This window comes from Bos taurus, chromosome 29 (assembly GCF_002263795.3).
Source record: "Bos taurus isolate L1 Dominette 01449 registration number 42190680 breed Hereford chromosome 29, ARS-UCD2.0, whole genome shotgun sequence".
NCBI lineage: Eukaryota > Metazoa > Chordata > Mammalia > Artiodactyla > Bovidae > Bos > Bos taurus.
The window spans coordinates 28201234-28327932 of record NC_037356.1 but is presented as its reverse complement, the minus strand read 5'-3'; the positions used below and the strand labels follow the sequence as shown (position 1 = coordinate 28327932).

Genomic DNA, 126699 nt, shown 5'->3' with positions numbered 1-126699 from the left:
ATAGTTCTCTGACCATCAGATTGAACCTCGGCCCCTGCAGTGGGAGCTCAGAGTCTTAACCAGTTGGCCACCAGCCAAGTCTCTGCCCTGTACATTTTCAAGTCCAGCTGTTCCCACAGGCAGTTCTGGAAGGAGTTTGCCTTCTCTCTGTCTCCTCACTGCCTGCGCCCCACCACCTCGCCCGACACACAACCAATACAACTCTGGCTTCTACCTCTTTCTTAGAGAAAGTAGGTAACTCACTGCATCTGTCTCTGTTTCCTAACCTATAGCACATGGGCACTGGGACAGCATCTAAAACACTCCAAAAGTTGGCAAAAAGAAGAGAGAGTGGCCAGAAGCAGAGAAGGTGGGGAGAGCAGAGACTGTGGAGAGAGAGGGTAAGTTTCCTCTGCTGGGTTATGGCATCTGGTGGGAAGAAATGCGTGTCTGGGGCAGGGGTGCGTGGGCGTGGCCATGGGTGTCTATGGAGAGAACAGCTACCCCAGGCCATCTTCCTTGGCCTCGTGCCATCACATGAGGCCAGAGAATGTGGCTGGAGGTTTACAGCAACGGAGCTGGGGGCTGCATGGGAAGCTTCTTGGAGGTTCAAAGCCTGAATGCCAGCTGGTTGTGGATGAGCTGCTGGCATGTAATTGTCCTCAGAGTGCCCTCCTTTCTCACACTGATACTGCCCCTGCCTCCCTCTCCCCAGTACATACACACACACACACACACACACACACACACACACGCCCAGTCCATTTACATCCCCCCAGAGCCTGTAGCCCCCATCTCTCTCTCTGCCTGGATCCCTTCCCGGGGCACTGATACACATTGAGCATATGTGTGTGTTTTGGTTGGGGGAGGGAGGGACAAGGGTTGAACATCTGTCCCCCACCCCTACCAGGCTATGCCTGTGAATGGCCCAGCAGGCTTGCTGGCTTCAGAGCAGTGATGCCAGGGGGGAGTGACCCAGCCGGCAGGGGCCAGAGGGCCAAACAGGAGGGGGGATCAGAGAGCAAAGAACAGGCCCCCGGCTGGAAAGCAGACAGCAGGAGCCTCCCCCCACTAGGAGCTAGGGTCTGTTGGCTCAGCCCCTGGAGCTGCTGAGATAATAGGCCAGGGCCCCCTATCCTAGAGTGCCCCCACCCCCCACCCCCAGGAGGAGCCTGAAGGGAGTTTACTGTGCAACACATACCACCAGGTCCTGAAATCTGGAGGCAACCAGGTAGAAATGTCCACATCCCAGTGCAGGCGAAACAAAGGCTAGGGAGAACAAGAGCTTTCCTGGTTCCTGTTATTAAACTTGGCACAGAGCAAGCACTCCATAAATATTTGTTTGGTGACTAAATCCAATAAACAAATATTTGTTTAGTTAGTCCTCATAACAACTGCCCCTTCAGAGTCCACTAACCTTCTCTCTCTGCCTCCCATTCATTCTCATTCTCCTTCTCTCCCCTGGCCCCTTCTCTCTCTCATTTTCCTAGTGCTGGTATAACAGGAAACTACAAACTGGGTGCACTCATGAAACTAAAAGTCACTTCCAACTATTTGCAACCCCATGGACTATAGCCCGCCAGGATTCTCTGTCCATGGGATTCTCCAGGCCAGAATACTGGAGTGGGTAGCCATTCCTTTCTCCAGGGGATCCTGACCTAGGGATTGAACCTGGCTCTCCTGCATTGCAGACAGATTCTTTAGCAGATGTCTGAGCCATCTAGGAAGCCCCAGGTAGACTAATGCTAATGCTAAGTCACTTCAGTCGTGTCTGACTCTGTGCGACCCCATAGACGGCAGCCTACCAGGTTCCCCCGTCCCTGGGATTCTCCAGGCAAGAACACTAGAGTGGATTGCCATTTCCTTCTCCAATGTATGAAAGTGAAAAGTCAAAGTGAAGTCGCTTGGTCGTGTTCGACTCTTAGCGACCCCATGGACTGCAGCCTACCAGGCTCCTCCATCCATGGGATTTTCCAGGCAAGAGTACTGGAGTGGGGTGCCATTGCAACACAAATTTATTCTCTTTTGCAGGCTGTAAGTCTGAGCTCAAGGGCTGTGCTCTTTCTGAAGGCTCTTAGGAAGATCTTTCTTGTCTCTTCTAGCTCTGATAGTTGCAGGTAGTCGTTGGGATTCTTCAGTTTGCTTATGCATCACTCCAACCCCTTCCTTTTTCTTCACATGACATTCTTCCATGTGTGTGTATATCTAAGGACACCAGTCACTAGATTAGAGCCCAACCCAATCCACTGTGACCTCTTCTTAACCACTGCAAAGTCCTATTTCCAAGTAAGGTCACGTTCTGAAATTTAACCTAATACACCTTCTTTTCTGTTTTTCTTCTAATAGTAACCCACTCCAGTATTCTTGCCTGGGAAATCCCATGGACAGAGGAGCATGGCAGGTTACAGTCCATGGGGTCACAAAGAGTCGGACTCAACTGAGCAACTAACACTTTCACTTTCCCCACTCTATTATTCCTGATACTCTCCCAGGGACCCTATTTTGCTACTTTAAAATATCAGTTCAGTCTCTCAGTCATGTCCAACTCTTTGCAACCCCATGGACTGCCACATGCCAGGCTTCCATGTCCATCACCAACTCCCGGAGCTTGCTCAAACTCATGTCCATACAGTCACTGATGCCATCCAACCATCTCATCCTCTGTCGTCCCCTTCTCCTCCCGCCTTCAATCTTTTCCAGCATTAAGGTCTTTTCAAATGAGTCAGCTCTTCACATCAGGTGGCCAAAGTACCGGAGTTTCAGCTTTAGCGTCAGTTCTTCTAATGAATATTCAGGACTGATTTCCTTCAGAATGGACTGGTTGGATCTCCTTGCAGTCCAAGGGACTCTCAAGAGTCTTCTCCAACACCACAGTTCAAAAGCATCAATTCTTTGGTGCTCAGCTTTCTTTATAGTCCAACTCTCACATCCATACATGACTACTGGAAGAACAATAGCTTTGACTAGATGGACCTTTGTCAGCAAAGTAATGTCTTTGCTTTTTAATATGCTGTCTAGGTTGCTCATAGCTTTTCTTCCAAGGAGCAAGCGTCTTTTAATTTCATGGCTGCATTCACCATCTGCAGTGATTTTGGAGCCTCGAAAAATAAAGTCTCTCATAGTTTCCATCGTTTCCCCATCTATTTGCCATGAAGGGATGGGACCAGATGCCGTGATCTTAGTTTTTTGAATGTTGAGCTTTAAGCCAACTTTTTCACTCTCCTCTTTCACTTTCATCAAGAGGCTCTTTAGTTCTTCTTCTCTTTCTGCCATAAGAGTAGTGTCATCTGCATATCTGAGGTTATTGATATTTCTCCAGGCAATCTTGATTCCAGCTTGTGCTTCATCCAGCCTGGCATTTCGCATGATGTACTCTGCATATAAGGTAAATAAACAGGGTGACAATATACAGCCTTGACATACTCCTTTCTCAATTTGGAACAGTCTGTTTTTCCATGTCCTGTTCTAACTGTTGCTTCTTGACCTGCATACAGATTTCTCAGGAGGCAGGTAAGGTGGTCTGGTATTCCCATCTCTTTCAGAATTTTCCACAGTTTGTTATGGTCCACACAGTCAAAGGCTTTGGCGTAGTCAATAAAGCAGAAGTAGATTTTTTTTCTGGAACTCTCTTTTTCGATGATCCAACAGATGTTGGCAATTTGATCTCTGGTTCCTCTGGCTTTTCTAAATCCAGCTTGAACATCTGGAAGTTCACAGTTCACATACTGTTGAAGCATGGCTTGGAGAATTTTGAGCATTACTTTGCTAGCGTGTGAGAGGATGAGTGCAATTGTGCGGTAGTTTAAACATTCTTTGGCATTACCTTTCTTTGGGATTGGAAAGAAACCTGACCTTTTCCAGTCCTGTGGCCACTGCTGAGTTTTCCAAATTTGTTGGCATATTGACTGCAGTACTTTCACAGCATCATCTATTAGGATTTGAAATAGCTCAACTGGAATTCCATCACCTCCACTAGCTTTGTTCATAGTGATGTTTCCTAAGGCCCACTTGACTTCGCATTCCAGGATGTCTGGCTCTAGGTGAGTGATCATACCATCATGGTTATCTGGGTCACGAAGATCTTTTTTGTATAGTTCTGTGTATTCTTGCCACCTCTTCTTAATAGCTTCTGCTTCTGTTAGGCCCATACCGTTTCTGTCCTTTATTGTGCCCATCTTTGCATGAGATATTCCCTTGCTATCTCTAATTTTCTTGAAGAGATCTCTAGTCTTCCCCATTCTATTGTTTTCCTCTATTTCTTTGCATTGATCACCGAGGAAGGCTTTCTTATCTTTCCTTGCTATTCTTTGGAACTCTGAATTCAAATGAGTATATGTTTCCTTTTCTCCTTTGCCTTTAGCTTCTCTTCTTTTCTCAGCTATTTGTAAGACCTCCTCAAACAACCATTTTGCCTCTTTGTATCTCTTTTTCTTGGGGATGGCCTTGGTCACTGCCTCCTGTACAATGTCAGGAACCTCTGTCCATAGTTCTTCAGGCACTCTGTCTATCAGATCTAATCCCTTGAATCTATTTGTCACTTCCACTGTATAATCATAAGGGATTTGAATATAGTTTAAAATATTGTTTTATTATTGTAAGCATAATACAAGCTCATGGGGCTACCCAGGTGGCGCAGTGGTAAACAGTCTGTCTGCCGATGCAGGAGATGCAAGAGATGTGAGTTCAACCCTTGGGTCAGGAGGTTCCCCTGGAAAAGAAAATGGCAACCCACTCCAGTATTCTTGTCTGGAGAATCCAACGGACAGAGGAGCTTAGCAGGGTACAGTCCATGGAGCCACAGAGTTGGACACAACTGAGCGACTGAGCACACACACACACAGTACATGCTCATGCAAAAATATTCTAGCAGAATAAAAGAGAATAAGGTGAACAAAGTGCTCACACCATTCTTATCCTTCTTTAGCCTGGGGTAACCACAGATTGCTTCTTGTGTATCCTTCCAGATTTTATTTTACTTTTTAAATATTTATTTCTTTGGCTGTACTGGGTCTTAGATCTCCGATTTTTCTTGCCTCAGGCGGGATCTTTAGCTGCAGCATGCAAACTGTTAGTTGTGGCATGTGGGATCTAGTCCCTTGACCAGGGATTGAACCTGGGCCCCCGGGCATTGAGAATGCGGAGTCTTAGTCACTGGACCATCAGGGAAGTCCCCAGATTTTAAAAAGCATATATATATATCCTTCTTAAAACATAAATTTGATCATGTTATTTGTTCTGTTTTGCAGCCTGTTAGTTTTAGCTTACCAATATATTTAGGGTATCCTTTCACATCAGTATATATATATATATATATATAGTCTCCATATTTTTACTTTAATGACTGCATAATATTGGTCATTGCATAAATTTATCATATGCTTGTAATCAGATCCCTATTTATGGAGATTTGGGTTGTTTCTCAATTTTTGTATAAACAATGTTACAAATAAACAACATTATATATATATTTGCACATATGCGTATCTGTAAGCTAAATTCTTAGAAGTGAAAGTATAGAGGTGACTAACAGCTAACAATAGCTAATGTTTACTGAGTGGTTCTCTTCATTCATCTGTCTAGCAGATGTTCTTGCATGCATGCTAAGTCACTTCTGTTGTTTCCAACTCTGTGTGACCCTATGCATTATAGCCTGCCAGGTTCTTCTGTCCATGGGATTCTCCAGGAAACAATACTGGAGTGCGTTGCCATGCTCTCCTCCAGGGAATCTTCCCGACCCAAGGATCGGACCCGCGTATCTTGCTTGGCAGGCATTTTCTTTACTGCTGAGTCACCATGGAAGCCCCCTTTCTAACCCCCTTGTATCCCCCTCCTTAAGTGCTGATCCTGAGCATGCTCGTCCAGTGAGTCTCTGCGCGATTTCACCAGCTCTGTGCCTCCTGCCCATCTCCATGGCCACTGCCTTAGTCCAGATTCTCACCATCTTTCACTACTGCAAAGTAACTCTGTGTGTTCAGTCTCCTACTGGGAATCCATCACCTGCACTGCTGCTTCGGGGAGTTGTCATATATTTGTTCAACCCCCATTGAGTAAGCAACTGCCAAGTGCCAGATACTGAGCTATGTGCTTATCTCTGATGTTTAAATCTGATCGTGTCAGTCGTCTACTTAAAAATTATAATCCCTAGAGGAAGTGGCAACGAGTGTTGCCATGGTTCAGATAATGTCTGCTGTTCCTGGTCTTCTCTGTTACCCCTCCCCTCACTCCATACCTCTGCCATCTACATCCCACCACCAAGCAGCCTTTTTCCTTTCACGGGTGGTGCTCTCTCTATTGCTGTGCCTTAGCTCTCGCCATTCTCCATTTCCTCTTCCTGAAATGCCCTCTCCCCTCTGTTCTTCGCTGGCAGGACTCCTTTCAGCTGGCAATCCAGCTTCCATCACCTAAAATTAGTAAAGCCCTCCGTGACTCTCCCAGACCACTTGGTTTATTCCCCTACTGTCTAACTGAACATGTGATGTTTTAATTATTTGCTGACGTAACTATCTTCCCCCTGAACTCCAACATCCTCTTCGAGAGGTGGAGCTACATCTTACTCATCCTTGAACCCTGGGTGCCTAACATACGGTGTAGCGTGGCATTTACTGTGAACTTACAATTGCCAGGTCTGTTCTAGGTGCTTTATTCGTATAACTCTCCTATTAACTCAATAAATAGGTGCTGTTGTTACCCTCATTTTACAGACAGGGAGACATAGGCACTGATTCAGTTAAGTAACTTGCCTGAAGTTACTTAGGTGGCTACTAAATGGAGGATCCAGAATTTAAACTCAGGCTGTTCCTACACCTGTGTGATTGGTACACCACCTCTCTGCGAAAGACCTGCGTCTGAGTATAGCAAAGGAGGACTCCCCTGCTCCCCACCCCCACGTGCTCATGTATAATTCATAATTCTAGTAACAGAATGACCTCTACAATCACGTCGCTAAGTATAATCCACTAAGGCTTCCAGATCTTTTCTGCCATTTGTTTTTAGTTCTGAAATCCCTTAGTCCCCGGTATCTATCAGTCTCAAACGTGCTGTTCTTTGAGTTTGTGCATTTCTATAATTCCTGGAACTTTTGCAGCTTCAGGGAGGTCAGAAATGGACTATGTTCTTTATCATATCTGTCTTAATGTCCCAGTCTCAACGTTTCTCTGTCTCTCTCTCTGCCTCTCCCTATCCTGCTGTCCCTGTGGGTGTGTGTGTGTCTATGTGAGCATAAAATGCACAAAGAAAGAGACCAATTAAGATCTTCAGATCCCCTGCCTCCAAGAGAGGGTGTCTTGCTTTTCAATTAAAGAGGACTATTCCCTGGCCTCTAACGATTTACATTCAGAGGGAAATGCTTTTGTGTTAAATACATGAGAAAGGCTTTCCACTTTACATCACTGGGTCTTTAGTCTCTGTGTTTCTTGGGTTGCTACCTGTGTTCACAGATTTCTTTGTATTTATTGTGAATAACAGACTGATTTCCAGTGTGTTCGGGGGTCCCTCTTCCCTGGACTCCTACCTGCCACTGCTCTCCATTGATTTTTGGTTTCCTATGCCAGAAGAGCCTCTGTTTCACCAACATATCCTGAAGCTCAATTCTTTGGAATGAAGATGACTCCAAGATCTCTCTCGGCTTCCATGGTAAAGCCATGGTAAAGCGGGCGTCACTGTGACGTCATTCCCCATGTACACATGCAGAGAAGTCGCCATTCTGACAAGTCAGGGGACTCTAGTCTTCCTTTTCTATGTCCCTCTCCTTTACCACGGCTTTTCTTCCATATCTCTCTCTCCTTCCATCTTCCCTCCCCCGTATCCTGCTGCTTTTTTTTTTTTTTCTTTAGCCATGGACTTTATTGTTTGAATATTTGCAATTATTATTCTATACACAAATGTTAATTTCTTACAAAACTCTGTATTCCATATTGCTAGGTCACTTCACTCTTCATTTTATGTCACATTTCCATCAATAACTATTTCCCCAAATCACCATCTGCCTGATTGTGTGTTGTTGTTGTTCAGTTGCTAAGTTGTGTACGACTCTGCGATGCCAGACACTAGTCCACCAGGCTTATCTGTCCATGAGATTTTCCAGGCAAGAATACTGGAGTTGCCTGTTTATTTTTAAAGCCTTACCTCCTAGTCCTGATTGCAAGGCTTATAAATATTCAATATTTCCTAGAAGCAGTCTCTGAATGATATTTCACTACTCAGTGTCGTTAACCCATCCAATCAGAAATGGAGCTAGACTTTCCTCAGGGTCGCTTCCCTCCACCCCCTTGAGCCTGCACGACCAGCATGGGGGCCTTATTTTCCTCTCCAAGGTCTTCATCATAAAGGGACAACCCACTGTGACTTTGGAGCCCTTTATGGATTCCAACCTTGACAGGCACTGAGACCCACATCTCTAAATGTGAGAATTTCCAAATAGTCTCTCACCTCAATAAGATGGTTCACTTATTCCAGAGCAATAATCCTGGCATTTAAGGAGGAGAAGGAAAGATATGTCTGGAGTTATAATCCAGGTAGAAAAACTGTAAGCCCTGAGCCTGGTGCACAGAAGACATTCAGTAAATATTTCAGTTGTGTTGAGTGATTTCTATGCATATGAAAAAAATGGAAAGAAAATTAAACCAAACTATAAGCAATGGTTTGTTGGGAACGAGGGAACATATGCAATTTTTCATCTTTCTTTCATTTAAAAATATTTTGTTAATAATAGAAAATATGAAATTGTCATTTTAAAGTTATTTTTTATATAATTTTATTTATTTACTTATTTTTATCTTTGGCTGTGCCGAGTCTTACTCGCTGCACAGGCTTTTCTCTCGTTATAGCAAGCAGGAGCTACTCTCTAGTTGCGGTGCTCCGGCTTCTCGTTGCGGTAGCTTCTCTAGTTGCAGAGCCTGGGCTATAGTAGCTGCAACATGTGGGCTTGGTAGTTTGGGCTTGCTGGCTTAGTTGCTCCAAGGCATACGGGATCTTCCCAGATCAGGGATTGAACTTGTGTCTCCTACATTGGCAGGCAGATTCTTTACCACTGAGCCATCAGGACAGCCCTGAAATTGTCATTTAAAAAAATCTTTATTTTTTGGTCACACCCATGCAGCATGTGGGATCTTAGTTCCCTGATCAGGGATCAAACCTGTGGCCCTGCCTTAAGAGTGTGGAGTCTTAACCACTGGAACCACCAGAGAAGTCCCATAAAATTGTCATTTAAAAAAAAAAAAAAAAAGTCATTTTAAAGGGTTTAGTGCCCAAACCCAGGCAGCAGCCAATCTCTTCTTACCTGCACTGGTTTGGAGAAAGGCTCAGCAAACCCACAGCTCTTTCTATTGGAGGGAAGAGAGATGTGGGAACAGGAAGCAAGTACAGGGCATCAGAGAACGGTAGGTCCCTTTGCAAAGATCCTCCCTAAACCTTTCTGCTCATCCAGGCATGGCTTGAATCCTTCCAGCAACAGGGAGCTCAAAACCTGATGGGAGGGGTTTCCCTGGTGGTCCAGTGGTTAAGAATCTGCCTTGTAACGCAAGGGACACCCGTTCAATTCCTGGCCTGGGAAGATCTCAAATGCTGCAGAGCAACTGAGCCTCTGTGCCACACCCAATGAGCCTGCGCTCTGAAGCCTGCGAGTGTCAACTACAGAGCCCATGCACCACAACTCCTGAGGCCGGCACGCACTAGAGCCTGTGCTCCGCTGCAGAAGCCACTGCAGTGAGAAGCCCATGCACCACAACTAGAGAAAGCCTGCAAGCAGCAATGAAGACCCAGCACAGCCCGAAACAAATGAAATATTTAAAAACACACACACACACACCTGATGGGATGCCGAGGCCAAGACAGACGGCTCCAACAGAGCGAAGGGCTCTGGTCTGTAGACGCCTGCCTCATCTCTGGGGCTGTGCTCTAGCTCAGCCTCTAACTAAAGAATTGATTGGGAAGTGGGTAGGAAGAGAAATCAAGTGAGGTGAAAGTCGCTCAGTCGTCTCCGACTCTTTGCGACCTCATGGACTATACAGTCCTTGGAATTCTCCAGGCCAGAATACTGGAGTGGGTAGCCTTTCCCTTCTCCAGGACATCTTCCTGACCCAAGGATCGAACCTAGGTGTCCCACATTGCAGGCGGATTCTTGACCAGCTGAGCCACAAGGGCAGCCCAGGATAAGAAGAGAGGTAGAACTGAAAAACAGAGATTTAAGGAACTAAGGAAAAGAAAATACCTCGATGAGATGCCAATATTAGCTGAGTCAAGCTCATCTTTTAACACTGTCTTGAGCCGTCTTTGCCCAGGACCCACACGGGGACTTATGTTGGCAGAGGTTGGGGATGGGGTGGGCAGCAATGACTCTTGCCAGTGTCCAAAAAAACAGCTTTTCAGCACAGCTTAGAGGGAGACGGAAGCGAGGAATATTCCATAGGGCTATTTCAGAAGGCCAGGGCAGCTGTCAGAGGAAGCTGCAAAAGTGTGTGTGTGTGTGTGTGTGTGTGTGTGTGTGTGTGTGTGTGTGTGTGAGGGGGAGGGTCGGTGTGGGGACAGGGCTCATGTGTTTGGGGCTCTATTAACTAACTCCCTCCCATCCATCACAGCCCCCCTCCCAGGCTGCTGCAGCCCTGGCAGCTGGGTTACCCCGGGGAGGCTGGGCTGAGGGTCCCTAAAGGGAGCCAAGCTTCAGGCAGAGCAGCGGAGACACATGTGTGCCTGGTCAGGTTGGGGCTGGCGCCTCATTGAGAAGGGGGCTCTCCAAGCTGGGCTTCATTAGGGCAGTGGCACTAATAGGGGAGGGGGTGCAGGGGGCTGGGCTGACAGCCAATTACTTGCTCGTCTGCATTATGGATTAACCCATCTGGGTCTGGGAGATTGGCTCTGAAAGGGGCACAAAAGGGGGGGCGTGACCACAATCACACACCAAATTATCCAGTCTGAGCGCAATTGTCCACCAACAAACGGGGCCTCAGGATGGGTGACCCCCTTGGGTTCTCTCCATCCCCCACCCTGAGCCCCAGAGGAAGAGTCGGAGATAAACTGCCGGCTGGTTAAAAGGCAGGATCTGGCATGAGGAGGAACAAGGATGCCCTTCCTGAGAAGGAGGGGATTTAGGGGAGACAGGCCGGGTTTGAGGTTAAGCCAGAGAAGTCAGAAGCCAAACAAAAGTTCTCCCAACAGACTTGATCATTTCAGTCCTCTACTTCAGAGGCAAAGGATGACGTAAGGAACTTGCCCATCTGAAATACCAGACAGAATCAGAGAGCAGAGGGCCTTAACCAAGTCTAGGGGAAAAGATAGAGGGACTCTCAGAGTCGGGGGGTCTCCATCTCACCCATCATCCTTTCTGAGGCTAATTGATTCCAGACATGAATAAGGGGCTCTCAGATGGGGTCTTGGAGGACCCCTGCCCTGCTCTGGCATCTCTGATGCTCTCCCAGTGGGAGTGCCCTGCACCCTCCCCCATACCTCCTTCTCTAGGAATAAGCCCACCATGCAGGGTAATGGAGGGAAAGATAGGAGGGGGTGGCAGGCAGGGGGGCTCTCTACTCTGGCTAATCCCCTCATTACCATCTCATAATCAGAACCACGCTTTCAATGTAAATGGGGATGTTAAATATTGGTTTCTCTAGACACAAGCTCCTTTGGAAAAAATTATTGATGCTCCTTCTTTTGCCAGCGCTGGCTGGCTCCCACAGTGAGGGGGGTGGTGGTGGCAGCGAGTGTTAGTGAGGGCTGAGGGCTTCAGAGTCTGGTCGGTGGGGAAGGTGAAGGTGTCTGATGAGCAGGGGTGGAATGATTTGGTTTTGGTTGATCTGGGCAGCCTCCATTTTCCTGATTTGGCAGAAGAAACTCACCAGGAGGAAACTGGCTCATTTTGAATTCATCAAGACTTTGTTGGGGCTGATTGGCTGCTGGTCTCCAATCACTCTCAACTGGAGATCAATATGGAGTTGTAGATCCCAAAGTCAGATTACTGAGGGAACAGGGGTGTAGTCATTGGCCAGTTTAGGCACCTTGCCCTTTGCCCATTGCTAGAAACCCCTGGAACACTCCTGGGCAGTGACCTGGACTCCCCTTCCAGCCAGTTCTAGATACAAAGCACAACGTAAAGCAACAATGACTTTTCACATGCAAAGGTTCATGCTTGTCCCCTAACAAGCAGTCCTGTGAAACAGCTATGGCTGTCATCATCCCAACTGGCAGATGAAACTCGGGGTCATCAAGTGACTCACCGAGGCCCACATGGCTGCTCAGTGACAGATTCACACTGAAACATGGTTCTTCCAGGTCCAAACTCAGCCCCATCCCCTTGTGCCATGCTCTAGCCTTTAAAATCAAGACAACTACTCCTGTGCCATTTGTGAGGACACAGAGAGCATTTGGTGTGTCTGCAGTCTGACCATAGAGGTATGAGCACTGGGAGGTGGGTATGGGGGCTCTGGGCTTCCCAGGTGGCTCAATGATAAAGAATTTGCCTGCCCGTGCAGGAGATGCAGGAGACGGGTGTTCTATCCCTGGGTCGAGAAGATCCCCTGGAGAAGGAAATGGTAACCCACTCTAGTATTCACCCACCTGGAGAATTCCATGGACAGAGGAGCCTGGTGGGCTCTTTGCAGAGTCTAACACGACTGAGTGACTGGGCATGCACGCACTCATGGGGGCTCTGCCACTGCAGTTAGGACACCAAGCTGCAGACTGTTGGCAAGGCCATACACCCCCTGTTCTCTCTCTGGTCGGGGGCCCCATCCCTCATGGATTTGTCTCTCGCCTGGGTCCAAAACTAAGTGTGAAAAGAATAATGACAACAACAGGGGCTTCTTCTCCCATTTGCTTAGCATTTTACAGTTCGCAGATCTTTTCCACATGTTTTGTGCTTAGACCCTCACATCCACCCTCAAACTAGCACCAGTGTTTGATGCGAAGGACCTGGGCTCCGTAATCACATGGTACGTTCACTTCCCAGCAGCACTTAGTAGCTGGGTGGCCTTGGGCAAGTCACCTCAGGTTTCCCGCCCCCACTGTCCTTCTCTGTGGAATAAAGATGGTAAGAATAGACCTGCCTCCTAGCGTTTGGGGAGCAATAAGATTATATATGCCATGTGCTTCACCACCTGCTTGACTGAGCTGCTAACTGGTTTCTTCCCACCTAAAGCAGCAGGAATGCACCTTCAGCTACTTCTTCCTCTCTCACAACGATGTTCCTATTCTACACATTTCTCTTCCCCAAAGTAGCATCTTTCTTCCTTCTTGTTGTAAAGCTGTATTGGAAGGAAACAGACCCGCAGACATAGAGAACAGACTTGTGCTTGCCAAGGGGGAGGAGACATGGGGGAGGGACAGATTGGGAGTTTGAGATTAGCAGATGCGAACTATTACACATAGGGTGGATAAATGAGGTCCCACTGTGTAGCACAGGGAACTATATTCAGTATCCTGTGATAAACTGTAATGGAAAAGAACATGAAAAATAATGTATATGTGTATAGCCATACATCAGCTTTTGCTGTACAGCATAAGCTAACACAACATTTTAAATCAAATATACTTGGATAAAATAAATTAAAAAAAATTATATATGCCAGATGCTTACAGGAGTTTAAGTCTGGTACAAACTATTAAGATCTCAATCAACCTTAGCCATTTTGTGGTGGGGTAAGGCGTATGACTCATTGCAAAAGACTTTGATACTGGGAGGGATTGGGGGCAGGAGGAGAAGGGGACGACAGAGGATGAGATGGCTGGATGGCATCACCGACTGGATGGACATGAGTCTGAGTGAACTCCGGGAGTTGGTGATGGACAGGGAGGCCTGGCGTGCTGCGATTCATGGGGTCGCAAAGAGTCGGACATGACTGAGCGACTGAACTGAACTGAACTGCCCTTACCAACTGAGTAACCAGTAGACAAGTTCCTTAGTCCCGTGAGCCTCTGTTTCTGCATCTATAAAATGGGATCATACTCCTTCAGTTCAGTTCAGTCGCTCCGTCATGTCCGACTCTTTGCGACCCCATGAATCGCAGCACGCCAGGCCTCCCTGTCCATCACCAACTCCCGGAGTTCACTCAGACTCATGTCCATCCAGTCGGTGATACCATCCAGCCATCTCATCCTCTGTCGTCCCCTTCTCCTCCTGCCCCCAATCCCTCCCAGCATCAGAGTCTTTTCCAATGAGTCAACTCCTCGTTCTTAATTCGGGTCCGGAAGGAAACCTGCCGGTGGCCTGGGACTCCTGCCAGACAATGAAAAAGGACGGTGTCTTGAGGTCCTTTGTTGGGTTTTAGACAGGAAGGACAGTTTCTCTCTGTTTAGCGAGGCTGGGCACACGCGGAGGAAGGAGAAACGAGTTCTCCAGGGCGGCGACCCCTCCTTTATTCCCGGAGGAGTGAGTGGAGCCTGGGGCACCGCGTGGCTCGAGCTACGCCTCCCCTGAAAAGAGGGGGTGGGAGATGCCTTTGGAAGCCCCCTCCTCCCTAGGGCCTCAGACGGCTTCCGCTGCTCGGCTCCCTCCGTTTAGCTTTCTTCTCATTAACTCTCCCCGGCCTCATTAATCAGCCCGGATGAAATGCGCCCCCGGGAACGCTGCCCGCCCGCTTGGCCGTTTGGCGCTTTAATTATCCTCCCAGCGGGATGAGGCAGTGTGGGCGACGACCGTGTGGGTACACACACACACACACACACACACACACACACATCACACACACACACAGAGCACACACACACCGCCCCCCCCCCCTCAGGTCCAGGACTCCGCTGCATCAGCCCCAGGCCACCCTAGCCTCTACTTAGCATCTGTCAGTTTACTGTCACACAGTGTCATCTGCATCCAGCCCCCTCCTTACAGGAGAAGGGGGAACATCCTTCTGTCCAAAAAAGTCCACAAAGCTTCATCTCTCTGATCTAATTTCATTTACTAGCCAAATCCTTGCTGACCTGCCTACTGTGTGCTGTGCTTCTAGTGTTGGAGGTACAGACAGAGCACCTGTGAGGCCTCAGGGAGCGCCCACATCCTCCAGGGGGCAGACAAGTGGAAGGAAAAAACAACCCAACTTGAAAATACAAGAACAAAAAACCCACACAGGGGGCCACAGAAGTGCAGAGCAGGACAGTGAATGGAGTCAGGTCCTGCCCAAAGCAGGTTTCCAAAAAGACCAAAGCTTGAAGGGAGACTTTAAAAAAAAAAAAAAACCTTTTTATTTTGTATTGGCATATGGTGGCTCAGATGGTAAAGAATCTGCCTGTAATACAGGAGACCCAGGTTTGATACCTGGGTTGGGAAGATCCCCTGAAGTAGGAAATAGCTACTCACTCCAGTATTCTTGCCTGGAGAATCCCATGAACAGAGTCTGGCAGGCCCATCGGGTAGCAGAGTTGGGACACTGAATGACTAACACTTTCATAGCTGATTAACAATGCTGTGATAGCTTCAGGTGAACAGAAAGCAAAGGGATTCAGCCATACATATCCATGTATCCATTCTCCCTCCAAATCCCCTCGAATCCAGGCTGCCACATAACATTGAGCAGAGTTACCTGTCTACAGTAGGTCCTTGTTGGTTATCCATTTTAAATATAGCAGTGTGTCCATGTCCATCCCAACTTGAAGGGAGACTTTCTTTAAAAAATGATTTTATTATCCTTAACTTGTTTATTTTTTGGTCATGCTGCAGGGCAGGTGGGATCTTATCCACTGAACCTGTGCCCTCTGCATCGGACGCATGGACTCTTAACCACTGAACTGCCAGGGAACTCACTTGAAGGGAGACAAACTATAAATGAGAGTTAGCTGGGGAAGGAATGGGTGCTTAAAGAAGAAATTGAAAACCCAGAGGACAAAATATAGATTGCACTGTGTGTGCAAAGTCCTGTGGGTAATTCCCTCTGGCCGGAGGATGGGGTCATGACAAGGGAACAGCATGTGGTAAGACACGGCTCATGGGGAGCCTTGTATGGTGTGCAGAGGAGGCTGGCTTGTATCTAACCTGAAGGCAATGAGAAGTTACTGACAGATCTTTAAGCCAGAGAGTGACACGATTAGATTTATGGTTTGGAACATCCTCTTTTTGATGAGGAGGTCAAATTGGAGGAGACAGGAATGGAGGCAGGAAGGCTAATTAGCAGGCTAGGTGACTGACTGGGTGTGGGAGGCAAGAAAGAGAGAGAAGGATTTGGAATAGTATCAAGTTTCCTCTGCAAGGTATGTTTTGGGAATTGGGAGGGAGGTTGTCTTGAGGTGTTTCAAGGTCTCTGACTCAGCTCAAGTGAAAGGTAAGGCAGAGAATTCCCTGGTGCTCCAGTGGTTGAGACTTCACCTTCCATGTAGAGGGTGTGGGTTCAATCCCTGGTCAGGGAGCTAAGATGCCACATGCCTTGTGGCCAAACATAAAACAGAAGCAATATTGTTGTTCATTCGCTAAGTTCTGTCTGACTCTTTTCATCCTCATGAACTGCAGCAGCCAGGCTTCCCTGTCCTTCACTATCTCCCAGATTTTGCTCAAACTCATGTCCATTAAGTCAGTGGTGCTATCTAACCATCTCATCCTCTGGCGCCCCCTTCTCCTTTTGCCTTCAATCTTTCCCAACATCAGGGCCTCCTCATAGGAAGGTAAATTACTTCACCAGCTCTCTCATCTGTAAGATAAAATACAGATTGAATCTGATTTACAAACCCACACCCGCAGTATCCAGGCAGGTAACAGAAGAGATCTGAGCAGATCAGGAGAAGAACAAGTGTCCACTAAGTCTGGATGGGAGGGGAGTTTGGCAGAGAATGGATACATGCCCTTCAGCCACAGACTAGCCATGTTGGGAAAGGGCTCAGGATTGCCATATTGTCCTCAGGAGAAGACAGAGCTTGGTATTTTTATTATGGTGTCTCCTAATTTAAAAATACTCATATAATAAAAAACATACTGTAAAATCCATCAAATATATTTCAAGTCTTGAGTTTATAATGATTTTTTAAATCTTGCTTACCTTTAGAGGATGCTAAGGAATTGGCTCATTATTTTGAGAAATAATAGGCAAAGGAAAAGAATCGAGAATTTATCCTACCTTTTCTATTTGGATGTACCCCAACATAAATAGTTGATGACAGTTTTTCTTTAGAGAAGTATTCCAGCTAATAAATGAAGATGGAATTACAGAATTAGAATGTCACAATTTGGCAACCCCTAATGAAATAGTGGATCCAGGCAATGATCCTTACTGGATGGTGATATATCACAGCAACAAACAAAACAGACAAGCAGACATGACTGCTGTCACAACTACACAATATTGCCTATGAAGTATTCTAGTGAAAAAAATATCAAACATTAATTGATCAAGCCTCTGTATCTAACAACCAATTTACAGGAAATATAAGGGCATAAGAACATGTTAAATGACACCATGGGGATACATTCAATAAAATTCAGTGTGGAAAAATTTTCACAACAAATGACCCAGTTTTGTCAACAGATAAATTTCAAAGAAAAAAAGAGATAAAGAGGTGGAACATTGCCTCTTTATGTATAGTCTCATCTGGATCCTAATTTGAACAACAATGGATAAACATAAAACAGCTGGGGAAGTTTCAATATTGATTACATATTGGATCATATATTTCAGCTGTGCCAGTGTTATTATGATATTATTTAATGAGACCTTATCTTTTAAGACTACACTGAAATATTTACAGAAGAAATATGATTTCTCACATTTGCTTCAAAAGTATGAAGGGAGAGAGATGGGGCCAGATAAAGGAAGACTGTCTTCAAATGGACAAGTGCTGAAGCTGGGTAGTGGGTTCATGGGGTCTCATTCTATTTTTCTAATTGTGTGTCTATTTATTATACAAAATATGCAACTTATCCATAATAGGATGCTGAAGAATACTTAACGGGTCAACCTGTGTCTGTCCTCTTGATTTGGCCCAGCATCTGCCAGATTGTGGCCTCTATATCTCATGAGCTTCAGTCTCCACTCAACTCTACCTTCACCCCTGAACTCTAAGTGTTAAGGCCCTTTATCACTAAACCTGGCTGTCGCAACCTTTCTCTGGTCCCTTTTCAGGTCCTTTCTCAGAGATGCCCATCTCCCAGCGATGGTGACATCGTGGCAAAGAGGAGCATGACACAATCCACAAAGACCAGAACAGGTTCCCTGACAGGGAAAACACCCAGGAACAGGGAGCTGGGTGTCAGGGGCCGTCACCACCCAGCGCCCTTCGTTTAGTTCCCAACTCCTCTGCCCAATTCCTTAACCTCAAGGTCAAAGATACACACACACACACCTGTCTAGATCGCCCACCTTTTCCTTCAGCATTCCAGAGCCCAGACAAAGGTTATCGACCAACCAGGAAAATAAAAAGAGGGCATCTCTCCCGGAACAGTTCGGATTAGAGAAGAGAGTCTTAATCTGGGGAGATGGAGCCTTTGAAGCGCGGGAGGGGAGCGGGTCCCCTGACCCGCAGGCACGAGTGAGACACCGCGTTGGAGACAGGCCGGTACTTTTTTGTGCAGCCTCGGCTAGGTGCTTCCCTCCCCACCCCTCCCCAGGCCCCCTCCCTGAAAGACCCTTCCCCCGGCGCGCCCCATGGCTCTAGCTGCTCATTTCGAATCCACGAGGCCGGCAGGGAGAAGGCTGTTATTCCGACAGAGCGCGGGGGGCGCGGAGTGGACACGGACAATGGGCAATCTGCGAACCCGCTGGGCGCGCGCTACCCGGGTGCGCCCGTCTCTGCCCAGCTCCGGAGGGCCTCTCGTAGTTCCCTGGCTCCTCCTCCCGCCAGGCCTTGGGGGCCCAGATTGGCGCAGGCGTCGGGGGTTTGGCTGGGGTCGGAGATCGGCTGTAACTGGACGGGTGTCCACCATGCAGGCCTCGCCCCTCCACCCTCGCGCGCTCCGGCCCGGGGCTTTGGCGGCCGGCCCTCCCCCGAATCCCCCTCTTTCCACACCCGCTCCCCGGCCGATCAGGGTAATGAGCCGCCCTCGGCCTGGCCCCCGCCCCATTGTGTACACTGTGGGGGTGAAGCCGGGTCTCCGCGTGCGATGGAGGGTGACCGCGCTCGGCTGCGACCCCCGCTTCACACCTGCTCCCCGCCCCCAGCCCGGGGCTGGCGGGGGTGTGTCCTCTCCCTCCCCGCGGGAGGGGCCTCAGCTGGGGCTGCACTTGGTAAAGAGGCTGTGGAGAGGCCGGCGGCGGCCCGAGGAGGGGCTATAAATTCGGAACAGATGCGACCTGACAGGCCCCCAGCCTGGGGAGGTGGCGGGGGGTGGGTGTCCCCCTCCCAGGTCCCATCTTGTCGTCTGCTGCTGAGTTAGACTACAGATGAGGTGACCCGGGAATTTGGACGTACGGAGGCCTTCTCCCCCTCCCTACCCAATCCCCCCCCCACGTCAGCGTCACCCCTCTTCCGCTCTTTGTGCCCACGTGTGGGGAGGAGGAATGGAAAGCAGGGAGGTGCCTGAATCACCATTGCTTTCCCCTTTAAAAGAGTGATTTCTTCTTAAGAGACTGACAAAGTCTGGCTCTGGCCTGGCAGTTTTGGCAGCAGCTGGAGAAGGCAATGGCACCCCACTCCAGTGTTCTTGCCTGGAGAATCCCAGGGATGGTGGAGCCTGGTGGGCTGCCGTCTATGGGGTTGCACAGAGTTGGACACGACTGAAACGACTTAGCAGCAGCAGCAGCAGAGAAAAATATGGCAGACAGCAGAGCATGCTTCGCCTGTTCATTCCACACCATTTGAATGCCCGTTTTGGCTTCCCTGGTGGCTCAGCTGGTAAAGAATCCCCCTGCAATGCCCACCCCTGGGTTGGGAAGATCACTTGGAGAAGGGAGCCGCTACCTACTCCAGTATTCTGGCCTGGAGAATCCCATGGACACGACTGAGCGACTTTCACTTTAGGAGGCACAGGCAGCAGGATGCGGGGAGAGTAGGAACCAAGGGCAGAAAAATGCTAAGGAATAATGCCTGCCCTGAGGGCTTCCCAGGTGGCTCAGTGGTAAAGAATCCTCTGGCATTGTCAGGAGATGTGGATTCCATCCCTGAGTGGGGAAGATCCCCTTGGGAAGGAAATGGCAACCGACTCCAGCATTCTTGCTTGGGAAATCCCATGGACAGAGGGGCCTGGCAGGCTTCAGTCCATGGGGTCACAAGAGTTGGACAAGACTGAACCACTAAACAGCAACAATGCCTGCCCTGCTCTAGGGACTTTAGGTGCTTCGATTGTGTATGTTTAAATAGCGTTTCCCCTGGTGAGTACGGTCCTCCCTGGATATCCTCTGGGGATTGGCTCCAGTACCCCCATATCAAAAATCTGACACTCAAGTCCCTTAGATAAAATGTCCTAGTATTTGCATATCACCTATGCACATCCTCTTATATACTTTAAATCATCACTGCTGCTGCTGCTGCTAAGTCGCTTCAGTCGTGTCGGACTCTGTGCGACCCCACTGACGGCAGCCCACCAGGCTCCCCCATCCCTGGGATTCTCCAGGCAAGAACACTGGAGTGGGGTGCCATTTCCTTCTCCAATGCATCAAAGTGAAAAATGAAAGTGAAGATGCTCAGTCGTGTCCGACTCTTCGCAACCCCATGGACTGCAGCCCACCAGGCTCCTCCATCCATGGGATTTTCCAGGCAAGAGTACTGGAGTGGGGTGCCATTGCCTTCTCCAAATCATCACTAGACTACAACTAATACAACTCCTGTATGCATGCATGCTAAGTCACTTCAGTCGTGTCACACTCTTTGGAATGGAGCCACCCCCCTCCTCCAGGCTCCACTGTCCATAGGGATTCTCCAGGCAAGAATACCAGAGTGGGTTGCCATGCCCTCCTCCAGGGGATCTTCCTGACCCAGGGATCCAACCTACATCTCTTATGTCTCCTCACTGGCAGGCAGGTTCTTTACCAATAGTACCACTTGGGAAGCCCACAACAACCCCTGCTGCTGCTAAGTCGCTTCAGTTGTGTCCAACTCTGTGCGACCCCATAGATGGCAGCCCACCTGGCTCCACAGTCCCTAGGATTCTCCAGGCAAGAACACTGGAGTGGGTTGCCATTTCCTTCTCCAATGCATGAAGGTGAAAAGTGAAAGCGAAGTCGCTCAGTCATGTCTGAGTCTTCGTGACCCCATGGACTGCAGCCTACCAGGCTCCTCCACCCATGGGATTTTCCAGGCAAGAGTACTGGAGTGGGGTGCCATTGCCTTCTCCGACAACAACCCCTACTACAGTGTAAATGCTATGTAAGTATATAGTTCCTTTCCTGAAGCAAATCAAGGTTTGGTTTTTAGAAATTTCTTTTTCCGAATATTTTCGATCCAGGACTGATGGAATCTGTGACTGCAGAACCAGCAGATCCACAGGACCCACTGTAGTATTCTCCCCAAGCAACAGAGGAGGGAGCAAGGTGCTGATGCTGCCTGGGGTTTAAGGGAGTTAGTTTTCAATCCAGGTATCCCAGCCCTAAGTGGGGGAGGTGAGAGGGGGTGCTGCCGGGGGCCTGCCAGTACACCACAATGCCCAGGAGGTGATTGCGCCTGTTATGGATCTGGATGGAAGTGGAGAGAGTTGAAACAGTGTCGGCTGGCACAGCCCTTGCTTATCTTATCAGTCCTGAACACTGTGCAGCTACTGTTCTGGAGTACCATGATTTGAAGGCTGAGTCCATGTCTAAAGATGGTGGTATAGTCACTAATCTGACCTAGGGTAAATTCGGGGGGGCTAGTGTCTCAGCTTGGCGCCAAGCTGAGCTGGCAAAAGGCACTGTGGTGCAGTGTCATCTCCCTTTACAGATGTTCTCTGCTTCCTCTCCTCTTGCAGGAACCACCACTTGCTCTCTTCCACCCCACCAGTCTCCCTGGTCCATACCCACATAGTTTCGTAGACTCATGGTTCTCAAACTTTGGCATGCATCAAAATCATCTGGAGAGCTTGTTAAAAACACGGCAAGAAAAAAAAAAAAAACAAACCACTCCCAGAGGGACTTCTCTGGTGGTCCAGTGGTTGAGAGTCTACTTGCCAATTCAGGGTTATAGGTTTGATTTCTGTTCTGGAAAGATCCCACATGCCTGAGAGCCCATGAGCCTCAACGACTGAGCCCATGCCCTAGAGCCCCAGAGCTGCAACCGCTGAGCCTGTGTGCTCTAGAAGCCGTGCTCAGCAGCAAGAGAAGCCACTTCAAGAAGAAGCCTGTGCACCACATCTAGACAGTAGCCCCGGCTTGCCATAACCAGAGAAAGCCCCCATAGAGCAATGATACAGGGCAGCTGAAAATAATAAATAAACAGTTTTTTAAAAATTGCCAGAGAGTCTGATGTATTTAGTCTGGGAAGTCACAGGGCCTGGGAATTTGCATTTCAAAAAGTTTCCCAGGTGATGGCGGTGCGGATGCCTGGGGCTGCAATTTGAGAGCGCTGGCCTGGATGGAAGGAAAAGTAAGGGCTGATCAAAGAGGAAAGAAGTGATCGTGTGCAGTGCTGGAAGAGATTATTGGAAGTTCAAGGTCCCCAGCGTCCTGGGGTATCTTTAATTTCTGTGAGGGACAGATAGACTGAAATCCCCAAGCAATCCTGGGCATATTCCAGAATTAGCCTAGGGCATGTGTTTTTTGTCTGGAGATTTAGCACTCCCCCTAATGGACTTAAACAACTCTGCACCCTTCAGTGAAAACCAGAATTACCTAATTTATTTTCCCAACCTAACTTGGTCATCTGTTCATTTCTTTGGCACTAAAGGTGCAGGGATGTGATCTTACACATTTTTGTTTGCAAACTGATTTGCATGTTTTTCTTTTTGTGGAAAGGCATTTTATTTTGATGAACATGGTTTTTGGTGCTCAATGGTGCTCAACTCCATGGATGACGGTGTATGAATGAATGAATGCTTTCTTCTTCAGGAGAATCCTAATACCTACCAGTCCCCTCCTTCTCACCTTTGGTTCTTCTCCCAGCTGTTCTAAAATACTATGAAGGTGATTTAAGATCCAGATATATGCTGAAAAATTCTCCTCAATATGTCAGCATCATTATTAAGTTAGGAGAATTTGGCTGGTGGCTAAGCAGGCAAGCACAAGTTAGAGGCTGAGGATGGGTTCTGTAAAAATATGTGTTAAGTCACCTCAGTCATGTCTGACTCTTTGCGACTCCATGGAATAAATAGTCCACAGAATTCTCCAGGCCAGAATACTAGAGTGGGTAGCCTTTCCCTTCTCCAGGAGATCTTCCCAACCCAGGGATCGAACCCAGGTCTCCTGCATTGCAGGTGGATTCTTCATCAGCCTAGCCACAAGGGAAGCCCTTGTAAAATATATGATTGTATATGATTTTAAATATATATGATTTTTTTAAAAAAGCAGTATAGCAAGAAATTAGATGAGAAAAGCAGGTGACATTTTGTTTCTTCCCACCAGATGGCAGACCTTGCCCAATCAATGAGAATTAACCCTGCACTTGGAGCCTGGCCTATATACTCTGCATTTTTCCACTCAGAACCAGGACAAAGGGCTGTTTCTGTACTTAAATGACTTGGGAATTGAAGCAGGAAGAGCAGTTACTGGAAAATACCTCTGTAACAGCTGCTGAGGTACTTGAGTGATCCGTTGAGTTTCCTCAAGGGCTATCTGAGACGTCTTAGTTTTTCCTTATGGGAAAGAGGTCCACCCTGCTCTAGATATAAGAAAATGGGTTACTTAACTAAGAAAAATAGAAAGAATGTAACTTCAGACCAGAAGTTTCTACATAGGAGGCAGCCCTGAACCACTTTAAGGCCCAGAGCTTGGCTTCTTCCTCCCAGGGACCCTCTGGCAGTCAACCTCTATTTCCTACCACCCAAGAGTTCTTTGTTCTCTTGCTGGTATTGAATCTTCCTCAAATTATTAATAAAAATGACCGCTTTATTTTAACTCTAAAGTCCACTCTGGAGTCTTCTTACTAAATTCCAGTTTTCCATCTAATGGACACGAGGGTGGTGTCTCCCAAGTGATCATGACCTTCCCTCAGATGTTACAAAACCTAAATCATACAGTAACTTTAGCAAATTGTAACTTTAGCAAACATGCTCATAGCAAGAATATACATTGTTGTTGTTGTTCAGTCACTAAGTTGTGTCTGACTCTTTGAGATCTCAAGGACTGTAGCCCACCAGGCTCCTCTGTCCATGGGATTTCCCAGGCAAGAATACTGGCGTGGGTTGCCTTACCTCCTCTAAGGGATCATCCTGACCCAGAGATCGAACCCCACATCTCCTACATTGACAGGTGGATTCTTTACCACTCAGCCACCAGGGAAGCCCAAGAATATTCATATGTGTGTTAAAATATATTCTCAGTGTCTTACAGGAGAGCTCAATGAATGTTTTGGGACAAGAGAAGGTGAAGATTCTGTTTCATGCACTGTTTTTATCTCAGTTGTATGTGCAACAGATACTGAGAATATAATAGTACCCACCTCAGGGCCAGAGTGGGAGCAGATCTATACCTACACAGGAAACAGGAAGTTGTGACATTGGGATTGACACATATATACTACTGGTACTATGTATAAAATAGATAACTAATGAGAACCTACTGTCCAGCACAGGGAACTCTACTTAATGCTCTGTGGTGACCTGAATGGGAAGGAAATCCAACAGAGAGGGGATGTATGTACATGTATGACTGATTGATCTTGCTGTACAGTAGAAACGAACACAACATCATACTCCAATAAAAATTGATTTAAAAAAGAAAGAAAACAGGAAGTTGCTATACCATTCTCATGTTCTCAAACGCAGGTGGGACATTACCTTCACTTAGCTCATCAGCTTGAAGCACTGTTGTTCAATCGTTCAGTCGTCTGACTCTGTGACCTCATGAACTGCAGCACTCCAGGCTTCCCTGTCCTTCACTATCTCCCCGAGCTTGCTCAAGCTCGTGTCCGTTGGGTCAGTGATGCCACCTAGCCATCTCATCCTCTGTCGTCCCCTTCTCCATTTGCCCTCAGTCTTTCCCAGCATCAGGGTCTTTTCTAATGAGTCAGCTCTCATCATCCTGTGGCCAAAGTATTGGAGCTTCAGCTTCAGCATCAGTCTTTCCAATGAATATTCAGAGTTGATTTCCTTTAGGATTGATTGGTTTGATCTCCTTGCAGTCCAAGGCTTGGGGATGTGTAAATCCCAGGTAATAATGACCACTTTAGACTAACTAAAACTCTTAGCCCAGAAAGCTTCAGTGGGCAGTTCCCTGACTCTGCAGCAGCTCCCTTGGTCATCTTAAATGTTTATAGAAATCTTGCACTAAAGACAGAGACTGTGAGGGAATAAATTAGATAATTGAAATAGTACACATTTTGGGGTTTTTCTCTGTGGATTGTTAACAGAGTCAGTCAAACCCATGTTTATGGAATGCCCACAGGGCACAGAGCAGGGTACTTCACCCCTCACTGAAAATCCATTAAGACAATTAGTAGACCATGCTTAGAAACTTTTTTTCCACAAAGAAATTTGCTTTAGTTGCTGGGGTAGCAGAAACTAATTTGAGATGTAAAACTAACAACCCCTTTTTGCACTAGGAAGCCTTTATGTAAACGATCACATATATGTGAATTTATTTGTACCTGTGTCTGTGTGTATGGACTTCAAAGCTACAAATGTAATAGGATATTGATATAAGGGGAAAATAATGTTAAAAGTTAGTGAATCATCTTCTACTAATGCTCCAAAGTTAAATGTTTACCTGGGAGGTTATGCCCTGGTTATAGGCCATTATTGACCATCAATAAATAAAATTGTGTTCACATCTACACTTATGGAATGTCATATTGTCTTGACTCTCACACAAAAAAGAGGCTCAAAGAAAACCCACTTTGGGGCTTCCCTGGTGGTCTGTCTAGTGGTTGAGAATCCACCTCCCAATTCAGAGGGCACGGGTTCAATCCCGGGTCTGGGAAGATCCCACATGCCTCAGAACAACTAAGTCCAGGAACCACAACTACTGATCCCTCATGCCCTAGAGCCCATGGTTCCAACAATAGAAGCCACCACAGAGAAGCCTGTGTACCGTAAACTGGAGAGTAGCCCCTGCTTGCTACTAGAGAAAGTCCGCGCGACAAGGAAAACCCAGCACAGCCAAAAATCAATCAATCAATCAATCTTTCAAAAATCCACTTTTACTGAGATACTGTTGATCAATGTAAACTCATTCAAACCAACATTTTACCCGCCCCACGAACAGGCCGCAGTGAGTGCAAATGAGGGACTCTGGAGAGGCTACTCTTTGGCATGTCCCAAAGGCACTATCTGCTGAGCCCCAGTAGCTGTTACCCAAGCCGTTGGGGGTTCTTCTGTCCTTACTCTTCTCTGTGGCAAGGATCAGGCCAATGAAAACTGTGAGCACGGGTCAGGTATTTAGCAGATTTTCCGGCAGGCTATGAAGGGGATCCCTTGGCACACTTTTCCCAGTGCTTTTTCCTCCTATCCTTTAGCTCTCTTCTGGGACTTGAGCCCGGCCAAAACCCAGGATGCCCGGCTTCAGGACCTAATGTAGCTCAGGCTCTGATGTCTCATTGCAAAAATTCAGTGAGCGACAAAGCCATAAGAGGTGGATTTGTTAGGATTCACAGAGCAGCACACTCTTCAGGGTGTGGGCCATAGCCGAGGGCAAGGGCTTGGGCCAAGGAATGTGGCCTGGCTAGGTTTTGCTATGGGGTGAATTCATATGCTATGGTGGGGAGGATCATCCCAATCATTGGGGAACCACCCACTCCCCTTTTGACATTGCCTTAGAGCTGTCCTGCCACCTCTGGGTGTGTCTTTTGGCTTACAAATTGGGGATTAAGGTTTACTTGAATTTGACTTGTCATCTTGGACCCAATTGATTTTAATCGGTTTACGTTATGCCCTTGTGCAATGTCATTCTGTCAAAGGTTGTGCTCTGCCCCCTTCCCTCCTGTTTCTTGCTGTTTTCCTCAGCCCCATCCCAGTCCACAATGTTGCCTCTACAGTCTTCTGGAGGGACAACCAGAAAATAGCTGGCCCTTGGGTGGGAAATACTGTATAACATCCAACCCCTCTAGATATTCAGCCCTTCATCTCCCATGTTTCCTACAACATGTGCAACATCAGCATCTCCCAGTGAACCTGCTAGGGCGGGCGCCAGGCACACAGTGCCTGCTACAAGTCCATCTGTTGGCATCCCTTCAAAGGCAATTGGGCTTCCAGGAATAATGTTTGCCACTTTGGGAGTCAGCCCTGCAGGCCTTTTGGGTCCAAACCCTTACCACCCTTCTCCTAAAGTTACAAACATACCCCTGGGTCAAATCTCCACTCCACTTTTATGGAACATTTAGTCTGTTGCCTTTAAACAAATTTGTTCTTAAGCCAATTACTAACTCCTACAATCAGGACATGGAACAACAGACTGGTTCCAAATAGGAAAAGGAGTACGTCAAGGCTGTATATTGTCACCCTGCTTATTTAACTTCTATGCAGAGTACATCATGAGAAACGCTGGACTGGAAGAAACACAAGCTGGAATCAAGATTGCCGGGAGAAAAGCAATCACCTCAGATATGCAGATGACACCACCCTTATGGCAGAAAGTGAAGAGGAACTCAAAAGCCTCTTGATGAAAGTGAAAGTGGAGAGTGAAAAAGTTGGCTTAAAGCTCACCATTCAGAAAATGAAGATCATGGCATCCGGTCCCATCACTTCATGGGAAATAGATGGGGAAACAGTGGAAACAGTGTCAGACTTTATTTTTCTGGGCTCCAAAATCAATGCAGATGGTGACTGCAGCCATGAAATAAAAAGACGCTTACTCCTCGGAAGGAAAGTTATGACCAACCTAGACAGCATAGTCAAAAGCAGAGACATTACTTTGCCAACAAAAGTTCGTCTAGTCAAGGCTATGGTTTTTCCTGTGGTCATGTATGGATGTGAGAGTTGGATTGTGAAGAAGGCTGAGCGCCGAAGAATTGATGCTTTTGAACTGTGGTGTTGGAGAAGACTCTTGAGAGTCCCTTGGACTGCAAGGAGATCCAACCAGTCCATTCTGAAGGAGATCAGCCCTGGGATTTCTTTGGAAGGAATGATGCTAAAGCTGAAACTCCAGTACTTTGGCTACCTCATGCGAAGAGTTGACTCATTGGAAAAGACTCTGATGCTGGGAGGGATTGGGGGCAGGAGGAGAAGGGGACAACAGAGGATGAGATGGCTGGATGGCATCACTGACTCGATGGACTTGAGTCTGGGTGAACTCTGGGAGTTGGTGATGGACAGGGAGGCCTGGCATGCTGCGATTCATGGGGTCGCAAAGAGTTGGACACGACTGAGCGACTGAACTGAACTGACTGACAATCAGGACCCTGCCCCCTTGTAGGCAATGTTGCTCCACCCAGCCTATTATTAAAATACCTTAATGTCACTAACAGGGCCAGATAACCCACTCCTTTGTCATTGCTTCTGTTATTACCTAAAGTGGGTCTATGACAGTGAAATGCTTACCAGGGGAGACACCCTAACCTGCTCTTAAGGAGGACTAGGGGAAGAAATCAGTGACTTACAATCCTTTAGAGTAAGAGGACAAGGCTTATGACTGTTTCACTGTTTCCCAGTCTCAGGGCACAGGCTTGGATTGCTTTACATCATGATATCTATTCCCATCTGCGGTAAACAAACTGGCGATGAGTTAAAATTACAACCCCTTAATCCTACCCAGCACTGGTCACGCTGGAGACCTTGGGGACACCCAACTCCAGTCCGGGGGTCCCAGGAGGTCAACCTGCCTTGACCTGCCTAGGGATCTGGCCCTTGAAAGGTTGTCACACCTTAACCTGCTTGGGGATCCACCAGTCCAGGGGTCCCAGGAGGTCATCACGCCTCGATCTGCCCAAGGACCCAATTCTCGGGAGGCCATCACACCTCGACCTGCCTGGGGATTTGATCCCTAGGAGGCTGTCACGCTTCAGCCTGCCTGGGGATCTGCACCCTGACCCGGGCTCTCAGGTTACAACAGTACTGGGTAGGATAATCTTCAGAATGACTCATCCCTAAGGAAGTCCACCCATGAAATTTGAAGGAGGCCAAGGCCCAGGAGAGGGAGAGAAGGAAAGAGACAAGGCATGCCCAGATGCTGGCCGCCCTCCAGGGAAGCCCTGTGGCAAACCCCGAGTCCTTGAAGGACAAGGCACAAGGCAAATGCCTAATCTACAGACAGGCGGAGCATTGGGCCGAAGAGTGTCCAAACCATTACAAGTCTCCTAAAACGGCTTGCTACAAATGCATGCTTGCATACAAATACAAATACAAAATCAACTGAGACACTGGGCGGCACTCTGCCCTTGGGACCCAAGAGCCTCAAGGTCAAGCGCCAAGCCTTCCCTCAGGGGTTCAACAGGACTGAAGCAGCCCGCTCCAGCCAGCCTGCCTCAGCCAGCCCGCCTGTCACAGATAACCATCACGGGGCTGGAGCCAAGGGTGCAACTGGATGTGGCAGGTAGGTCCGAGAATTTCTTGGTTGACACAGGGCTACCTACTCTGTCTTGATCTCCTACTCCAGAGCCTTCTCCTCCCAAACCTGTACCATTTTGGGTGCTACAGGAAAAACAACTACTAAAAGATTCACCCAAGCACTTCTTTGTTGCTGGGATGGACAAATATTTTCCCACCAGTTTCTGGTGGTCCCTGCGTGTCCTACTCCCTTATTGGGAAGAGATATACTCACTAAACTGGGGACCACCCTTGTGATGGGAAGCTTTTCAGCCCCTAGAGCTCTACAGCTCCTGGTTACTACTGAAGAACCCATTACACCTTCTCCAATAGAGAGGGACCAAAAACTATGGGAGGACAAAATTTACCCCCAGGTGTGGGACCAGGGGATTCCTGGACGAGCCCACCAAGCCGAACCGTTGTCCTCTGAGATCCCACTCAGTTTCCTAACTGGAAACAATATCCCCTCAAAAGAGAAGCTCAGGAGGGACTACAGCCTTTAATAAATAAATTCCTTGCTTGTGGGCTATTGCTGCTGCTGCTGCAGCTAAGTTGCTTCAGTCGTGTCCGACTCTGTGCGACCCCATAGACGGCAGCCCACCAGGCTCCCCAGTCCCTGGGATTCTCCAGGCAAGAACACTAGAGTGGGTTGCCATTTCCTTCTCCAATGCATAAAAGTGAAAGTGAAGTCGCTCAGTCGTGTCCGACTCCTAGCGACCCCATGGACTGCAGCTCCTCCATCCATGGGATTCTCCAGGCAAGAGTACTGGAGTGGGGTGCCATTGGTCCCCACCAATTCACCATGTAACACCCCAGTCCTCTCAGTAAAGAAAAAGGATGGAGCCTGGTGAATGGTTCAAGATCTCTGGATCATAAATGAAGCTGTCGTCCCCCTCCATCCCACAGTACCCAATTCCTGTGTAATCTTGGGAGAAATCCCACCCAGTGCCAAGTGGTTTACAGTCTTGGATCTCAAAGATGCATTTTTTTGCATACCACTGGCTAAAGAATCCCAATATCTTTTTGCCTTTGAGTGGGAGGCCCCAGGAGAAAAACACCAACAGATGACTTGGACAGTATTACCTCAGGGGTTCAGAGATAGCCCCTACCTGTTTGGACAGGCCCTTAGCCAAGATCTCCTAGATCTGGACCTGGGACCTAATGGGAAAATATTACAATACATAGATGACCTACTAATCTGCTCTCCTGATGGGAAAAATGCCCAACAACATGCAATTCAGGTTCTAAACTTTTTGGCAGAAAAGGGATATAAAGTCTCCCATGCTAAGGCACAGATGGTCAAGACAAAAGTCACTTACCTGGGAGTTCAAATTACACACAGGTCCAGGAGGCTGTCCTCTGATCACGTACAAGGAATCCTCCAGTTGCCCTCCCCCATGACTCGAAAACAGTTGCAAGCTTTCCTGGAGCTAACTGGGTATTGTAGAATCTGGATATCCAACTATGGTCTAATTGCCCAGCCCTCATATGAAAGCTTAAAGGGACGGGATGATTCAATCCCACTGATGGGGGGAACTCCTCAAAAGAAGGCAGAGGCTACACTAAAACAGGCCTTAACTCAGGCACCTGACTTGAGGTTGCCATACCCAGAAAAAGCATTCCAACTTTATGTCCAGAAAGAGAGGGAATAGCCTTGGGAGTGTTAACTCAAAAGGTTGGGATCTGAGCCCCAGGCTCTTACTTATCCAAGAGGCTTGATCCAACCGCCCGAGGCTGGGACCCCAGCCTTGGAAATCTTGCAGCTATTGCAATCATGATAGAAGATGCTTTAAAACTCTCCTTTGGGGGCAAACTAACTATTTTTACCAGCCACCAAGTGAAACAACTCTTAAATGGAAGAGGCCATTTATGGATGTCTGACCAAAGAATCCTCAGATATCAAGTAGTATTGATGGAAAATCCAGGCCTCACTATATCTCCTTGAGGTTCTTAACCAGCCACCCTCCTGCCTACCCCGAGGAATCTCTCCCCTTTCACTCTTGCCTAGAAACCTTGGACCACAGGATAAAACCCCGAGAGGGATTGTCGGAAGATCCTCTGACCAATCCTGAGAAAATCTGGTACTCTGATGGAAGCAGCTTTGTCTTGGATGAAGAAAGAAGAGCCGGGTATGCAGTAGTCTCCAATTTTGAGACCATAGAGGCTAAGCCTCTGCCACAAGGTCGACAAGCTACAGTGTGCAGTGCTGGTTCAACAAAGATATAAAACTACACCCGACCAAGGAAAATATCACTCACCTTTAGATGGACACTGCTATAAGGACTCTGAGGCCTGAGACTAACAAGAGGTGGTGGTGGGGGCAATACCCCTCGCCGTCCCATTCAGCAGGAAGTAGCCAGAAAGACCTCAGCGCCCCTATTCCCAAAGAATTGGGCTTCCCATCTCTTGACGGGGGAATGTTAGGTAGTTAGAATAGGAAACAGGAGTCCAGAATGGCGGTGGCCAAAAGACAAGGAAGGGAAAAGCCCGTGAAAATAGAACAAAGGAAGGTCGGAGGACCGGAGTGAGGACCTCAGGCAGAACGAACAGCACTCCCGGCTAGCCCAATTTACATAGGTCAGGCCCAGGGGGAGTAAAAAACATAAAAAGAGGAGCCAAAGGGCCAGGTCTCTCTCTCTCCTGCGCCCTGGCATGCTCCCCCACTCTCTTCTCTTCGCGTCTTTGAGTCGACATGCCCTCACGCCTTGAGGATGGATTCTCCTGCTATTTTCTAAATAAAATAGAGCTATAACATGGTCTGTTTGAGATCTGAGAGCTATAACACGGTCTGTCCAAGACTCGAGAGCTGTGACTCGCCGAGGGCTTTAATGTCCGTCACTCCCAATCTTTGTTGTGACCAGACCGAACCGAGAATACACTCACCTGACAATCTGATCTTTGAAATTAATTTATAAACATAAGGAGATTTCGTAAATTTGTTTGTTGCTTTTTCCCACTGCTAACTTTAGCAACCTTTATTAACGTATGTACACATACACAGTTGGTTCTGCCTTTTTTCAATTATTAGTTCAACAAGGAATTTTCATCACATACTTAGGGCACTAAAACAGAACTTGTTGCAGGGAGGAAGCCAATTCTGACTCCACTTGGAACTGTTTCCTTGACTTGCTTTTCGTTGCTTTTATTATTATAATCATACAGAATGGTTTGCCTCAGAGCATCCTGCCTCTCTGCCTGACTGTTAAACTAAAGTGCCTTTGTTCAGAACCTTGTCCACCTGTGGGTGGCAGGAAGGAAGAAATTAACACATCCCCTGTCTGAGGCTTGCCACTCTAGGAGATGTCCGCAAGATTAACGGCCTTTTTACTTTACTTCCTCACCTTCCCCCATCTCTAATCTATTAAAGGACCTGGCATCCAGACCCCATAAGATGGTTATTTTGAGGTGCTACCCTGCCATCTTCTTGGTCTGCCGGCTCCCCTATTAAAGTCTCTTCCTTGCCTCAACACCTGTCTCTTGGATTCATTGGCCTGTTGTGCAGCGAGCAGAGTAAGCTTGGACTCGGTAACAAACTTACCCCCATATCCTGCAAAGCCCGAGTTATCTAGTAGAGAGTTTCAGTTTGAGGGAGATGTGAGGTCTTGTTGATGGTGCCTGGTCATAGTAGGGTCCCTCCATTGCTACTCCTGTCCCATGTTCTAGTCCCAAATCTTCTCTGCAAACAGCATCCGACCCAAGATTCTCTACAGAATCCCCTAGATTCTTTAGGGCAGAAGGAGAAAGAAAGCAGACTTGAGCAGAGGGCCTTAGAATTTATTTGAAACATGTATCTACATGTTAGTGTAAGGATATCTGCTGTCTATATTGAAAACATTGTCACGATATAACTCTTTCCATTAAGAGACGAGTCTCTTTTTTAATATTTTTCTTTCTTTATTTTTGGCTGCACTGGGTCTTCGTTGCTGTGTGGGCTTCGTTGTTGTGGTGAATGAGGGCTACCGTTTAGTTGTGGTGCTTGGAGTTCTCATTGTGGTGGCTTCTGTTATTTCGGAGCACAGGCTCTTGGCATGCGGGTTTCAACAGCTGTGGCACGTGGGCTCAGTAGTTGGGGCTCCCAGGCTCTAGAGCACAGGCTCAGTAGTTGGGGCTCCCGGGCTCTAGAGCACAGGCTCAGTAGTTGTAGCACACTGGATTAGATGTTCCTCAGCATGTGGGATCCTCTAGGACCAGGGATCAAACCCAACTGATCCACCAGGGAAGCCCCCAAGAGATGAGTCTTAAAAGTGAAAAAAATACACTTTCCATCAAGTGGCAGAACTGTGGTGACGGACATACGGAAAAGAATATAGGTTTAGAGCATAAGCTGAGGTCGGACAGTCCCAGCATCAAAGTTGAGATTTATCACTTACCAGTGATCTGATTTTAGAAAAGTAACAACTTCTCTGACTTAAGGCTAAACTTCTCACTTGTAACATGAGGCTTCAATCAGACAAATATGTAAAATGCGTAGTATAGTGTCTACTAGAATGCATCAGTGAGTGGAAGTTCTTGGCATCCTGCAAAGCTCTGTGAGAGTCGAAGCCTGCTTCACCTCTGACACTTCAAGTGGCTTCTGGTTGATCTTCACCTCTGATCAAGAAACTATTGGGTTGGCCAAAAAGTTCGTTTGGGTTTTTTTTTTTTTTTCCATTTGGGTTTTCCATAACATCTTATGGCCAAACTTCTTGGCCAACCCACTGTGCATGCAGCGTATCAGAAAACTCACTGATCTGCCAGTAAGTCGGCATACCCCATCATAGAACTTTCTATTTGGGGAGAAACTCTGTGGGATAGATGTCAATAGGTGAGCAAGATCCTTTCCTTTTTTTGGTAGGGAAATTATTGGTAGGTTAGATTGGATCTCCCAGAGATAGATGCTGAGATAAGGATTAGAGTGCAAGCAGTTATCTGGGGAAGTCACCAGCAGGGAAATGGAGGTGTTTGAAAGAAAGGAAGGAGTGTGGACAACTGGGGTTTAATCCCATAAGGGAGCCCTGGGAGACAGTGTAGGACACACTTTGGAGCTTCTCCACCAGGAAGAGCAAGGAAGTTTATTTATTTACCAACTTCTCATCATCAGTTAAGATCTGCTTTCAGGAGCATTAACTGTTGCAGCAGAGCCGTGTAGCACAACCCTCGAGGTCTACGCCACAGCTTTCCCAGTGGAGCTTGCAAAAGACTCTGCATGGCATACAACTGCAACTAACGCCGCTAGCACCAAGGAATCTACTGGTCACAGGGCCAGGCAGCAAGGCCACTTAAACTGCTCTCAGAACCTGCTGAAGGTCTGCTCTTGCTCTGGCCCCCCTCATAATGTGTGGTCTTCAAAGTTACCTAATACATGGATTGGAGCAGTATTCCCAAATGTGGTACGTGTTGTCTCCAAGATCGGAAGAAGCCTACCGTTACTGCACCGCCACGTGGTATAAGGAGCAGGATGCAGGAACTTGTCCTCAAGCTTGGAGTGGACCTCTTAGGGATGCCCAAGACAACTGAACCTTAAAAACTTTACTGACATGGCAGGCCTGCCAATCATTTCAGGGCTTATGTCCTCCCTGCTGGTATTCAAGTGATCCAATTAACACGCTGCTTTCAAAATAGGGGAACTTGGGACTTCCCTGCTGGCCCAGTGGTTAAGAACCCACCTGCCAATGCAGGGGACACAGGTTGAATCCCTCGTCTGGGAACTAGGATCCCACATGCCATGGGGCAACTAAGCCTGCAAGCCAAAACTACTGAAGCCTGTGCACCCTAGAGCACGTGCTCTGCAACAAGAGAAGCCACTGCAACCAGAAGCCCAGTCACCACAGTCCCTGCTCACGGCAGCTACAGAAAGCCCTCATGCAGCAGCAAAGATTCAGTGCAGTCAAAAATAAACAATTAAAAATATATATATAGGGGAATCTGGTGATGTTTTGTGTCTATGTACCAAGACAATCAAGGTCTTTGGAGTAATAATTTGGAGGTGCTGTGGGAAAACACCCTTAGGATTCTCAGAAGCCCTTGATGAGAGAGCATTTATCTTAAATCATTCAGGAGTCTTCACAGATGTCCTTCCAGCCATACCCTTGATTTGATATGTGGCCTTGGACTCCTTCAATGCTGAAAAATATTTACCAGCTGGGAGAACTGGGAATAAGAGTCAGTTCTATCAGCCAAACCAGCCAGTCCTGGCGCTTCTGTGTCTCCTCCAGATTCTGCTTACAAATTGCACGATGCCTTCTCTCGCTCATCCCTCTCTTGCTGCAAGTTACCAGACTCGGTTAGAAGAAACCAAATGGCACTTTCAACATTCTGTCTGGAAATCTCCTTATCATCTATTTTAAAGTTTACTAGGTACATTTTCTATCTTCCAAGTTGCCACATGCAACATTTCTCCAATTACTCCGTCACACTTGACACGTGTTGTCCTTCTCCAGCCTCTAATAACTTTTCTCGCTGCTTTCTCAGCCTCCAGCAACTGTTTGTTCACCATCCCTCCAGGCTTTGCTAACAGCCTCTTTGGTGTTTTTCCAGCTTCTAACCACCAACTGGTCCAAGGGCAGAATTCCAAGAACACTAGAGTGGAAGATACAAGCCTCTTGAGGTTAGGCTGGAACACTTCTGCTACATTTTATTGCAAGGGAGCCATGGGGCCATTCCAGATTCAAGGAGTAGAGGAAACAGACTCATCTAGTAAGGAAGGAGTCATAAAATATTGTGACAATGTTTTTTGGTATACAGCAGACATCATTACACTAACATGTGGATACATCTTTGGGATACATTCCCAGAAGTGAACTTGCTGAGTCAAGGGCAAGTATGCATTTGTGAAATACTGCCTAGGCACCCTTCATAGACGTTATACCAATTTTGAATTTCACCAGCAAACTAGAAGGGGATGGCAGATGAAGTTTCCTCACATTTCACAAGACAATGTATTATCCAACTTATTTTCCCCTGCCATTATAACAGGGGAAAATGACATCTTTGGACTTCCCTGGAGGTAGTACAGTGGATAGGAATCTGCCTGCCAGTGCAGGGGACATGGGTTCAATCCCTGGTCCAAGAAGATTCCACATGCCGCCAAGCAACTAGGCCCATGGGTGTCAACTATTGAAGCCCGAGAGCCTGGAACCTGTGCTCTGCAACAAGAGAAGTCACTGCAATGAGAAGCCTGTGAACCATAACAAAGAGTAGCCCCCTCTTGCTGCAACTGGAGCGAGCCCCCATGCAGCAATGAAAGGCCCAGTGCGGACAAAAATAAAAATTAAAAATAGACAAATAATTTAAACAACCTCTTGTAGTTTTACTTTCTATCTGCATATTAATATTTTATAAATTTGTTTAAGAGCCAATTGCATTTCCTCCTTGAAACTGGCTACGTTTGCATTTTCCATTTGGTTTGTAGGCTTGGCTTATCATCTTTCAATGCACTCATGAATTCTCATGTTAGTAGTAAAATACAATTCTGGAACAGGCTCTCTTGAGTCTCTAAACTGTTTTCTTACATACCTGGTTTTGGTCTTTCTAAGGGTAACAACTTCTCTCCTCCCTGCGAAAAGCTAATAGTATGAGACCATGATGAGCTCTACGGGAATATGTGGTTCTCTAACTGGAGAAGACCTGGGTTTCTAGATATTTTCCCCCAGATTTCACCGTTCCCAGAAGAGAAAGTCACATAGGCGGAAGAGAATCCTAAGTCTGGAGGGACCTAATTGCCTTCAATTTCCTAATGGAGGCTTAGGGAAAAGTGACCATAAAGACATGCGTGTTTCTGTGTTGTAATTGATTTCTGTACTTCATGCACGCTGCTATAAAGAGTTCTGCACTGGGTTTCCCAGGTGCCCTAGTGGTAAAGAACCCACCTGCCAGGGCAGCAGACATAAGAGATGTGTGTTCAGTCCCTGGATCAGGAAGATTCCTTGGAGAAGGGCAGGGCACTCCAGTATTCTTGCCTGGAGGATCCCATGGACAGAGGAGCCTGGCGGGCCACAGTCCATAGGGTTGCAGAGTCAGACACATCTGAAGCAATGCATGCACACTAGTGGATGAAAATAGAAATGCCTTAAAGAGTTCTACATTGAAGTAGAACATGCGTCTTTGAGTCTAGTGACCTTGGACAAGCGTCTCCCCTTCACTTCAGTTTCTTTGCTTGTAAAAGGAGGATGATGTTACCTGTCTAGAAACTCAAAATTGCAATTTGCGAAGGTGAATTTTACAAATATATGGTGTTAGGATGTTCACCTAAAGGGACGCCTGAGGGACACCACTATTTCTCACAACCTAAGATACTAGATGTTGTTGCCTGACCTCTTCCAATGCTACCATTTGAGCCAACCAAGGTTAAGAGCGCAGACCCCCTGCCTGAGACTTGAGGCACCAACTGCAAGTTCAGAGATTCCTAGGGCCACCCTCACTTCAGACCAGCTGGTTACAGATTAGGAAGCTCCTATGACCACCTTCAGGTTCCAGTCTTTGTTAAAATGACTCAGAGAACTCAGGACTCATGATTACAGTTTTGTTATAATAGAGGGATACAAATTAGAACCAGCCAAAGGAAGAGATACATATAGCAGAATGTAGAATGGAGCGGGCTCCAAATGTGAAGTTCTGTGTCCTCAAGAATGTGTTTCCCTCCTGGCATCAGTGTATGGTAATATGCAGATTATTGCCAACCCAAGAAGCTCATCCACATGCTTTATATATTCAAGACACAGCAAGAAGGTCAGTGTGACTGTCTAGGGAATAGCAATATGAGATGAGGTCAGAGAGGCAACTGGATGGAAGCAGAACTTAAGCAGCTCTTCAATCTAGGCAAGAAATAATGGTGACTTGGAGCTAATACTACTGAAATATTAATATTCATTGATGTCTGTAGTTTACATTAGCACTGACTTTTTGTGTTGTAGAGTTGTATGGGTTTTGACAAATGTATAACGCCATGGATCCTTGTGCGTACGTCAGTATCACCGAGAATAGTTTCAGAGCCCTAAAACTCTGCCGCGCTCCACCCATTCATCCCTCCCTCCCTTCCTGCCCCACCTCTGGCTATCACTGATCCTTTTTTTACTGTCTCCATAGTTTTGACTTTTCCAAAACATGATATAGTTGGAGTCACACTGTATGTCACTTTTCAGATTGGCTTCCCTTACTTAGCAGTATGCATTCCTCCGTGCCTGTTCATGGCTCCATAACTCATTTCCTTTATTTGTTAAATAATATTCCATCATGTGGATGTACCAGTTGGTTTTTCCATTAACCTATTGAAGGACATTCTGGTTGCTTCCTGTTTTTGGCAATTATAAATAAAGCTGTTACAAACATTCATATCGGAGCGACTATGCGCACACGCACGCACGCAGCTTTCTGTGTGGACGTAAGCACCGTTCTTGGTATGTTTAGCTTTGTTTTTTTTTTTTTTAAAGGCTTAAAATGTATTTTAATAAGTTCATGTTGCATTATTCATTTCTCAGAAAAACTTCAAAGGTATTAGGGACAAATCAAACATGGTACACCAATAAAAAATGCACAGCGTAACTACTAAGATAGGCAAAGCTAAGAGCTACCGTCTGACATTCAGCATACAGCAGCCCTGTTCTCAAGATTGTACTAGGCCTATCCAGAAAGCTGTGAATGGCAACATCACAGACACAAAAGGGCCATTTCTGGGTTGTCCTTACCCAAGAAAAAGATGGAGGCAAGTTTAACACAAGATTTTTTAAAGATACACTAAATGAAAATCTCTAAGAGAAAATGTCTTCCTTGGGACATGAAAGGGTAATATATGGGACATAACAGAACCGTATGTATGTTGTCTGTGACCTCTGTGGACATGTGCCTGAATTCCCACCTGGGAGTGATTGGAACAGTGGGGCCAAGGTCACTGGGGGATGTTTGGTTTTTGTGGTGTATGTGGCAGGATCTCTGGGGTGAGACAGTGCACTAAGTCGTGTCCGACTCTTGCGACCCCATGGACTATAGCCTGCCAGGCTCCTCTGTCTATGGGATTCTCCAGGCAAGAATACTGGAGTGGGTTGCCGTTTCCTTCTCCAGGGTGTTTAGCTTTGTAAGTGGTTAAATCAATTTGCATTCCCACAAAAAATGAATCCGAGTGCCTGTTGCTCCATAACCTTGTCAGCATTTGGCACTGTCAGTGTTTTAGATTTTAACTATTGTAGTAGGTGTCTGGAGATATGTTGTCATTGTTTCAATTTGCAGTTCCTCAAAATATATCACATTAAGGATATTTTAATGTGCATTTCCACCCATATATCTTCTGTAGTGAGGTGTCCATTCAGATCATTTGCCCATTTTTCAATTGGGTTGTTTTCTTGTTAAGTTTTAAGTGATCATTGTATATTTTAGATGAATCCTTTATTAAATATTAGATTTATAAATATTTCCTCTCAGCCTTTGGCTTGTCATTTCATTTTCTGAAGCCTATTACTCTTGATTAACAAGACGTACTGTGAACATCTCTCTAAGTTAACTTACTACAATACTTGTCTTGTCAGAATAGTATTTCATGGAATGATTATAGCAGTGTTCATGTAGCCAGTATCTTACTGCTGGGTTTATACATCCATTCTAATTGTTGGTATTGCACACCATGTAATGGCACACCATCTTGTAACTAAATCTTCGTGTACAATCTTATTTTCTCAGTATACATACCTCGAAGTGGAATAGCTAGCTGGATTAAGGAGTTATTATTTTTTTCAAGCTTTTGTAATTTATTTATTGGCTGCTCCATGCAGTACGTGGGATCTTAGTTCCCTCACCTGGGATGGAACTCAGGCCCCCCTCCAGTGGAAGCAGGAGTTTTAACCACTGAACCACCAGGAAAGTACATATTTATTACAATTGCCCAACAGAAATTATCAGTAGTACAGAGAAAGCATCTATTTCCCCAGGCTCTTAAGGAGGTATTACAAAATGCTTCAGAATTTGAAATAGCTTTCTTTTTCCTTCTGGATACAAAAATAACTCATGCTTATGCTATAATTTAAAACTATTTGCAAATTAAAAAGTTAAAACTAGTATTTTATGCCTTTAATTTGTATTTCTTTGATAATTAAGTTAAACATTTTGTCAAGCAAAACATCTTTAGTCCCACTTAAATGACATTAATATAATGGGTATGTAATAAATGTGCCATGATAATATTTATAAAGCATCATTTGAATACTTGGTATACAACATGGTACTTTGCTGGTTATTACTAAACATGTATAGAAGAATGAATCCCTAACCACTGTGGTGTTGGGAAAATTAGACAATTACATGTAAAAGAATGAAATTAGAACATACCCTAACACCATGCACAAAAATAAAATAAAAATGGATTAAATACCTGAATGCAAGGCCAAACACTATAAAACTCCTAGAGGAAAATACAGGTAGAACATTCTTTGACATAAATCACAGGAAGATCCTTTTTTGACCTACCTCCTAGAGTAATGAAAATAAACACAAAAAATAAGCAAATGGGACCTCAGTTCAGTTCAGTCCCTCAGTCATGTCCGACTCTCTGCAACCCCATGAATCGCAGCACGCCAGGCCTCCCTGTCCATCACCAACTCCTGGAGTTTATGCAAACTCATGTCCATCGAGTTGGTGGTGCCATCCAGCCATCTCATCCTCTGTCGTCCCCTTCTCCTTCTGCCCCCAATCCCTCCCAGCATCAGGGTCTTTTCCAGTAAGTCAACAATTCACATCAGGTGGCCAAAGGATTGGAGTTTCAGCTTCAGCATCAGTCCTTCCAATGAACACCCAAGACTGATCTCCTTTAGAATGGACTGGTTGGCTCTCCTTGCAGTCCAAGGGACTCTCAAGAGAGTCTTCAACACCACAGTTCAAAAGCATCAATTCTTCGGTGCTCGGCTTTCTTCACAGTTCAACTCTCACATCCATACATGACCACTGGAAAAACCATAGCCTTGGGACCTAATTAAGCTTAAAAACTTTTGAACAGTAAAGGAAACCATAAACAAAATGCAGAATGGGAGAAAATAATTGCAAAGAAAGCAACTAACAAAGGATTAATCTCCAAAACATATAAACAGCTCATGAAGCTCAATATCAAAAAAGCGAAGAACCCAATCAAAAAATGGGCAGAAGACCTAAATAGATATTTCTCCAAAGAAGATATGCAAATGCCCAACAAACACATGAAAAGATGCTCAACATCACTAATTATTAGAGAAATGCAAATCAAAACTATTATGAGTTATCACCTCACACCAGTCAGAATGGCCATCATCAAAAATCTACAAACACTAAGTGCCTGAGAGGGTGTGGAGAAACGGGAACCATTATACACTGTTTCTAGGAATGTAAGTTGATACAGCCATTATGGAGAACAGTGTGGAGGTTCCTTAAAAACTAAAAATAGAACTGCCATATGACCCAGAAACCTCACTCCTTGGTATAGATACATGCACCCCAAGGTTCATGGCAGCTCTATTTACAACAGCCAGGACATGGAAGCAACCTAGATGTCTATCAACAGAGGAATGTGTAAAGAAGATGTGGTGCACCTACACAATGGAATATTACTCAGCCATTAAGAGAAATGAAATTGAGTTATTTGTAGAGACATGGATGGACCTAGAGTGTCATACAGAGTGAAGTAAGTCAGAAAGAGAAAAACAAACATCGTATATTAATGCATGTATGTGGAATCTAGAAAAATGGTATAGATGATCCTATTTGCAAAGCAGAAGTAGAGACATAAACATAGAGAACAAATGTATGGATACTAAGGGGGGAAGGGGTGGGAAGAATTAGGAGATTGGGATTGACACCTGTACATTATTGATACTCTGTATAAAATAGGTAACTAATGAGAAGATACTGTATAGCACAAGGCTGCTGCTGCTAAGTCACTTCAGTCCTGTCCGACTCTGTGTGACCTCATAGACGGCAGCCCACCAGGCTTCCCCGTCCCTGGGATTCTCCAGGCAAGAACACTGGAGTGGGTTGCCATTTCCTTCTCCAATGCATGAAAGTGAAAAGTGAAAGTGAAGTCGCTCAGTCGTGTCCGACCCTCAGCGACCCCATGGACTGCAGCCCACCAGGCTCCTCCGTCCATGGGATTTTCCAGGCAAGAGTACTGGAGTGGGGTGCCAATAGCACAAGGAACTCTACTTAATTCTCTGCAATGACCTGAATGGTAAGGGAGTCCAAAAGAGAGGGGATATATGTTCAAGTAGGACTGATTTGTTTTGCAGAACAGTAGAAACTAACACAACACTGTAAAGCAATTAAAAAAAAATCCCTAACCACTAAGAAATCACAGTCCTAGAAAACCAACAGTCACTCAGTAAATACCTATTGTTTCTCTGGAACTATATTTTCATAACAACTTTACTGAGATGTAATCAACGTACAATGAACTGTGCACAATTAAGTGTTCAATTTGATAATCACTAACATATGCAGGCTTCAGCAATTCATGAACCGTGAACTTCCAGATGTTCAAGCTGGTTTTAGAAAAGGCAGAGGAACCAGAGATCAAATTGCCAACATCCGCTGGATCATTGAAAAAGCAAGAGAGTTCCAGAAAAACATCTATTTCTGCTTTATTGACTATGCCAAAGCCTTTGACTGTGTGGATCACAATAAACTGTGAAAATTCTGAAAGAGATAGGAATACCAGACCACCTGACCTGCCTCTTGAGAAACCTATATGCAGATCAGGAAGCAACAGTTAGAACTGGACATGAAACAACAGACTGGTTCCAAATAGGAAAAGGAGTACGTCAAGGCTGTATATTATCACCCTGCTTATTTAATTTATGTGCAGAGTACATCATGAGAAACGCTGGACTGGAAGAAGCACAAGCTGGAATCAAGATTGCCGGGAGAAATATCAATCACCTCAGATATGCAGATGACACCACCCTTATGGCAGAAAGTGAAGAGGAACTCAAAAGCCTCTTGATGAAAGTGAAAGAGGAGAGTGAAAAAGTTGGCTTAAAGCTCAACATTCAGAAAATGAAGATCATGGCATCTGGTCCCATCACTTCATGGGAAATAGATGGAGAAACAGTGGAAACAGTATCAGACTTTATTTTTCTGGGCTCCAAAATCACTGCAGATGGTGACTGCAGCCATGAAATTAAAAGACGCTTATTCCTTGGAAGGAGAGTTATGACCAACCTAGATAGCATATTCAAGAGCAGAGACATTACTTTGCCAACAAAGGTCCGTCTAGTCAAGGCTATGGTTTTTCCAGTGGTCATGTATGGATGTGAGAGTTGGACTGTGAAGAAAGCTGAGTGCCGAAGAATTGATGCTTTTGAAGTGTGGTGTTGGAGAAGACTCTTGAGAGTCCCTTGGACTGCAAGGAGATCCAACCAGTCCATTCTAAAGGAGACCAGTCCTGGGTGTTCTTTGGAAGGAATGATGCTGAAGTTGAAACTCCAGTACTTTGGCCACCTCATGCGAAGAGTTGACTCATTGAAAAAGACCCTGATGCTGGGAGGGATTGGGGGCAGGAGGAAAAGGGGATGACAGAGGATGAGATGGCTGGATGGCATCACCGACTTGATGGACCTGGGTTTGGGTAAACTCCAGGAGTTGATGATGGACAGGGAGGCCTGGCGTGCTGCAATTCATGGGGTCACAAAGAGTCAGACATGACTGAGCGACTGAACTGAACTGAACTGAACTGAACGTATGCATGCGCCAGTGTTCTTGCCTGGAAAACTCCATGGACAGAGGAGCCTGGTGGCTTACAGTCCATGGGGCTGAGTGGCTAGGCACACGCACCCAAGGAATGCACGCACCTGTGAAACCATCCCCACAGTCACCTTGTTTGTTTCTCATCTCTTAGGTTCACTGCCATTTGTTTTCTGATGTCTTTTGTCTCGAAAGCCCTTGTTTCATAAGTTTTGTCTGGTTTTCTAGTGATTCAGGGGAGGAGGGTGTATCTAGTTCCTGCTGCTCATCTTGGTTGATTGTGAAAGCTTGCCTGGACTCTTTTAAGTGCTGGATCCAGTAGGAGGGAACAAAATGGACAAAATCCTTAGTTTCAAAGAGCCTACATTCCAGACCAGGGTGACAGTAAATGTATGAAAGAACAGTAAATTTGCATAAATAAATGATTTCAGAAAATGTGTGTCGATAAAATAAGATGGTACTGTGATAGAGATGCAGGAAAGGTTTCTCTGGGGAGGAAACATTTGAGGAGATGACTTACGAGAAACAGGCTGTCACTTGAAGAGCTAAGAGTGTGTTCTAATATAAGGAGATATGACAAGTCCAAACAGAAATAAGCTTGGCTTATCTCATAGGCCAAATACAAAGCCAATGTGGCTGGAGTGTATCTGAGATGGGAGATGAAGTTGGTGCCGCAGGTAGATTGTTGTTGTTCAGTCGCTCCTTTGTGTCCGACTCTTTGCAATCCCATGGACTGCAGCACACCAGACTTTCCTGTCCTTCACCATTTCCTGGAGCTCGCTCAAAGTCCTGTCCATTGAGTCATTGATACTATCCAACCATCTCCTTCTCTGTTTTCCCCTTCTCCTTGTGCCTTCAATCTTTCCCAGCAACAGGCTCTTGAGTTCAGAGGAAAAGAGTCTTGTAGATCAGTGGTCCAGCTATCAACTGCTGCATAACATAGACCAACAACAATCATGAACTTTACTCATGAATCTAGGGGTGCTTGAGGTCAGCCAAGTGACTTTTGCTACAGGTCTCTTGTGTGGTTGCAATTAGGTGATGGGTGGGAATGGAGTCATCTCAAAGATTCCTCATCCCCCTATTTAGAGCCTGGGCTACTTAGACAAACAACTAAAGGATAGAACATTTCTAGTTCCTTCACTCTCTCTCTCTCTCGACTTAGGGTAGCCCAATTTTTTACATGGTGGCTAAAGGTTTTCAGAGCAGAAACTGGCAAAAGCTTCAGGGTATTTCCAAACCTAGCCTTGAAGTCACACAATGTCACTCCCACCACATTTGGTTTGTCAAGGTAGTCACAAAGATTCACCCAGGTCCAAGGGGAAGGAACAAAAATTCAACTTCTTATTGGAAGAGCATCAGATAATATGTGGATATGTTTCAAAACTGGGATTCCCAGGTGGCGCTAGCGGTGAAGAACCTGCCTGCCAATGCCCGAGACATGAGAGACACAGGTTCAACTCCTGGGTCAGGAAGATCCCCTAGAGGAGGACATGGCAACCCACTCCAGTATTTTTGCCTGGAGAATCCCATGGACAGAGGAGCCTGGTGGGCTACGGTTCATAGGGTTGCAAAGAGTTGGGACACAACTGAAGCGACTTAGTGTGCATGCATGTTTTAAAACCATCATACTCATGGCAAAGATTTTGGGTCATATTTTTACAACAGGAAGCCAGGTGGGTTTTTAACAAGGGAATGATACGCAATGATTTGCAATTTTAAAAGGTCAGTCTGTCAGGATTCAGTTCAGTTCAGTTCAGTTCAGTTGTTCAGTTGTGTCCAACTCTTCGTGACCCCATGAATCGCAGCATGCCAGGCCTCCCTGTCCATCACCAACTCCTGGAGTTCACTCAGACTCACATCCATCAAGTCAGTGATGCCATCCAGCCATCTCATCCTCTGTTGTCCCCTTCTCCTCCTGCCCCCAATCCCTCCCAGCATCAGAGTCTTTTCTAATGAGTCAACACTTCGCATGAGGTAGCCAAAGTACTGGAGTTTCAACTTCAGCATCATTCCTTCCAAAGAAATCCCAGGGCTGATCTCCTTCAGAATGGACTGGTTGGATCTCCTTGCAATCCAAGGGACTCTCAAGAGTCTTCTCCAACACCACACTTCAAAAGCATCAGTTCTTCGGCACTCAGCTTTCTTCACAGTCCAACTCTCACATCCATACATGACCACAGGAAAAACCATAGCCTTGACTAGACGGACCTTTGTTGGCAAAGTAATGTCTCTGCTCTTGAATATGCTATCTAGGTTGGTCATAACTTTCCTTCCAAGGAGTAAGTGTCTTTTAATTTCATGGCTGCAGTCACCATCTGCAGTGATTTTGGAGCCCAGAAAAATAAAGTCTGATACTGTTTCCACTGTTTCCGCATCTATTTCCCATGAAGTTATGGGACCGGATGCCATGATCTTCGTTTTCTGAATGTTGAGCTTTAAGCAACTTTTTCACTCTCCTCTTTCACTTTCACCAAGAGGCTTTTGAGTTCCTCTTCACTTTCTGCCATAAGGGTGGTGTCATCTGCATATCTGAGGTGATTGCTTTTCTCCCGGCAATCTTGATTCCAGCTTGTGTTTCTTCCAGTCCAGCGTTTCTCATGATTTGCTCTGCACATAAATTAAATAAGCAGGGTGATAATATACAGCCTTGACGTACTCCTTTTCCTATTTGGAACCAGTCTGTTGTTCCATGTCCAGTTCTAACTGTTGCTTCCTGACCTGCATACAGATTTCTCAAGAGGCAGGTCAGGTGGTCTGGTATTCCCATCTCTTGAAGAATTTTCCACAGTTTACTAAGATGCAAAATCAACATGCAAGCATCAATTGCGTTATTATATAACAGCAAAAACAATTAGCAAATGAAGTGTTTAAAATGATACCATTTACAAGAATGTTTTAAAAATACCAACTACCTAGAAATAAATCCAACAAAAATGCATGTAAGACTTTTATGCAGAAAACTACAAACCTCTGTTGAGAGAACCTAGAGACTGAATAAATGGATTTACTATTTGCCAGGATTGTGTGGCCAATTGTTATGAAGATGTCAGTTTTTCTTAAATTGGTCCATAGTTTCTGTGCAATGCCAATCAAAATATCCATAGCTTTTTTCTGTAGAACTTGACAAGCTAATTCTAACAATGTATATGGAAATGTGAAGGATCAGTAATAGTAAGCCACCCTTGAAGAAGGAGGAAGAAGAAAAGTGGAAGAGGGATTTTCTATCCTTGATATAAGACTTATCATAAAGCCAGTGTCATCTACTATTAAGGCAGTGTGATATTGCCATGAGGAACACAGATAGAAAAATAAATAGACCAACGTAATAGAAGAACCCAGAAATAGACTCATGCACATATGGACACTTGATTGATGTCAAAGATAGCATTATAAAAGAAGGAAAGGATGGTCTTTCAGTAAACGGAATTGGAGTAATTATGTATTCACATGGAAAGAAAGAAGGAAAGAAGGGAGGGGGAGGTATATAGTCTGCAGAAATATTCGTGCATATGCACTGGGAGACATGTACAAGAATGTTTGTAGCGGCATTATTCATAATATCCTAATTTAGAGACAACCCAAAGATTCAGCAGTAGGATGGATAAATAAAATGTGATATATTCATAAAACAGAGTATTTTACAGCAACAAAAATGAATAAACTGCAGCCTCATACAGACTAGATGAATCTTTAATTGAAAACATAATATTGAATGAAAGAAGCCAGACACAGAATACATGTGATTTCATTTCCAAAAAATTCAAAACTGGGGAAAACTTCTAGCGGTGCATAACCATGGACAGAGGAGCCTGGTGGGCTAAGTCCATGGGTTGCAAAGAGTCAGACACAAACTGAGCGACTAACACTTTCACTTTTTTAATCATTCGATAAAACTGTAAAGAAGGGCAAGACTGCGTAGTGGTTATTTTTATGAGGAAGATAGAGTTGAACATTGGGAAGGGGTTGTAGGATAGGGCTTCTAGAGTGCTGGCTATATTTTATTTTTACCGTCTTGGGTGTCGTCATATCAGTTCAGTTCAGTTGCTCAGTCGTGTCCAACTCTTTGCGACCCCATGAATCACAGCAAGCCAGGCCTTCCTGTCCATCACCAACTCCCGGAGTTCACTCAAACTCATGTCCATCGAGTCAGTGATGCCATCCAGCCATCTCATCCTCTGTCGTCCCCTTTTCCTCAATCCCTCCCAGCATCAGGCGTACCTGTTTTATAAAAATTCATTTAGTAGTTCTGATGCATGCTTTATGTACTCCTCTATACATTGTATTTTACAAGAAAAAAGTTTTAAAATACCAAGTTCACTCTGGCTACTGTGTAAGCACACAAGTATGTATGCAGAAAGTCCAGTTGTCCAGGAATGACAAGATAGAGGCTTGGACCAGGGTTGAGAAGTAGTCAGATATAGGAAATAGTTTAGAATTAGAGGTAACAGGACTTGATGTGGAATATGAAGGGCAAATAATACAGCAACAAACACACTTAGTCATAAAGCACAGTGAGAGTATGCAACAGAATTAACTAAGCTTCTGAAACAGAAAACGTTAATGTGAAGTGCTAAGTTGTGTGAATGGGTATCAGATGGAGGACTTCTGTCTGACACATCAGGGAAGGTTTCATAGAAAAGCTGGGAAGGAATTCCCCTGCTGGTCCAGTGGCTAAGACTCCCGAGCTCCAAAGGGAGCGGCCCGGGTTTCATCCCTGGTCAGGGAACTAGATCCCGCATGCCACAACCGAGAGTTCACATGCTGCAACTAAGACCCGGCATGGACAAATAATTAAAAATAAATCAAATAAGTATTTTTAAAAGCTGGGAAAACAAACAGTTGACACTGATTATGGAGGAAATGGATGAGGGGTGATACAGTTAAAGGAGATTAGTGGATTGCTTACAGGTAGAAGCTTTGTATTATCCTGTACTCTTTTGCACATTATTTTATTTTTGAGGCATTTCGTGCATTATCTCTCAAATAAGTTTTTATCTACTTATGATTACCATTTAGCTCCACAATAAAAGGTGTTAGCAAATTACTTCAAACGCAGCAGCCATTCCACAAGTCCTGATTGAACCATGAAGTCTTGAACAAGTATATCACACAACTCCTAGAAGCCAACACCACGGTCACATGATCCTGGTGGCCAATATGGCGGTGCTTCTACACTATAGAATGGAATACGTATTAATAGCTTTTACATTATTGGCTTCATTTTACCTTCAGGATGTTACTGGAAGTTTTATTTTTGATACAAGCTTTTCTCATTGGATAGACTGATGGGTGTGGGAATAAAGGGGGGGATATATAGAAATAATGTCTAAAACAGAAGTTAGTGGGAAGGGAGACTTCTCAGTCAACCCACTTTATCTAGGAAGGTTTCCTGCATGAGTCAGAGTGATTTGAGGATCATCCAGAATTAACAATAGAAGGAGGCAACTTTTTTTTTCAGGCCTGTGGAAAAATAAGAGTGGGAGAAGCAATGATTTTAAAACTCTGTGGCATTTCTGATTTCATGTATGATTTTAGGCACATCTCTCTCTTTCACCAGGGCTTCCTTGGTGGCTCAGCTGGTAAAGAATCCGTCTGCAATGAGGGAGACCTGAGTTTGATCGCTAGGTTGGGAAGATCCCTTGGAGAAGGGAACAGCTACCCACTCCAGAATTCTGGCCTGGAGAATTCCATGGACTGTATAGTCCATGGGGTCGCAAAGAGTCGGGCATGACTGAGCGACTTCACTCACTCTCTTTCATACACACTATACACCTTGACATTAAAAAAAATTACTGTTGGCCTAAATGAGAGTGAGTTTTGCTTTCATAGGTGTCTAAGATTCCACTAGAGCCTGTGAGAGAGTTGGAAATGAGAACACTGAAAACCAGAAGTACAGAGAAAGTGAAGGGGGAAGATTAGATTAACTAGAGTGCAAGCAAAGTGATGTGATAGCTAGTGCTCACACATGCTTGTGAGGAACCAGGAACCGTTGGAAGAGTTTCATCTATATTAATGCATTTACTCTCATGACAATGCTGTGAAGTCATCCTCATTTCATAGCTGAAGATACCACGACACCAAAAGGTTGGGTAAATAAGTTGGTTGAGGTTACAGAAGTGGAATTTGAAGCCAGGCTTTCTGAGTCTAGAATTCATACTCTTAACTGTGGTGCTAGACTATATATACATATAGATAGATAGATGTGAAAGATTTATTGCTTTGAATTTTTTAATTGGAGGATAATTGCTTTACAAGTGTGTTGGTTTCTGTCCTATAACAACAGGAATCAGCCAGAAATATACATACCTCCCCTCCCTCTTGAGCCTCCCTCCCACCCACCCCAGTTTTGAATTTTTATTGGAAGATAGTTGATTCCAATAGTTTATTGGAAGATAGGTGAAGATAGTTGAAACTAACACAGTGTTGTGTTAGTTTCAGGTGTAGAGCAAAGGGAATCAGTTATACATCTACTAGACTATTAACTTTTTCTTAGAAAAAAAGGAAGAGATAGCATGAATGTTGGAATTTCTTTGTGTTCATATTCCTATCTTATAAAGTACGGCGACATTTTAAAATGGCATACAGAGACAATTATCTCCTCTACTTTGTCCCTGGTGCTTATTCCTTTGGCTTTCCAATGACAACCATGTCATTCTCTGGGGGTGATTCTGAGTTTATTTTTGGCTGTGCTTGGTCTTCCTTGCTGTACTAGCTTTTCTCTAGTTGCCAGGAGCCCAGCAGTCTAGTTGGCCGTGTGTGGGCTTCTCATTCCGGTGGTGGCTTCTCTTGTGGCGCACAGGATCTAGAGGCCCTGGCTTCAGTAACGGTATGATGGCCTAGTTGCTCCACAGCATGTGGGATCGTCCCCCATCAGGGATTGAACTCACGTCTCCTGCATTGGCAGGTGGATTCTTTACCACTGAGCCACAAGGGAAGCCCTGATTTTGAGTTCAAAATGCAGCTGACCTCACCTTTTTTTTAAAAACCTGATATATTTGCCATTAAAAGAAAAAAAAACATTGCATAGCTTATTTATATTTGAAAAACAACAACAAACAGCTGGGGCCTTCAAGTTTAGCATCCAAGATTAATGTTTGGCTTTGAAGAATATTGAAATAGCTTACAGCGACCTATTGGACTTGGGGTGTTTAACGTTCATTAAACTGCAGCACTTTATGGAACGATTACCACTAATTACTGGAGGTCACAAGAGCCGTCATAATTGACAGTCTTTTTTTCGTCGCCTTACACTGGAGAGTATGAAAAACTGTGGGAAAAACGATGTAACTTCACAGTTAGGGAGGATGGAGAACGGTATGGGAAAGTAACTTTTCTGCTGAGGCTGGGAGTTCATACTCATTTAAGCTGTAGACAGATCGTGCAAGCGCAATAAAGACGTCTAACTGTTCTACAAACCATAACCCCCATCCAGACTAACTGGCAAATAGATCAGAACTGGAATAGGAGTTGCTCTTCAAATACCGCGCTTGGGAGTCTCGAAAAGCTACAGAGCACAAACCAAGCCTGGTTCCCAGATACTTTTTAAAGTCTTTCCCAGGTATGCTCTCCCTGCAGCCTCGGCGCCTTCCCGGCGCGGGACTCCCCAGCCTCCGTCCGGGACGTCAGCCCCTGCACCCGGAGGCCAGTTCCGAAGAGGGGAGCGGCAGAGCCGAGGGAGGAGAGCGAACGAGCTAAATGGTCAAGTCCTCCTTAACTCCGGGCCCCCTCGCGGGCCTCACCCCTCCTCCCGGGGGCTGAGATTGGAGAGGAAGTGGGAAGGTTTCAATCTGTTCCTCACACCGGCGCCCTCATGCCCCAACCCTTCTCCTCCGCTCGGGGCTCCGGCGAGCCTCATTCTCGCCCCTCGCCCCGGCAGAGGAGCGCGCGCCGCGGCCGGGTGCGCGGAGAAAGACCAGGGGCGACGGGCGACCTCCACGCTGCCGCCGGGGCCCGCAGCCGCTCGCCGGCCAACAAGCCAGGCCCGAGGGCAGCCCCGGAGTCCGGGGCGGCCGGATGTGAGGGCGCGTCACTTCCGGGCGGTGCAGCGGCGGCCGCTTGGAAGATGGCTGCGCCCTGTGGCTCGGAGCTGCCCGCCAACTCGCCGCTAAAAATCCCGAAGATGGAGGTGCTCTCCCCGGCTTCTCCTGGTGGCCTGAGCGACGGAAACCCATCGCTGTCCGACCCTTCCACGCCTCGGGGTGCCTCCCCGCTCGGGCCGGGCAGTGCGGCGGGCTCGGGGGCAGCGGCGTCCGGGGGTCTCGGGCTGGGGCTGGGGGGCCGCAGCGCCGCCTCGTCCTCGGTCTCCTTCTCCCCTGGTGGCGGCGGTGGTGGCGGGGCTGCGGCAGCCGCCGCCGCCGCCTGCCGGGGCATGTCGTGGACGCCGGCAGAGACGAACGCGCTCATCGCAGTGTGGGGCAACGAGCGGCTGGTGGAGGCACGATACCAGCAGCTGGAGGGAGCCGGCACGGTGTTCGGCAGCAAGGCCCCCGGGCCGGCCATGTACGAGCGCGTGTCCCGGGCCCTGGCCGAGCTGGGCTACGAGCGGACCCCGTCCCAGTGCCGGGAGCGCATCAAGGTAACCGGCCGCCCGGCCTGGGGCAGCAAACCAGAGGCAGAGAGAAGGCGGGGAAGCGGGCCTCGGGGGCGGGGGCCGGTCTGAGCGCAGGGCTCCCCTCCGGGGCCCGGTGGGCCATTCGCATCTCCTCCGCCTTTTTTCTTCTCTCCCTGGGAAGGGGGGGCTTTTTTTCCAGATGGCCGCCAGCCCGTAGGTTTTCTGAGTTTGAAGTTGGGCGTGCCTGCCGCCGCCCCTCTTTCTTGCCAATCGAGGATGTTCTTGCGCTCTGAAGTTGGTAGTTTCGAATTGTGCTCCCGGCGGCGGTCCCGTGCAGCCGGCGCTTCTCGCCCCCACCGCCGGGGCCCCTCGCTTTGTTCTAGGCTGGGGGGCTCCCAGGCAGAGGCTTACCGGCCGGGGCGGGATGGAGCAGGGATAGAAGCGGGGGAGGTGGGGGGAGGTGCTGAGCTCCCCCCCGCCACCCCCCAGTTTAGGAATTTTCAAGTGAGTGGCAGGGGCAGAGCCGTACGAAAGGCGCCTTCAGACGATGGCCTTTGTGTCAGTTGTCTTGCTTCTGTCTTGAGCTTGCTTCTAAGTCGAAGGGCGATCAAGTCTTGAGATGCTTTGGAGAATTGGGAAGGCTCGGTTGTAGCCAGATATTGTATTGCTTTTGTGGAGTTAGGGCACAGTTAAAGTTAGCCTGGCTGATAGTTGGTCCGAAATTTGAGTGTGGTGTCTTCAGAGTTAGGTTGGCTTGAGGCCCTGCAGTGTTTCTGACGAAGCTCCTTCTTGAAAGCCTGTGTTCCCCTGCTATAGCTGTTGTGCCGGATGTGATGACAAGTGAAGCTCTCACTGTGCGTCTGGCCATCCTTGTGTACCTGAAGGTTTCAGTACAGAGGCTCAATTTCGGCTAGAAATGTTACCACCAGTCGGGTGGTAACACCAGTTTTCTGTTCCTGATGACTTTTAATTTGGGAGTTCACATTTGTAGTATTGGCAGATACGGAGTTGTTTTTTAGGTAAGTTGGTTGGTGTCCTCTTCGCAGGGTCTGCTAAAAGATTCTGGTAGGAGACTTTCCCCCTAGTTCACGGAACTACTACTTGTTCAGAGTTACAGTATCAGTGTGCTTCGTTTCTGGCAGGGCTCACACTTTTTTGGAACTCCATGACGGGGTAAAAACCCAGTGGGAACTGTCATACTCACACTGGAGAAGGATATGGCTCCAAAATTCCAGAGATCTTGTCTCAAGTGTTCATTTGAGGACTTTGCGGCTTAGAAAATTTGGTCCAGAAACCAAGATATTTCAAACCTACTATTTTTAGGGAATCTAACACCCATTTCTCAATTAGAAAATTAGATTGGTTTACCTGATAACATGTTATCTTTGGGTCCCCCTCCCTCTCCATTTTAAACAAGGATGTCATGAAAGTAATAGTTTATAGATAGGATAAATAGTAGCTAATAGTAGCCACTGTTCTCTGAATCTCATTCCTTGTTCTATTCAAGGTTGTTAAGGTTAAGTTCAGGGGAGTTTTTGCATTGTGCTGTTTAGTCTCTATCCGTGAACTGTTTTGAGTTTAGCAATACTCTTCAGGCTTTTGTAATTGTTTTAGCTTCATTGATTTTCTTTTGTCCATAGAAATTTCCCAATCAGAAGGACAAAGGGTGTTATCCAAAGCTGCTTATGAATCTCACTGATTATAAAATTGTTTCTCAAAAAGCCAGGAAATCTCCAGTTGGGTTGCATCTTTGTCCAGTTATGAAAAGCATAATCTAAAGCAAAGAAAGGAAATTGGGTTTGTCTGAAGAATTTTCAAAAGAGGATCATTGTCTCTGTCTCCAAGCAGATAAGATCAGATTGACCTCAAGTTCTTAGAATATTTGGAGACCTTATGGATGTTGATGTACTCTAATCCATAGTAGCAGTTGGTGAGGCGACCAGATCACCGTTTTTTGTTTTCTTTTTTACATAAACAGTTCCTTAAGTGTGATTTCAATCAAGGAACCAGACTTCTTCATTAACAGCATTGGTCTTTCCTATTGGAATTCCATAAAGACGAGTTCTGATCTCTTATTCCCAACAGTATTTCCAGTGCCTAGGACATAAGTAGGCACTGGATACATATTTATTAAATTCACCAAATAAACAAAGCCTTGAAGGAGAATGTTGGAAAGTATAATAATCTAGAGCGGTGTCCAGATTTTAACCCCAAAACGTAGACTCTGAAACCCAATTTGAGAAGTACTTCCTTAAAAACTGAACTCTGTCCCTCTTGGAGACTTAAGATGAATGTAATCTTAAACACAGATGCACACGTGGTCACTGAAATCATAGCCGTACACAATTATGAGGTGGATGTCCAAGTACTCCAGATTATGTTTATGAAAATCAAAAGGCAACCTTAGGAAATTCCCAGGGAATCATCACAGACTCCTGAAACAAATCTTTCAATCCCAGTTTCAGAAATGCAGATTTAGAACAAGTAATTCAGAAATCTCTTTCATCTGATTCTGTTAATGAGAACTACAAAAAGAAATTCAACAGTCCTTTTTGCTTTGGAATTTGCAAAATAGAAACAAAGTAGTGCAGTGAGATATGGACCTGGAGGTATATCTTATCCAGAATAATGCAGCTCACTTAAGTGTGAACTCACGTCAGAGGCTCCCCGGGAAGGAGCACCGTGTGCATCAGTTCCATTTCTGGTCCAATGTATTTATTTAAATATCTGTTAAGATTCAGCTATGAAGTAAATCGTTTCTTCTAAGTTTGAAAGGAAGGAGGGTATATAGTATCTTCAGTTTTTCCCTGAAACTTTCCCTGAATTATAGTTTCAATATATTGATGTAACAACCTTGTCATATGATGACTCTTGGATTTTGCTACCAAAGTACTATTTTTAAATACTATCCAAGCGAATATATGTATTTCTAAGTGCACAGGATTTTAACTTAAAGTCAGATATAAACATTTTTTTTTTAATTGCTGCAAAGTCTGAAATGTCCTGTTACTGGTATTTGTTCAGTTTTTTGGATAAAATGGGTGTTTTTGAGACTGGCTTGCTACACGTGTTTGGTATTGTTTGGTTCTGAAGTTTTGTTGCTTTCTGTTTGTTTGCCAGGAGAAAATGAATCTGCTAACAATTCCAGCCTAATTTTGGAGTCAGATAAACAAATGGGTGATTTACTATCCTTTCCTATAAGCCTTGTCATATTTCCATTTTCTAAGTGCTTGAGTGTTTACTGTCTGCTTGGTGTTAGGGTGAAGAGAAGAGCTGTAGTACAGAGTCCAAGAGCTTACAGTGTAGTTAAAGTTTGTGTACCCACACCTAAGAGTTAAAAAGCTGTACCAGACAACACAGGGGATGGTATGCAGTGCAGTACTTCGTATCGAATGACAAAAGCGGACCGTAAGTGTGATGACTTCAAAGGAGGAAGAGGGCTCAGCACAGCCCATACTATAGCAGTTGAGAGACCTATCTAGACTTGGAATTTGGAGCCAGATGCCAGATTCACACTTAAGTCAGTTAATCCGATGCCCTGCAAAACTCATTTTCAAGTCCCATATTTTTGGGTGTTCTCCAAAAATTTGGCTCTTGAGAGTTGGCTTTTTGTCACTCAAACAGATGCTTTACTCTGGCTCTGCCTGAAGATGAAATGCAAGGTGATCATATGACCTAAAGAACTTGTCTTTGCTCGGTCAATGCTGATTGTTTACCAGATAAACTTATAAATGGTGGGAGTCTTCTGCCTAACAAGCAAGATGATTAACTTTTTAGGGACATTGTCTTGATCTATATTCATCAGTAATTCATCGTAATCTTTGGAACAAATACTGTACTTTAGCAGACAAATCACAGTGTGGTATATTTGATCTTTCATTGTAACTATTAAGACTTGTCATTATCTGTCCTGTGAGAACAAATAGGACAAAGATAACTTGGATCCCACAAATACTGTTGTCCCTGTCTGAACATTTTAAGACTGCCTATCTCTAAGGACTTTTCTCATGTCAGCACACTAGACTTTCTGCATTATCGTTGAAAGATGTTTCAGAAATACGGTCTGCCACCCAAAAGTGTTCATACGAAAGATTTAGTCAGATTTATCTCCTTCCGTTTCTTTTGTTCCCAAGCCATAGCCACCAGAAAACATATGTGTTCCAGTTTTTTTGTCTGCTTTTGAATCTGACGGAGATTTGATATATATACTGAAAGAATAGATTCCCAGCCATACAAACATATATTTAGGCTTTTGGTTTTGGAGGTAAGGACTCTAGTAAGCACACCTTAAAACTGCGTGAATAGGCACCTGAGTTTATTTCCTGTCATTTTGGGAAATCTACTGGAAAGTGGAGTGAAATATTCTGGATCCTTCATTAAGAGGATATGTAAAAAAAGGGAAAAAAAAAAAAAAAGGAAACCCATACTATAAAGCAGTGCTGTTCAATAAAACTTTCTGTAATGATGGAAGTGTTCTGTATTTGCTGCAGTTCAGGGCAAGAGCCACTAGCCAAAGGCTATTAAGCTTTTGAATGTGGTTCGTGTGCTTGAGGAACTGAATTTTTAATTATGATTCATTTTAATTAATTACATTTTAAATTATAAATAGCAACATGTGGCTAGTGGCTACCATAGTGAACAATATAGGTAAAAAGTTGTTATTCAGAATATTAAAGAAGGCTTTATTTTATGGAAGGATTGTCTCGGCTACACCCTCAGACCTCCGAGGGGGCTTGTCGTGTTGGAAGTTCTTTCTTCGTGCCTTCCCTGTTGCTTTACCCCTGAGTAGGAGGAACCTTGACAAGTCAAGAGATAGGGTTCACCATTGTAGGAAGAGGAGCTTTTCCTGTAAGGAATAAGGTATTATAATCTCAGCTGACTGGGGCAAAACATATCTACACTGTCTAGCCGACTGTGCAATAGCTGCTGGCCACAGGCAGTAATTGAACACTGGAAAGGTGGCCAGTGTGTCTGTGCCACTGGATTTTTAATCTCAATTTTAATTCATTTATATTTAACTAATACAACATTGTAAAGCAACTATAATCCAATAAAAATTAACTTAAAAAGGTAAGTTAATTTAGTGGCTGTTATGGCACCCCACTCCAGTACTCTTGCCTGGAAAATCCCATGGACGGAAGAGCCTGGTGGGCTGCAGTCCATGGGGTCACTAAGAGTCGGACACGACGGAGCGACTTCACTTTCACCTTTCACTTTCATGCATTGGAGAAGTGCATGCATTGGGCTGCCGTCTCTGGGGTCGCACAGAGTCAGCCACAACTGAAGCGACTTAGCAGCAGCAGCAGCATATTGACCAGAACAGCTTTGGAATTATAGTGTTCAGACTTTTTTTGCTGTGTACTCCCAAAAGAGTTTTGAAATCCATGCGCTCTCTTGAATGTTTGAAAGCTGACATTAATGTTTTTTCATCATATGTTTTAAAATTTATGGGACATTAACAGGATATAGGACATATTAAATCTAGTATGAGTAAAATGAGATTGATGTAAAACTTACTGAATAATGTACTCTGAATCTGAAAGAGTCACCACAAATTCTTATCTATAGGTTTTATCAAATATATCTTGAAAATGTTGATGATCCCACAATATTCCACTTACACTTAAACAGTATGATTAACCCATATTCCTTTGACTGTTCTAAATTCAGCAGCCAAGCTTCATGCCTAAAAAATATATACAAGACTGAGAATGACAGGAGTCCCTAAGGTTTAAGGTGCCTTGATCAATCATCAAAGAAGGCGTATAGGCACTACAATTAGAGACCGCTAATTTAGAACTTTGAGCATCTTTTCTGTTTCTTTCTTGGCTGATATAGAGCTCCCAGGCCCTTGGAATTCCACTGCCCTGAGGAGCCACGAGAGATTGGAACTTAACTCTTGGCTAAAGGCCAGGCATCTGGGGAGGACTTGGAAGTCTTACCCATTCCCTTTCATCACACTCATCTGACAGATGGATCACAGGGTTTCTTTAAATACTAAGGTCTGAAATAAGGACTTTTTTTTCCCCCATTATTCATCAACAGATATGTGAGGGCTTTCTGTGGGAGGCCCTTGACATACAGCAGTGTACCATTTACTGTCAAGGAGTCTCCTTTCCAGGGAAGCAGGAGTCAGGATACTAGAGCACCGGTTCCAGTACTGTGAGCATAGTCTATGAACTGTGTGGACATTAAGCTCCTGGTGCTATAGCCTGTTTGAAAAGTCATGCCTTTCAGCTGAAGAACCGTTTGCTGTAGTGCATGAAGGTATGCCCTGGACACCACGTGCGACTGGTGGGGGGCGTCATCCAGGACCAGGCCAAAGGGTGGAGTCACTGGTTTGGGGACAACAGCAGAGGTACCAGTTCTAGAAATTTATGTTTCCATAAGTAACTTTTTTATAGTTTGAATTGCAGTTATATCCATTATATATCTCATTCCTTAATTTATATACTAGAAAGAAAAACCAAAGCCGTGCATCTTTGTGAACATACAAGAAGAATTGTATTTTACCCTGTGGCCTAGTACTCACATGACATACATATATGTGCGTAAATAGATGATTGTATATGTGTAACCAAAGCACATTTCACAAGATAGTAACGCTTATATTGCACTTACAGCGTGTCATGCACTGTTCTAAGTGCTTTACAAATACTAACTTAATTAACTCACATGGTGATGCTGTACTTAACTGTGCCACACAGTCTGGTTTATTCTTTTCTACTTGAACCCAGATCCTCCAGCCCCAGCGTCTCTTGTGTGGCATGGTCTTCAGCACCTGTCTGCGCCTGGCAGGCCTCTTTCTTCAGCCCCCTCCCCACATCCTCCTCCCCCCCCCCCCCCCCACCACAGTGCTTTTCAGCATTGCTGCCCCTTGCCCCCCAGTCCTTCTGGCCCTCATCTTTCCTCTACCCCAGCCACACTCTCAGTTGTCTCTGGAAGTTCCCTCACCTAAAACAGGTGCAAAGAAAACCTGGGAGGATGGGGGTGACCGCACCCACTGGTACTGGGCAGTGGGCTTACTCCTTGGGGACTGGCAGCTCAGGGTCATGTTGGTCCCCACGTGGGCCACACCGCGAAGATGGCAGGATGGCGGAGCTGGAGGGACTGGGGGAGGGAAGACGGGTTAAATACATCTAGGGAACCAACAGCTGACAGAACAGAGGTAGGGCCTGGAGTCTTTCTCCTGCAGGTCCCGCAGCCACAGTGACGCGTTCTGGGAGGGCATGGGGTGGACCAGGGATGCTCGAGGCGTGCCCGTTGTGACCTGACCGATGTGTGCCAACACCTGGTGGGGGCAGCAGTGCCTCCCCATCACCATGTGCATGCTCTGTGCCCAGGGCTCAGCTCGTCCCCCTCCCCTGAACTGGGGTCCTCAAATACCCCTTACCTGCACCGTCCCCTCTAACCTGTAGCAACTCTCCATCCACCCTTGTCTCCCTAGCCACCTTCTCACCGCCCCAGATCCTCTGCACCAGAACTGGTCCTGTTCCCCTGCATGGTTATCCCTTCATCTCCCATGTGGGGTGTTGAGAAAGGTGCCCACAACTCATTAAAATTGATTACCAACCTGCTAATGGGCCAGAACCTGCAGTTAGAAGGGGAATAAAAGAGAATGAGGTGACATTTAGTTTTTTCAGTCATTGTGCTACTTTAGACGCAAGGTATCAAAACTCCAGAAACATCATTCATTTGGGACAGGTCATGTCCCAGATATTCTCATGAAATGTTTTATCCTGTGTAGTTCTAGAGACCTAGAACCTAGGGCTTGAGGGAAAGGTGAAAGGGGGTGGGAAGTGGTAAGAAATCAGACTGGAGACAAACAGGAGGTCAGAGGATGGGCTAAGGAGTTTGGACTTTGTTCTAACTTATTAGAGTTTTCAGCTGGGGAGTGGCATGGTTCCTCTTAGGTTCTCGAACTGGCTGGCAGGTGGAAAATGAATTGGCAAGGCTAAGACTTAAAGTACTAAGAGTTTTTAGACGCTCCTTGTAGAAACCTACGCAGGAGGTGAAATAGTGGCAGTGAAAAGGGAGAGAACAGAACAGATTTCAGACATAATCAAAAGTAGTGGAGCTGTTTTGGAGAATCTGAAAAGTTAGATTTGCTAGATCTTAACCTGGCTACACAACTCACTGTGTACTTGTCTACCAGTGTACACAGAGGATTGTAATTGCAGTCCTTAGAGGTCATCACAGTACTTGATTGCTTAAGTTTTTAAGTTGGTTCTTTTTTTTTTTTTTTAAGCTGTGCTACGTGACAGGGAGTCTTAGTTCTCCCTACAAGGGGAGCGCAGAGTCCTAATCACTGGATCACCAGGGTATTCCCTAGGTTTGGTTCTCAAACCCAATGGAAATGTTAGTCATTCAGTCATGTCTGACTCTTGTGAGCCAACGGGCTGTAGCCTACCAGGCTCCTCTGTCTACAGGATTCTCCAGGCAAGACTGTTGGACTGGGTTGTCATTTCCTTCTTTAGGGGATCTTCCTGACCCAGGGATTGAACTCAGGTCTCCTGCATTGCAGGCAGATTCATTACCGTCTGAGACACTAGGGGAGCCCAGAACCCAATGAGACCCAGCTAAATAAAACACTGCTTTAGGGCAGTCCTGTCTGTGTTAAACAGATTCCCTTGGGTTCTGATCTGCTCCCCAGGCTTCTTAAGTGATGGTCCTGCCTTCTTTTTTCCTAACATTACCAGAGGGCAAGAACTAAACTCAGATCTAAAATTTCAATGTAAATTGTCATGCATTCTCTCAGAAGTATGCTCACGTCACTAGGATGAAGTAGAATAGCAGCCGCCCGCCCCCGACACACACACACACTTTGGATGGTTTGTATCTGTGTCGTGTTTGCAAAATTTTTTTTTTTTTTTTTTTTAAAGGGAGAAAAAACTTCTTGAGTTTCAAAAACGAATACCAGTACATTTTTTAGATAGTCAATTGTTAGGATTGCCCATTGACTACTAGATACTGTGTAATTTTAATTCTGTTGTGGGGTTTATGCAGTGTGCTCTGCCTGCTATTTACCATTGCAGAAACTTCCTTCAGTGTTGAAAATGAATGCTCAATGAATCTGTGTCTCTTTGCTGCATATGTTACAAATTATCTGCGGTTTGTAATCTATGCGGAATCTTCCCCGCTATTGTTCTGAAGACTTGAAAAATGTCTGCATACTGGAATAAGGTGTATATTTAAATCTGTATAATTCTTAACCTATTTGTAGTTGAGAGAGTCCTTGAGAGCCAATGGAAATACTTTTTTTCTTGGCACTAATCAAATGAGTGTTACTTTGTCACTTAGTGTGTGGGGTGTGATGTTATTTCCTAATAGAATACAGACCTGTGTTTATTCTCAGACATTTTAGGAATAACAGCCATCATCTTATTTTTATGTGTTCTTGGCTGTATTCATAAATTACATTTCTTGAGCTACCAAATAATAACTTCATTCATTATAAAGTGATGAAATAGAATGGAAGTTATTTACCTAGATTTGTTTTCTAGTAGCGTTTTCTCAGCCTGTGTAAGATGACTTTGTTGTAACAGCCTGAATTTTTGAAACTCACAATGTTGTTTCTCTACTATCTACCTTCAGATTACTACATTTATCCAAATAAGTCAATTATGTTTGTACTTGAAATTAATAAAACCAGAATAAAGTTCATATCTACCAAAACCTGCTCTTATCATTATTATTTAAAATTTACAAATACTTTTCTCTAAATGGATAGAGCTGCTTAATGATATAGAAAAAGGAGTGTGATAGGCCAGAAAGTACCTTGACCTTATAACTCTCAACTGCCACGTACAATCTTAAGGAGTTTCCATCATTCATTCATCCCTTTAGCAAATATATATTGAGTCGCTTCTGTGTGCCAAATATTTGATTTAGGTTCTAAGAATACGTAAAATAATAAAACTGGGGAAAAAAACAAAAACAAACCCACTTGCCTTCAAAGAGGTTATATTCCAGTCGAAAACAATATGAATATTTTAAATATGTTAATTCAAAACTATTACCACAATCAGAAAACCCCTCAAATAAGATATTCCTTTATATTAGCCTTATTGACCTTAGAAGGTTTGAGCTCTCAACCTTCCATTATGCATAGGAAATAGAAATTCATTTGCTTTGGCTTTATTAAGAATGATATACATGATTTTTATATTATGACTTCCTATTGTGATATGTCCAGTTGTCACTGAGTTTTGCCCCTCCAAGCAGCGAAGTGCCATGCTGCTGGTATTCATCTCTCATTAGATAATGAGCACATCTGTGCTGGTCCTGGTGGCACAGCCTTCAGCAGAAATGGATACTGTTCCTTCTGTCTTGTATAAATCAGGGAATATGGTTAATAGTTGGATTTGAGAAATCAGAGTTTTGCCAGTTTTAGAACACTATAAAATAATTTTTGACATAAGTTATATAAACCACATTACAAAACTGAGAGGAAAAAGCAAGGGAAAGTGTTTAACTTCTTCACGATAGCATATCTACAAGTCCGTGAGATGTTATTTTTCAAGAAGTGGTGGTGAAGCTTATTTTAATTCCAGTAAAATTTCCATTGGAGAAGGAAATGGCAGCCCACTCCAATATTCTTGCCTGGAAAATCCCATGGACAGAGAAGCCTGGTGGGTTACAGTCCATGGGGTTGCAAAGAGTCGGACATGACTGAGCACACATGCAAAATTTCCATGCACCAAAGAAGAAATGAGAAATCTACATGCTTTTTGTTGTATTGAACTCTGCAGAAGTATATATTCATGTCATTCATGCTTCTTGCAAACAGGTTGCCCAGTGAGTGAGGCTAAGTCCTCACTCTGGGTGGGTAGCGAGGATTCCTTTTTTCCTCCCTTGTTTATATGTCACTGTGTTAGTCACCATATTCTTGCTCAGACTATAAACCTTTGAAAATGGCTAAATGATTGGCTTTTAGCCATAGAAGAATGAATATGAGCGAAAAGTTGAAGTTATGATGACACAGCCAGGTGTTGGTGAAACTTGAATAATGTGTGGGCAATAACATATTCATTTAACAATGTTACCTAATATGTAACAAACCTAAATCTAGGTATAAACTCCTTTTATTAATACTTAAAGATTTCACATGTTGTCAAACAAACCTTGATACAACACTTTAAGTATTAATAAAGAAGTGAGCATTCTTTTATATTGGGTGATGTTGTTTAGCTGAAAGTTACTTGCTTTTCTAAACAAGGTTCTGACACTGATCAGTACAGTAAGGTCCTTTTGAGTCTGTTACTCTTATCATGTGCTTAATGATAAAGCTTCACTGCTACTTTTTCTCTACTTGAACTAACCTTCACATAAGACACCTTGGTTTCCAGGTGGTGTGACTATTCTTTAATAATAACAAATATTTTAACATTTACTGAGTACAAGCTACTAAGCAAACACTGTTTTAAATTCTCTACTTGAATTTTTTTTTATTTAACACAAATCTATGATGGAGGTAATGGCAACACACTCCAGTATTCTTGCCTGGGAAGTCCCATGGACAGAGAAGCCTGTCGGGATACAGTCCATGGGGTCACAGAGAGTTGGACGCGACTGAGCAGCTGTCACTTTTACTTCATGATGGAGAGACTGTTACCGGCTCCACCTTACAGATAGAGAAATTGAGGTACAGAGCGATTAATTTTTCTAATGTCACAGAGCTAGCGGGTGGTGAAGCTAGACTAAGTCTGACTCTCCACTTTTAACCACTTGATTGTATTGCCCCATTGTGAATTATCAGTCCACCTTTATTAAAATTTAACAGTTGAAACAGTATTTTGACAACAATGAAATCATAAATTCATAAATGCCAGAAATGCCAAAATCACACTGCAACACACAGATGGACCTCATAGGGCTCATATATGTTCCTTGTCATAGAAATGGAAACACAAATTTTAAAAATCCTTGCAGATAATTCATGGTGTCCTAAGATTATAAACATAATGAGAAACATTGATTTGAAAGTCCCAAGAATGTAAAACAAAGTGTTGAAACATAAATAAGACTTTTATTGTAGACAGCTCATTCAGTCATTCATTCAGACCTTTATGTGATGGTATTTATTGGACTACCAACTCTTCTTCAAGAAATTAAGTTTGAGGTTAAAGAAGGAGAAACATTTACAGGGTAGAATGAACTTTTTGACAGTAAAAGTGGATAAGGATGTGGCTTATTGAAGGAGACCGCAGAGTGACCATTACTTTATGCCTGCCGTTGTTCACCTAATGTGTAAACGACTGGGTGCTCTTCTCAGAGGTGATGAGGGTGACATGGACTGTTTCATAATGCGTGATATAAATGTACAAAAAGGAGACTATGCAAATGAAGAAAGCTCAAAATAGACTCAAGAAGTGAGAAATCAAGAGAGTGCAGGGAGTATAGCAGTAACCCAGGTAAATGTGGTTACTTCAGCTAAATATGAAAATGAGCTATGAACTTCCCAGCAACTATGGGAAAATAAAGTGATTTTCTGTACTTTTCATTGTCTGCAGAAGAGAAGCACACAAAGTCCTCGTTCTGAAGCCTAAGATGAATTTTCATTAAGGACACTCTGATAGCGGCCTTGGATAAGCTCTTTTCTCTTCATTCTCTTTTCTGTTAAATAGGGCAGCATGACGCATCTTCTGTGTATATGTAATACATTGCCCAGACCCCTCCCCTGGGGGTGAGACACTGGTGTGTCCCCACCAGCTGCCTGAGTGGTGATGGCTTTAGGAATCCTCCTGAAGGAATCCTCCCAGGAATGTCTGGTTGTCCATGGCTAGGCTCCCTCTCCACTGGCAGCTGGGTCTCAGTGACTGGTCAGTGCTGAAATTCAAAAGTCCAGCCGCCTTGCCTTAAGGGAGTTCTAAAAGTATTACTCATATTCCATACCTCACTTTAGGATTAACCAAGACCTCTGCAGCAGCCGTGAGTTACTTCACCTCTCTCTTCCCCATCCTGTGCTCACAAATGCTGTTCTGAAGAGCCTCCTCAGTGCCTCTTTCCTGGGACCCTCTCTTTTAGCATCATTGTGGAAATTAGAAATAATAAATATAAACTGCTGACCCCAATTCTCAGCACACGGTAGGAACTGAGAAAATTTTAGTTATGGTTTACTTTCATTGCATGGGACATTGAGCCACCTATGGAAAATGTCTGATTTTTGTAGAAGGTACAGACTTTTTTTTCATACAGTAATTCCTTTTAGCAGTCCTCATAAAGGTAAGAATAAAATATAAAAATGCTACCAACTGAGCTATGAAAAGTGTTAGGGTAGATTTTCTGAGTTTGTAACAACTTTCTCAGTAAGTTGAGGTTGCTCAAAGACAGGTGCACAAACTTAAAGCAGGCTTATTTTCAGATTTTTCATAGAAAGTTTATGTGTCAAGATATAAAAATGTGTTATTTTCCTGCATTTGGGACCTATAGCTTATACCCTGTAAATGCAGAAAGAAAAACCCTTTTGAAATAACTTAATATTTACCAGGTTTTAATAGTCAACTGAATCTTAATCTAATGCTTGTACCCAGGAGGACGTCTAATCTTACTATTTAGGTGATTTTATCTTGATGTCCAAATTATTATTTTTTTCACAACCAAATACCTAAAATTTACTAGTGGAAAAAAAAAAAAACTATTGTAAGTTATCTTTGCATCATAGATGGTAGTATTCAGTAAGAAGATAACTACAAAATTGAGAATCACATGGTCACCCTATGAAACAGATCAAGTGGCCTTTTTCAGAAGGGAGCCTGGTCTGCCTAAACATTGGTCTCATGGATCGAAGAAAGTACCTCTGTGTTTGGGAAGCAGTACAGTATTGTAAGGATGATGCTCTGAGGATGTTCGGAACACGTGTACACATGTGCGTGTGTCATGCTTAACTTTTAGACACTGTTGGTCATGGAGCTGTCAGTGTTTAATGCAGGATGTTTGTATGAGAGAGGACTTTAAAGATGAATGGCTCTCACTGCTATCCTAGAGAGATTTTAGATAATTCTCTTTGAATGTGTTTTTAGTTATCACATACTAATAAAAGCTACCACTTTAACATCATCCAAATACTGCTTTTAGGTGGTGCCCTGGGATGTGAAGTACTGAGAAAAGATTCAACAGAGATGCTAATGTAGCAACGTCAGCGCTGATATAGGAGGTCAGATGAAAATAACCTCTCCTCCAAGTCAGTGCTTTTTGAAACAACTGATTTTTTCCTCTTTCAAGTGGGGGGTGGGGTGGGGGAAGTTCTAGATACATAGTGTTATCTGACTGGGTTTGATGACTGCCTGCCTGCTGCCTACATCTGAAATAATTAAGTAGTTCAGTAAACTCTAGTTTGTTTTTTTTTTAGTTGTCTTCAATAGAGAAACCCTTGAGGATTCCATATCTAGAAAGACTCTTGTATCCCAAAGACGCCCTTAAACCTGACCATGCAGACTAGGTATAACCTTATCTAGTATTGCGGCCAAAATGAGATTTTGTATGAGTATCCGTATGATTTATAGACAGTGTAGAGTTAAAAGCTTTATGGCCATATGAATTTAGTTCCTTGAGCAATGGAAGATGTTTAATTTTGACAATTAGTATTGTCCTCCTTCCTCGAGGGCTTTTTTCTTCTTACTTGGAATGGGTAAGACCCTCAGCTGCTAGCATGGAGGAAGCTAGAAAGCTTAGAATACTCACTGAGAAAATTTCCTGAATGATTTGTTCTATGCAAGAATTTCTCCCTCATAAAGACACACTGATCAGGTATAGACACAAGAGTGAGTCACTGATAGCCAGATTTGGGATGAAGTACAGCTGATAGAACTCGATCCTGGACAGTTCCCCACAGACTGAGGCACTAGAGAGATAAGAACTCTTGATTTCTGGTGGTCATTCTTGTGTTTGGCCCTGATAAAATCCAGGAAGCAATCAAGTCTTTTTTCCTTTTGTATCTTTAACTGAACTACTGTCAAAGAATATTCTTCACTATTTAATTTGTAAAGCATAAGAAATAATTTGGACGGGGTGTACAGAGCTGTATTTGGCAGGCAATCCATCCTGCCCCACCACCTCCCATCCCCGACCAAAGAAAAATGTAATAGGAATGGTAGGTATTTTGAAATAGCCTTGCCCTCTGCAGTTAGTCCTCCTGTATTACAAAGAAATTAATTTGCTCTGCTAATTATAGCGGTATCTGTGTTTTATACCTTTTGCCACTCCTCCTCTTTTCAAAAGGTTTTAGGACTCCTACCTACCTTGGATTTATTGACTTTAATACATTTAATGCATTGTATGGTTATACAGTGAATTTCCCCATTTTCTTTGCTAAGAAGATTTCCACCTTCTTGCAAGTGATTTAATACTTTAAAATTACCTTAATTTGTTTAATAAACATATATTGAACAATCCTTACATGACAGGCACTATTCTGGGCTTCAGGAAACAGGGAACAAGGCAGACAGCCTTTGCTCCTTTGAGTTTACAATATAGCGAAATAGCTTTTTTAGGATCCAGGAACATTTTAGAGTGTCATTTGGTAATTTTTACATGCCAGATCCCTTCTGAAGGAACACTTGTCTTGGGGCCTTGGCTCCTCATTTGTTAAATGAGAAAGTTGGACTAGATGATCTTGAGTTCTTTTCCATTCAAAACCTCTGTAATGTTTTGGAAGTTGGAACCTGGTTTTCTCTCAGAACCTTGGGCAGCCCACCCACTCTCTGTCAATCATTATATTACAGGCGATTTTACAGAAGAGGCACTTGGCAAGAGTAGTGACAGGGATAGGTACCGAATAGTATCAAGTACCGCAAGAAAGTCAGATGAGTTAAGGACAAAGTTTGAGGACCATTGTTCTTAGTAATTAGGAAGGCATTGCTGACCATGATGGTTTCAGTGGAATAACAGATCAGCTTTGATCCCATGGAGTTAAGGATTGAGTTCCTGTAGACACTGCCTATTCCTTGGAGTCCCTTTAGTCTTTAGGCTATTAAAGTGGGGAGATGTTAAGGCTTAGCTGTTGTCCTCTAAGGAAGGCAGTCAAGACTTAACGTTTCTATACTTGTTCCTAGGTGTGTGAATTTCCCTGGTCTAAGTGGTTACCTTAGGTGATTTACCTAGAATCTCAGTTGATAAGTTAATCAGATAATGAATGATCAAGTACTTTATGATAGGGCTGGAACAGATAACATAACTTATGAATCATTTATTACTGTTTCATTGCCACTACAGAAAAACATTTCTTTCCCAGTAGGTAGGGAAAAAGTGCTATATTTTTGTGAAGAGTAAGTTGATACCTTTGTATGCTTTTACCTATAGAAATTGTTTCTTTCAAGAAAAGGGAATTTTGCTAATTTACCTCTTAAAGAAAAGAGGCTGCTTTATCTAAATGAGTAGGATGCTGAGGAAGCTGGAGAAATTGTATTTGAATTGGTCCCAGTCTTCAGCCTCTTCTGTAAAACGTAAAACATAGACTAAGTCTACCTTATTTTAGGATTTCTGACTAATATGTTATATATTCTTTTGTGGAAGAAAAAAACCCATGTGGCATAGAGCAGAGTTTCTTAACCCCAGGTTCTTGTGTGAGCTCTTGAGGGAGTCCATGTGCCCCTTGACGTTGTATAGAACAGTTTTGTACAGGTCTTCTGAGGAGGGGATCCAGGACCCAAAAAAGCACCTCTGCTCTAGAGAGGAAAAGGGCATCTTGAGAATAGATTTCTCACTTGTCAGATCTTCTATAGTGCTAAGAACTGGGGAGTGTGAAACAAGTGCTGTTGTGTTTTTTGGTTTTCTTTTCTGGGTTTTTTGGTTGATTGGTTTGGTTTTAAATGACTTTTAGTTTGGTTTGAAGGATTAGGTGATTGGCAAGTCATTTTGCCAAATTTTAACGTACAGAAAACCTAAGAAAATAGACAGTAAAAATTACACTGACCTTAGATGGATTTTGCTTTAACTGATTTCCTCATCATTAGTTATAACTCTGTCTATATATACATACATATATATATATATAAATTTATGCTATATTCTTAATATTCCTTTTACTGTGTGCAAAAATGTTTTTACAGTTGTCTGCCATTTCAAGCTTCCCCCCACTGCCTTTGTGCTCACAGTAAGAAAATCAAACTAATTTAAGAAATTCTGAGTCTTTCTTAGAAATATTGAAATAAACTCAGTATTGTTCTGTTGCCTCAATTAACTAAGAGCAACTGATTGTAACACAGTAAAGCAGCAGCTTTAGTTTAAAAGATGATAGGTCTGTTTCTTTTGCTTTACAGTACACGTGGGCTTAGGCCAAAGTATTGTTTTTAGCACTTTTTATAAACAATTGCTAGAGATTTGCACCTAGTGTAATTTCCGCTACTGCTTATGGAAATATAGTATGTGATTTTTAAGAGTTTGTTTTCAAATAAGTGTATCCTTTATTTAATCATTTGGGTTAAAGAGGCTTAAATTTATCATATTTAGTTGGCAGAGGGTTAAGATAAACTGTAAGCCATTTCTAGTATGGCTAATTTGACAACCACATTTGAAAATCTGTTTCACTGCTTGTTTTTTTCTTACAACATTGTTTCCTGCTGTTATAACTAAGCTGTCCTCCCTGCAATTTGACTATTTTTCATCTTACATCTTAGACTGATCATGCCAGTGTTTTCTAAACAAAACATTATGTGGCAATTATGCCTTATCTCTATTCCTCCCTGTTATAGACCCTGTTCCAGTTACAGACAGTTCTGTTAGAACAGTGATTTTGTCATGGTGATGATTTTATGATTGTATGAAATGGGGCACATTTTGAGAAAATGATGGAGCCAGTAGCAGAATTAGGTGGCATATGCCCATGTAATTTATTGAGCTTGCTTCCTGCTCTGCCATACCAGGGAAGAGTTCTATTCTTCCCCCTTCCTGAAAGCCAAAGGAGGAATTGGAGGACACTGAAATAAAAAGAAGCCTTATTTTTTGACCCCCCAGAGTAGCTTATATAATGTCAGGAAGGGCTTTGATGAAACCACTGGCCCTACTTAAAGATCTTATTTTCCAAGCCTTTCATTATTTTATTTGCCCTTTTCTGAACTCTGCAATTTCCCTCTCTTGTAGCTGGTTCGATGCCCAGAACTGAATGCTGTGTTCCAGCTGTGGCCTCACCGGTGCTGAATAGAGAGGAAGAGCCACCTCCATAGCTTACATGTGATTCCTCTGCTTATACCACCCAATACTGGATTTACTTATTTGGCAAGATAGCTGCATCGTGCACTGTATTTAATGTTACGTGTACTGTAACCCTGGGTCTCTCTCTGCATTGCTGCCGTTAAACCCCCAATCCTGCCAATCTTAAAGCTCCTGCCTTTGTTTACCTGCCCCGCTCCCCACCCCCCAGACTCCCCTTACATTCACCCACAATGAATGTCATCTTTTATTCTCTCATTTCCTCTCACTGTAATCTTAAACTTTGGCAAAACCTTCCCTCTGTCTATGAATTGTCAGTTGTCAGCCATCTGATTTTTTCTTCCTGCTTTGGTAATGGGACATCTCTTACTTCTCTCTGGTTCTTTTTCTCTCGTAGTCGTTGAACCCTTGGCATGGTGGATTTATCAAGCATTCACTTGGCAGTTCTTCTGAATCAGATACCTTTGGATTTCTCTGATCTGACCACCTGGTCAAGTTGTTTTAGTTCTTCCATCCAGGTTTTCTTGACTTCTATCCATGTGACTTCACTCAGGATATAGTATTATCTCAATAAAGCCTGGGGGAGACAATAATAGAGATTTACCAGGGACATTTCTAACAATAAGGGAAGTGTTCTTCTTCACTGTGAATAGAATAGTCTTTAATAATTTTAAGCAAATTCTTTCCTCTCTGAGGTCTTAATTTTTTGAAAAACGCTAGAGCCAAGTGACTATAAATTTGTAAGATGGGTGAGATAAAGGAAGAAAGGAAGGGAAACAAGGTTTCTGTGTAGAACAGGAAATGGTTCTCGAAGGAAGCTGAATTGAGGTTCTTGTTGGGCTTGGTACAGCTTTCCAAAATGGGAAGCAAGACTTCGCTTTTCCTGGATACCATAGCATTATCTAATCTAAGATGTACGGTAGATGTTTAGTTGGTTTATTGAGGACTGTTGATACAGACATACAATCGCTTAATTTTGTGCTTTGGTTAATCATTTAGAGTGTGGAAAGTGTAACCTTTTCTGGTTTATTATGGATGGTAAGAATTTGAAGGCTTCCATATGTCCTTTCTCTCCATTTCTAAAGTCCCTCTAGCTTATCTAAATCCCAGTGTTTGTTAGAGTAGCAGTTAAGCCGATATTTCACTTTGTTTTCTATCTCAGTTGATATATGCTTTTTAAATAGCCTCTCCTTGGATCTGTGGTCTTTACTGAACCCAGAAGGTACCTCTTTTGTGTATTTATGTCTCCAGAGAGTTGGAAATCTTTTTAACATTGTTTCAATACATCAAATTCCCATCTTATAGATTTAGATGTCACCAAACATTTTTCATTCAGACACCTAATAGATATTTTACATTTCAGCATATTACACTACTAAAGTGTATTTCAAAATTACACTGCAAAGTAAGAGGTGACAGGATCTGTTAGACTTTTTCTTTTGGATGGAATATAAAATATATCATCTGACTCTTCTTCCGTATCTGGAACCCTTAAATACTGCTGGTTTCCTTATTCATACACAGAAGAAGTGAAATGTTAAGCTCGATTTGATGGTTTCAAAGAAAGTAAATCTTCTCTGTAGTTTCCCACCAAATGTAGTGTCAAAGATTGGTCGCTTTGCTCACGCCTTGGTCACGTCTAAGCGTGGCACGTTCCTTCAGAGGAGTGTTAATTTCACTCCCTGACTTCCGAAATGACCCTCAGTGGCAGATCCGTCGGGGTTCTTTGTGTGAGGAGCGCTGTGCTCCAGGCAGCCAGCAAGTAGTGAGCACTGAGTGGTGTGGTTTCCATCTCCATTTATGGCCTTGGAAGGGTGAGAGGGACAAGGCTGGGACTCTCCATTTAAGGTCCTTGGAGGAGCTGAAAAGTGCGGTTGGGGTGTTCCTGGAGGCAGAAAGTAGACATTGTGAGATAAAAATAAATTGGCAGGAGATGTTTGCAATTCAAATTCCAGTCCCGGCAAGGAGGGCAGAGGGTGCCGGGTAATGGGGTATAGAAAGTCACGTGAAGTCAGCTGGAGGCATTTGTCCTCTCCCATTTGAAGAGTTGCCTATGACACATTTCTCAGGTTCATTTCCGATTTGTTCCAGAAAGTTATGTATTATGTACTTGTGAATATCCTTTACAAAGAGGAAGAAGAAACACTTTTTATTAAAGAGTGTATGATCAGAAACCTCACTTCTTTAAGGCGTCCTTTTGGGCACCAAAAGAAATCTCCAGAAAGGGAGAGTAAGGCAGGTGCTTATGCAGGGGGCAGGCTGGCTGGTTTCAGGATGGACGACTCTTAATTGCTGCTCTGTGTCGGAGGAAGATTGTCATGTATGTTTTGTGTTTATTATTCCCTTTGCCCGTCTGGATTTCCGGCCTCAAGGGAGAGATCTGCAGTGTTTGACAGAGTGTCTTCCTGTAGTTTGTCAACTGAGATTTAACAGTACTGAACTTTCGAGGAGGCTGCATAAAGATTATTCAGAGTTGTTTTATTTTGGCGAGAGTAGGTGCAGTATTAGCTTATGGAAAGTCATCTCACATTCAGGAGAAATTTACAGTCTGGCTGATGTGTGTAAATTAAATCTAAGGTAAGCTGGTTTGGCACAGTTGAGTTCAAAAGCACTTGGAGAAAAAGAGTCTTGTTTGCCGTGAAAATTCTCAAGAGTAAAACCCAGTAAAGTAGAAAGGAGATTAAAAGGAGCAAAAGGAGGTAGAGACGGGACAGAGAATGAATATAATTAAACTAAATTTGGAACTGAGGCGCAAGGCCTGGGACTAAATCCTTGATTTATCTTTTGAAATATCATGTAAGCTAGCATAAGACATACCATTAAACCAAGGAAACTGGGTTAATTATCAGAAATATGCATTAGAAGACCATGAAGCAGGTTGAAGGGTTGTGCAAGGTAATAAAATTATAAAGGTTTTATCTGTGGACTTGCATAAGGATATGTTATTCCCTGTGTACCACAAAGAGAAAAAGAAGTGAAATAACACCCTTCTACCTCACTTTCTGTGACCCCACCCCAAAAGAAATGATTGGCTTCATCTGTTGGTGTTTGGCTGGCAGTTTGAGTTGGTAGAATAGGCTAGTATTATCATTGGTTAATTGTTAGATGTTGGTATTGTTGTGTCTTGTTGTTTCTTGATGATTGATGTTTGAGACTGAGCATCTGTAGTGTTATTGATTTGATCTCTTTTAAATTCGATTCTAGCAACTGCCCCAAAGACAGAGTGAGTTAGTAAGGAGTATGGACTATGTAAGTAATTTGTTTTACTAGCTAATTCATTTAGGCAATTGTTTTTACCCTATATTCCTTCTTAATCGAGAGTAAGGAAGGGTACATTCTTTGCTTTGGGAAATTCTTCTTTCTGTCCTCCCTCCCCTCACTTTTTCCAAATTCTGGGCACAACAGCAGCTCTTTCTTTTCTGTGGCAGGTGTGCATCCTATTGGCTGGCTGGTATTTCTTGTTTTCTTTTTTTTTCTTATTCTTTTAAAATGGGGGTGGGGGGTATAAAAATATGTGTATGGGATACATGCAATAATGTTTTAATGTTTCTTGTTGTTTAATGGATAATTAATTGCAAAATAATTGTTTGAATTATAACATGTTTGAGTAAATGCTAAATTAGTCTTTTTTTTTTTTCTAATATAATAATGAATTTAAAATCTAGCATTCCTGTAACAATGTGTCTGTGTTTGTCTGTCCGTGTCTGTCTAATAGTAATTAATATCTGTGGTCCGTACCTGGAAGAGGAAGTACAGCTTTAAAGGAATAACAAAAGACTTTGTGTCTTAGACCCTTCGCAGGTGTTACAGTCGGGTGAAAGAACATGGTGTTGGGAAAAGAAAGAGCAGTTACACATTTGAACAGTTGGAACAGGTGTTTGGTCAGGGAGGATGGGATGCTCAGCCCTGCCAGCCTGTACTTATTAACAGTAGTGGCTTGTACCAGGAGCTGGAGTCAGATGGCAGCACTATGGAGGAGTATTCACAGGAGGACTGGGGAAACCACAGTCAGGAGCTCCATGGCTACCCCACAGATCAGGAATTGGGTAAGAAAGCCGGCATCTGATACCTGCGGTGTGTGTGTGTGTGTCTGTACATATCTTCACTTGTGCTCGGGTGTTTCATATCTGTAACACCTTCTTTTACCGTTCCCACTGGTAGCCCAACACACAGAGCCAGTGTCTGTCTGGGGCAGTTTGGGTAGCCTTCATTTAGCCTTAAACTGCCAGCTGGTGCTTGGTGCCTTGAATTCCACAAAGTCCCTAAAGACACACAAGAATTCCTAATTCTGGGCTGCACAGGGAAGCTCAGTGACAAGCTATGCAATTAAAAATATCCTGCACCTCTTTGTTCTAAGATGACTGCTAAGAGTTATTGACTCCTGGCTCAATGGGTATAGATATAACTGTCATTTCCTTTTTTTATCCCCAGAACTTTTCCCCCACCCCCGTTTGTAATTTGGCAAAGGTCCCTTTCCAGGCTTCAGGGTGAACCATAAATGAAGGAAAGCCTTGGTTTGAAAGGAGCTGATAATTGAACTTTATCAGGGATCATACTCCTTCCAACTTCATAAAGGCTCCCATCCCAACAATAGGTAGAATGATTTATTCACTATCTTCACATTAAAAATGGAAAATAAAACTCCTGGCCATCAAATCTAAATTTGTATGGACTAATTAAGAGGGTATATATATATATATATATATATATATATATATATGTAGTTGGGTGGTTTTGTTTTTGTTTTTTGCAATAAATGTTCAGGTTTTAGTTTTCATAACTTGCCAGTACTAATCAAGTGTCTGCTGCAGCCTTTGTACATTCGTAGCAAGTTGTGTAATGAGTGCTCACTTGTAAGTGAATGTTCTTACTCTCTAGTGATGCACTCGGGCAGCCCCCAAGGAAGGATAAGTAGAACTGGCTCTATAAATATGCCTCCCCAGCTTAAGACAAAAGGCCACGGGCACTGTTTTACAGATCCTCCTATGACAGAGAAATGCTAATTCAAAAGAAAAAGGATTAAATGCTAATATTGAGTTGGCCAAAATATGCATTCAGATTATTTCATAAAATGGTGTGGAAAACCCGAAAGAACTTTTTGACCAACCCAATATTTCTTTCAAATGCTCTTCCTAAAAAAAAAAAAAATTTTAAATATTGAAAGAGAGAAGGAGCAAAGAAAGTGGTTATAAAACTGTAAGACTAACACTATGTAAGAGAATTGATTGCTGGAAGAAAAAAAGGGCAGATGCTAAGTGATCACTGCCTCTTAATTTCAAAACAGTTCTAAGGTCTAAATTACTTTGGCATCCTATAACTCTGGTTTTGCTGAAGAGAGTTAAGCCACCCAAACCTTTGGGACAAAAATAACATGTAGAGCATATTGATCCTGATACTGGGCTGGGGGAGAATAATTGCTCTATAAAACCTACATAGAAAATCTAAATAAAACAATTATTTTCATTCTCATTCCTTTAAAAATCATGTTTGCCATGAAATTAAGCTTTAAGCTCCTAGCTAGAAATCTACTAGTGACCCTGAAGAACTTTATACTCATAGAGCTGGTTTCTGATCTTGCATATAAATGTATGCATCTCATTATATATGAGTTACATCTATAAATCTGGCATTGGACAGTGTTTGACACTAGAATTAAGTTCTCGCATTGGAAAGTATGGAACAAACAGTAAACTTACAGCTACTCATCTACATAAATACATGTCACCACTTAGGAAAATATAATGTTTCCAAAATCTCTGTTTTTCAGATGAAATACCTGTCACAAAGAGAACATTAAAAATAAAACAAGAGTCTTCTGAAGAAGCACAGTAAGTAGATGTTCCCCCTTTCTAAAAAGTGTAAATACCTAAGTTTAATGACAAAAGTCTTGCTGTAATTCGACATGCTATGAAAGTTAGGGGCTTCTCTGGTGGCTCAGACTAGTCAAGAACCTGCCATGCCACTGAGGGAGCATGTCTCATTGTTCTTCTTCATCTTCTTAGCCTAAGTTTTCCAGTGGTTAATCCAAAAATGCTGAGAATTTTGTATATGACAAGAAGAAACAGATATATGAAAATAAGTGTGTTTATGGTATTTGTGTGGATATGGCATTTGGATGTTTAAATATGATACAGAGATGAGGTGCAGGGCCCACAGATTGTCTGGGGTTAAGTGAAATGATAGGAGGGCCAGAGGAACACTTAAATTACAGCTGTCCCCAACCTTTTTGGCACAAGGGACCAGTCTTTTGGAAGACAGTTTTTCCATGGACCAGGATGTACGGGATGGTTTGGGGATGATTCAAGCACATTACACTTATTGTGCACTTTATTTCTACTGTTATTACATCAGCTCCACCTCAGATCACCAGGCATTAGCTCCCAGAAGTTAGGGACCCCAGATTATAACATTCCATTTTGGGAATCAAAAAGTAAGTTCTGAGGAACTGCAGGGTAGGCCAACTGATGTAACTGGAAATGAACTCATTTTCACAGAACTGGTGTCACCAGTCTCAGAACCCCCTGAACTTTTCCCAGTTGGAACTTCAGAAATACAGCAGACAGTTCTTAGGAACTGTTCAGACAGCTGGGTCTAATTCTTGCCGTGTTCCACAGCTGTCAAAAGCTGGTCTGAGGCTTAAGCCCAGGGAACTTCAGGCTGAGATCAGATCAGTGGGGCAGGAAACTGGCAGACTCTGCAGAAATGTCCAGCATGGCTGTTTCTCCAGGATTCAGCCCATAGGGTGAGTGGGTCCTAAAAGGCGACTCATTTCCCAGTGTACCAGTTTCCTAAGAACTGTTCCTTATTGCTGACTTAGGGCTGTGACAGTGCCAAATATGATAACTTCATTTGGGCACTGGATTTTTTCACTCTTAAGTTTTAGGTGGAATTCACCTGAACTAACTGATACATTCTTTTACACCAGTCAGTTATACCATCCTTCACCCATTAAGAAGAGTCACCACTTATTTATCAAATACCTACTGTATGTCAGGCATTGGGATACTTAAAGCATTGACCCATGCAGAAACATGGTCCTACATCTTAGCCTCACAGACACCACATCCTCAACATTAGCAAAGTGACCGAGTGCCTTTGTGCACTCTGAGAAGAGGAACAGTCCCCAGAAATGCAGTGATTTCATCTGCATGGCCACTCAAGTACTTGAGTAGCTTTTTAGACAAACTGAAGGGTAGAGGGTGAGTCCAGGACAGTCACTGGACCAAGAAAACTGATAACAAAACATTTGCTCTTTGTCATCTTGGAAAGAAAGTAAAGGAAAGTAAGAGAGAATGGCTATGTGGAAGATCCCCCAGTTTGTTCCAAAAGCTCTTCTAGAAGATTTGAGAATTTAAGAGGAAAGTGTACAGTCTGTCTTCTACCAAGAAGCTGTTCACAAACCACCCTCTTTTCTTGCCTGTGTTTGATTATATGTGAGTGTGGTAGTTGAGTATTTTTGTAGTTTAAACCTGTGATTGATGTAGAGTGTGATTATTTGCTGCCAAGTTACCATTTAACAAACTTCAGTCTTCCAATATCAGAGTTGTGCCCTGAGAAACAAATATCCTCATATCTATATAAGTCATTATGAAGTGTCAGTTGGAATTACTTGAAATAAGCAGCATGTGAAACAAGAATTTCCCTGCACTTTGTCTTATTCTGTTAACTGTCCAAATCAAAATTGAAATAATTTCTATGCTTTTGCTTCCCTTTATAAAAATACATTTTAGGACAATCTCAATTCATTATCTGGAATTTTTCTCTCTTAAAACGGAAGCTTAATAATGGAACTTTTCCATCTGAATTTTCAGATCTTGATTCTGTGCTAAACTGTTCTTTTAAATTTGGGAGTAGTAATGAATTTTAGACAAATAGAGGAAAATATCCTTTTTTCAATATATCCTTTTTTGAATCAGATCAATTCAGTTCAGTCGCTCAGTCGTGTCTGACTCTTTGCGACCCCCATGGACTGCAGCATGCCAGGCTTCCCTGTCCATCACCTGCTCCCGGAGCTTACTCAAACTCATGTCCATTGCATCGGTGATGCCATCTAACCATCTTATCCTCTGTCGTCCCCTTTTCCTCCTCCCTTCAGTCTTTCCCAGCATCAGGGTTTTTTCCGATGAGCTGGTTCTTCACATCAGGTGGCCAAAGTATTGGACTTTCACCTTGAGCATCACTCCTTCCAATGCACATTCAGGACTCATATCCTTTAGGATGGACTGGTTGGATCTACTTGCAGTCCAAGGGACTCTTAAGAGTCTTCTCCAACACCACACTTCAAAATCATCAATTCTTCAGCGCTTAGCTTTCTTTATAGTCCAACTCTCACATCCATACATGACTACTGGAAAAACCATAGCTTTGACTAGATGGACCTTTGTTGGTAATGTAATGTCTTTGCTTTTTAATATGCTGTCTCGGTTGGTCATAGCTTTTCTTTCAAGGAGCAAGCGTCTTTTAATTTCATGGCTGTAGTCACCGTCTGCAGTGATTTTGGAGACCAAAAAAATAAAGTCTGTCACTGTTTCCATTGTTTCCCCACCTATTTGCCATGAAGTGATGGGACCACATGCCATGATCTTAGTTTTCTGAATGTTGAGTTTTAAGCCAACTTTTTCACTCTCCTCTTTCACTTTCATCAAGAGGCTCTTTAGTTCCTCTTCACTTTCTGCCATAAGGGTGGTGTCATCTGTGTATCTGAGGTTATTGATACTTCTCCCGGAAATCTTGATTCCAGCTTGTGCTTCATCCAGCCTGGCATTTCTCACGATGCACTCTGCATATAAGTTAAATAAGCAGGGTGACAATATGCAGCGTTGACGTACTCCTTTCCCTATTTGGAACCAGTCTGTTGTTCCATGCCCAGTTCTAACTGTTGCTTCTTGACCTGCATACAGATTTCTCAGGAGGGAGCTCATGTGGTCTGGTGTTCCCATTCCTTGAAGAATTTTCCACAGTTTGTTGTGACCCACACGGTCAAAGGCTTTGGCATAGTCAGTAAAGCAAATGTAGATATTTTTCTGGAACTCTCTTGCTTTTTTGATGATCCAGCGGATGTTGGCATTTTGATCTCTGGTTCCTCTGGCTTTTCTAAATCCAGCTTGAACATCTGGAAGTTCACGGTTCACATACTGCTGAAGCCTGGTTTGAAAAATTCAGATCAGTAGTCGTTATCAATTTCATGTTTTCCTATGGCCAGCATGTATGGGTCAAACTTCCTTAACTTCCAGAATTTCCAAGTTAGAAATTAATCTGTTTATTCTTTTAAGTGATTCTGATTACTTTTCTGAATACAGCATTCTTCACCTACTTTTTGATAGGTCCGAAAGCCATGATACGCACTATTATACACACACACACACACACATTATTCTTGAGTTTCTGAAATCCTAGGGTCTTATGTATCAATAGTTACTAAGTGTAATACAACTAGACTATAGAATAATGGAAAGCAGTTTATCACTAGTTCTAGAAACTTGCTCGGGGTAAGCGTGTCTCAGATTTTAATACTATGATTATCTGGAACTGCACAGTCCAATATGGTAGCCACTAGCCATCTGTGGCTATTTAAACGTAATTTTTAGCTAATTAAGAACTTAATACCTCACTCACAGTAGCCACATTTCAGTGCAATGGCTAACATACTGGACAGCACAGACATAGACCATTTCCACCATTGCAGAAAGTTCTGTCGGACAGTGCTCATCTAGACACCTGAGGAATCTGACTTTTATCTCTCTTTCTAGGAAAAGAGACATCATGCAGAATATCGTACAAATTTTGGAATCAGTACAGTTGAAATGGGAACTGTTTCAGAGCTGGACAGACTTTTCAAGGCTTCACCTTTCTAATAAACTGGCCATTTTTGGAATCGGTTACAACACCCGTTGGAAAGAGGATATCCGTTACCATTATGCTGAGATCAGCTCCCAGGTGCCCCTCGGCAAGCGACTCCGGGAGTACTTCAATTCTGAGAAGCCCGAGGGCCGGATCATCATGACCCGAGTGCAGAAAATGAACTGGAAGAATGTATACTACAAATTTCTGGAGATCACTATCAGCGAAGCTAGGTGCCTGGAGCTGCACATGGAAATTGACTGGATCCCCATCGCCCACTCCAAACCAACTGGTGGGAATGTGGTTCAGTATTTATTGCCAGGAGGCATTCCCAAAAGCCCGGGTCTCTATGCCATTGGCTACGAGGAGTGTATTGAGAGGCCTCCCTCCCCCCATGTGGAGCGACGTACCCTGGACCCCGGAAAGGAGGGCCGGGTTGACTTGGAAACCCTTTCAGCACAAGCCTCCCTGCAGGTGGAGATAGAACCCACTCGAATTACCTATTGCTACCTCGGAATTGCTGAGGTCAGGACTCTGCAGCAATGCTTGTTTTTACATTTCCAAGCAAATACCAAAACCTTCAGCAAGGATTGGGTTGGTATAAATGGGTTTTTGTCTCAGAACTGTATTGTGGATCCCGGTGTGTCCCCCAAATCCATCTACATCAAATTTGTAGAAGTTGAGAGGGATTTTCTTTCTGCTGGCTCGTTAGTTGAGTGCCTGGAAAAAGCCATCGGGTACCCTTTAAAATACAACAACTGAATGTCATCCTTCATAAGGATCTGGGCTCTTACCTCTCTCTCCTCTACCCCTGTCCCATGACCCAGACTGTCCCTCATCCAGATGCTGCCATCGACTCTTCATGGAAACTCTTTCCACGATTGGGCCAGTACAACTAAGAAACCATAGTAGACCTTGGGCAGAGAACACAGACCTCACCTGAAAAATGCTCATTTTGAGCAAACAAGCTACACAGCAGACTTGTGTGGTGGGTCAGCTGTTTCTTTTTTAAAACAACAAAAAACCAATTTTTAAATGAATTTTAGAGCCCTAATGTAAACAAATGTAGGTACATTCCATATTGGACAAAACTTATACTTTGAGTTTCATATGAAATTGAAAAATTGTATTTTTTTCACGATGTTTCATTTTTACACATCTCTATGTCTCTATATAAGTATTATTTACAACCTTGAATAAATAAGCAATAGATAATGGCAAGTAAAATCTTGAGTCACAGTGAATAAGACTGTTTTTCAATATTACCCTTTAGCTACTATTGTATATAATTTAGAGTTTCACTTTTTTTCACCAACCAAGTGTTTTGCTATTCCCAATCAGTGTTGCCTGCAAAGCCCTCTGTTTCTGTGATGTACCAACTTTTGGTTGTGTTGCCATTTAAAACTTAAAAAAAAAAAAAAAAAATTAAAGGAATTCCTGGCCTCTTGGCGTTGTAGTAGTGGAGCTTTTTGTAGCGGAGCGTGGTCTCACCGGCAGTGGGACTGTTCTCTGACTTGACTGCGAGGGATGAACAAAACAGAGCAGGGTAGGAGCTTCACTGCTTTACTCATCTTCACTATCTGTACCCCACTGGCCAATGTCATGATCCGTTTTCAGAGTCCCGAAGGTCACTGGGACATTTCATTTTGTGCTACTTTTTAAAAAGCTACAAAAGGATATTCCTTTTGGCCCTCGGTACATAATATTTGCAAGAGACTTTCATTCCTCATCTTTATACTCAGGAATCAGAGGCAGCTGTCTCAAGAGCACAGGTGGAGGACTGACATCATACTGCCTAGAAAAGGAGAGAAGGTGTAAGAGAAACGTCCAAAGATTTTAAGTGGTCCATAGGATAGGAAATGGTAACGTGTTGATTCATTAGGAGGGTAACTATCACGTTCAGATCTTTCAGAGATTTCTGTGCACTGCACATAGAGGTTAGTACTCTCAGCTAAGAACTAGCTTACCAGTAGTGTTGTGAAGGGATACTTTAGTGTCTAGGCAGGGATTTGTTAGATTCATTTACCTTTAATGAGTCCCCCAACATCTCTCAGGTTTTCTACTTTAAGTGGTCTACATGTCCAAGGAATAGCTATAAATCTCCCCATTTTTCTTGAAGATAAAATTACATATTGATTAAAAAAAAAGTTTCTTTCTTATAGCCTGAATGGCCTTATATCAGTAATTTTTCTCATTCTGGTTGTGAAAATTGCTCAGTCGTGTCCGACTCTGTGACCCCCATCGGCTATACAGTCCATGGAATTCTGGCCAGAATACTGGAATAGGTAGCTGTTCCTTTCTCCAGGGGATCTGCCCAACCCAGGGATCAAACCCAGGTCTCCCACATTACAGGTGTATTCTTTACCAACTGAGCCACCTGGGAAGTCCTCATTCTGGTTGGTCAGTGCTTATTTATTTGTCTAATGACTAGAGAGCTTATGATCAATGAGATGACCCTTATTAATGGCATTTGAGGCCAGCTCTATGGAGTTGGCTGTTTCCTGACATGAGATGCTAAAATGAGTGTTAGTTCAGGGAGTGTGTAAATAGTCTGGAATGTTTGAATGCAGCACATCTTGCCAGGCATAGGCTGTAGGAATGGGCCTTAGGAAACTCCCATGAGTTAGCTCTTCTTTGGAACTTGGAATTATTGTCCTGAAGACCAAGGCTACACTGACCATTTTGAAGCAATGATCTCATAATATCCATGCCAAGTGCTGCAGGAAAAAGCATTATTGCCAGGAGTAGTACATGGCATTCCCCAAACTGCCACTGGTCAACCCTAAAACTAACACAATTTCTCCCCATCCCAATTCTCACTGCTGTTGGTTACTTAGCAGGGGCAGAACATTTGGGAACATTTAGAGAGGACGTTTGAGATCTACCTACTGTTACTGAGAACAGGGCACTGCTAGACCACTATGAGCAGCAAGGAGAATATGGCAAAGACTGATCCTGTGTGTGTTTTTACCATGTGGCTTGGGACGGATGAGGAGTCGGGGCAAGAGGACAAAGCTGAGCATTGGGAAATGGAGACTTGGAAGTACCTTGCTGATTCTGAATATCTATTCTTTTTGGCCGGAACAATCCAGAAAAAGGGAGAGCAGGGTGTCATATAACTATGAGTTTTCCTAAAAACAAAAAGTGGACTATTAAGACCTTAATGAAGCCTTATAACTGATTCCAGGGGAATGGAGACACTACATTCAAATATAAAAATCAGCATTAAAAAAAAAAGTACCATAGAGACTTTCCAGGTGGTCCAGGGTTTAAGACTTTGTCTTCCAATGCAGGGGGTGTGGGTTCGATCCCTGGTGGGGGAGCTAAGATCTCACATGCCTTGGGGCCAAAAAAATCAAAACAGAAGCAATACTGTAACATTCAGTAAAGACTAAAAATGGTCCACATCAAAAAAAAAAATTTAAAATACTGTAGAGGTAAAAGATGATGTATGACTGGGAGAAACACTAGTGAACTGCAAATCTCTAACATACGGAACTTAGCTCGTGCAGATAATCTGTTGTGCAAGCAGCTCCCAGATCACTCCCAGATCATCTTCTAATATTCCCATTTTATACAAGGGTAAAGAGAAATGTTCACCCTAAATTACTACATCTCAGCAAAAACTTTCAGGAAGTAAAAGAACTGCTCTGCTAACTTCTACACTTGACCCCCTCAGGGTCAGCAGGAAAAAAAAAAGTGGTTGGAATAAGAGATAGTATAGAAAATTCTTCTATTGGGTGAGAACAGTGAAAGTCCTGAAAGCACTGTTTCTGTGTCACTTGGAGAGAATCGCTGCCTACAAATCTTTATTTGTATTTTTACCTCTTTTTTTCCTTTAAGAAGCTTTTTATTGAAATAATTTAAGACTGTTTTTAAATAATTTAAGATTTATAAAATATTGTAAAAAGAGTGCAAAGTATGCCCCTGTATATTCACTTGTTCCCATAATCTTGCCTACAACAATGATTACTGTGGTGGTTGCCAGACAAGTAATATTTGTGTCTTTACTTCTGATGTAAATTACTTCGGGTGCAAATTCTGAAAAGTTAGCTACTGAGAGTGAATGTTGAGATTCTGCATTATGTGGCGCTTGATTACAGCCTGTAATCAGATGCTTTAGTGCACCTGAGACAACCAAGAGCTCGCTGCTCTTCTTGGAAGGGGTAACCTAGCCTGACCTGGAAGTAAAGGAGGGATGTTTATAAAAGGTGCTTTGCAATGAAGACTAAAGTTAAAAAAAAAATGACTGTGATAGACTAGAAAAACCAAACCAACAGCACCCCACCACACACACACACACACAATCTAGTTGACAGTTTCAAGCCTGTAGCCCCTGCATAAAGGTATGAGACTAGCAGTTACCTATTACTACTCCCTTTGCTGGCACTAAGCTGCCGAGTACTAGATTCCAGGGATTGCATGAGCAGTCTAGTGTTTACATTGCCATTTCTCAGCGCCACTGCATGGCAGGTATTTAAAGAGCAGTCACGCAGGTCATACTAGGAAGAAGGAGCTGAGAGGGTCAGTGGGGCACCGTGTATTCTCCTGCTTGGAGAGTGCAGGCTCAAAGACCTGAGAACCATGTGGAGTAAATGGAATCCAGGAGACCTGGCATCTTTTCTGCCCAGTAAACTATCACCTGGAGCAGGCAGCGCCAGGGATTCGTTGTTATGGTTTCTGCCCTCGGTGACCTTGACTCGGTGGTTGAGCTGTGCCCCGACGTTTGAAGCATCTTTATTTTGGCTGTCCGACAGAGAAGCCAGAACAGGTGCGCGCCCTTCTCTAAGAGAACTGCGGCCGCCAGAGGGTGCAGAGGAGCATTTGACCGACCCGCGCGGGGAGGTGGGGGCGGGGTGGGGTGGGGGAGGGACGGGTAAATTAAATTTCACTAGAACATGATCTAGTCCGGGGAATTAAAAGATCAGAACGCGCTGGGGGCGGGATGGGAGGCAGCGAAGATATGGGCAGAAATAAACCGACGGACTCAGTCCAGTCTATCTTCCCGCAGCTGCCCCCTCCTCTCCGGTCTGCCTAAGGCTTTTCAGAGTTGAGAGAGGAACTTGGCTCCTCTCTCCTGTTTCCCGCCCAGAACCTGGGGTTCCTTGCGCCAATCGTTTCCCTCCTTGGGTTTCCGGCACAAGCTCCGAGTGACCCTCGGGTCTGCCTTTTAGGGAGCCTCGGGGAACCTGCGGAGAGGTCCGATCTCCGCCCGCAGGTCCTCGCATCCTGCCCGGCAGCCTAGGGATCCCGCGGCACCTGCAGGGATGGGCGGGGGCGGCCGCGGCCGCATCCCTGCGCCGCTCTCCCGGCCGGCTCCCGCGGCCAGCCCGCCGCTGGCCTTGGAAAACTGGTCGTTTCGGGCAGCAGAACCGGGCCCGCGTGGCCGGCACTCTGGCCCCTTCCTGCCGCCCCGACCCCCACACTGTGAGCCCCAGTGGCCCCGGGGACACGCGCCTGAGGACGCTGTACCCGCAAGCTCCCCCAGTCAGTTAATGGGGCGGGACCCCCGGACGCTTAGGGTGACCCCTGGACATCGGACAATCCCCAAACCTCCCTTCCTTCCTGGCCCTCCTTCCTAGCCCACGTAGCGGACGGGGAAGGGTATGGCATGGTCTGACAGGTCAGGACCCTCTCTTCTGCCCTGGACCTCCGCTGGCTGCGAGGGCCCCACGACTCACCCGACCCCACCCTGCGTCCTGACCGGGTGGAGGCCGCGGGATCCGGCCGTCGGAGCGCGAGGATCGCCCCCCTGCGGCGGGTCACCCTGGAGCCACGCCCGGGAGGACGGCGACCTCTCCGCCCCCTCGAGTGCCCCGCCCCCCAGTCCCCGGCGGTCCCCACCCCGCCACCGGCACACACACTCAGAGACTCTGGCCAGAGCCGCCCTTGGTATCAGTGGCCCGGTTCCCGCGTCCACTCCAGCTGCCGGGCAGCCTGAACACCTGTCGGTCGGTGCGCCCCGAGCCGGCGCCCCTGACTGCGTCGGGACCAGGGAAGGCCATGATTTCCTTGCCCGGGTCTCCTGCGACCAGCTTGCTGCGGGTTTTGTTCCTGGGGCTGACTACTCTCGGTGAGTGAAAGCCTGGATGGACCTGGAGGGGACATGAGATGGGAGATGGGATGAATCCCACCCTGAGAGGCTGGTTTGGGGAGCTGATGAGGAGCTGGGTGGGACAGGATCCCGCCTCCTCCGGCTCTTTCCCTCCCAGCACTTAAACTTTCCCCTAGGTTGGGTGTCACTGGTTGGTGCTGATTTCTGTCGCCTGTGTTGGGGAACAGCCACCACTTTGGGTGCTGTATGTTTGTGGCAGGGGAGAACGTTTGTTGGAACCATTCCTCACCCTCACTCCCCACCTCCACCGGCAGAGCCAGATGAGCTGAGCTGCTAGAGGAGACACTGGCTAAAGAGCTTAAGGACTTAACTCTAGCCCCCCTCCCAGCCCCCCACCCCACACACAAGCTGATGTGCAAGAGCCCCTGGGGAATTCCCTGGTACTCCAGCTTGACTCACACAGGGACTTCACCTCAATTCACAAGCCTGGATCCTTCCTCTGGCCCCCTCCTTCTGCTTCCTGCCCTGGGAATCAAGGGAGGTGCCCCCAAAGCTTGACCGTGAGGTCATGTAGGACACAGGAAATGGAGGAGGGGTTCGAATGCCTAGAGGAGCAGAATTGTGACCACCGCCCCCCCCCCAAGAGGTCCATCACCCCCTGTTGGTTCTCTGAGCCAAAGGGACAAAGGAAATAGAGAGGAGGGCCTCAGAGAGTCAGAGAGGAAAGCCACCTCCTTGGGGCAACTGCTTGAGGCCTGTGTGAAGGCCTTCAGGAACACCCAGAAGCTGGAGTGGCCCGGACCAACATCTGGGAGAAAAGGACCCACAGGAACAAAGCTCATTATAAACCATTTCACATGCTGCCTCCCAGGCTTTCTTGCCATCCTTCAAGGATCCCAAATGAGGGCGAAGGGTGGGTTTGTCCGGCTCAGCTTTAACTCCTCATTTCTCTCAGGCTGGAAGTCTCCAGGGCTTGGAAAGAACCATAGTGATTGAGACTGAGATGGGGACCATCTAAATCTCACCTGGGTGCTCTTTAGCCCAATCTGTGCTGCAAGGGTGTCAGGGCAGGAAGTATTAGGGTCCCCAGACAAAGTGGGGCTCAAGACCAGACTGCCAGCCCCTCTAGGCTTGGTGGCCTGCTGTAGGATCTCTCCACTTCTCAGGTCCCCCTCTCCCAACTTAAACTGTCTCTTTCCTGCATTCTATCCTCAATTTCCCCATCCCCCTTCCTGCTGGGGATCTCTGAAGCAAGGCAGAAAAATTCAAGTCAGTGTCCAGGGCGTCATCCGATCATCTGTGTCTCTCCTGCAACCCATCCTCTTTCTATCCGAGCTCTGATAACTCTGAGCCTGTTTTCACACTGAAGGTCCAGGCTTCAGCATCCCTACCTCTCCCCACCCCCACCCCCCACCCCACCCCCGCTGGGGATTGCAGAACTCTCGCTGGCCACTTGAGGGTTAAATGGTCCTCTGGATGGTCAGCATTTTGCGAGATACCGGCTCCACTGGGCTCTGCCCGACCGGGTTCTACCCGGAGGCCCTTATGCTCCCTCGCGGCTCAGCGATGCTGCCCCTGGGGCGTGAGAAGCCCGCGGGGGGAGTTTCTCAGAGAAAGGGAGACTAAAAATAGTAGCCCTGGGGAGCCAGCCCAGAGCCCATTTTCGCTCTCCTTCGCTCTTGCCTGCTCCACAAGTTGGTCTGGAGAGGCCCAGTAGGGTCCCTTCCCTGCCCTGGGTTCCTTCACTCAGATCCGCCCGCCCCCCTTTCCTCTCCCTGTGGCACCTGGGAGCAAAAAGCCCTGAAGAATTGAGGGGTCTGTGGTCCGGGGGACACCCAGGATCAGAGCAGTGAAGCCTGGGACCTTCTCCAGCTCCTAGCTGACCTGTGTCCAGGCCCCAGTGTGTCCAGCTTACTACTTACTGACTTACCCTGCCCGCCCCCTCTTTGTAAAGTGATATTATAAATGCAGGACCTGAGCGAGGGGCGCCTAGGGCGGAGGCGGCTCACTCTTCTCCTGGGACCCCGGCAGGTTTCCCGCGGGAACTGTGTCTGGCCGCTGGGAGTGAGCTGCAGGAAGGCCCGGCTAGGGCCTGCGCCCCCCGCAGGCCTCTCTGGTGTCCCGGCCAGCCGGTCGGTCCTCAACGGGCGGCGGGCTCCTTGAAGCGGAGGTTGTTTTCGCCTGCAGAGCCTCCGGTCCAGCGGCGCCCTCGGCATTGTCTCCTGGCTTATCACCGGGCACAAGTTTCCTGCTCAGCCCTCAGGGACCCCGCCAGGAAATGGGGAGGGGGGTGCTAAGAAGGCCAAGGAATTGGGGTGAGGGTTCTGTAAAGACGCGCAACCAGGAAGCGGAGGGGGTGGCGCGCATCCTGCCGGATCCGCTCCTGGGCCCTCAGAGGCCTTCAGCCGGCCTCCAGGAGGGTGGACAGCCCGGCCTGTGCGCGGCCTCTGTCCGCTCGGCGGCCCCCTAACCACCACGCAGAGATGGCATCTCAGACTCCAGTGCAGACCGTTGAGGCCGAGGACTCAAGAGCCTCAGCAAGAGCTGGGTGAAGGTCCAGAGCCGCCAGCATCCTCAGGCCTGGCTTCCGACAAGCCCAAGGTTCTTCCCCCAAAGGACTTTTGTTTGGGCCTCTCCTCTGCCTCTCCAAAGGGCAGTAAGGGAGTGCCTCTGGACGCCATGAGGCAAGCTCCGATTCGACAGTCCCCTCCCTGAGACCCATACCCCCGGCCACCTCCTGAAGGACAGCCACAGGCAGATGGAAGCTCTGTGCTTGATCGGTTTTGTACCTGATGGTCAAGGGACTTTGCTTCTCCTCCTAGCTCTGCCGAGGTTCCCAGTGACCTCAGAGTACCCTCCCCCCATCTCCCGTGGGCCCCCAAAGGGCCTTTGAGAGGTTTCCTGGGGGGAGCCCACGTGTGGAGATCCAGCAGGAAGTCGTGGAGCCCAGCAGTCACTGGGCCGCACTGGGCACTGGCCGCTCCAGTCTCTCTGGCTCGGAGTAGTTCTGAAGGAGCCGCGGGGTTAATCGGTAAACGATTAACCTTCCCGGTCCCCTCTGCCCATCTGGTGGAGGACTGCAGGAGACGGGAACGCTGTTGATCCTGACCCTGGTCTTTCCTTCTTGGCTCATGCCCCGGGGAAATTGCGGGAGCAAGTGGCTTAAGTAGAGTGTAGATTAAAGGTATTAAATCCGCCCTTCCTCTTGGGTGTCTTCCCCTTCTCGCTGGAAATCTGCCCCCTCCACTTGGTGCTCTGAAATCTGTGCCTCTGAATACAAATGAATTTACAGACATGGGTCCTATCCTTGCTACAAGCCAGCGGGGCTGAGGCTGGGGAGAAGACGCGGTGATGGATTCGACCATCGCGGGATCACAGGCCAGCGGGCCCTGGGCAGTCTTGGGAGAGACCCCCGAGAGTTTCGTCCTCTGCTGCCACCGCGCTGGGCAGGGTCCCTGGGCTCCGCGCTCACTCTCCTTCTCTCCCCCCCAGCGTCCCCCTCGCGGGCCCAGATGGAGGTGCACGTGTCCGCCAGCCTCACGAAGCTGCGGGCGGTGGAGGGAGCGGAAGTGGTGCTCCCAGCGTGGTACAGCCTGCAAGGGGAGCTGTCTCCGACCAAGCCCAAGCCTTGGGAGGTGCCCACCGTGATGTGGTTCTTCGTAGAAGGGAAGGATAAGAATATGAGCCAGGTGAGGGAACTTCTGGGCAGGAGGCTAGCTACCTACTAGAGGCGGGGCTGGGGGGTTCGGAGTGTGAGGGGGTTAGGGGGAGGGAGGGGAGAGGAGTCGGGAAGTGCATTGGGAAGAGCTGGCGACGGTGGGAGGGGTCGCCAGAGATGTCAGGGAAATGCAAGATCCGTGTCACCAGTTCAAGTTTTGTTTTGATCTTGGAGTCTTCCCCTCACCCAGCCATTTCTCCTTTTCCTAGGGTTCCCTAGAAACCCAGCACACCAAACACTGCCAACGTTTTACTTTGCTGGGTGAGGGGGAAAGTGGGGACTGAGGATACAGGAAACAGGAAGTTTAGGGCAGGTGTCACACAGCTTTTAAAAGTTGAGCATCTTCCTGTTTTCACATTATCTGTCCTTTGGATGTGCTCACAGGCCACAGGTCACAGTAAGCCCACTCCCCAGATGATTATCTGCCCCCCACCCCAACTCCTTTATGAACTCCTTGAGAAGCAAGGGTAGGTCTCTTTCTACAGTCTCTTACCTGTTCTACTTTCCTGACATCAGAGGCAGATTTACCCCGAAGCCAGGGAAATGTCATTTTCAGAGCACCTTCTTTACATGGGCTCCCTGCAAGGTCCTAGGAAGAGTGTTGAGGGGGGAGTCATTTGGTAAATAGGGAATGAAAGCATGCGAAATATGAAAGCAACTTAGATTAAAGGAGTGGGGCTGGGATTTATACACTGGAGGGGAGGGTCTTCAAGAAAAAGAAAACTTTATAAGATACTTTTTCTTTTTGGCTGTCCCCCTGCAGCCTGTTTCTTTCATACGTTCTCCCCTTGTTTATATGATTTATAAACATATGTTTTATATGTTTATATGAGCCCCTCCTGGTGGCTCAGATGGCAAAGAACCTGCATGCGATGCAGGAGACCCAGGTTCAATCCCTGGGTCGAGAAGATCCCTTGGAGAGGGGAATGTCTACCCACTCCAGGATTCTTGTCTGGAGAAGTCCATGGACAGAGGAGCCTGACGGGCTACAGTCCAGGGGGTCTCAAAGAGTCAGACATGACTGAACAACTAACACACGTCCATTTTTACCACTTTCTAAACACCCAAGTGGGAGATGAAGAAACAGCATCCAGGGAAAGAGGACCTGTTCTGATGCAGAGGATCTGGGGCGGTGAGAGGGTGGCTAGGGAGACAGAGGTGGATGGACAGCTGCTACAGGTTAGAGGGGATGGTGCAGATAAGGGGTATTTGAGGACCCCCAGTTTGGGGGAGGGGGACGAGCTGAGCCCTGGGCACAGAGCAGGCATGTTGTGATGGGGAGGTGTTGTTGCCCCCACCAGGTGTTGGCACACATCGGTCAGGTCACAACGGGCATGCCTCGAGCATCCCTGGTCCACCCCATGCCCTCCCGGAACGTGTCACTGCGGCTGCGGGACCTGCAGGAGAAAGACTCCGGGTCCTACCTCTGTTTTGTGAACTTGCAAGACAATCAAGGCACTGTTAAAGGTCAAAGCAGCAAACGTTTAGAGCTCGATGTCCTGGGTGAGCCAGAGGCACCCGTGGGAGGTCAGGCAGGCCTCTCCCCCAAGTGACCGAGGGGGAAGGTTGGGGGAGGGGCAAAAAGGGTGGCAGAGGGTCCATGTGTGGGAGGGGGAGGGGGAGCTCCTGGTCCCCTGGTATGAGTTTTTAACCCGTCTTCCCTCCCCCAGTCCCTCCAGCTCCGCCATCCTGCCATCTCCGCGGTGTGGCCCACGTGGGGGCCAACATGACCCTGAGCTGCCAGTCCCCAAGGAGTAAGCCCACTGCCCAGTACCAGTGGGTGCGGTCACCCCCATCCTCCCAGGTTTTCTTTGCACCTGTTTTAGGTGAGGGAACTTCCAGAGACAACTGAGAGTGTGGCTGGGGTAGAGGAAAGATGAGGGCCAGAGGGACTGGGGGGCAAGGGGCAGCAATGCTGAAAAGCACTGTGGTGGGGGGCGGGGGAAGGAGGATGTGGGGAGGGGGCGAAGAAAGAGGCCTGCCAGGCGCAGACAGGTGCTGAAGACCATGCCACACAAGAGACGCTGGGGCTGGAGGATCTGCCATTCACTACACGTGTGACTTTGTGACTGTTTCCTCGTCTGTAAAATGGGAGTATCAATAGCCTTGACTTGAGCACACCAGCTGGCTCAGTGGTAAAGAATCTGCTGGCCAATGCAGGAGACACAGGAGAATGGGAGTTTGATCCCTAGGTCTGGAAGATCCTCTGGAGGAGGATATGGCAACCCACTCCAGTATTCTTGCCTGGAGAATCCCATGGACAGAGGAGCCTGGTGGGCTACAGTCCATGAGGTTGCAAAGAGTCGTACACGACTGAGCATGCATGTATGAATACCACTATAAAAAACACTTGGAGGCAGCTGGAACTTTTTTTGTCAATTTTATTAAGATTATTGATGGAACAATTTTAACCCGATGCTTTGGAAGAATTATTCTTAATTTATCAGCTATGGTAAATGTATTGCAGTAATGTGGGATAGTATCCTTATGTTTTGGAGTTTCATGCTGAAATGTTCATTTTAAAATGTCCTGAGAAAAAGAGAAAGAAATGAAATAAGTGTAGTAAAATGTTAGCAAGTGTGGATATATGGGTTTTCATTTTGTTCCTCCTTCTACTTTTTATTTGACCATTTTTATAATAAAACTTTTTAATTTTTTTTTTAACATAGAGCTTACATAATAGGTTTGTTGTGAGACTTTTATATAAATTAGTACATGTAAAGAACTTAGTCTTTGGTGAAGAGTAAGCAGCCAACAAACTTTAACTGTTAAAATCATTAGATTATTTCATACATTCCTTTCAACACCATCAATTAGGTCATATCACCCCATTTTATAGATGAATAAATTGGGACCCAGAGATAGTAAATAGCTTTCTTAAAGTCCCATGGCCTGTTCTGGATGCCACGTTTTCTAATTCCTTGCTCAGTGTTTTTTCTCTCTCACTACTCAGAAATAAAAGTGAAAATCAGGTTTTGGTTTTTCTGGGCATCACTTCCTCTTTAGCCTTCTTTCAGATATCACTTGGGAACACTGAGCAGTGGAAATGGAAAAGGGTAGTGAGCTAGCAGTTTGGCAACTGATCGTCACACCTTCACCTTTCATCAGGGATTCAGATAGCTAAGGCTCTCAGAGAGTCAAAATAGACATTCCAGAGGAAGGGCAGGGTGATTTTTTATGGGAAAGGGGATCGATCCTTGGACTGATGGCCAAATTGTGTCCACAGATGCCATCCACGGGTCTTTAAGCCTCAAAAACCTGTCCACTTCCATGTCTGGAGTGTATATCTGCAGGGCCCACAATGAGGTGGGCAGCGCCCAGTGCAACGTGACCCTGACTGTGAGCACAGGTCAGTGAGGGGTAAGTGTGGTTAAGGAGAAGATTGATCAGTGGTGGGAGCGGGTCAGCAAGAGAGGGGAGGAGGGCTGTCTGCGGAGGCCTCTCGTTAGAACAGGACAAGGTGCTTGTCCTGGTTACATGTCTGTGCAGGTGTTTGGTCAGTGACTACTTCCTGCTCGACAGTCACCTTCCCCTTAACAAAGAGAGAAACTGGGTATGGTGGTGGTGGGGCAGAGGGGCAGTGGGATTGGAAAGGGCCAGGGAATGGCTGAGAGTCCGCCTGACAGTAAGGGTTTTCCAGGGCCCAGGGCTATGGTGGTTGCTGGAGCTGTCGTGGGCACCATGGTCGGACTGGGGCTGCTGGCCGGACTGGTGCTCTTGTACCAACGCCGAGGCAAGGCCCTAGAGGAGCCGGCCAATGATATCAAGTAAGTGCCCCTGGTCTCTGCCAAGATGAGGGCTCTCCTTGGGGATTCAAGGAGCTCCCATCTAAGGTAGGGATGGGCGGTGGCTGAGACATCACTTCTATGGGCAGATGTTAAGGGAGGAGAAGTGAGAATAAGACAAAGCATATGGAAACTCCCCTCTCCTCCTCCTTCCACCTTCTGACCTCTTATCACTTCTTTGATGACTAGGGAGGACGCCATCGCTCCCCGGACGCTGCTTTGGCCCAAGGGCTCAGACACAATTTCCAAGAATGGGACCCTTTCCTCTGTTACCTCAGCGCGAGCCCTCCGGCCACCCCAGGGCCCTTCCAGGCTTGGTGCATTGACCCCCACACCCAGCCTCTCCAGTCAGGTCCTGCCCTCGCCAAGGCTGCCCAGGACAGATGGGGCCCACCCTCAGCCAATATCTCCCGGCCCTGGTGGGGTCTCTTCCTCTGCTCTGAGCCGAATGGGTGCTGTCCCTGTGATGGTTCCTGCCCAGAGTCAGGCTGGGTCTCTGGTGTGATGGCCCAGCCACTCGGTGGCTAAGCCATTTGGTTTCTCTCCTTCCTGCAAGGTTCAGTCACACCTGGCACAGAGGCCTGAGATTGGGAGGGTGGCCGCCTTCCAGACCTCTGGTCCTCCGCCCTCACCTTTCTGAGGCTCAGTTAAAACCCAAGTTTCCAGGAAGTAGGAGAAGAGGAAGTGGACCTGGGATTAAGAAGCACTCCCACCCCTGGCTGTCTCTAAGTCTGCAGTGGGATGCTGCTGAAATTGCTACCACTGCCTCCCCCCAACCCCCAGACCTGGTGGGGATTGCCAGTCAACCAATCCCCTAGGCCCCTTTGGTACCCCACCCCACCTAACCTCATCCTTCACTCCCCACTTCAGCTCCTTGCATTAATATAACCTACCCTGCTGGCTTGGTTGGGTTTTGTTGGGGCAGGGGATAAGGAAGATATTTTTTCCCACTCACTTGAAATGCATGATTTTGTTTTTATTTCGCCAACTTCAATAAAGATATATTGTGTTTGTATGGAAAGTGAGAGTCCAGTCGCCTTTTCAAACTTGGAACTCCCAGGGAGAAGCTGACTCTCGGGATGATGCAAAGAGGATGGTACCCAGACTGTGGACCCAGCAGGGCTTCTCCACACAGCCTCTGACTTGGCTTTCTGGCTCAGGATAGCTCTTCTAGAGTCTTTACAAGGGTCATGTGCTGTCAGGTGGTGCTGGAGAGGCGGGGGGAGGTCCTAACTCACTTTAAGCAGCAAGGGGATGAAATTGGTGACTTTCTGCTGGAGCTCGCAGCTTGGGTGCCTGTGCACTTAATCTTCTGCTTCCTCTTCAAGTGCAGGGCCTGAAGAACCTGACTCCTCCTGCCCTCTCCCAGACCACTGAATCCTTCCTGTCCATCCAGCAGTGACCCCCGGTACTGAGGCAGAGCCAGGCACAGGATGTGGGGCTGCTGTGTCCATACCAATCCTGCCACACGCTTTCATACCCAGGGCGGGGGCTTCTCTAGACCTCAGTTTCTCTGCCCATGTAATGGGGTGACTCTGGGAGGCGGGAGGAGGGTTGTAGTTTCCATGGAGACACCTGTCTCAACAAGGGATGCCCAAAGGGCCAAAGAAGGGGTCTCAGGGGAGAAAAGGACCTCCGAGGGCCTCAGAAGGAACAAGACTCTGTGAAGGGAGTGGAAGGGGGTGATGGGGTCTTAGCCTGGGGTTCAGGCTCACAGTGTGAGACCCCGAAGTGGTGACATCATCTCAGTTATCAGGATGCATCTCTTTTCCTCCAGGGTCGCTCCTTCCCTGCAGAGCTCCCATTCTGATCCCTCCCCTTCCCTGGAGTGCCCACCCCACCCCAAACCCAGCCCTCCCCACCCTCCACACCTGACAGCTTCAGAAATTGGGGGAAAGGGGACAACAGAAGGGGGTAGGGTGAGAATGAGTCCTGTATTGGGCCTGGAGGAGGGAGGAGCCCTTCCTTACCTCAGGGCCCGGCCTCTCCCCTTGTTTGCTCTGAGATAGCCAGTCTCGCTCGGCCCAGCACCAGCAGGCTGCTTGGTGGGCGCTCCCTTCCTTCTCCCAGACCCAGACACTCAGACGGACCAAGAGTTGGCGGGATGATGGCCTGGCTCCCGGGGTGCTTCCTCTGCAGGGTCCTGCTGGTCTGGGTCGGCTTAAGTGGTGAGGAGGGGGCTGGCAGATGGGGATGAGAGCAACCGGACTGGGGAGGGGACATGGAAGGCTGCTGGGAGGGTCGAGGACAGAGGCTGGAGGACAAGTTGGGCCTCTCTCAGTAGGGTTTAACCACCACCCAACTTCTGTTTTTCTTTTCCTGACAAACACACCCCGGGACCTGGCCCAGTCTTGGTCCTTTCACTCACCAACCTGGCGGGTCTGGGCTCCTCCCTCCCGGAAACCTCAGGTTTCGGAAAGGGAGCGATGGAGAGGAGGGAGCTGAGCCCTGGCAGAGGGAGGACACTCAGAGTCATCTGAGCCCTCCCCCCGCCGGCCTCTGGCACCCCCAGCCCCCGGGTTGGCTGTGGAGGTGAAGGTGCCCTCCGAGCCCCTGAGCGCACCGGTGGGCAAGACTGCGGAGCTGACCTGCAGCTACAGCACCTCGGTGGGAGACAACTTTGCCCTGGAGTGGAGCTTTGTGCAGCCTGGGAAGCCTGTCTCCGTGTCCCAACCGGTGAGCTGGGGGTGCCTGCGCGAGTGGGGGGTCTTCTTGCCTTTGGTGGACTTGACAAGGAGATGCAGGACCAGGGGACCCACCTAGGACGAGGGCAGGGGGTCAGAGAGAGTGCATTTGGGGATGAAAATACTTGGATGAAAAAAAATCAGTGCACTCTTTCTAGATCTTCTTAGGAACACAGTCTGCATGACCCTGTATCACATACACAGTCCTGCAGTTTGTAACTTCCTCCCCCATAGTTGGACTTCCCTGGTGGCTCAGTGGTAAAGAATCTGCCCCACTAAGGCAGGAGACCGGGGTTTGATCCCTGGGCTGGAAAGATCCCCTGTAGGAGGAAATGGTGCCCACTCCAGTATTCTTGCCTGGGAAATCCCATGGACAGAGGAGCCTGGCGGGCTACAATTCATGGGGTCATAAAGAGTCAGACGGGACTTAGCCACTTCCCTATGTGAGTGCAGCTCCAATGTCAGTTCATAAACTCACAGAGGCTAAGCTGTTGTGATTAAAAGCAGGATAAAATGCTGCCCCTTCCAGGAATATTTGCTCTCCCTCCCCGCCCCTACCCCTGGATTGAGAGCTTGCGTGGCTGAAAGCAATGAATCCAGTTCATTCAGCACCTGGGAGGGGATGATATTTGGGGACAGATAGACCTTCATGGTTCTGGCTACAGAGTATCAGCTTCCCTGGCTGCTTTAGGGAGGGTCTCTTATACCTGCTTTGAAGGACTGTAGAGTTGACACCAGGTGGCAAAAGGCACATCCGCATGTCTTCTGCTTCTCCCTAGATCCTGTACTTCACCAATGGCCAGCTGTATCCAACTGGTTCTAAGGCAGAGAGGGCCAGCCTGCTTCAGAACCCCCCCACAGGAGGAGTGGCCACCCTGAAACTGACCGATGTCCGCCCCTCAGACACTGGAACCTACCTCTGCCAGATTAACAATCCGCCAGATTTCTACACCAATGGGTTGGGGCTAATCAACCTTACTGTGCTGGGTAAGCCAGGCTAGGGACCCTCCAGCCACCCACATTACCTGAAAGATTGCACTGGCCTGCTAAATCTCCCCTATCCTGCTTTCTAGCCCAAGCACCTAACTGCACTAGAGACCTTGAAGGAAAATACCCTTTCCTAAAGTTGTCTAATCTTACCCCTGCTCCACCCTCCTCCCTCAGTCCCTAGTAAATCTCTCCCACAGATAGGGATCTGAGTCATCCCCCAACAGCTCCATCTTTAGGGGAACCTCCCATTTGCAGATAGATTCTGTTTCTCTCTAGGTTAGCAGCAGAGAAAAGCTATGGCCAATTAAAGGAAGATGGCACTCCATCACTAAGCAATAACTTCCTGTTCAGAGCATCCATCTAACCTCAAACTAGAGTCTGATTGGAGATCAGCAAACAGAAGAAACTATTAAAGGGGCTGGGGATGTTGAGATGGAAAAGAGAAGACTTAGGTGGTGGTGTGTAACAGCTGCAATCAAATATCTGAAGAGCTGTCTTATGGAGGAGAGATTTTTCTTCTTTTTTCTCTGTGGGCCCAGAGGGCAGGAAATGGAACCAATGGGAGGATATCATATTAACACAGATTTGGCTTGACATGAGGAAGAATTTTCTAACAATCAGAATTTCCAATAGTGGAAATTACTTCCTGGAGATGAGGTGGTGTGTGAACAGAGGTGGACCGCTAGGTGGTAGGTAGGAGTATTAAAGCAGGAAACTTAGCACTTCATGGAGGTGGAGCCAGAAGAAAGCTAAGGTACTTCTTATGACTTTTGCAGTGCCCCCCAGTAGACCTGCATGCAGTCAGAGTGGTCAGACCTTCGTGGGGGGCTCTGCTGCGCTCAGATGCAGCTCTTCTATGGGAGCCCCCAAGCCTGTGTACAACTGGATCCGCCTTGGAGCTTCTCCTACACCTTCTCCTGGCAGCATGGTGCAAGGTAAGGGTCCAGGCCACCAAGGAAGATGGGACTCAGAGCCTGGGCAGATCTGGCCTCTAAACTCCACACAGCCACAATAGAAGTTCCATGTCTGGAGGTATGAGATACATGGCTATATCTCCCCTACTTCTTCCTTGGCTGCCTTTACTTTTCCCTCCTGTCATCCTGTACCATCTGCAGCTGTGTGGTCCTGGGAGCATTTATCAAGCTAAACATATTTCTGATATCCTGGAAGACAGTGGAAGGCAGGGGGTATTCTGTGACTCCCACTTGTCTATTCTGGGGCTTGGGGTTCCTTGTAGATATCTTAATGGTCATGAATCATTTCCAAACTTCCTAGAGAGGAAGCCGAGGCAGAGTAGCAAGGACTGGCTTGAATCTCCTTCAGGGGATCACATAGCTGGCTAAGAGCCTTGGCTTCTCAGTCTCCTCATGCTGGCTCCAGTGCCCTGGCTACCCTCCCAAGCCCAGCAAACCACTTTACCAATGCAGAAAGCCCCCAGGTCACCTCCCAATGTGTACTTTTCCTTGTAAAGGGAAGGTAAGCAGCTTAGAAGAACATTTGGGTCAGCTTAGAGCCCACTCCAGAGAATACAATTTCTAGCAATCAAACCCTTTCCACCAACCAAGAACCTGACATCAGCCAGTAGCCAGCCCACCCCAGTTTCACTGTGGTGTCTGAACCCTTCATGTGTGCCATTTCCCCTTCCCTGAAAAGGCAGCTGTGTAGGGTGGAAAGAGTACAGAAGTTGCAGTGGTTTTGCACTTCCTCTCTGGGTCACCTTGGACAATTACTTTCCTTCTCTGAGCCAGTGTGCCCACTTATAGAACGAGGTTAGTTCCTTCCTGATGGGATTGTGGTAAGGATGAAGTGAGATACAGTTTTGTCATAGTGTAGCTCACTGTGAGTCGAATGAGTGATGGACACTTCTTCCTTATTCTCTAGATGAGGTGTCTGGCCAGCTCATTCTCACCAATCTCTCCCTGGCTTCCTCGGGCACCTACCGCTGTGTGGCCACCAACCAGATGGGCAGTGCGTCCTGTGAGCTGACCCTCTCTGTGACTGGTAGGGGATGCTGGGTAAAGGCTGGGTTGGTCTGCCTGGGTAGGGGGTCAGTGTGAAGCCATCGGGGGCATCAAGGAAGGTCTGTTGCTCTGACGATCATGTGTCTCCTTGTATGTGTGCTAAGTTGCTTCAGTCATGTCCGACTCTTTGCGACCCTATGGACTGTAGCCCCCCAAGCTCTTCTGTCCATGGGATTCTCCAGGCAAGCATACTGGAGTGGATTGCCAAGCTCTCCTCCATGGGGTGGTCTTCCCCACCCAGGGATTGAACCCAGGTTTCCTGTACTGCAGGCAGATTCTTTACCATCTGAGCCACCAAGCATTTATCTCCTTACGTGTCTCCTTAGACCCTTCCAAAGGCCGAGTGGCTGGGACTGTGATTGGGGTGCTGCTGGGCCTGCTGTTCCTGTCCGTGGCTGTGTTCTGCCTGATAAGGTTCCAGAAAGAAAGGAGGAAGAGGCCCAAGGAGACATTTGGGGGGAGTGACCTACAGTGAGCAGGAGGGCTGAGGGCTGGTCAGGGTGGGAGGAAAGGGCTTGGGTTAAGAGTTGGTGACGGCAGCTCTCAAACTCTGACACCTTCAGGGGTGTTTCAGGGTGAGGGGCATGGCTCAGCCCTGGGCTTTGGTTGTGCTGTGGGTGCAGTGCGGCTTGTGTATTTCAGCGTGTGAGTGAAGTGTGCAGGGTGGAGGGCTTGGTTCATGAGCTACCCTCTCCCTCCTAACACTTAGAAGAATGTTTTGCTTTTCACTTTTAAGGAACTTTTACATAGATTAACAGGCTGTGGAGGCTGGGAGTTGTTTGTCCTGAGCTCTCAGCCGAGTCTAGTTCTTCTGTGTGGGGCAGAGAGAGGTAGTAAGGAAAGGAGAGGCAAAAGCCACCTGTCATCAACTTCAGCTGTCAGCTGTGGGGTCCAGAGTCAGGCATCGTTTCTCCAAGTGTGGTCCTCACACTGGGAGAGTTCCTATGTGCTAAGCTGCCTCAGTCCTGTCCAACTCTGCGACCCTATGGACTGTAGCCTACCAGTCTGTCCTCTCCAATCCCTCCTCTGTCCATGGGATTCTCCAGGCAAGAATACTGGAGTGGGTTGCCATGCCCTCCTCCAGGGGATCTTCCCAATGCAGGAATGGAACCTGTGTCTCATGTCTCCTGCATTGGCAGGTGGGTTCTTTTACCACTAGCATCACCTGGGAAGCCCAGTCCTCAGATTACCTGAACTAGGAGTTTGTTAAACATTCAGATTCAAACCACTTCTATTCCTCCTGAAGCAGAATCTGTGTGTGTGTGTGTGTGTGTGTTTGGGGGAGGGATAGGGCCTGGAATTGTCGTTTCAACCAAAATTCCACAAGGATTCCTACGCACAGTAAAAATAAGTCCCTGGGATAGAGGATGGGTGTGTTCTGAGGGATGCACCCAGCTTTCACTAAGAATTGCCTGTATCCCATCAGGGAGGACGCCATGGCACCGGGGGTTTCTGAGCAACCTTTGGAAAGGGAAGATTCTAGCAATGGGCTCCTGGAGAGGCCCTCCTCTGCCAGCACGGTGACGACCAAGTCAAAGCTCCCTATGGTTGTCTGATTTCTCTCTTGATCCCTGAGGGGGGAATATCAGAAATTAAAGTTTTTGGGTACCATACTGTCTCTCTCTTCGTTCTGCCGGTTTAGCAAATTCCTCTGGACTGCCCAAAGAGTATTCCCAGAAGGGATGCTGTGGGCGGGAAGTTTGGTTCCCAAGGTACCTTCTAATCTTGGTTCCCCTCCTCCCTTCACCCTTCCACCTCCACTTTTTGGTTTGGTCAAAGGAGACTTGTTCAGATTTCCAGCGGTGGCCTCATGTACTCAAACTCCCTCCCTTCTGGCACCCTCTGAACACTTGGACATTCCTCTTTATTGTTCACATTCCAACCCAGCACAGTCACATGCACACACGGAGATAAAAACCCTCCCGGCCACAGCCCCAGGAGCCCGTGGGGGGCGGGGCCAGCAGGAGCAGGGGCGGGGCCGCGGGAGACTCCTCCTACCGAGCCGCCCCCGCGCTCCGCGTTCGCGTAAACAAGCGGAGAGCTGGAGAGGTGGCTCTCGGGGTACGCTGGGGAGAGGGGAGGGCTGATTACAGGCAGGCGTGGGGTTGGGGCGTGACACGGCAACTTCCCTTCTGATCACCGGCAGGGGCATCCGACATCATAAAAACCCTCCTCCCCTCTCTCCTCGCCCCAAAGTTCTAGACTAGGCTGGGGCGTGAGCGGCGCAGCAGAGACGCAGGGGCGCCCCCTTTAGCTGCGCGCGGAACTAAAGGATTTCTTTTTTTTTTTTGGAGTGTTCTTGGGCCAGGCTTAGGGCGCCCTCCGCAGTGCGCGAAGGGAAGCACGCGGAGGCTGCGGAGAGAGAGCTGCATGCTGGGTGCGGGGAGAGGTTGGCGAGAAGCTAAAGATTTGGGGGCGCGAGGATGGGGGGGGGTCAGGATGGGGAGGAAGGGCGAACGGGGACCATACGAGACTGGAGAGCTAACTAAAAGGGCACGGCCTTAGCGACTGATGGACGAAGTGTTCCTGGGAGAGGGAGTCTCTGGGGGAAGCAGAGAGGGCTCCTGAAGCTGGCAGGTTGGTGGAAAGGAGAGGATCACAGACACGGCAGGGAAGTCTCGTCACTGCGAAGGGGACGCGGCATCCATCTGTCTCGGGAAACTGAGCAGAGAGAAGGGGTGAGCACCTGCCCGCTCCCAGTACTTTCTTCTCTACCCTCCGTCCTGAACCGGGGCACCCAGGGCGGGGAGCGGGGATCACCCGGGACTGCCCACTCGGAGTCACTGAGCTGAAATGAGCCCGCGGCCGGTAGGTGTGCGAGCCGCGGGGTGTTTGTGACCCCTGGGCCCGGCTTGTGGAGTCCAGTGCGGGTGACAGGTGTGTCGGTCCAGTTGCGCCCGTCGCAGCGTCAGCTGTTACCAAGGGTCAGAAAGCCCGTAGGCTCAGGGGCATTTTCCCCGGCTGGAGGCGGGTGGGGGCGGAAGAGGGAAGGGGTGGGTCTGGGGCTTTTCTATCACTCAGGGGTCCCACCCCGCTGCTTCGGAGTCGCATTCATTACCTTCGAAAATGCTCAGTCCTTCGGTCCGGGGCGAGGCAGAACGGAGGATGGAGATAGAAACAGGTGAGCTCTCGAGCCCGCAGCCTCGTCCCCACCACGCGTCCCCACCCCACATCGCCAATTTCCTTGGCTCCCTCCACACCCTTCTCCATCCCCCAGTGCCCTTAGTCATCCTTGCACCTTCGGAGGAAGGGGCCCGGTGTCGGGAAGGAGAGCCTGCGGCCCGCCTCACCTGGCCTAGTCTCCGCTGGGGCCGCCGCCCGCGCCTCCCCTGGCGCCCCCAGCTCCGCCTGGTCCCCCGGGGCCCGGGCCCTTCCGGCCACGCTCTCCGCTCTTTATCTTCTTCCTTGCCATGTGGCCCCGGAAACTCGCCTGGATTTTGGCAGCGGCCGCGTTGGCACCCGGATCGTCCAGAGGGATGTCTAGAATGTCGTCGTCCGGCTTCGAGCAGGCGCTCTCCTGAGGGTAGGGTAGCGGGGAGGGGGTGTTTCTTGTGGGATGACCCAGCCGAGATCCCCGAGAGGGTGGGGTAGGAGGAGAGACTTGCGGGACTGAGACCAGGGCTACGCGGGAGTGGGAAGCGCAGAGAAGGGGCTAAGGCAGGGCCGGCACTGGGGCAGGGGGAGGGGACGGTGTATGTGTGTGCTTGTGTGTCTTGGGCAGCGGCAGACAAAAAGGAACGTTCAGGGTCAGGTGGACACAGCTGTGTTCCCAACTCCGGAAAAAGAAGCGCACAGTAGATGTGCTACAAGACAGCCAGGTAGCCGTAAGTGAGCCACGGCCCAAGCCAGCGGCCCAGTGAGGGGAGTCGTCTAGCTGTCTGGAGGGTGCCTGCAATTACTGGAGAAGAGCAAAGTAAACCACGGCGGGACTCCTGGACACGGCTGCCTTTCCCCCATCCTCAGAGGGTGCCTCTGGCTTAGAAGGGTCCCTGCTGAGTCCAGGATTCCCTGGGGGAGGGTTTAGAAGAATCAGCAGGCTGTCCCTTCGCTGAGTAAAATCACCCCAGAGCTCAAAGCTGGGATGAAGGTGAAGAGGGGGCTTACCCTGCAGTGGGGCAGCCTTCCCCCACCCAGGGCTAGAGGCCAGAGACTGTTTCCCATTCAGGCTCTATTCTGCACTGCTCCAAACACAGGAGGGGATGGTCTGCAAGAAGCTACAGAGAAAAGGCTTCACTTCAAAAAAGGACAAAGGAAAGATAAGCAAGAGCAAGAAGTCCTTTCCATGAGGTGCGCAAGAGAAAGAAAAGAATAATGACAATAGTTCCTAATACCACTGAAGCACTGCCCTTGTTCCAGGCATGGCAACACAAGGTTTTACAGATGTTATTTTATTTAGCCCTGCTAACAACCCTATGACGTACCTTTTATTGTTATCCCAGTTGACCCTTAATCAAACTGAGTTAAGTCTTGAAAACCTACTTGAGGTTGTACAGGTAGTTATCAGGACCAAAGAGTCAAGCCTTTGTATGTTCGAGTCCAGACTCTATTTTTAACCCCTGCCTGTGTATGTGCTAAGTCGCTTCAGTCGTGTCCGACTCTTTGCGACCCAATGGACCACAGGCTCTTCTGTCCATGAGATTCTCCAGGCAAGAATACTGGAGTGGATTGCTCTGCCCTCCTCCAGGGGATCTTCCCAACCCAGGGATCAAACCTGTGTTTCATGTGTCTCCCCATTCTTTACCACTAGCGCCACCTGGGAAGCCCCTTTTAACCCCTACTTTGCAGATAAGCAAAGACAGTCAAGAAAATGAACCATGCTCTACCACTTGCTAATTGAGTGGTCTTGGGCAAGTTTTCTAATCTTTTCCTATCTCCATTCCTTCTCAGAACTCAAACCATCTGAAATCAGGTCCCTCTGGGTCATGGGGAAGAATAAACACTGTGATATGCAGAAAATTTCTGGCACAATCTAGTCGCTCAATTAATGGTAGCTATTATGATTCTTTTAAATAATGGTAAGTTGATGCAAGATAGTTGTTTCAGTAGGTTGAAGCAGTCATGTAAAAGCAATATCATAGGGAGCAACCAAAAAATAAGGAGACCCAACCCAACAGCTATGAGGTGAGGTGGGAAGCTTAAGGTTAACTATGGAGTTAAAAGGGCATTTCTCCTTTGAACTGACTTTTTTTTTTTTTGCCTGAGGACTTCCACTACTTTCCCTGTGTTTTTGTTTCTCTGGCAGGAGATGACCAAGGTCTTACATACTAAGAGTACTTCAGTTCCATTCCTTTCTCTTCCCTCCATCACCCATCCAGTTCACAGAATTGAGATGAGTGTGAGTGGGACCTCAGTGACCACTGCCCCAACCAGATCCCACCCCAGGACCTTCATAGGTTTCAATCTCAGTTGCTTAAGTCCAGGTTTACAAATGGCTTCCTCTCATCATGGTCCCCAAGGTTGTCTGCATTTTCTGGGCTTCAGAGATCTTTGGTTTGCGCTCAAGATGCCCACAGTTGAGTTAAGTGCAGATAAAAGGTGTTATCAAGGGCTGGGGTGGCTTTGGAGAGGCCCGACACACTCTTTTTGTCTTTCCTGGGTCTATCCCCCTCTCCCTGACATCTTATTCCCCACTTATAAACAGAAATCACTCTTTTTTTTGATCCTCGATTCTCAGAACTCAAACCTTTCTTGGGGATATTCTTAGGGAATGGCGAAAGTTTCTTCTCCAAAGAGGACAATGATCAAAACCGCATGCCCAACGCCCTCCCCTGAGCCAGCAGCTGTAGCGGTTGAGCAGAGGAAGGGGTATCTTCCCCCAGAAATGCTCATACCCACCTGCTGCCACCACCCACCCCAGCTGCATCCAGAATGGAACAACAGGCAGAGCCACCCCCAACTCACTGCTTCTGCCCAGAGCCCACTCCCTCTCCCTTCAGCTGAGTTCTCAGGGCAGAGCTGGAGGGACAGTAAAAAGACCCAGGAAGGCTGCCTACGTTGGTGCCTTCCAAAACCAAGATCTGATGGTGTGTGCTGAGAGCTCTGCATGAACTAGGGGGCTTCTGGAAGGGGGAGGTGGATAGTTGTGGGCAAAACACGAGTCATGGCTCTTGGTCCCAAACATCACTTCAGCTCTGAGGATCTCAATATCTTCAGCCACATCTAGAAGTTGTCCCCAATTAAGGCAGTCTCCTTCAGCTCCCTTGTTCTAAAGGCTTTAAGAATTATCCCTGCCTACTGCTTGTCATATGCTGGGCCCTGTGCTAAGCACTTTGCACCCGTTGGTGGTGGTGATGGTTTAGTTGATCAGTTGTGTCCGACTCTTGCGACCCTGTGGAGCCCACCAGGCTTCTCTGTCCATGGGATTTCCCAGGCAAGAATACTGGAGTGGGCTGCTGTTTCTTGCTTCAGGGGATTTTCCTGACCCAGGGATTGAACCCATGTCATCCGCATTGCAGGAGGATTCCTTACTGCTGAGCCAAAAAGGACGTCTTCATTTAATCTCTATTTTACAGGTCAAGAAACATCCGAGATATCTTGCAAATTACCCAAGGTCACAGAGCCGACAAATAGTGATGGGATTCAGAAACCTGTGCTGCGAACTACTTCCTCAGGGCAGGTAATTATTTCTATGAGTTGGATCATCAACTAGACTAAGTAAAAAAAAAAAAGTCCAAAACTGTTTCTTTGCCTTTTTATATTAAGTGATTCAGGAAAAGCCTGATATTTGTGACTATGTAAATTGGCAACCGGTACATCTGAATCAACAGCTCTTGCTCTTAAAAAAAAAAAAAAAAAGCAGGACTGTTTTCTTCCCATTTCTGTCTGAGCCTCTTTACCAAGGAGAAAGAAGGGAATAAGGGAGGCCTAGGTGTTGCCCAAACACCAGGTTGGATAGTTAGCAGGGAGAGCCCAGGATGGATGGTGAAGAAGGACTGGTTCCCAGCCTCCCAGATGTGCTCTGTTCACTATGCATGTCCCAGCTTCCTCCCAGTGCAGAGCTCAGCCCTCCACAGAATGGAGATGGGTAGGAAGATGCTCAGTCCCAGCCCTGCCCCAACCCTCAGCCTGTCACCTCTTCTTGGACCCCCTGCACAGCCTGGCAGTGGTGCTGTCTCTTGCCCAGCCCTTTAGCCCTGCATACCTAAGACACGACCTGAAAGGGGGAGGGCGCCTGTGTACAGAATGCACTGGAGGAGGTGACCCAGAATACGGGGCAAGTGGGATAATTGTGTGTTTGCCTCTGCTGTATTATTTGAGTGAGCAGCGTCTTCTTTTTTAGGGGACACTTATTCCAACCATGCCCACCAGCCCTTCAGTATGGCTTTCTGGGCACTCAGGAACATGGTCCAGGGCAGACCAGAGCCCACAGGCAGGCACCCGACATCCTACTCTAATTAGTCCTGCAGGTGCCAGTGGGGACAAGTTACTGTCCTTCTCTGGCTTTTTGTTGTCTTTGCTCTTGCATTTCTTTCCATTGACCATGATTCCTGACTTACTTCCCCAGCATTCTTACCATCTGGGCAATATTTCCTCTCCCCCACAGGCATACCCAGAACCCACCATCCATTTATTTTCTCTGTTTTGTAAAACACCACTGGGGGGTGAGGAGCCCAGGAACCTCCATTAAGAGCCCAATTTTCCTTTCACAACCAAAAACTGCTTCCAGGAGAACAACAGAGAGGAAAGGCTGGAAGAAAATATGTTATCAGGGCTTTCTCTAGGGGTGGGATTGTAGATGATTGACATGTTTCTTTTTTATACTTTTCTTCAGTTTAAATTTTTTTTTCTGTTATGAGCATATTACCTTTACAATGAGGAAATATTGGAAATATTTATAGGAGAGGTTAAATTACAGCTGTTGGAATCAGACAAGTCTAGTGTTCTACCTTCACACTTAGAAGCTGTGCTTCCTTGGGCAAATCATTTAATCTTTCTAAACCTCACTTCGCACATCTGTAAAATGGAAAAATGTCTACCTCACAGGGTTGTCATGATGGTTAAATATAAAGTGTTAGGTACATGGTAAGCATTCACAAATTGACAACAATTATTTGTATTAATAAGAGCTAAACATCATAACAACAGCCACAACCACTTGCCCCTTTCTTTCTGCCTCTTGGTACTCAGACACAGGGAACCCTCACCTCTTCTAAATTGGGCTATTCCTTCCATCCAAACCTCATTTAGCCCCCTTTTTAAGCCATACGGTGGAGGGTGAGGAGCAGGCAAAGTTATAACTTCTTGTGTCATTAGCTGGGTTGACCAAATGGCTGAGAATACAAGGACTTTGGAGTCGGACTTTCTCTATACGTAAGGACTAAAAATAAATAAAAGTAACAATAAACAAATACAAACATATCGTATACACGTATGATCACCACTCCTCGCATGTGCCAGGAGCCTGGTCCTGTGCGAGGCGCTTTCATGCCCGCACCTTTAACAGCAACCTGCTCTGGCGTCAGGTCTCCTTGTGGGCGCTGACAAATTGCCGACACTTCCTTCCCTCGCCAGCAGGGCTCTCTCGCGGTCACTTCACCCAGCCCCCTCCAGAGCTAGAAAGCGTTGGAGGCCGGGCCAATCCCTCCCCAGGACCACATGGACTAGGCTCTTCGCTGCCCATCATCAGTACTAAGGTAACCAACATGAATTGACTATCTCACCGGGCGCTGCACAGGACGCGAGGGTCACCAAGGTCATCCTGTCCGCCCACCGACGGCGGCAGTAGCGGGATGGGGATTGGGGTGAGGGCCGAAAGCCAGGGGAAAGGAGTCGCGGTTGCTTCGCTAGGCGACGGTTTCCAGCGTCTCCCTGGGGAAGTTCCTCTTCTCGTCTAACCTGCAGCTTTACTGTTGCAGAGCCTTGTCGAGCTCCGGGTCCAACCTAGACTGCTTAGCGGATGGGCGCCCAGACGCCCCCGCGAGTTGGGAGCATTTTTCCTAGGGCTTCCAAGTCAGGCGGGCGCCTTCCACCACCCACCATTCGCGTCTCAGCAGGCACCCTTATGGCTCCTAGGTCTTCTGCACCCACTTCCATCCCTCACTTCCCACTGCCCCTCCAGGAGCTTCTCGGTAGCCCCTTCCCCAGACCAAGCTGAGTGCCCGTCCCCCAGGCCCGCTCACTTACGGTGCAGCAGTCCATGTTTGATGTCAGGAGTCCTTGGCTGGGACGGAGGCTGGCGCAGGGGGTCTGCGCGGTGACAGGTGGGGACCCTGGGGCGGTGGCGAGGCAGCCGATCCGCGCCGAACTAGCAGCTCAGCTCTCGGGTCCTCTCTCCCGCGCTCCGCTCTGCTGGAGAAAGTATCCTGAGCCCTGCGGAAGAGAAGCCAATCAGGAGAAGCCCTCGGCAGAGTGGGCGGGGGGATTAGAGGCAGGGCCACGCCCCCTCGCGGCTCCCTCCTCCTCGCCCCGCCTCCTGCCCCAACCCCTCTGCCTACACACTTTCATCCATTCCTCCTACACACCCCATCCTCCCAAACTCACCACCAACACCCTCCCCGTTGCTGCCGAGGCGGCAGACTGCCAAGCAGATGTATGCCGGCGCACGCAGAAGGAGGACCCCGACATCCCGGGCACAAAAACACTCGCATCTGGGCACAACACTCCTCCCACCCACAGAGAGAAAACCATGCACCCCTCACCCACACTTCCACAAACTAGCTAGAGTCCCAAATATGGTTCCCTCTACCTTCCCTCCCCACTCAGGCCTCAAAGAATTTAATGACCCCCTAGGACGTGCGGTTTAAAGGTATCGTCATCACTCTGCGGTGGAATGGGGAAGGCGTGGGTACATAACCTGGAGGTGGGCACGCGTAAACACAAAAGCTCACACCAGAGCCCAACACGTCCATATATGATACTTCCCAGGCTCACTAAAACGTGCACTTCGACACGCAGACAAAGACTGCAAAAATAACTAAACAGGCCTTGTACACACGCTGTGCTGATACACGCAGACTCCCTGTTATGTGCACACACCAGCAAGCATGGACACGGCAATCACCCTACTGGAAATGTCTGCATTACATATCTATCTATCCATCCATCCATCCATCCATCTATATGTCCTGCACTAACAAGATAAAATCATATATGCATGACACCCATTTGGTGTGTGTATATATAGAGAGAAAGATATATGTAGATATACACACCTTTCCTTCCCACTCCCCAAGCCACACCTCCCCAACCTCTTGTTCCATTGCTTCTGTATAAGACAAATACTGGCTACTCTCACCCTTGCCCCTGGGAGGGGAAGAAAATACTCTCAACCCCAGTGTAGGGAAATATCCAAAGTCATCAGTTCTCTGGGTCCATGGTGGAGGAAGGATGTGGGCTTTGTGAGAGGCTTGGGAAGGGAGATACGGGAGGAGGAGCCTCGTAGGAGAACAGCCTGGTGGGGGAACAGCTTGCCAACCTCCCCCAACCGGTCAGGGTACCAGAGCTAGCAGCGTGGCATGCTAGTGAAGAGGTTGGGCCACTTCTGAGAAAACTGGGAGGTCCTTCTCAGCTGAGGTCCTAGAGGAGGGAAGGAAGCAAGGATGCCTGCTCTTCAGATGTGTGGACTGGAGCAGAGGGGAGGAGGGGGAAAATGCTCTGTGGCTCTGGCTGAGACAGGGGTTGCTGAAACGGCACTGATGAGACTCCACAGCCACTTGCCCGTCCTAGCACGGCTGTCACATGCTTCCTTCCTACCTGAACATTTGGGCTTTGCTTGCCAAAGGGAAAATGAGTGGGAGGGAAACTCTGGTGGCCACTCAGGTTGGGGACAGGGTTAGCCAGCTTGTCTCCCAAGCTGAGCTGGATGCCGGCTGGGATTCCAGGCCCCGGGGTGTAGGGGTGTCTCTCTCAGCAGGTTTGGGACCCACCCACCCTTGTAACTGAAAATCTGTTCCCCAGTCTGTCTCTGGCACATCCTTCATCCCCCACCCCCCCACCTCCACCAAATGGCAGAAAGTCCTGGGAACTCGGGCCCTTGCCTACATGAGGGCCTCGGGTTTGTGCCAGTTAGCGATAGTTTTCAACTCTGGCTTCCAGAGGAGGGAGGGAAGGAGGACCTGAGGGGCACACTGGATATCAGGCCTGGACTCCGTGCTTATCTCTTCCCAAATTAGAGCTGAGGAATTCGGGATTGAGTGAGTTTGCAGTAAAGTCTCCCAAGTTGCTAGGCAACATCACTCTGCAGGCTGCATTGCCTCTGGGCCCTTCTTCCTGCTGGTCAGAGCTGAAGAGGGGGGTATCTTATTAATGCACCCCCCCTTCAGAGCCCCGCACAGGCAGCACAGCCCTCTCCTCCTCCTGAACGACACCTTTGTGTGGAGGTGAGGGTGTCTCTGAACAACCGCAGGCCCAAGGGACAATGGATACGCGACTGTGGTTCTACCTGGAAAACAACCATTTCAGCCATAGCCCACTTGAGGCGCCTACGCAGAACTGGCCACAGCGCTTGTCAGGGGGATGGGCAGGCGCAGAGGTGAGGAAAAGGTAGACAGACAGGAAGGCAGAGACAGAAATAGGAAGGCAGACACCCACAGACTCAAGTATCCAGAGGGGAGCAGCACCACTACATGGGGATGTCCCCATATAATGACACCTACATGCATACACACACACACACACACACACACACACTGGTCACACATCTTCAGAGACACGTACTGTGGGCTCTTCGCCACACAGTCACATCCAAAGATACGCACAGAAGCAGGCCCCTCCACCAGCACACATCAAGGACATGCACATCCTCTGGTGAGGGGTTCCTCTTCTGGACTAGGTGACTAAGGTTGTCGGCAAGTCTGGCTGGGTGGATCTGTGAGCCTCTGATTCTCGAATCAATGAGAAGGAAAGGAGACAGGAGCAGTGAGGACTGAGGGGTCCCAGGACTTTGAGGAACTGACGAGACCAGATGACACTCCCCACAGAGAACTGCCTGGCCTGGGGCCTGGGGCCAAGGTCAGCCTTTGGAGTGTTACCTGTTAACCTGCTGGGCTTGGGCCCTGCATTTATCGTCCTTGACTCTTCACATTTCAAAAATTCCTCAACTTCCACTGCTATTGAAGGAGAAGGATTGCAGGCCTAGAAAGGGGAGGAACTCTGGAAGGGCCTGGTTTGAGAGTGAGCTGGGGCCCGTGGGTGCAGAGAGGAGGCTGGACTCAGCAGGGAGTAGGGAGGTGGAGGGCACAGCTGGAAGGCAAAGCTGGCAGAGGAGGAGATGGCTCAACACAAGAGAGGATAAAAGATGGATTAGTGGGAAGCTTCTAGGGTCCAGTACAGATTCTTCTTGGGACAGATGGAGGGGGATTTGGAGAGAGCTGGTCCTCATAAGCGGAGACAAACGCCAAGGCACATGGCAAGCTATTTGCCAAGACTTGTGGCTTCCCCGCCTTGGAGTGGGCACTTTCTGAACATAACATCCTAGCTGTAACCCACGGTGGGACTCCACCATAAGACGAGGGTGGGACGTGGGAGGCTGCGCCTTTGGTGAAGCCGAGCTGGGGGCTTCTTAGGTCAGGATTTTGAGTGGAAGGGGTGAAGGTAGCAGGAAATTCATTTTTCTCTGCAAATATTTCAGCTTTTGCTGTGGTAGTATTTTTAGCGACTTGGTTGGCAGAGGAGGAACCCGGGTACATTTTTAAAGGGGCCTCTACCAGACTTGAGGTCTCCTCCCACCCTACCTCCACATTTCAGAAAGGCAAGGGGGAGAAAGCACACGGCATTCAAATCTAAAAGTCGGTTTTGCTAGCCGTTAGGCCACCGTGAAGTCATCTTTGCGGTAGTCGTTGTCTGTTTTCATTAACATCATTCTCATTAGCATCCTTATCAAGAGTAAATATTTCTCGAACTTCTGCCGTGTGCAGGGTGCTGCTCCAGGCAGGATAGAAAAAGCTTACCAGGACACACTTGGTGAGAGAGAGAAGGGAGCAAACTTCCGAGTGAGTGCTGGGTGCTGTGTGTCGTGCTAGCCACGTTGTCAATGTGATTTCATTTAATTCTGATAACAACCCTGCAAGTTAGGCCTTATCTTTCCTATTTTACAGATGAGGATGCGAAGAACTTTCAGGGGTTGAAGAATTTACCCAAGCTTCCACTGGCATGAAATGCAAGAGCCTGGATTAAAACCCAGAAGAGAATGATAATATTATCCTAAATCTGAATAATGATTTACAAGGTGTTTCCACAATCGTGATTTAATTTGGTGCTTTTGAGAACTGTGTGAGGAGGTATTAGTATTTTTAACGTGTTTGAGGAGGAAGTGAGGCCTGGAGAGATTCAGGGACTCGGGTCTTGTTGATACGAGTCTGGTGCACTGCAGGACTAAGACTAAAAGGCGAGAATTCTGTTACAGCTTTGAATTCTGTGAGTGTTCACCTCTACAACTCCCAGTGCTTACTGGGCTCGAAAGAATGGGTTACAGTGGTTAACAAATCGTGCGCTGTGTCTCTTCTCTTGGCTCTTACAGTCTTACAGATAAAAGTACATATGTATGTATGTGTATATATATCTATGTGCACATATAGCTTATGTATATATAGATATGCTGCTGCTGCTGCTGCTAAGTCGCTCCAGTCGTGCCCGACTCTGTGCGACCCCATAGATGGCAGCCCACCAGGCTCCCCCGTCCCTGGGATTCTCCAGGCAAGAACACTGGAGTGGGTTGCCATTTCCTTCTCCAAGGCATGAAAGTGAAAAGTGAAAGGGAAGTCGCTCAGTCGTGTCCGACTCCTAGCGACCCCATGGACTGCAGCCCACCAGGCTCCTCTGTCCATGGAGTTTTCCAGGCAAGAATACTGGAGTGGGATGCCATTGCCCTCTCCGATATATAGATATAGATGTATATAAATATATGTATCTACATGTACATGTATGAGACATATTTATATTTCCTAAAGTAATAAATAGTGAACTCTGGGAGTTGGTGATGGACAGGGAGGCCTGGCGTGCTACGATTCTTGGGGTTGCAAAGAGTCGGACATGACTGAGCGACTGATCTGATCTGATCTGAAAGTAATAAATGATAGATGCCAAATGAATGATGCAGACAGTAAGTGTTATGAGAATTGAGATAGGGGAGAAATAATTGAAAATTTGGATGATCCAGGAAGGCTTCCTGGAGGAGGATGGTTTGGAGGAAGAATAGGACTAAAAGAAATAAAAGTCAGGGGACTTCCCTGGTGGTCCAGTGGTTAAGACTTCACCTTCCAGTGTGGGGAGTGTGGGTTCAATCCCTGGTCTGGGAGCTAAGATTCTACATGCCTCCTGGCCAAAAAGCCAAAACAGAAACAATGTTATAACAAATTCAGTAAAGATTTTTTCAAAAAAGAAGTGAATAGGGCTGGAAGTAGGCAGAAGGACATTTCAGGTACGCACTGCATTTAGTGTCGCTGTTGGCTCAATGCAGTCTCCCTGTCTAGAAAGATTGTGAGGACAGCAATTCCATCGCCTGCCCCTCAGGCAGGGTTTATGTCTAAATCAGTGCCCTGACGACACCCTGGGGCACTGCCAGGCCTCGAGGTCACGTCAGCTGTGTGCTCCTGCCTGGTCAGCAGCCCCGCTGCTCCTCAGAGCTCTAACACACACCTGCTCCCTTGCCCCTGTGCCAGGGGCCTGCCTCCTCCCCGTCCCATGCCCTGTTACTCTGGGTCTCAGCGTAATTCTGAGTCCTGCATGCAGTTTGCTCCTTGTTCCTATATTGCCCCATTTACTTATTCTCTAGCCCTCCGTTCCCCTTTCCTCAGTTTGCTTCCCTGCGTTTCCTGATGAATAAAAGCCAGTGATGGCCTAGCAACATGTGTACCTGCTGAGCCTCACATCCCACCTGCAAACACTGAACCAACAAAGTTATTCTTATAACAAGCAAACAACCATTCTGATAATATTTTAAACTCCCACACAAACCTAAGAACCACTTCAATTTTGGTCCAGATAATGCCTGTTTTAATTGTTTGTTTGTTTGTTTTTATAAAAAGACTTATATGAGGTATGGTTTTTACCTTAGTCTGTTTGAAGACCTTTTCTCCTTTTGTGGTTCAGGTGGACAATGGATAAAAGAGATTCCTGGGGCTTCCCTAGTAGTCCAGGGTTAGGACTCTGAGCTTCCAAGGCAGGGAGTGTAGGTTCGATCCCTGATCAGGGAACTAAGATCCCGCATGCCTCATGGCATGGCCCAAAACTTAAAAACAATTTTTTTAAGTAAAAGAGATTCCTTGTTCTTTCAGTAATGTGCGTCAGGTGAGGTGCAGGCCATTCTTCCTGCCATTGTCTACCTTAGGGAAGAAGGGGAAACATCCAGGAGATAGCGACTCTTGAAGTCATACAGAATGGGCATCTCTTGGAATGTGTACGTAGCCAGCATTCCACATTTAAGTTGCTCCACGCTACACTCTCTGCAGGTGGTGATTGCAGCCATGAAATTAAAAGACGCTTACTCCTTGGAAGGAAAGTTATGACCAAGATAGATAGCATATTCAAAAGCAGAGACATTACTTTGCCAACAAAGGTTCGTCTAGTCAAAGCTATTGTTTTTCCAGTGGTCATGTATGGATGTGAGAGTTGGACTGTGAAGAAAGCTGAGCGCCGAAGAATTAATGCTTTTGAACTGTGGTGTTGGAGAAGACTCTTGAGAGTCCCTTGGACTGCAAGGAGATCCAACCAGTCCATCCTAAAGGAGATCAATCCTGGGTGCTCTTTGGTAAGAATGTTGCTAAAGCTGAAATTCCAATACTTTGGCCACCTCATGCAAAGAGCTGACTCATTGGAAAAGACTCTGATGCTGGGAGGGATTGGGGGCAGGAGGAGAAGGGTTCGACAGAGGATGAGATGACTGGATAGCATCACCGACTCGATGGACGTGAGTTTGGGTGAACTCCGGGAGTTGGTGATGGACAGGGAGGCCTGGTGTGCTGCAATTCATGGGGTCGCAAAGAGTCGGACACGACTGAGCAACTGAACTGAACACTCTCTAGTCTGAGAGCTTGGGTAGAGTGGTGGTTTTCGTCTGGATCCAGAGGCCATGGTTGTCATCCATTTGACATCTAGCTACTATTGCCTTATATTAACACTTAAAAAAAAATAACCTTTTGTTTTACTTTAGAAAAAACACATGCAAAAGTAAACAGAGTTAATACATAAAGGAACTCCAAGTACCCATCACTCACTTTCAATAAGTCTCAGGTCATCACCAAATTTACCAATATTCCTTATGACTCCCCCATTATCATTTTACTTATAAATATTCAAGTATATGGGCTTCCCTGGTGGCTCAGACGGTAAAGAATCCACCTGCAATGTGGGAGACCTGGGTTTGATCCCTAAGCTGGGAAGATCCTCTGGAGGAGGGCATGGCAACCCACTCCAGTCTTCTTGCCTGGAGAATTCCATGGACAGAGGAGCCTGGTGGGCTACAAAGAGTCCATGGGGTTGCAAAGAGTTGGACACGACTGAGCGACTAAGCACGTATGTCCCTGAAATATCAATTCAATCAGTTCAGTCACTCAGTCATTGTCTGACTCTTTGGGACCCCACAGACTGCAGCACACCAGGCTCCCCTATCCATCTCAACTCCTGGAGCTTGCTCAAACTCATGTCCATTGAGTAGGTGATGCCACCCAACTATCTCATCCTCTGTCAAATCCTTCTCCACTTGCCTTCAATCTTTCCCAGCATCAGGGTCTTTTCAAATGAGTCAGTTCTTTGCATCAGGTGGCCAAAGTATTGGAGTTTCAGCTCAGCATCAGTCCTTCCAATGAATATTCAGGACTGATTTCCTTTAGGATGGACTGGTTGGATCTCCTTGCAGTCCAAGGGACTCTCAAGAGTCTTCTCCAACACCACAGTTCAAAAGCATCAATTCTTTGGCACTCGGCTTTCTTTATAGTCCAACTCCTACATCCATATATGACTACTAGAAAAACCATAGCTTTGACTAGGTGGACCTTTGTTGGTAATGTAATGTTTCTGCTTTTTAATATGTTGTCTAGGTTGGTTATAGCTTTTCTTCCAAGGAGCAAGCATCTTTTAATTTCATAGCTGCAGTCACCATCTGCAGTGATTTTGGAGTTCAAAAAAATAAAGTCTGTCACTGTTTCCATTGTTTCCCCATCTATTTGCCATGAAGTGATGGGACCAGTTGCCATGATCTTAGTTTTTTGAATGTTGAGTTTTGTTTTTTCTTTTTGAATGTTGAGTTTTAAGCCAGTTTTTTCACTCTCCTCTTTCACTTTCATCAAGAGGCTCTTTAGTTCTTCTTTGCTTTCTGCCATGAGGGTGGTGTCATCTGTATATCTGAGGTTATTGATATTTGTCCCGGAAATCTTGATTCCAGCTTGTGCTTCATCCAGCCCAGCATTTTACATGATGTACTCTGCATATAAGTTAAATAAGCAGGGTAATAATATACAGCCTTGATGTACTCCTTTCCCAATTTGGAACCAGTCTGTTGTTCCGTGTTCAGTTCTAACTGTTGCTTCTTGACCTGCATACAGATTTCTCAGGAGGCAGGTCAGGTGGTCTGGTATTCCCATCTCTTTAAGAATGTTCCACAGTTTGTTGTGATCCACACAGTCAAAGGCTTTGGCATAGTCAATAAAGCAGAAGTAGACGGTTTTCTGGAACTCTCTTGCTTTTTTGATGATCCAACAGTTGTTGACAATTTGATCACTGGTTCCTCTGGTTTTTCTAAATCCAGCTTGAACATCTGGAAGTTCATGGTTCATGTACTGTTGAAACCTGGCTTGGAGAATTTTGAGCATTACTTTGCTAGCATGTGAGATAAGTGCAATTGTGTGGTAGTTTGAGCATTCTTTGGCATTGCCTTTCTTTGGGACTGGAATGAAAATTGACCTTTTCTAGTCTTGTGGCCACTGCTGAGTTTTCCAAATTTGCTGGCATATTGAGTGCAGCACTTTCACAGGATCATCTTTTAGGATCTGAAATAGCTCAACTGGAAATCCATCTCCTCCACTAGCTTTGTTTGTAGTGATGCTTCCTAAGGCCCACTTGACTTCACATTCCAGGATGTCTGGCTCTAAGTGAATGATCACACCATTGTGGTTATCTGCATCATTAAGATCTTTTTTCTATAATTGTTCTGTGTATTCTTGCCACCTCTTCTTAATATCTTTTCCTTCTGTTAGGTCCATACCATTTCTGTCCTTTATCGTGCCCATCTTTGCATGAAATGTTCCCTTGGTATCTCTAATTTTCTTGAAGAGATCTCTAGTCTTTCCCATTCTATTGTTTTCCTCTATTTCTTTGCATTGATCACCGAGGAAGGCTTTCTTATCTCTCCTTGTTGTTCTTTGGAACTCTGAATTTAGATGGGTCTTTAGATCTTTCCTTTTCTCCTTTGCCTTTAGCTTCTCAGAAAAATAGGGACCCTTTAATCCTTATTTTTAAAGAGTATGTTCTTTGAACTGAAGGCTCCATAAAGAACGAAAATAGCTTTTTTAACCACCGACTCTGATGCGGGAGGGATTGGGGGTGGGAGGAGAAGGGGATGACAGAGGATGAGATGGCTGGATGGCATCACTGACTCAATGGATGTGAGTTTGAGTGAACTCCGGGAGTTGGACAGAGAGGCCTGGCGTGCTGCAATTCATGGGGTTGCAAAGAGTCGGACATGACTGAGCGACTGAACTGAACTGAACCTTATCTCGATGTATGGGACATAGTGGATACTTCACAAATTCTCTTTTTTGAATGATTGAAAAATGGGTGAAAGAATTTCAACATGAAGTAAGGGGTAAAGGAAAGTGCATATTTCTGTGGTCAGGCATGATCTAATTTGCAGTGGGAGATTTGTTGAGAGCTTCCCAGGTGGCTCGTGTGTAACAAACCTGCCTGCCAATACAGGAGACTCAGGTTCCATCTCTGGGTTGGGAAGATCCCCTGGAGGAGGAAATGGCAACCCACTCTAGTATTCTTGCCTGGGAAATCCCATGGACATAGCATCCTGGCGGGCTATAGTCCATGGAGTCGCAAAGAGTTGGACACGACTGAGAGACTCAGCATACACACACACACACACATATGATTCTGGTGGAGGCCCAGGTATGTCTTCAGCAAGAATGTAGTAGGTGGGCCTTAAATAGGGAGGCGACTCCTCCACTCTCTGAGATTCAGCTTCAGGGCTTCCATTCTCAGGAGCCGAGACATTGGGATCTGTGTTCCGTGGAAATCCTTGCTGAGATCCCCCTCCCCACCCCTTCATGGGAGGAGCATGGAAGACAGAACATGACAGGGCCTGAGAGCCTGAGAAGGAACTTAGCCTACAACCAGTTTATCTAGTTTCGTGTTTCTCTTGCTGTTTTATGGTTTCCTTCCTTTAGCTCAGTCGAGCATTTCAGCTTTGTCTTAGCTACACAAAAAGACATCAAAGGAAGAATGACACACCCCAGGGCTCGAGGTCCACAGGCCAGCTGGGTGGCAGCATCCTTCAGTAAGAGAGCTTAAGAGGAAATTGGCTGTCAGGGAATCAGAGCCTGACTTTGTGGCTTTGATGTCCTTTTTTAAAAAAAAAAAAAAACTTTTTGGCCACACCCCTCCACCTGTGGGATCTTAGTTCATTGACCAGGAGTCAAAAACACACCATCTGCAATGAAAGGCAAAGTTTTAACCATGGGAATGTGAAGGAAGTCTGCTGTCCTTTTTTAATTTGGAGGTTTTCTTTACAGTGATAAGCTTAGAGGGTTTTCTTTTCATTTTAAAAAGTGGGATTTTTCTTTCATTTGGTGGTCTGATGCAGTTGATCCCTATTCCCTTGAATAATTTTCTGTGCTAATGATTTCTGCCTACCAGGCCAAACCAATGGCTGGTTGGGTAGATGAAGATCAGTCTGCCACTGCCATTTATAGGAAAGCAAGGATCTACCTGGTGGCTTTAGCTTGTGGCTCAAACGGTAAAGAATTAGCCTGTAATACAGGAGACCCGGGTTTGATTGTTGGGTTGGGAAGATCCCCTGAAGAAGGAAATGGCAACCCATTCCAGTATTCTTGCCTGGAGAATTCCAGGACAGAGCAGGCTGGCGGGCTAGAGTCCATGGGGTTGCAAAGAGTCGGACATGACTTAGCGACTAACACTTTCACTTTTTAAGGGCCTTCCGCAGTCACTTTTGTTGAACCAATACAGATCTGCCATCTGGCTGGAGATGGTGTTATCAATAAGCATCTACTGAATTTTCACACGGACTTGTGCGAGGACAGTTAGTGTTGGTATGGAAAGGTTTCTTATCTAGACTTCACAAGGAAGGGGACACAGACAAATCTGTCCTCACAGACTGCCATCCTATTGGATGGCATATGTGACCCAGACATAGGAGAACAGATACTAGAATTCAGCCATTGTAGGGTCTAGATGGCAGGCCTTCTACGAGAAAAAGCTTCCTCGAGGGCTTCCCTGGTGGCTCAGTGGTAAAGAGATCGCCTGCCAATGCAGGAGACACTGGTTCCATCCCTGGTCTGAGAAGATCCCACGTGCCGTGGAGCAACTAAGCCTGTGCGCCACAACTATTGAGCCTGTGCTGTAGAGCCGGCGAACTGCAAATACTGAGCCCATGAGCTGCAACTGCCGAAGCCCATGCACCCTAGAGCCGTGCTCCGCAACAAGAGAAGCCGCCTCAGTGAGAAGCGCACCTCAAGTAGAGAGCAGCCCTCTCTCGCCTCAACTAGAGAAAAAGACCTGTGCAGCAACAAAGACCCAGCACAGCCAAAAATAAATAAAATTTTTACATTATTAAAAAGAAAAAACACTTCTTCAAGCGCACCACCCAATATGAAAGGCATGTCACACACCCCTCAGATTAGACCATGACACAGGAATTTGATCGTTTGGTCAAATGCCTTTCCCTATATAAAAATGACAGAAGTTCTACCCAGAGTAACCCTGACTCTAACTTTGGTGATGTTTCTTTGGTTTGACTTTTTTCTTTTTTACTCTTTTTGGTCAGACTGAAGCACTGGAAAGTAAAGGATTATTAACAACAAGCTTTTGTTATTCTGCAGTTTGAGTGGAGTGTTTGCATTCAACGAGGCAAGAACTGATCGTTATTTGGGTTGATATACTTTTGTTATTTTTGCTTTGCCTGCCGTGGGATCCTGTGTCGGAGTGGTATGAGGGTGGGGAGTGCTGGAACATGAGCTGTTTTGGGGTTGGGTTGTTAGTGGAAATGTTCCTACTGCTTAGCGGAGAAGGCATGTTAGGTAAAACCACTCTGTCCCTTTGAGTCTTAAGGTGTTTAAATAGCGTTTCCAGAGGTGTTCAGTATTCACACATGCCTGGAAGACCGAGTCAACAATCTGTACAGTAGACACAATCCTGTAACAGATGTTCCTCATAAGTGAGACTAGAAAGTTTGGTTCTTTTAAAAAAAAATTATTTTATTATAGTTGATTGACAATTTTGTATTAGCTTCCAGTGTACAGCAAACTGATTCAGTTATATGTATACATATATACATACATGTATATACACACGTACATATATATATACACGTATGTGCTTAGTTAGTCGTGTTCGACACAATCTTTTTCATACTTTTTTCCAATATAATTTATTACAGGATATTGAATATAGTTCCCCGTGCTAAACAGTAGGACCTTGTTGTCTCTCCAACTTATATATACTACTTTGCATAATCCTAAGCTCCCAACACATCCCTCCCTGCCAACCTCTCCCTTGGCAACCACAAGTCTATTCTCTGTCTGTGAGTCTGCTTCTGTTTCGTAGATAAGTTCATTTGTGTCGATTTCAAATTCCACATGTATGTGACATCATACGATATTTGCCTTTCTCTTTCTGTCTCACCTCACTTGGTATGATCATCTCCAGGTCCATCCGTGTTGCTGCAAATGGCATTATTTCATTCTTTTTTATAGCTGAGCAGGAAATGGCAACCCACTCCTGTATTCTTGCCTGGAGAATCCCATGGACAGAGGAACCTGGTGGGCTTCAGTCCATGGGGTCACAAAGAGTTGGACACGACTGAGTGACTAAACAACAACAGTATTTCATGGCATACACATGTGTATATATTTATGTCACATCTTCTTTATTCATTCATTGATGGACGTTTAGGTTGCTTACTTATCTTGGCTATTGTGGATCGTGTTGCTGTGAACATAGCGGGGCATGTATTTTTTTGAATTATAGGTTTGTCCAGATACAGTCTTAGGAGTGGGATTGCTGGATCATAATGGTAACTCTATTTTTAGTTTTTCTTTAAACAATTTTTTTTAAAGTCTTTAATGAATTTGTTACAATATCATTTCTGCTTTACGTGTTTTTGTTTGTTTGTTTCTTTGGTCCTGAGGCAAGTGGTATCCTATACCCCAACCAGAGATTGAACAGGCACCTCCTGCATTGGAGATGAAGCTTAACCATTGGACCACCAGGGAAGTTCCCTATTTTTAGCTTTTTGAGGAAATTCCATACTGTTATCCATAGTAGCTGCACAAATTTACCTTCCTCCCAACAGTGTACAAAGGTTTCCTTTTCTCCACACCTTCTCCAGCATTTATTGTTTGTGGGCTTTTTAATGATTGGCATTCTGACTGGTGTGAGGAGATACCTCATGGTGGTTTTGATTGCATTTCTCTAATAATTTAATGTGCTTAGTCATTCAGTCATGTCCAACTCTTTGCAACCCCATGGACTGTAACCCACCAGGCTGCTCTATCCATGGAATTCTCCAGGCAAGAATACTGGAGTGGGTTGCCATGCCGTTCTCCAGGGGATCTTCCTGATCCAGGGGTTGAAACTGGGTGTCCTGCATTGCAGGCAGATTCTTTACCAACGGAGCCACCAGGAAAGCCCAGTACTTTAAAGTCTGGTTCTTAGAGAATAGAGAGCACCGTCTGTCCTACATGGGAACAGAATGGCAGATTGAGCTATGTTATGATTTGCTAAACATATGTCAGATCATCACAACAGGAAAGAGACCCTCCCCCCACCCCCCACCCCGGTGGCCCAGTGGCTGGGACTTCACCTTCCAATGCAGAGGGTACAGGTTCGAACCCTGGTTGGGGAGCTAGTATCCCACATACCTCCTTGCCCAAAAACTGAAACATAAAACAGAAGCAATGTTGTAACACATTCAATAAAGACTTTAAAAATGGTTCACATCAAAAATGTCTTAAGAAAAAAATAACAACAGGAAAGTTCCACATTTGGGATATTATATGAAGATGTGTAGATCTTAATCAAACCATCATGGCAGAAGCTATTGGTTACCTAGCCAACAACCATGTATTTCCCCCTACTTGCTTCCTAAGAGAACGGCCGTTTTGTTGGAGCCTGTCATGGGTCCGGACCTGACAATGCGTCATAATCAGTCTAAGCCTATTTCCACTTTCACAGCTTTTATGACAGCTAAGGCTGATCACACAGCCCAGATATGGCCAATGAGATATGAACAGATTTCTGCTGAGAAATCTTCTGGGAAAGCTCTTGCTCTCCAGATAGGAGGAGGCAGAGGCAGCTGGCATCACCAGTTCCTCTTCTTCCTGCCTTGAATACAGACCTGAAGTTCAGAGCTGCATCAGCTGTCTTTTGACCGTAAAGCAACATGCTAAACTCATGCGGAAACAATCTCTTATATAGTTAAGCCACTATCAATTCAGGCTTTCTATAAGATATATACGAATGACTCTCTAATATGCTGTAATAATACAAGAGATGTTTGAGTGCCTCACATTAACGTACCCAGTATTCTGACAGGACGGGGGCAGGAAGTGCGAGTTATTTCCAGGGATTCTTTGATGACAGACCCTGAAGATTCTAAGTCGGAACAGCTAACATTTCAGACATGAGTTTATTCGATCTTGTGCAGCTGGGCTTTCTCATGTGTTGTCCTAGATTAGCTCTGCTTGGTTGAGGAACCATTGTAGGATTCTGGGTGACCATTTATAGTTCCTCTAGTCACGCTCAAAGCCTTTGTCCCCTGGTCTGTCTCAGCACCTCTCTCCCTTGTCCCAAGTCTGTTGTGTGGGCTTGCTATACTTAGACTTACTGGAGAGTCGGGAAAATTCCTTTAAGACAGAGACAAGAACCCAAAGATAGATGAGGACTGGATAGGTACAGGCATTTTTTCTCTGGTCAGATGGCTGATCTTTATTGGTTTTAAAAAATTGACAGGTCGGAGACCCTTTGCATGCGTATGTGTGCTCAGTCACATCCAATCTTTGGCGACCCCGTGGCCTGCAGCATGCCAGGCTTCCCTGTCCTTCACTGCCTTCCAGAGTTTGCTCAGATTCATGTCTGTTGAGTTGACTGTGCCATCCAACCATCTCATCCTCTGTTGTCCCCTTCCCCTCCTGCCCTCAATTTTTCCCAGGATCAGGGTCTTTGCCAGTGAGTCGGCTCTTCACATCAGGTAGGCAAAGCATTGGAGCTTCAACTTCAGCTTCTGTCCTTTCAGTGAATATTCAGTGTTGATTTCCTTTAGGATGGACTGGTTTGATCTCCTTTCTGTCCAAGGGACTCTCAAGAGTCTTCTCCAGTGCCACAATTTGAAAGCATCAATTCTTCAGTGCTCAGCCTTCTTTATGGCCCAGCTCTCACATCTGTCCATGACTATAGTGCAGTGAAGCAAATACTGTCATCCACGTTTTACCAGCAAGGAACTTGTGGGGAAAAAGAGAAGTTAGGTAACTTGAATAAATCACACAAGCTGTAGGCAGCAGAGCTGGGATTCCACTCAAATCTGGCTCACCACAAAGCTCTTCCTTATGATGCCACCTCTCCTGTCTTTGGGGCTTCTCTGGTAGCTCAGCTGGTAAAGAATCCGCTTGCAATGTGGGAGACCTGGGTTCAATCCCTGGGTTGGAATGATCCCCTGGAGAAGGAAATGGCTGGCTACCCACTCCAGGATTCTGGCCTGGAGAATTCTGTGGACTGTATAGTCCATGGGGTCACAAAGAGTCAGACACAACTCCTCTCCTATCTAGATGAATTTCTCCCCTACCCGTGTATCTTTCAGTCATGGAGCCATGTGGCCGAATTGCTCTATGCACATTAGGCAACCACCTTCTGCTCCCCTCTAGGAAAAGATCTTGGTTCTGAGGGCTCTTGTCAGTCTTCTGTTTCCTTTTGGAGTTACTAGTTTAAACAAAATCAAGAATTTTATCAGACCACTTACCTGGGTTGGCATGGGTGGATGTGGACCCGGGGGCTTAGAATGGTGCTGTCAAGTCTCTGTTTCCCTTGCCATCTTTCCACAGTGCTTCTCTCAGAGTCTCTCTGTGTTAGATTGACCCTCACATTGGTAAAAAGGCTGCAGACAGGCACCAAACTGCAAAATTTAAAAACAGAGAGAGATGGAAAGACCCTTCTCTGTATGAATCCATATACCAAATTTTGAAAGGGTTCTGTGCAGTCCTTCTTGGGTATTTCTTCACAATACTGACAAGCACTCCAGGAAAACGCAGATTGGACCAAGCCTAGGATGAGATGCTGACAGCCATAAACACATCCATATAAATGCTGAGCAAGGTGGAATCATAGAGTGGAGAGCTGTGGTCTGTTTCCTCCTCCTCAATATTACACCAGCACTTTATTAGCAGTTATCAGCCTACCAAGAAGCCTCAGGGGTTCCCAGGTGGTGCAGTGGTAAAGAATCTGCCTGCCAATGAAGGAGGCTCAAGAGACTCGGGTTCCACCCCTGGGTTGCGAAGATCCCCTGGAGGAGGGCATGGCAACCCACTCCAGTATTCTTGCCTGGAAAATCCCATGGACAGAGGAGCCTGGCGGGTTACAGTCCATGGGGTCGCAAAGAGTCACACACGACCGAGCACAGCACACAAGCCCTGCCTGGTAATTGTTTACATCTTACCTTCCTCACTCGGCTGTGAATACCTGTGGAACCAGGATTCCATCTTTCATTTTGACATCTCAGAATCTAGCATATTGCCTGAGATAGAGGAACTCAAAACATATTTACCAAACAAATGAATATAATACAGAATAATGCTATGATTTGCAATGCTGTGGTTAAGAAAACATTCTCCAGAGGTCTGGCAGGCACCACAAGAATAAAAGCCACTCCTTAGAGGCCTCTGTATAATTTACAAAGTAAACGATAGCTATTTCCTGAAAACTTTTATATACACATCTCATTTAAACCTGAACGCAACGAGAATGTATGTACCAGTACTTAGAAGCCTCGCACTTAGCGGGTGTAGAGGAGGGTGAGGGAGGTGGGAGAGGCGGAGGATGTGATCTGTAAGGAGACTGTGGTCCTGAGGATAACTAAGGCAATGAGAAAAATCACTCCAAGACAGTGGGGGACTAATTCCTTCATTCAAATGGATGCTCAGGTGCTCCCTGGCAAAGGCCCAGCGTCAGCTCAGGTTCCAAGGAGGAACTTCGGGATCTATTCAGAGCGGAGTTAGAAGGGTGATAAGAAGATGAGCTAAAAAACATGACATGTGTGGAAAGGTTAAAGGAACTGGGATGACTCAGGTTGGAGAGGAGAAGGCCAAGGGGAAACTGAATCATTTTCTTCAAGACAAAGAAGGGATCTCTCGCTGGGGGCTGGTGACCAGCTGTCCTCCGTTGCCTCTGCATGTGGAGCAAGGGGAAACGGGCTTAGACCGAAGGCAGGGCTAAGATTAGAGACAAGGAAGAACTTGGCAGTGAGGGATGTTGTATAACCTACTTTACAGACACTTGGGGACTGAGGAGACTCCCACATTCCTGGTCCCGGCCCAGTGGACTGGATGCGGGGATGGTCTGGCAGGCTGGCGGGGAATGGAGGAGGAAGGGATCCTGGGGGCCCTCCGTCCGTGGCCCGATCTTCCTCGGTGTCCTCAATTTCCCGTTGGAAAATTCAGTTTCCCCAGTTTTGGAGC

General features: G+C 46.3%; 4 protein-coding genes and 1 long non-coding RNA gene across 15 annotated transcripts; 4 read left to right on the top strand and 1 right to left on the bottom strand.

Moving 5' to 3' along the window:
* The first annotated feature begins 52105 nt into the window (after positions 1 to 52105).
* On the top strand, positions 52106 to 82058 carry MSANTD2 (Myb/SANT DNA binding domain containing 2). 10 transcript variants are annotated; one of them, XM_010820917.4, is made up of 6 exons: positions 59479 to 64266; positions 66699 to 66777; positions 70701 to 70790; positions 74716 to 74815; positions 76537 to 76597; positions 80519 to 82058. In XM_010820917.4, the coding sequence occupies exons 4-6, from the start codon at positions 74740 to 74742 to the stop codon at positions 81369 to 81371; spliced, it is 990 nt and encodes a 329-aa protein (XP_010819219.1). In that variant the 5' UTR covers positions 59479 to 64266; positions 66699 to 66777; positions 70701 to 70790; positions 74716 to 74739; the 3' UTR covers positions 81372 to 82058. The 10 variants fall into 10 exon arrangements, 9 of the variants coding, with proteins under 9 accessions (XP_002699259.2, XP_003588074.2, XP_015316683.2 ...); XM_002699213.6 differs by lacking the exons at positions 59479 to 64266; positions 66699 to 66777; positions 70701 to 70790 and adding an exon at positions 52106 to 52646; XM_003588026.6 differs by lacking the exons at positions 59479 to 64266; positions 66699 to 66777; positions 70701 to 70790 and adding an exon at positions 52106 to 52646 and having other exon boundaries at positions 74560 to 74815.
* A 4404-nt stretch (positions 82059 to 86462) lies between these two features.
* On the top strand, positions 86463 to 95188 carry ESAM (endothelial cell adhesion molecule). The gene is given in 7 exon segments (NM_001078066.2): positions 86463 to 86682; positions 90157 to 90353; positions 91684 to 91885; positions 92053 to 92208; positions 93609 to 93731; positions 94023 to 94149; positions 94357 to 95188. Coding segments are annotated over 7 exon segments (1191 nt in total). The 5' UTR covers positions 86463 to 86612; the 3' UTR covers positions 94673 to 95188.
* Positions 95189 to 95287: 99 nt separating this feature from the next.
* Positions 95288 to 101474, top strand: VSIG2 (V-set and immunoglobulin domain containing 2). 2 transcript variants are annotated; one of them, NM_001193134.2, is made up of 7 exons: positions 96275 to 96335; positions 96680 to 96843; positions 97631 to 97838; positions 98618 to 98776; positions 99723 to 99842; positions 100189 to 100333; positions 101289 to 101474. In NM_001193134.2, the coding sequence occupies exons 1-7, from the start codon at positions 96275 to 96277 to the stop codon at positions 101416 to 101418; spliced, it is 987 nt and encodes a 328-aa protein (NP_001180063.2). In that variant the 3' UTR covers positions 101419 to 101474. The 2 variants fall into 2 exon arrangements, with proteins under 2 accessions (XP_010819215.1, NP_001180063.2); XM_010820913.4 differs by lacking the exon at positions 100189 to 100333 and having other exon boundaries at positions 95288 to 96335; positions 101289 to 101473.
* Positions 101475 to 102140: 666 nt separating this feature from the next.
* On the bottom strand, positions 102141 to 109144 carry NRGN (neurogranin). The gene is given in 4 exon segments (NM_001113313.2): positions 102141 to 102523; positions 102921 to 102938; positions 103153 to 103379; positions 108986 to 109144. Coding segments are annotated over 2 exon segments (237 nt in total). The 5' UTR covers positions 109001 to 109144; the 3' UTR covers positions 102141 to 102523; positions 102921 to 102938; positions 103153 to 103157.
* LOC101903526 (uncharacterized) lies at positions 104240 to 116001 on the top strand. The gene is made up of 3 exons (XR_240624.3): positions 104240 to 106478; positions 108374 to 108495; positions 112897 to 116001. It is a non-coding gene; the product is annotated as an uncharacterized lncRNA (long non-coding RNA).
* The last annotated feature ends 10698 nt before the right edge of the window (positions 116002 to 126699 follow it).

Excerpts from the sequence above, each read along its gene's own strand:
- MSANTD2 (XM_003588026.6), top strand. The coding sequence starts at position 52,134 with ATGGCTGCGCCCTGTGGCTCGGAGCTGCCCGCCAACTCGCCGCTAAAA. Across the intron at positions 52,647-74,559 it reads AGTGCCGGGAGCGCATCAAG|ACCCTTCGCAGGTGTTACAG; the intron begins GTAACCGGCCGC and ends TTTGTGTCTTAG. Across the intron at positions 76,598-80,518 it reads GAGTCTTCTGAAGAAGCACA|GAAAAGAGACATCATGCAGA; the intron begins GTAAGTAGATGT and ends CTCTCTTTCTAG.
- VSIG2 (NM_001193134.2), top strand. The coding sequence starts at position 96,275 with ATGGCCTGGCTCCCGGGGTGCTTCCTCTGCAGGGTCCTGCTGGTCTGG. Across the intron at positions 96,336-96,679 it reads GGTCTGGGTCGGCTTAAGTG|CCCCCGGGTTGGCTGTGGAG; the intron begins GTGAGGAGGGGG and ends TGGCACCCCCAG. Across the intron at positions 99,843-100,188 it reads GCTGACCCTCTCTGTGACTG|ACCCTTCCAAAGGCCGAGTG; the intron begins GTAGGGGATGCT and ends GTGTCTCCTTAG.